Genomic DNA, 135,619 nt, shown 5'->3' on the forward strand with positions numbered 1-135,619 from the left:
CAGGCAAAAATCTCTGGTCCACGCTCAGGATTCCGAGTCAGTGCTTGGCGGAGACAGTGCGAAACCATCTCCCTATAAGTGCCAAGCTAACTGAAATGAGGATGAGCAAAGGGGTAGTCTGATATCAGTGCCTCTAATATTTATTGGAAGTTGATGTGTTTCTAGTCACCAAGTGATTATCTTTGGAGCTCTTATTTTTGCAGATACCTCAAGATTCAGGAGTTTCTCATCCAGAATGGAACCTTCTTTAGGAGACTGCATCATATGAATTGAACTTGCAGTGAGCAGTTATTTATAAACTGATGTGAGTTAACTTGTAAGTTACTGTATGGTTTAGGAAGAGACTGCACAATAGTGTGAATTAAAAACTATTACTGTTCCCCCCTCCCCGCCTTAGGACATCTTGAGATATCCCTTCCATCACGTAATGCTTGTGATACTGTATATGTAGGACCACTGACTCCATCTGTCTACACAAATGTAGTGGAGTTCCTCAGATAGAGGGTGCATTGAGTATTAATTACTGGCTAAATCATTCTTACCTTAGTGTGCGTGATGTGTTCTGTCAACTTGACTCAGCTGCAGCTGTCCATATGCAAGAGTTGGACAGGGCACACTGCTTCTTCATGGGCTAAGAGAGAAATTAGCACAAGATCATTAGCTGGAGCCTTGAAGGAGTAATGGGGGGCGGGGGGAAAAAAAGGATCACTTTGGAACAAGATCTTGCTGCTGTACTAAAGTAATAAAAAGGAGTGCCGAAGAGCTCAACTAGAAATTGAGAAGGGGATTTTCTCTAGTTAACAAATATTTGTGTAAAGAAAAGGAGTACTAGTGGCATCTTAGAGACTAACCAATTTATTTGAGCATAAGCTTTCGTGAGCTACAGCTCACTTCATCGGATGCATTCCGTGGAAAATACAGTGAGGAGATTTATATACACACAGAACATGAAAAAAGGGGTGTTATCATACACACTGTAAGGAGAGTGATCACTTAAGATGAGCTATTACCAGCAGGAGAGCGGGGGGCGGGGGGAGAAAACCTTTTGTAGTGATAATCAAGGTGGGCCATTTTCAGCAGTTAACAGGAACATCTGAGGAGCGGTGGGGGGAGGGGGGTAAATAAACATGGGGAAATAGTTTTACTTTGTGTAATGACACATCCACTCTCAGTCTCTATTACAACAAAAAGACTTCAAAAACAGACTCCAAGGAGAGACTGCTGAATTGGAATTAATTTGCAAACTGGATACAATTAACTTAGGCTTGAATAGAGCCTGGGAGTGGATGTGTCATTACACTCCTGCTGGTAATAGCTCATCTTAAGCAATCACTCTCCTTACAGTGTGTATGATAACACCCATTTTTTCATGTTCTGTGTGTATATAAATCTCCCCACTGTATTTTCCACGGAATGCATCCGATGAAGTGAGCTGTAGCTCACGAAAGCTTATGCTCAAATAAATTGGTTAGTCTCTAAGGTGCCACAAGTCCTCCTTTTCTTTTTGAGAATACAGACTAACACGGCTACTACTCTGGCTACAAATATTTATATTTGATTTAAAAACCCCAATGCCTTAATGCTGTGGAGGAAGGAATCCTGTAACAGTCAATCCTTCTGTAAAGCTTTATGTTAAAGGCCTACGATCAGATTCTCAACTTGTGTCAATTGTCAGAACTCAGTTGAAGTAATTGGAGCTGTGACAGTTTGCACCAGCTCAGGATCTGACCCCACAGAGATTAGTTTCACCCTGTGCAGCAGAATTACTGAAACACAGGTATCACTGATTTGCTACTTTGGACAGGGACTTCCATTTACCTCCATTGTTTTGCGCTCCTGATTTTACAGTTGTGCATTTCCCCCCTTCTCCCCCATCGGTATAAAAGCACAACCTCTGCGCACCCAGTGACATTTTACCAAATTCCACCCAGTTTTGCTAAAGCCATGTTACCAATTCCCTAGCATAACCTAGAGCACAGTCCAGATCGAGTTTTACTTTGAAAGTGAAAGAAGGCTATTTTGTTATGGCCTTTGCCTGTTACTAATAATCTTTTGGCTATCAAAATTGCTTTTTAAATAATTGGTTTTATGCTTCAAAAGGCTACACGTGGCTCTGAGGTTATAGTAACCATTTTTAAAACTTCAGATACTTTTCATGAATAATCTCCACAGAGACATACACACATCAGAAAGAGGAGTCAACTCCCATTAAAGACAGTCTGTCAGTTGGGTTGTAATTTAGTGAGTGAATTGACTGCTGATGTGAAAAAAATCACCTTTGTCACTGGGATAATTTTTTTTAATGAGACAGAAATGGGTTTGGCACCTTTCCAGCTTATTAAAGTCTTTGTGAACCACCATGCACCAGCACAAGGAGACGAGAGAAGAAAATTACATTAAGTGCATGATTGGCAAAACAAAATTGGGCTGGTTTTTATTTATTTATTTTTGTCTTACGAGCATGTGAATGAATCCTTCCATTATTTATGATAAAGAATAAAGGGGACTCTGTTCTCCCTGCTTCTGAAAAAAAATTGTCCATGGTTTTCAATTCTTCAGCTCCTTTCCAAACAGCAAAAGTGGATGCCTCTCAGTTATACATAGTGGGGACAGGTGTTCAGGGGTCCACAGGGAGTGGGTGAACCCCTGAACACCCGTCCCCACTATGTATAACTGAGAGGCGTCCACATTTGCTGTTTGAAAAGGAGCTGAAGAATTGAAAACCATGGACAATTTTCTTTATATCTATAAAAATAGATATGCTCAAGAGATATTCTCGGGGAACAGGGAAAGCGAGAGAGGCTAGAAATAATTGGTGTAGCTTTAGGACAAGGGTAACAGAGCAGTCATGCTCAGAAACTTGGTTACTGTGGAATCCAAGGAATCCTGTAGGGGTAAAACTGGACATGCTGCACCCTGAGAGAAGGACGTGCTCATTCATCCTCTCAAGGGCTAAGAAAATGTTTAGACCCAGGCATTCTGTGATTTAATTAACTATAGAATCAGTTACTCTGGACCCTCTTAACACTTCTTGCCATATCCATCAGGCTGAAATGGAATTGCTGGCACTTGTTCTTTAACTTCACAGCTTTGCAATGTAATGTACCTAATTTATGCAGCATGCACAAAACACCTTGTCTCAAGGTCAGAAGTGTGACTAATATGGAAGTGGTCACAGCCACTGCTTACTTGCCAATATCTTATAGAGCATTAAATGCTTAGTAGCATGCTTTCAGTGCTAGGTGACATACTCAACTTGGAAAAATGTGGATATAGCCTGCTATTCAGTTTCATTCCTAAATGTTATTTAGGAAGGGAGAGAGCCCCCAAAAAACTATCCTGAGGTGCAGAACTGGGAGCTGGAAGATTTGGGACCTATTCTTGCCTCTTCCACTGATGCACTGTGTGAACCTGGGAAAGTCATTTCACCTCTGTCTGTTTTCCCATCTATAAAATGGGGATAATATCTTGTAGAGGTGACAATATTTGTTAAGTGCTTTGAAATCGGTGGATAACTAGGATCCTTTTGCCATAACCAAGGAGACTTGAGAATAATTACTCCGTTTGCTTCAAGGGCTGTTTTAGTTGCTACACAGATGGTAAAGTGTTTTGTGCTCTGACCCTCGCAAGCCAAAGTAACACCAGTATTAGCTGATGAACAAGCCTCTTGAACATTTCTATTGAGGTTTCATTAGCAAGACAGGTCTTCAGGAGCCAATCACTTAGCAAAGCTGTTCATAGTGTAAGCAGCATAGAGCCCTGGAAAGCTTGGTGTGTGGACCAATGAATCTGGATCTAATCCAAATTAACAAAAATTGGAGCTTCATATTCATTCAAGAGAAGGCGGCCTGGTGGTTAAGAGCGATCTACAAAGCAAATGTTGTATCGGTTTTGCTCTTTGCCTTGTATAAAGGAAATGTTGCTCGCTCTTTTACATGAGCAATAAAGTCACTCTTTGCTGCCGGTGCTTGGCTAGACCTCCGGCACACCTGACCTCCTGTCAGAGCTGCAGCCTTCCCTCCTCTTAGCTGAGGAAAAGGGATAAACTTTGGGCCTTTCTGTTGTGACCTCAGTAGCTTGTTGTTGTAGGATTGTTGGTGAGCGCTGAACCGTACTCCCTGGCTAGTTTGTAAGAGGCTTGCGCCAATTTACTAGTTTACCATAGGGTTGCTCAGGAACCCTTGGTGTTGTGTGCTCACTTGATTATTCATGGCTTGCTCACAAGCCCTAGGTTATGTACAGTAATCTGAGTCCTAGGTTGTTGCTTTGGCATACTAACTGGATTACTGAAGTGTGATGACTGACTTAGCTGTGTGCACTATATTTATTATAGGGCTGCTCCATTGTGACTGGATGGCTGCTGCTACGGATTTATTTTTAGGGGGTGGAATAAAGACTGTAAACATTGATTGGGGGGAAGTGTTAAAAATATACCCAAAGGATAACATGGATGTATGAACAGATACAGGTCAAACCTGAGCCGTGTCACTTTGTCTTCAAACTTTTGTTCACGTTCTCTCCCGTGTGATGATTTCCATATTCAATATTTCTCTTTAACATTTAAATCTCACATCTCACTGCCCTTCCTCTGCCTTTGCTTTGTCCGTCAGCGCCTTGGTAATTGCTTACTGTAGGCCTGGCTTGTGACATTACACTGTGCGGCTCTGATAAATATAACGCCCTCCTCTTGTGAATGCAGCTATTGTGAGATAGGCCTAATGGAGGGCTGGCAGTGAAAAGTCCCCACAAGAAATGTCTGCTCAGCTAGGATCAAGGGAGGAGAATTCCCACGTATGTGCTGTTGCTGAACTACAATGGGGGAAAGCAGAGGGATAATACCGAAGAGAACACATGCCCTAGAAGCAACTCACTCTCACTTCTGTGCTGTTACCCTGCTGAGGACACCAATGATAAGTGTAATCCTGGGCCCCTTTGAGTCTTCCCTGTTTTTGTATTATAAAAGCAGTGGATTGGAAATGAATAAAGGCAACGTGTGCCTTGATCTGGGCCAGCCTGATCAAAGTAACCCACTGAGCAGGGGCAGCTTTATCATACCCGCAACAGGTTTCAGAGTAGCAGCCATGTTAGTCTGTATCCGCAAAAAGAAAAGGAGTACTTGTGGCACCTTAGAGACTAACAAATTTATTTGAGCATAAGTTTTTGTGGGCTGCAGCCCACTTCATCAGATGCGTAGAATGGAATGTATAGTAAGAACACACACACACAGGGAGAGAGAGAACATGAAAAGGTGGAAGTAGCCATACCAACTGTAAGAGGCTAATTAATTAAGATGAGCTACCCACAACAGTTCACCCTGATTAGCAGTTTGTGAGCCAAGGCTGGCTGGCTGGTGTGGGAATGGGTTACGTGGACTTCTTTGTGTAGGACCTGGGGCATTGCATGATTGTACTCTCTGCTTTGTGGAATTCCCCAGCCTCGTCATGCATGATGTACCTATGCTCTTTGACTGTGTTAAAGCTATGCTAAGGGATTCCAGCACACATCTGTCTTACTGTAAGAGAACTAATAAGAGTCTGTTTCAGGCTCTTGCCTCAGGGTACAATTTACTGGTTACACTGAAAGTGTAGGCAAAATACCAAAATAAAGTAGTTCCTCTGCCCAACATGGGCTACAGTCCCAGCTGCTTTTCCTTCACCTCTCTGTCCTTCTGAGTCTTTGCTCTAAGCCTTGGGAGTCCCTTTCTACTCCCTGCAGTTCCTAACTCCCCAGGCCTCCTGCCCTGGATTCGCCTTATAGCCAGGTTCTTTCCCCTGCACATATCCAGCTCAGCTTGAGCTTCTTGCTGGCCTTTATAAGGATCAAGTGCTCTGCAGGCCACCACCTGACTCTTAGCCCCTCAGCTAGGAGGCAGCTGATTAATCACAGGTCAGACTGGGTCCATCTCCCCTTAAAGGGGTCAGTCACCTTGTGACTGGAACCTTAGTATAAAACATGCCTAATTGAATAGAGCTCAGATCATAGTTTTCAAGCTGAATTAGCTCGCACTTTTCCATGTGAAATCTCCTTTTGCTGTTTTCTGCCCATGCCCCTTAACCTCTCCATCTCTTTGTAAAGCGCTGTCCTTGCATGAGTTCCTAAACCCACTCAGTTTAGCATCATCTTTTGATTTAATTTGTGCTTTTGCTAGTTTGCAACTGGATATTTTGATAGCACTGAGTGGTTGGAGCTTGGACAGCAACTGCCTAAAGAGGAGAGAGTGATTGATGGATACTCATTCCTTAAGTGGAATGTGGGACGTTACGGTAATTTGTAACCAAGCTAACAATTCTTTCATTCTAGCAGTGACAGCAAATTGGAGAAGTCAAAGGCTCTGAAAGATGGGAGAGCATCCACCAGTGACAAATGTCTGTTCAGTGCAGCCGACACCCAGTCCCGCACCGTCGAATGCCAAGTTGTTATGCCTTGTAAGGCAAATATTGATTGCCTTGGGTTTCACTCTGATTATCATACATGAATAATGGAGCCCCCACCTTTAGGAATCATTGTTCTAGCCCTGTGATGAGTGTGTTACAGGTGCCAGCTATCAACGGCAGTTAATTTTGTTGACGGCTTCAATTGCTGTTGCTGGAAGCTGGGTCCCTACCAGAAGAAAAATGCTCAAATGTCAATAATGAGCATAGGTGTGTGGAGTAACTTTCAACCTGAGGGCATCCAAAGTGCCTTACAACTTTCACTGATGGATTTTCAGGTTGTGCATTTGTGTTGCTAGGGTGAGAAGCAGATAGACGAGACTCCCTTTGCTCACCACTTAGCAGACGTTCCCCTGTCTAAGTCCAGCACATCCCTTCGATCCCTCTTCCACCCTGCCCTCCTTATCCCATTGATCACTTTTCTCTGCGGTGTCACTGCTCCTCCACTTTCCCCGGGTGCTCAGATTCTTCCGTTTTCCACACCGTTGAAATTCAAGGTGGCCAAGGCCTGGCGAAACTTTGTGGTTCTGGGCTTGTTCCTTCCTTGCACTGTAAACGACTGTCTTCAGTTCAGTTTGTTAGCCTTTCAGATGAGTGGGTTAGGGACACCAGGCCCCCAAACAGAACTGGCAGAGGCTGAATTCAGTCTTATAAGGGCTGACTCTCTTCTTTGCCTAAACTGCAAGAAAACCAGACACACGTGGACAAATTCTCAGTTTGCCGTTGGCCATGAATACAACTGCTGAGCCAGTCTCTCCCCTGGGTCCAACCCCTTTGCATTGCCTGGAGGGTGGCTCTACTTTCCCAGCTGAGAATCCTCTTGGTGTAGGGGTAGCAATCAGAGCTGGCGTCTAAGAATTGTTCCTCCCTAGGGGGCTTGATCATATGTTGGGGGAGGTAGAGGTAGGAGATGATTCAATGCTGTGAATTCTCAGCTCATGTATGGTCCCTGATTATTATGTTATAGTGGTGCCCAGGAATCAACCAAGAATGGGCCCCATTGTGATAGGCATCATACAGACACAGATAAGAAGCATGGACTGTTTACTCAGGGACCACAGTCAACTATCATAAGTTAGAGCAGCCTTGGGGTTGTGTACATTAGAGTTGGAACACCTGAAGCCTGAGAATCAGTGAACTGGAGCCAGCAGGAAGCCAGTTACATCTCCCCTCCCCATGCAGCTGGAGAGAATCTGGCCCATTGTGGAAAATGAATTTGCAGGTGCAATTGCAAACATGGCCTCCAGTGTCAGTCAAGTTTAAAATAACGCTATGCAGCCAATGGGGTGTACTATGGCAGGCCTGCTTGCTGGCTAACTGTTTTTATGCTGCTCATCCAGCCAGTGTATATGCATCTGACAAGGGCAGCATGTTTACATGGTAGGTTGTCATAAGTCATATGAGGTTTGCAGTTCTCCCCAGCAGAAAGAGGCTGTCCCAAAGTCTTTTACACCACTTAAATCCTAGAATGGGTCTACCCTGGAAATCTGCCTCAGAACACCCACCCTGCGGGTCATGGAAGGGTTCTCGGTGCCAGTCCCAAATAGGCAAGTGTATGGCTGGAGGGAGGGTTCAGGGTAAGACTATGGGTCTGCATTTACATGGAGCAAGAGGCCCGGAAACTCTACTCAGTATTCCGACCTATAGATACTAGTAACGTCCAGGAAAGGGTCTTGCTGCACCTCATCTGGTGAATTACATCCACCCACAATCCCTATGGACTCCCAGCACAAAGTCGTAAGTAATCATGTGTGCTTGTGAATTTCACCCACAATCACAATAGCATCCGGGTAATGGAGACGGGGGGGTGAGAGGGGCAGAGGTTATAGCTGAAGCCATGAAAGGGTTAACTGCATAATTCTAGGGCTGATGAACTGAAGGTGGCCCAGCTTTCATAATATTTAACCAAGTGCATGATGTTCAAGGAGCCTTAACTCTCTATGGTCCCAGGACCAATCCTGTCTTAAATGAGCTCAGTATAGCTGAGCACACAAGCATCTAATCTGGCCTTTGCACCTGGGAGCTGCAGCTCAGGTAGGTTCTGTTCTTTGCCTGATGCTAATATGCACTTGGTCACAGAATGTGCATATTCATTATTAATAAGCAAGCAATAGGTCATTTGAATTTAAATAGTATTGCAGGTGCATACCCTCTAGTTGCTCATTTACATAATCCAAATAATCTTTTAAGGTTAAAATCTGAACCATAACAACCTCCTGCATATCTACTTATGTAGACTTATTACAGGAAAGAAGAAAGTGTTTTATCATCATCTGAGCCATACTGAGCCACTGAAGTTTGTAAATAGCTGTACAGACTAATTTGCTTGAACACCTACCTGCTGTTTATAGCATTTAAACGAGGTACAAATTGTCTAGAAATGTAGTGATTCACGGTTAGATTCGAAGTCACAACTTGCCGGGGGGGGGAGGGAAACAACCCAAAGTATTAAAACCTTCCTCCAAACTTCTTTTCTAGATTCCCTTTCCCAGAGCGATAGCCAGAACCTGCCACTAGGTAGCTTACTACCAGCCTCACGACTGCCTTCTATGTATGCACTACAGCTATATTATTCATTTTAACGTGGCAAAGTCAAGCACTCAGAAGTTAGGAAATGGCAGAAGTAAGGGGGTCTGTGGAACCTTAAATCAGCCCCCTGGTATGCGTGCATTAAGATGATCCATGCTTTCCTCTCTCATGCTCTAGGAATAACTCACTGCCACAGCATCCCTTCCATGGTGACTCAGATGGCAGGAAATAAAATCCACACTCTTAATTTAATCATTCTTTAGTCCAACGTACAACTAAACCGTTAGTCCTGAGCTGGTTGGCTCTGAGAGGGGTGTTTGTTGAATGCCTTGTGCTAAACATATTTAACCTCCTATGTGGACTTTACTGGAAGAACTGGCAGGAAAGGACCATGGTGACAGTTGCCTCGTTTGTGGTGAACAGTATCACCTTGGAGACTTGTGAGTAACTAATGGAGGAAGTGGGGAGTTTCTGGAGCTGTTTGCAGAGACAGCCCTGGAAAGTCATTTTGTGACAAATTATCACATTCTAGGTTTAAAAAAAACAACTGTTTTACTTCTTCCTAACTTTAAATCTGCCATCCCCACTTCCCTTACCTCCGCTGGCAACGCTGAATCCCTGGCTGCCTCCCTGCTCTCACTGGAGATTTTGTACAGATGGGGCTTGGTGCTTGCATCCATACAGGCAGGGGGTCGGCACTAGAAGCAAAGCATGACTCTCCGACTCTATTTCTCCAATAAGGGAAGGATCTATACCTCCTGTTGAAACTTGGACTGGGAACTTCTGAATCTATTTAAGCTGTGGACAGATTCACTGGCTGGGGAGGGAAAACAAAGTCCCACTCACATGCCTTGTGTTCAGGGCTCACTTTGTCAACAAGTAAGGCCCCAAAGCAAGATCAAATAAACTCTAACTAGGGGTACCTAACCACCCAAAGGCTTTCCAAGCTTTCTGCACCTGGAAAAGTATGTAGTCTTACCTCCCCTTTCAGTAGCCCTTCTGGCTACTATGGAGAGACCCTGTGAAAACACCCCTGATCCTGGGGCTACGTTATAATGCTACAGCGGCCCAGCTGCAATGATTCAGCATAGCCACTAACTACAGTGAGTTCCCTACAGGTTCACTACTGGTTCCCTAGGGTTCACTACAGAAGGGTTCCCCTATTGCTGTAATTAATCCTGAGAGGTGGCAGCGAGGTGAACGGGAGAATTTTTCCGTTGAACTAGCACTGCCTACGGTGCGGGTTAGGTCGGCTTAACTATGTTCGTCGGGGTGTGGATTTTTCACACCCCGAGCAATGTAGCTGGGTTAACCTAACTTTTCAGTGTAGAACAGCTCTGAGTCTCTCCTGGCTGCTTCTCCTGCCTCAAAGTCGGGAAGTCTTGTACCTGGTTTCCTGTAGGGCCCATTCTTGTGCCCTACAGCTCCTAGTTTCTAGGGCCCATGGGTCATACCAGGCACACTGCAATGCGCGCATATGCTCCAAGGCCTAGTGCCCAGTTACAGACCCATCTGATACTTTTCATTTTACCTGCTGAATTGCAGCAGAAGGCAGGTCAGAGGTGGTGATCACGGGATGAAAGAAGCAGCAGAGAGATGGGGAGAAGCTTTGACTATAGTTATGTCACGGGCAGGAATAGCAAGAACTGTAAAGGCTACTGCACATTCTCCAGCCTGGAAGCAGGACTAGCAGCAACTAATCTGCTTGTCTCCTTCACAACAACGAGATTCCTCTCGTTCTATGGCCAGCAGTATCAGTTGCTTTCCCTTATTACCCTGTCCAGTATATGGCAGGTCCTTGCACGTGCATCCTAAGGTCAATAGCACTGATAGCTGGAGAACTGGGGAGGGCCTCACTACTGCGTCATTGATTCTGAGTCATCCTCAGCCTCACTGCTGACTCGTACACAGTGGTGGGGAGAACTGTTTCCTGACATGAGCATGGAGTGGCTAGAGCTGGGATTGTTGAGTGGGATCTTCACGAGGGGCTAAAGGGAGATAGATGCACAGCTCCCATTGAATGGCATTGGGCTCCTAACTCCCATAGGCACTTTTGAACACCCCCATTGTGAGCAGATGAACAGATATTTAATGAGGTATGAAGGGAGTCAAGTGGTGACTCAGCACCAGGGGTGGATACGTTAGACATTCACAGTGTGGGCAGAATAGATGGGTTAGAGATCACAGAGGACTCCCCTCATCCTTATGTGCCTTGGATACGACATCCGTGGGAAAACGGGCACAGGGGAATGGTCATGTTTCCTGCCAGTGAGGGAGTGGCCAGTGCATATGCGTGCTGCGTAGATCCTCCCCATGACCAAAACCCCCATGTAGGAGCCAGATGTGGGGCCAGAGCCAGGAGGTCAAACATGGCAAGGTCCACCATCTGCTACTTGCCCTCCTCACAACCAACAGCACTCTGAGACCCTCTGATGGAAGTTGCTACATTGCTCCTATTTGTACTGTAGTAGCATCTAGAAGCCCCCTTCAGGGATCAGATCCCATTGTGCTAGGCACTGTATGTATATAATAATAATAATTAATAAAACAATCCCAGTTCCAAAGAGCTTACAGTCTAAGCTTACAGGCTTAGAAATGCCAAGTATAATTAATTGTCTCTCTTCTTTTATCAGAGCTGCCAGTTATAAATCACCAGCATCCAGATGTGGATAGGAGCTCATCCTCCTGGAAACAGCAGCTGTAGTCAGAGTCCTTACCAAAGCAGCGGTGTTCTGTAAGTCTGCCTAGCTAATAAAATCCATCAGGGTGTGAGACACAGTCTGCCTTGCCTCCCAGACATGACAATACCTCAGCACCTCTGGGGATGTCTGGGTGATTTATAGCCTAAAAAGGCAGATCTTCGCTATACCAGTGGTAATCTGTCTATCCTCATGTGATAAAACAGCAAAATAAGAGTGTTACTACCCAGCCATCCACTAGGCCTCGGGGGTCCAATACATTCAGAAAGACAATTTTGGTTCTGTATTTGCTTTAGGTGTCTGTCTAGGGATTTAGACTGCACTCGTCTGACGTACCCTGGCTTAGTGTCACAGTAATGGTCATAAAACGCTGCTTGGGGAGACCCAGGGGGAGAACTGACTGGCCTGATCTTGTCCTACTTACTAGTTGATTAAGACAGTAAAACACTTGTTCCAGTGGTTAGCAGCTCATGAGTTCATTTCTGCCTATCCAATAGGAATCAAAGGCATATATTTGATGCACTGATGGTTTTGCGGTTCATAGAATCATAGAACATAGGGTTGGAAGGGACCTCAGGAGGTCATCTAGTCCAACTTCCTGCTCAAAGCAGGACCAATCCCCAACTAAATCAAGGGTGAAGGTGCTGGACTTGGGTTCAGCTCTAGGTGAAGTTCCCAGCTCTGCACAGACTTTTCCTGTGTTCTTGGATCAGTCACTTGAGCCCTGAGTGAGGAAAGCATGTGCTACCATCCCTCTGAAGATGTAGGTGCTGTTCTGAGTAGGAATCATTTCCTGAATCAGGGCCATAGCCTCTTTGGCCCAGATCCTCCAAGGTATTTAGGTGTCTAGCTCCCATTGATTTAAATAGGAGTTAGGTGCCTAAATACATGTGAGGCTCTGGGCCTTTGTGCCTCAGTTCCCAATCTGTAGAATAGAGATCATAATCCTTCTGTTCTGTGTCTTCTCCATTTAGCCTGTGAGCTCTTCAGGGAAGGGACTGTCTCTTCTGATGTGTACACAGCACCTGGCATGATGGGGCCCCAAACTCAGCTGGGCACTCCAGGTGCTAGCATTATACAGTTAATAATAACACACCACAATGCAGTTTTGATTATTTTAACCCAAAATTTGGAAGGCAACAGAGTACTACCCATAATGCGCTAAATTCACACTCGACCTAAGTAATGGAATTCCATTAGGAACAAATTCAGCGCAACAGGTTGATCTTTAAATGGGTTTATTTACAATCTAGGCACACTTGGAGGAGGAGGAAAAGGAAATGAAACTCGAGGAAAGATGATCTCGTGCAGGGCACTGGAAGATTTATGATCCCCCCTCACATTTAAAGGGCCAGATTCTGAACTCATTTATAACATGTGGCATTGAGATCGTAATGTCATGCTTTCCTGGTCACCTTGATAGGTCACTTAACCTCTCTCAGCCGTCATCTGTAAAAGAGAGATGAATTAATGCAAACCAAATGCATATGTTTCTATGTCACTACTGTACAAAGTTCATCTTTCTTTCCCATGCTTCACTGATCCCGAGCTACTGTAAAGCACCCTAGGCAGTTTTCTCTAAGCTGCAGCAGGGGAATAGACTGGTGCAGAGCAGCCCAGAATTGGGGAAATGCAGCGGGCACCTTTATGAGCTGGGAGCTGTTTGGCTGCAGCTTAAGGTCTGCACCGTTGGTCCAAATTCATGTCGTCAGTTACCAGCTGCAAAGCCATTGACTTCGGTGGGGTTTCACCTTGGTAAATGCGAGCAGGAGCAGGGCACAGCCCTATTTCTGTGCCATGCTTTTTCTGCTATGCTTGTGGTAAAGAACACTGGCGATAAAGCTGCTGATGGCAACCGCATTGATTGGCACTTGTAATGTTAGACATGGCGGTCCTGTAATAAATCTGGGCAGCTTAGCAAGAGTCTGCTGTGGAGCTGTACAGTTTTGTATCAAGCAAGCGGGATTTAATGTGGTTCCCCCACCACCACCACAGTCTTAGCTAACATCCTGGAGAGAAAATGTATTGATTCACTGCCATTACTCTAATTGGATTGATCCTCTCCAGATGCTGTTAGCGTGCTGATGAAAGAGGGCAAGTGGGACTGCGTTTCCACATTCTGGTCACATACAATAGAGAGCATGGTACAAGATGTGTTGATGTTAGTGTATGTATTTGTATTCTGCACAGGATCATCCTCCAGGGCCTTTTACAGAACTCGGAGGCTATTAAAAGGCAACATCAAACAGCATTTCTTCAATTTAGATTTCAAGCCAGAAACTGGTCTATGGGAGCTGCTCAGCCGGGAGTTGCTTATGCCTTACATAAAGTGTTCATTAGGGAAGCCATTGGTCTAACAGCATCTTTCAGATATTTCCTGTGGCTCCAAAGGGTGAAGAGGGTAGAAAAATAAGAGGAACGCTCTTGTTCGTGGTATTTGATTTGTTGTATTTCAGTGTACGGTAACTGAGAGACATCTCAGTCAAGTTCAAATCTTTCATTGGGTTTAAACAAGTCCAGTTTCAATATTTCTTTTTCTCTTTTGGAAGAGCAATGTGATTCTGTTTTAACAACATTTTGTCACCAGATCCCATGTTTGTATTTTAGTATTAAACTTACTGGATTTAATAAAACAAAAAACAGCCGATGAGATCGATGCATATCTACCTGTTGCTGGCTTTCAAATGACACCATTTGCATAAAAATAGATGGAGAAATGGCAGAGCCTTTCTCTGGAAATTCATGAACTAATTTACTCAGACATACACTGAAATGCTATTTTAGATATAAGGAATAAAAAAACATACAATTGACTTTGGATTATTCTTACAGCCCTTTCTGTTGGTAGCTCCTCTCTCTAGAGGCAGCAGAGGGATGTGTCTTGTAAGATTTTAAAGAGTCCACACCAAAGCATTGCATCTCTGCCTCCTTCAGGCTTTGGGCTGGGGTTTAAAATCAAAACCCAAATCTGGGTATGGTCCCTTCTCGGTAGAAAGGGAGAAACTGAAACCTTTGATCTGAATTCTCTCCCCAGTGGGATATTCAAATGGCAGACTTTGTAAGCGTTGGCCAATCTCTGATCTTCAAGGAAGTAAGAAGGGCAGCGGCTGCAAGGGGTGCAGAAATGCACCCCCCTCCCAGTTGTTGTTGCCCATTTTTCTACTAACACAAAAGTATCGCCAGCATTAAGAGCTGCAAGGCCCCAAGCTGCCAGAAGGGGAGAATCAGGCAATGAATCAACTGCCCCATCACTGGCCAGGAGGTGATACCGGGGAGGATCTGACAGCTAGTTGCCCACGGAACCTTCCACTCCTGTTGCCTCTAAATGAGTGGGGATCCTTCCCAGGTGGATATTTGCACTGCTTAAAGGCAGCCTGCCCCTCCTCCCCCTTATACATCCTCCAAATGACTGAAGCTTCTAAATCAATTGCAGGGCATAGACTGGCTTTTGCAGCATTTCATCTGCACAGAGATGGAAGCAAGGTGAAAACTGGAGCCCCGTCTTCATTCCTGCAGGCTTGAGCTGTACTGTGCTTTTATGTAGGGCCCTACCACAGGAGAGGGAACCTGCAAACAATACATGCTTTGTTTGTGTCTCTGAACCCTGGGCACAAACAGAGGCTGAGCCCAAACATTTAACTACCAAATGCATTAATTACTATCCCTGGGGAGGCAACACATGCCAGTAACCAGAGAAAACCATGTTGCTACTTGGAAAGGAACATGGATTGTTAAATGATTCTTAAAATGCAATTGCCACCACTAGAAGTTGCCGATTTCAATTTCCTAGAACTATTTGTCCTTGAAGCTCTGCTTGAAGAGTGTTAACCTAAGCTGAACAGCTGCCCAGGGGCACAAAAATTATGAACTGAAGTCAGCTTCAGCATGAATTAATATTATGGGCTAGATCCTCGCTAGCGCCATTGGCAAAATCACTAGCTCCATTGACTTCAGCCGTGCTATGCTGATGGACATCAGCCCAGGATCTGGGCCTGTATTTTCAGCAGTATCAGGTGCCAACTTTGGGACCAATCCTGCAAGGTGCAGAGTGCCCTCAGCTCCTTTAACTTCAGCACTTCACAGGATCAGGCCCCTTCAGAACGTGAAGTTAATGCTAAAGTCTGACATTCGGTCACTCCCGATGAAAATGAGCCATCTAGGAACAGCTGGTCGTGAGCTGTAGCAAATGCAAACCAATTTGTCCCAAAGAAAAGTTTGATTTTTCCCTGTACCACCCGTAAATCTGACAGGCTAACATCCGCTGATGAGATTTCGTAAACAAATACTGCTTGACAAGGGGGTAATAAAATAATAATGAGCAATATCATTGTAGTGAAATACTGGATGATAGATAGGAGGTGATGGATCTAGCTGAACTGCATTCAGTTTAGCAAACCTGCGTGGGTGGGAATTACTGGGGCTACATTCCTGAAGGGGGGTATTTTAAATTATAAGGAGGAAACCACTGGAACAGCATGTAGGGGCACAAGGATTTAACCTCAGCTTTCCCTTCCTTTTGGACAGATTCTCACAGGAAGGACCCTTGAAGTACCAAGGTCCAGACAGGATGTGTTAAGCTCAGACCGAGAGCCCCAAGTCTGAATTTCCCTGTGTGTAGCAGTTGAGTAAGAATGTTTAATAGTTTTTAATCATGAGAGGCTGTGTGGTTCAGTGCTTAGTGCAGGGGATTGTGAGTCAGGGTCCTGGCTCCTATTCCCATCTCTACCTTTCTGGATGGCCTTGGGCAAGTTTCTCTGTCTCTCTCGCACTCTCTTTGCTTCAGTATGCTCTGGTTTAAAGTGGATCTAAGAATCCTTGCTTAGTTTCCAGGAGCGCTGTGCTATTGTAGGAACATAAAGTGCCACACCAGACCAGATCAGTGGTCCAGCATTTCCTCTCCATGCAGAAGATGCAAAAACCTTTGCAAATAAGCAGTTACGGAACAATGTAGCTATAGAGTCTCTTTGTAATGTTTGCCAGTTAGTGGTTGGCTTATACCCTGAAGCATAAGGTTTGTATCCCTGCCAAACTTTTGTTTGATTGTGTTTTCTTATTAATCCTTCCTTGGATAGTCTCATTATCCACAAAGGCAGGGATTTTCAAATGAGTCTAAACACACACATCCTATTTAATTTCAGTGAGATTGAGTTCCTAATTCCTTTAAATGCCTCTGAGAAGTATATCCATAAATATGGATCCTTTTTGAATCTTTGGGATCAGGGGCATCATGGGGCAATAAGTTCAAAGGCTAATTGTGCATGGGGAGGGGAAAAGCATTTCTTTTTATAAGTTATAAATGTACTGCCTTTCATTTTCAAAAGCATTTTAAGATTTAGGGATGAAAAGAGGCTGCACAAATACCAAGATGCTAGAAATGCAAAATCATAATATATTGCGTAACGGTTCTGTAGAATGGAAGCCATGAATGCAATACAGTACAATTAACAGAAAGGGCATAGCCTAGTGTTCTGAGGATAGAAGAGAGAGAGGCGGGAATCCCTGTGTTCTAATTCCCTAGTTCTGATACCAGTTCCCTCTTTAGCTTTGGATACACCACTTTTCTGACTCATTTCCAACCACTGCAAAATGTGGACAATGCTTATTTCTACATAAAGGTGTCATGAGGATTGGTTATTTATTTTGTAAAGCATTTAGAAGGTAAGTACTAACCATTAATTATTATTATGGAAACCTTCCAAAATAACACATCTACCAATCACAGAAATAGGAAAACATCTGAAAGCTTTCACGATTCAAAACCACTGTGAACCTCATTAAAGAAAGAAGCTTCCTTTTAATGGAAAAGATGAGGGGTCAAGGAGTCCATTGAAATAGAAGAAAAGGTCACCCACAAGTGAAAGAGCTTAAAGAATGTTAGAAAGTAGGCGAGGCTAATACAGCTGGATAGAAATAAACTGATCCTTAACCACCCTTCAAGCCACCACCATATGCTGCCTTTTAATAGAGAAGAAACTCAGTGGTGATTAATGGTAACAGTAATGGACTTGGCACACTTTGGAGCTCATTTATATCCCATCTGGGGTAAACAGAATTTTTGGGGGGGAGGGATAGCTCAGTGGTTTGAGCATTGGCCTGCTAAATCCAGGGTTGTGAGTTCAATCCTTGAGGGGACCATTTAGGGATCTGGGGCAAAAATTGGGGATTGGTCCTGCTTTGAGCAGGGGGTTGGACTAGATGACCTCCTGAGGTCCCTTCCAACCCTGATATTCTATATTGCTGATAAAAATGCAACATAGCACAAAGGGTACTGCAGCCCAGAACTTGTGACTTAACATCTGCACCTCTTAGCTTCCAGAATGTGGACATCAGCGTAGAGTTGTGCAGGACAGCTGTTTCTGTACATTAGAAATATTGCCCTCTTGTGCTGTGCTCCTTGAGGGAGAAGTGGGCATCACCTTGTTTACCAGTAAGCTAAGTTTTACAGTAGTTTGACATTTACAGAAATCTGCAATTTTAACATCTTACGTTGCAAGATGGTGAATTTATATACCTGAAGGCTTCTTCAGTCCAAATGCTGGAAGCTGAAACTAGACAAATTCAGAGTGGAAATAAGGTGTAGTATTTTAACAGTGAAGGTGATTAAGCATTGGAACAATTTACCAAGGGTTGTGGTGGATTCTCCATCATGGCAATTTTAAAATCAAGACTGGATGCTTCTCTGAAAGAGTGGTAGCCATGTTAGTCTGTATCAGCAAAAAGAACGAGGAGGACTTGTGGCACCTTAGAGACTAACAAATTTATTTGAGCATAAGCTTTCATGGGCTAAAGCCCAGTTCATCAGTGAAGTAGGAGTGGGCTTTAGCCCACGAAAGCTTATGCTCAAATAAATGTTAGGCTCTAAGGTGACACAAGTACTCCTCGTTCTTTTCTCTAACAGATACGCTGTAGTTCAAACAGGAATTATTTTGGGGAAGTTCTGCGGCCTCTGTTGTGCAGAGGGTTGGACATTGGTCTCCTCTGGCTTTGGAATCTATGAAGCTATTTAGTCAGAGAATAGGTACAGCAGGGGCAGTAGGAGATTTCCGTGCACTCCCTGTCGCAGTGTGTCCTAGTCCCGATTCAGAGGAACCACCTCTGGAATGAGTGTTTGTCAGTCCTTGGCCTCTGAGCTGAAGCCACCAATAGAGGTGGTGGTTTTGTGGTGTGGGTGAGTTTGCTGGGAACTGGTCTGACCAATTCAGTTCATCAGGGGCCACCAAGCTGTCAGCAGATGGTAATGACTTTCAGCCACTACCAACCTGGGATTGATATGAAATGCAAGGAAAGGCTCCAAATCCTGTTAACAAGTCCCTGACTCCCCCGTCCTCCACTGGTTAGTGGCATGAATCACTCCCTCAGCCCTGTTGTTGAAGTGTTAGTTCATAAAGATACAGCGTTGCAAATTGGCAATGCTGGTGTCTCAGTTCCAATCTTCTCTAGGGGAGTAAACTTCGTCCCTCCTCAATATCTGCCTCCAGGGTCTTTTGAAGTATAGGGAGATGAGAATTGATTGCAGTTAACACAAACGGAGATTCTCCACTGAAGCCCCTAGACATAGCTAGACCCTGTGGTTCCCTCTAGCTGCCAGACTGACAATACACAGCATCTGCTGCCTAGGTTTCTGTATAGGGCCTCTCTACATCCTCGCCTGGACTAAGCTGCCACAGAAGAGCCAGTTGATAACCCTACACTGATACACCAGTTTCTAATGTAGAATGTCTCATTCCAAGAACTACAGGGATTCCTTGGAATCGTTGCAAACTAATAAATAAATAGCCCTCCTACTGACTCTAATGGGAGTTAAGCCCTCCTACAGACTCTAAATAGTTAAGAAGAGCTGCAGAGGACCCATAGAAATCAGTCTGAAAAGACCCTCTCAGGTCAGCTGCCGAACCCTGCTACCAGTGCATCAAATTACTTGTAGAAAAGGGCAGTTAGATTGCCTATAATGGCATGCAGCCCTTCAGTGACTGCCACTAACAAAAATCCACAACTGTTGAAAATGGGCCACTAGATGGGAAGGGCTCTAAGTTACTACAGAAAATTCTTTCCGAGGTATATGCTCAGGTCTAACTGATTGCCATATCTGGAGTCAGGAAGCAATTTTCCCCCAAGTCAGACTGGCAGAGACACTGAGGGTTTTTCACCTTCCTCTGCAGCCTGGGACATGATTTAAACTAGTGTAAATGGTGAATTCTCTGTAACTTGAAGTGTTTAAACCATGATTTGAGGACTTCAGCAACTTAGCTAGAGGTTAAAGGGGTCTGTTTCAGGAGTGGGTGAGGTTCTGGGGCCTGCTGTGTGCAGGTCAGAGTAGATGATCATGATGGTCCCTTCTGCCTTAAAGTCTGAGTCTATGAAAACACCACTTGCCTCTTTCCCCCTCTCGGTGAAAATTTGGTCAAGTACATTTAAAAAGGAAAAACATTTTTTTAAGATGACACATTTTGCTCAACTCAAAAATGCCTGCTGGGGGGGTGGGGAGGCTATTAAATTAACACCGCACACTCTGTTCATAATATTCTTCCTCTGATCAGTGTCTTGCTGCATGAACCTCCTTGAGTACAAACTGGAAAGTTGTATGACAGCATGTACAGGTCACATAACGGAGGGCCACATAGCCCTGCTGCACCCCGTCCCAGGGATGTCCCAGTGGGGCAGCATCACTGAGTGGAGGTAATTTGGTACAGCTGTGCTTACTTAGATTCTGACTCTTTAAAAGGGTTTGGGCCACAGAAAGTGCGGGCATGGGATGAAGATATGACAAAGCTGCTCTGTTCATAATTGGTCGGGAGACTACACACTGTTCAGTTGCATGGAGAGAGTGTGATCAGAGGCTGTGCTATTCTGGTTGTACACAAACCTTGCAAATAAACTGGAAAAGGCAGAAGGTGTGGTTTTATTTTGTTGCTTAACCTACATCTGCTGTGAACTTTCTCCCGGGCGACTCAGGTCCTGGCCCCACTATGGGAGAGAAATCAAGACAAAAAATCTCCTCCACATTTCTTTCCTGACTAGGTAATGTGTATTTCTCTCTCCTGCTCCAGATGTTTCTTTTGTGGTGAAAGAGGCCTGCCTCCTCGCTGACAGGCATGTAGACAGATGTTCCCTGGGCTGGGCAGTCATCAAATACTTACAGCCAGTTACAGAAGAGGGGAGTTTCCTTGGCTTCATCAGACAGATAAATTGTGGATGGCTGGGCTGCTGCCTAGCTCTGGTGAGCTGGGTTTCACCTCACAGGCCATAACAGCAGCTCTACAGTCTGGGGCAGGAGGAGGAGGGTGCTGGTTTCCTGCCCCCTCTTTGCCAAGCACAGCCCCATGAGGTGGCTGCTCCCAGACATTAGGTCATTGGGCAGCGCACCAGCAGCAGCGGGCTCCGCAGTGCCCCCCTCCCCAGAACAATCTTAGGCAAAAATAACAATCCAGAATTAGACCAGGGTGCGGTGGGAGCATTTCTCATGGAATGGGCGTGTGTGGGTGTGTGAGAATGTGCAGCCTGGGTGGGCATCACCCCCAGCAGCCTCTTTCCACCCCCCTCTCCCCTTCCTACCCCCCCCAAGGGCAGCCTCCCTCTCCCCTCGGTGACCTCCCTTTCCCTCCAGGGCGACCTCCCTTCTCCCTCACCTCCCCCCCCTCCCCACGGCAGCCCCACCATCCCCCCTCTCCCCACAGCAGCCTCCCTCCCCAGGGTGACCTCCCTCTCCCCTCCCTTTCCCCCCAGGGCGACCTCCCTTCTCCCTCACCTCCCCCCCCCTCCCCACGGCAGCCTCCCTCCCCAGGGTGACCTCCCTCTCCCCTCCCTTTCTCCCCAGGGCGACCTCCCTTCTCCCTCACCTTCCCCCTCTCTCCCCACGGCAGCTCCCCCCACCTTCCCTCCCTCTCCCCATGGCAGCCCCACCATCCCCCCTCTCCCCACGGCAACCTCCCTCCCCAGGGTGACCTCCCTCTCCCCTCCCTTTCCCCCCAGGGCGACCTCCCTTCTCCCTCACCTCCCCCCCCCCTCCCCACGGCAGCCTCCCTCCCCAGGGTGACCTCCCTCTCCCCTCCCTTTCCCCCCAGGGCGACCTCCCTTCTCCCTCACCTCCCCCCCTCCCCACGGCAGCCCCACCATCCCCCCTCTCCCCACGGCAGCCTCCCTCTCCCCTCCCTTTCCCCCCAGGGCGACCTCTCCCCCCTTTCGCCCCAGGGCAGCTTCCCTCTCCCCCAGCAGCGTCTTCCTCCCCACAGCCAGCCCGGCTCTCGCTGAAGGGATCCCCCCGTCTCCCTCCCCCCCCCCCCCCCGTGCCAGGCGGAGCTCGGAGGAGCGGCCCCCCCAGCGCAGCTGCACCACAAGCCCCACCCCTCGGAGCTGCAGCCCGAGGCCCACTCAAGCCCGGGAGCCATAGGCCACGCCCCCTCCCCCTGGGACCCCTGAAGTCCGCCCGGCGGGGCACCCGTTTGTCTCAGCCCCGCCCGCCGACCACGCCCCCTCCCATAGAGACTCACTGCTCCGGCCCCGCCCCCTGAGGCCCCGCCCCCTCTGGCGTCCCGGCCGCCGCTGGCTGAGGCCGTCGCGCGGGGCGGTCAGTCAGTCGCTCAGTCGCTCGCAGGGCGGCGGCGTCTCTTGGTCCGGGCGCGGGGGGAGAGGAGCGAGCCGGCGCTGCCGGCCGGCCGGGCGGAGGGAGCATGGCGCTGTCGGTGCCGGTGAACGGGCTGAAGGAAGGTGACAAGGAGCCGCTCATCGAACTCTTCGTCAAGGTACGGGCGGCTGGGGGGGCCCCCCCCTCCCCCTCCCCCTCCGGGACCCCCCCTCAGTTTCCTTCGGCCCCGGGGAGACCGGCCAGCCCCCCGGGACCCCCCCCGGGAGCTCCCCCCTAGGACCCCCCCAGCTTCCTCCAGCCCTAGGGAGACCGGCCAGCCCCCAGGGACCCCCCTTCAGCCGCCCCCCGGGATCCCCCCTCAGTCCCCTCCTGGGACCCCCCCCAGCTTCCTCCAGCCCCTGGGACCCCCCATCAGCCCCCCCGTGCCCCCGCTCAGCTTCCTCCAGCCCCAGGGAGACCAGCCGCCCCCCGGGAGCCCCCTCCTAGGACACTCCCAGCTTCCTCCAGCCCTAGGGAGACCGGCCAGCCACCAGGGACCCCCCTTCAGCCCTCCCAGCCGCCCCCCGGGATCCCCCCTCAGTCCCCTCCTGGGACCCCCCCCAGCTTCCTCCAGCCCCTGGGACCCCCCATCAGCCCCCCCGTGCCCCCGCTCAGCTTCCTCCAGCCCCAGGGAGACCAGCCGCCCCCCGGGAGCCCCCTCCTAGGACACTCCCAGCTTCCTCCAGCCCTAGGGAGACCGGCCAGCCCCCAGGGACCCCCCTTCAGCCCCCCCAGCCGCCCCCCGGGATCCCTCCTCAGTCCCCTCCTGGGACCCCCCCCAGCTTCCTCCAGCCCCTGGGAGCCCCCCCGAGACCCCCTCAGCTTCCTCCAGCCCCAGGGAGACCAGCCGCCCCCCGGGATCCCTCCTTAGTCCCCTCCTGGGACCCCCCCAGCCCACTCTGGCGCCCCCCCTTCCCTGAGCGCCAAGTCTGAATTCCCCCTCCCCCACCCCGGACTCGGTGATTCACCCCCAACCCCCCCCCGTCTGATAGCCCTCCCCTCCGGTACTCCCCCCCCCGCCTTGAGGGAGCCGCCGTGGCCAGCCCCGGTGAGTCCCGCTCCGCTCACCCATCCCTGGGCGGCTCCCTCTGGGCAGCGCTCGGCTCCGAGCGGGGAATTCCCCCGCGTCCCGCCTTTGGGCGAGGCCTCCCCCTCCCCGTGGGTTTTCCCGTTGCCGCCTTTCTCCTCTCCCCCCCAACATCCTCCTCCTTCGCCCAGGGTCTCCCTCGCCATGCCGGCCGGGCTGGGGCTGGATGCACACGGGCTCGCTGTATAAAGGGATCAGAGTTTAGAGGGGGAAAGGTTTTGTTTGTTTTTTTGGATGAAACTCCCCGGATCTCTGGAGTGGGAGAGAGAAAACGGCCCCAAGAGAGGAGAGAGCTTCACTCTTTAGAGGTCCCTTATTAATGCGCCCCCCCTTTGTTGCAAATGTAACTTTATTTTATGGTTTTCATGGAACCCCTCCCTCCCCCTGGAGTCAATAATCAAATTAGTTCTATCTCAGCCCCTTACTGAAGCGGCACAGAGAAGGGATGTCTTCAGCTGGGATTTGAAAAAAGAGATGGAGAGCCGACGCTAGGGCATCTGAAGGCATGCTCTGGTGAAATCATTGTGTTATGCAGACAGTGAATAATCTGTTACTCACCCGTTCTCGGTGTGAAAAGTGGCACGTGAATTTTTTGTTTTTACTTAATTTCCTCAAAGCCTTTTCTTAAATCTGCAAGATACTTTTGTCCTCAGTGGCTGCAGGTAATGCCCTCCTTCCTGCATGCAGGGCTGGAGACAACTGGAGACAGGGCACTCTCTGCAGTCTTCAATTTAAAAAAGAGGGTGTGTCCCAATTTGTGAAATTTTCCTGGGAAGTGGAAGCTACAAACATAAAGGTCTTGAAGCTGTGACCTACAGTAAATATGTACATATAGTTAGCAAATGATAATACAAACCACAGACATATTTGAAGATACTAAGAATATGTACATACTTTACAGAAAAATTGTCCAAACAGGGAAGAGCTAGCAGTTGTTGTTGTTATAATTTCTTCACAGCAGACAATGTGCTCAACATTGAAATGGCAAGGAATAGCTTCTATTTCTCCATATATCAGTGCCTCACAAGTGCACCACAGTTCACCTCCCTACACTTTGTTGGAATAAGTTGGAATATCCGGGAACATTAATAAGCTTTTGCTCCTGTGCAACAATTTAACTATTTTGACTGAAACATAATAGGCCTTTAAATACACAACTAATTTTTCTTCCAGACAAGGAGAGAAGTGTGTGGTGTTGCACTGTATTTGCATTTATCATAAAATAATGCAAATGCCATATGGTTCTCAAATGTTTTGTATTTGTATGATGTAAAATCTTGGTTCCTCTGGGGCTCTTTGGTGATGCAACAGCATCATCCTTTCTGCTTCAAAGGGGGGAAGACGATTCGGGGGGAAGTGGGGAATAAGTAGCAATTTTTTTTGTTTACCCATAGGTTAAATTCATCAAGGGAAAAATGCCTCGGGGGACTCGCTTTTTAAAAACCGTTTTTAACCCTTCAGATGAGGTTTCTGTCCACTGCCAAGAGAGGATAATGCAAGATTCTTAGTCTCTTTTTTGGAAACTGCTTATATCAGCCACAGGGATAGAGTTGAGGAGTTAAAGCTTCCACCAAGACCTTCTTGAGTTTGCGCTGAAGTTAAGTGGCCCACTTTAAAAAGAAAAAAAGAAAAGCTAAGATCTTTCTATTATTTAAAAGTTTGTATCAAGTCTGTACCAGAGGATATACCAGTAACCACCTAGAGAAGACACTGCAGCAGAGCATTCCTGTTTCGTTTGCCTTTTTTGTTCAAAATATTTTAAATCATAGAAGCACAGTTCACATGGTGACAATAAAACAGTAAAATATAGATAATTTCAATTTGAAATGTTAGTCACAACTGTCTGTAATGTTTATTTAATATTATAATAGCACCCAGAGGTCTCAATGAGGATATGAGCCCTATTGTGCCAGGTAAACCTATGAAATTATTGAAAATATCACCCTAAGTCACTGACTATGGTGGGCTTATGCTTCTAAGTCACTGAGGTGCTTTTGAAAATTCAACCCGATAGCGTCTGTCCTGAAGAACTTCAGTCAAAAACAAATGGAATATGAAGTGTTGGAAGAGGGATAAAGCCAAATATATACATATCTGTGTATGTATTTCTTGAGATTTATATTGTTGCATCCATCTGCTACTCTGGGTGACTTTGACAAATAACAATACAACAGAAATAGCAGCAAATTTCCATAAAAATCCCCAGTGAAACTTTATCTCTATCATGACCCAATAGATGGGCCTTTCCCTACCAAATGTGTGTCAACTATAAACAGTTGCCTTCAACAGGTCCCGACCACATCAGACCTGTCTTTGCATTTTTTCTGATAAATTGGCCCATTACATATTTATATAATTATCTATATCTACCCTACTCTCCATTATTAATTGTCTGGTTTCTTATAGACTTCAGGGCAGAGACGGGTCTTGAGGTGGGGTTTGAAGGAGAAGAGGGAAGTGACCTTGCGGATCTGGTTAAGGAGGGCACCCCATGCATAAGGGGTTATGAAAGAAGGCACAGAAATGTTTGCATGTAGGACATGTTGGTTGTTCTATAATCAGGTACCAAGAAGGATGCTGGACCCCTTAAGGGAACTTACTGTTCCTCTTCCATTATACTGTTTCATTCCATAGTGTTATATGTATATGGAATACATGTGTGCTGTTTTACAGAGTTTTTTGGCATGAATTTGGAATGACCGCATCAAGGGCTATACATGAGTATTGCCTACCACTAGGAATCTCTCCTTCTCAATTTTATGAAATTACCATCTCACAACTCCCAGCAGGGGGTATGATATCTGCCTTTAAAGTCAAGTCCTCAGACATGAAGAAGAGCTCTGTGTCGCTCCAGATCTTGTGTATGTCACCAACAGAAGTTGGTCAAATAAAAGAAATTACTTCATCCATCTTGTCACTTTAAAGTCAAGATCAGCTTTTTTTAAAACAAACAAAAAAGCTAGTAACTGGTCCAGGGCATTATCTTGCCCTTCCTGATGTTTTTTAGGTCAGGGAAATCTTAGAGGAAGATCCTGCATTTGTAGGGAGAGAAGGAAAAGTTTTTTCTGGCAACTTGATTAAAAGGCCATTTCCACTTCCTATGCTCTGTAACCTATCCCGCATTGTGCTTAAATCACTCTGGGAACAATAGTCTGTCACTCAGTTATTGTTGAGTGGGGAGCCAGCTGGTAGGAAATAGCAGGACTATTAAGGTGGTCATTTCCATACAAGCTAACATCAAATAAAATAGAACGTTTAAAATAAGACACCTATTAGTTTTTAGTTTAACCTCAATGGCAAGCCAATTTGGTGTTGTAGTCAGGCATATGTTCCATAACCAGGGAGCATGGTGTATATGTTCCAGTTAATCAGAAGATGTAGCCCCATGTGTGTGGAATAGGTTAAAAAACATTAGGACATTGTCTGCAGTCAGTTAATAAATGTAAAACCAAAAGATAGCATTGAATAGGGAACCTAGGTAATCAGTTTCCAAAGTGAATACTACAATCTTTTGCTCAACCTGTGCACAGTGAAGCTTTTAAAATTGAGGTAATGTAATGGAAAGACTCTGACCAAGCAAGAAGTCTGGCTCATGAAGTCTTTGCCAAATGACCTGCATACACAGGATTGCAGGAGCTGGACTGAAATAAAATACAGGTATGGATTAAAGTTTCAGAAATCTATGAAGCATTAGTCAGCCTGGCTATATTCCCAAAATTTAGGTCTTAAAACCATCTTACTGGGTTGTGATCAGTGACAGAACTGTCTAGAGGAAAATGTGTGCACATGGTTCGCTTTCAATCATGTACAACTGTAAAAAGCTGTTAGAACAATCAAAACAATTTGAGGGTTCCTCTCAAGGCAGTATTTATACTGGGGGCTGTAATTCATATTTGTATTTTCTGTGCTGAGGCATATTTGAAAAGTAAGCACTAGATGTAGAGATAGGAAAACAGTTTCTGTTGTACAAAGCTATTGATGTGATGTGCGAAGAGTAATGTATGGTGTTGCTTGTGGAATTTATGCTGGTGGTCTCTGGTAATGAATAATTTTAGTATTTGTATAATTTGTCTTTCATTAACCCCGCTGATGGGCTGCCTGCAGCCCATTTTAACTTATAAATGCAAATGTTTGCTAAGTCTTTCTTTACGAGCTGATTTGGAGGAACTAGTGATGTATCTCATTCCTCATGTGCTTTCAGGGTAGCTTCCTAGCTTGTTCACGTGTATTATTGATAAGAGAGGCCTGCTTCCATTGTCTAACAGGAATGTTTTTAAAAGACCCAAGTGGCATCTTACAGTAATGAAGACTGAAATGTAACGAGCATGGGGTATCACGCATAGCAACTCAGGCAATGTGATTTGATTAGAGCTCTTATAAAGCAGCCTGTGGTAATTGCAGTTCAGTTTGTCTTGTCTGGATTTTACTTTTTTTCTCTCTTTCTTTCTTTTTTTTTTTAAGTGTTGGGTTAATGTTTCTTTAGTCAAATAAAAGCACTCATCTGTGAAACCTGATGACAGAGTACACAAAACTGTAGGGTTTGTTTAAGATGGCATGCAAAAGAGCTGTGGATGAAGGTTGCCCAACAGCAGGGTGAAAACAGAGCACATCAGTATTCCCGGACAGTTTAGGAAAGGAGGGGAATGCCATATTACACTGAAACTACAGGGAGCATTTGAGAAGGTAAATTATAGGTAGCCAGATTGGGGCTAACATCCTTACTCCTGAAAAAAAGTGCTATGGGATCTTTAATAACTATGAGTGCCAAAGACTTTGCGTTTATCATATGTGTAAGAGCGCCTCTAGCAGCAAATGCCCCATGTTGAAGCATTGGTTCAGTGCTGAGTGAGAGGGAGGAATACACTGAATTGCCAATGTTCAGTGTTTTCTTTTGTCTTCTAGTCACATTTTGACAAGGCCCATCCCTAGTTCATTTAATATCTTACATCTCATGGGTGGTATGATAGCTGTATATTGATTGTAACAGGTCACCCTTCAAACTGCGTCATTGCCATACTTGTTTGCTTTGACAGCAAAACCATGCAATCAAAACAAGACCCAGTCAGTAAATAAGCAATGTCCTAAGAAGATGATCTTGTCGGGGTGGTTCGTCACAAGGTAATCTCATTAGACACAGTCATTTCTCTAGGTACAGTATTCTCAGCAAAGGATAATCTTGTAATAACCTCTGCACCTGAAAATTTTCTCACCCTACATCTGAAATACATTTGGTGTAAAGATAAACATTGTGTTATGGGTAACAAACATCTTGTTGTTCCTCTTCACCTGGTGATCCTTTTCTTTGTCTGCTTTTATTTGTGGGGCAGGTGGGGAGTGGTTTCCCAGTGTTTGAGAGCAAATATTGGCAAAGCATAAGTGATTCTTTATACACTGAGGATTAAATGTCTTGCATGTCCTCAAAGGCAATTGATTATAATGAATCATACATTAGAAACTGGCATTGGACTTCTTCCCCTTCTTTGGTCAGGCAAATCATATTTCTTTAAAAACTGTCGTTTGCTTTGGAGGAGGTATTAGTGCTCATAACCATAAACCCCATTGTTTTCTCATCTGCATCTGTTTTCTAATCTCTTTTTTTTTAACAACAAAAAAAGCAGAGCTGTGATACTTGGTACAATATTCAGCTTTTTTCAAAAAGTTTCAAGTTTCAACATTAAGTTCTGTCTAATGTTTAACCAGCAGAAAACAGGATTAAAAACTTGGAACAATTAACCATTAATAATGGTTACACATGTGAATTAGCTTCTCTTCGACTGGAGGTCACTTGCAACATTTTGCTGAATTTCTGTTGTACTTGTTTTAACCAATAATTCTATTTCTGGTAGGTATTCCCCTTTAATGCTATAATTAATGTTTAGGCAGTTCCATGTATGAACATCTTAGCTTTTTCAAGTTTAAAATCTGCATTTAGTTTCTCAAGGGAGCCTCTGTTTCACTTTGCAACTGGAAGATGTCTGACAGTACACTGATTTCCCCCCAGTGCTGAGAGCATTGGCTGTGTGTGGATTTGAACCCATTGTCTTCTGGCCCAAAATCAAGTGCTACAAATAGGACCATGCTGATATCTACAGTATATCTTGTGAGGAAAACAGACTTTTGCTTTGACATCCTCTGAAGACGCTGTAACAGTTTACACCATAAACACTTTATATGAACATGGCGACTGCCAAGAAAACCCTCTTCAGATGGGAAGCATCTCACCCTGTGTATTGGGAGCTTTATTAGTACTGTATAAGCAATAAAGGGGGGGGAAATGAAAAGCTTTTGTGTACACAAACCTTGTGACTATTTTGACACTCAGTAGAACAAAGAGTTTCAGCACATCCACCTAATAGAGATCAGTAAACAGAAAAGCACATCAAAGGCTATGGCAGACTGAATCCATTGATGTTTGAGATGCATTTTTTTAACGTCATTGTCCCTAATCATAAGTATATTAGGGAATGCACAGAATCATGGGAATATAGTACTTATGAATGCGACATCAGAGGTTGAATGTAAGTATTTGAGAAGGTGACGCTAGCTGACTGCTGGAAAGTAGCACACTTGTGAGGAATGTTTGTGTAAACTCATGAGTTACCCTTAGAAGTGAGTGGGAGAGTCCATAGTTTCAGATAATCTTTCATTGACAGTACCCTGAAGACAGTACTGTATTAGCATCCTAAGAAGTTAGGCTGCAAGGGTAATGATTACCTGAAGTGACTCAAGGTCGCTGTCGAGTACAGCAGAGGTTCTCAACCTTTTTCTTTCTGAGGCCCCCCCCCCACCCCCAACATGCTATAAACTCCACAGCCCACCTGTGCTGCAACAACTATTTTTCTGCATATAAAAGCCAGGACTAGCATTAGGGGATAGCAAGCAGGGCGATTGCCTGGGGCCCCATGCCACAGGGGGCCCAGTGAAACTAAGTTGCTCAGGCTTCAGCTTCAGCCCCGGTGGCAGGATTCTGGGCCCCAGGCTTCAGCAGTGGGGCTTTGGTTTTCTGCCCTGTAATGCCCATGTATGTAATGCCAGCCCTGCTTGGTGGACCCCCAGAAACTTGCGGTCCCCCCAGGGGCCCTGGACCGCTGGTTGAGAACCGGAGCAGTGCAGGATAGCGAGCATAAACTAACTTGTGGAGGAGGCAGTCGGACTACCTGATGGAAGAAACAGTTCTCCTTATAAGAATAGTTGGAATGAAAATGATTCCTTTTTTTCCTTTGCATACTTATCCCCAGGGTGGACAGAGAAGAAAATTCCCCATTCTCTACAGCTAGCTTTTCACATCTCCACTGCAGGCCTTTCTTGTGTTTTGTCCCCAGTGTCTCAGACCTTGTTCAGAGACTGGAAGTAGCTTATGTCAGACAGCTATATGAATCGAATACACTAGCCATGCATAGGCTGAGTTGGAATGAACTAGCAAAGAGAGTTCTACTACAACAAAAAGGGAGATGCAGAACCTAATTTCTTTACCTAGACCCATGAGCTGAGTGCTTCTCATTCTCCAGAGAAGGCGCGAGCTCTGAGTTGCATTTCATTATAACATCTGCGTTTGTTAGTGCAGCTGCTAGTTAAATAGTAAGTTCTGTGCTTCTGAGACAGAATGACTTTTGTACTTCATGAGGTTGCATATTTGTTTAAAAAGTTTAACCCTTTCAAAAGGGGCAATTGGGGACTTGAATTTGTGTTAACATTTCTTGTTTGGTTGGCTTGTGAGAATTTACTCATGGGTTCATAGACACATTTTTACAACCCGGACGACAATTATGACACCTAGCTTGACATGCAAAACACAAGCCATAGAATTTCACCTAATGATTCCTGCATCAAGCCCATAAATCCTGATTGAGCTAAACACATCTTTTAGAAGGATATTTAATCTTAAAATGAAGTCTGAGTGGAACTTGTATACCTGTCAGTAACTGGTATGTTTTTTTGGGTAGAGGTTCTCTATATCAACCAGTCCCCTGTAATTGAGGTTGGCTGCATTCAACTTTTTCTGGAGGTTGTTGGCCTTTTGTCCTGGATTATCCAAAGAGGGTCACTTGAGCAATGTAGGGGCGGTGTTCTGGGCCAAAACATGGCTTTCATGGTACTCTCACTCTGTTGGACTAGGGAGTGAAGGACTGAGCTTGGACCAAGGATATAGGTGAAACTAAACTGAGTTAGTAATTTTGCTTTGGATGCCCTACTGCAGCAAGATCTCTGTCGGGGGACAGTTTGCACAGAAAACTGAAGTAAATCTATATTTGTAACAAAACCCAACTTATTTGTAAAGCACTTTGATGATGGGAAAACATATAAAGTGATCTTTATTAATAGGTTTTATTTTCAAAGTTTTTCTTGGAGCTACTCAGAAACTGTGAATAAACTTAATTTGTAAAATTGCTCCCATTTGATCTATTCCACCCTTGAAACACTTAGTACTCAAAAAGGCAGTCCACTTATATTGTGCTGATCACAGTGGTATCGGAGTGCCTGAACATATTCTTGATCTTCAGGAAACTTCCTGATTAACTTTCATACTTCTGTGACTTCAGGCAGAAATTTAGTCTTTGGTTCTGTTAAACTCCTTTATCGGTCTCTTGCTAAAGAGGAGAGTAGCTATAAAACTTAGGTTGAATATCTTCCATTTCAAGTAAAAATTTGCTGTTGTGGCACAGTCTGATTTCAGTGTGTAGAATGCTGCATTTGCTTATATTAAAGTTTAAAACATTAAACCAAACTCCACATTAATTACAAGGCTCTTTGTGTTGCAGTGTTCTAAAGAGACCAAACTTAATCTTTGTATTGTTGGCTAGACAAAGGGCCAAGGGGCCTTCTTTATGCAAGGAAAGGAAATGGTTTTCAGTTCTGTAGTTTAAATGTCCATATTAGGTATAAACTAAATATAGGAGTGTAACCCAGGAGTGAAGTCACATCTGTATAATTTCATGAGAAGACCTAATGAGATCAGTCAGTGCTACTGGATCGGCTTCAGATTCCTTCCCCTCCCCCTTTTATATTTTTGGCTCTGTTAAAATATTACCAGATTGGCAAGGGCCTGTTGGTCTGCATGTTGAGCTTCCTTTATTTAAAGGAAATAGTTTCTACAAAGAATCAGTGTGGCTATAGAGAAGTTCAACAAATGCAAGTATTTTTAAAAAAAAAAAAACTTTCAGAGCTAGGCTATATTTCTCTCTAGCAGAACAGGCCATACAGATAATTGTTTTAATGATGGGTTTGAGGTGTATTCGCTTCCAGTAGATGAGAAATAGGTTTGCCATAATCTATTCTAAGGCGAGTAGAGTGCATGCAGATGCTGAAGATATGATTGCAGATTTCCATCTCGAAAAGATGGCTCCAAATGAATCTACTAGTGTGCCGGCTGTTTAAAAAAGAGCTTTGTCAACTAAGATGCTGCTGTTTTCCCCCTACAGATATGGAAAACTCCAGAGCATGTGCAGTGTCAGTGCTTCATTTTGATTGGCTTTAACAGCTTGAATTATTTTTTTCACATGCACATTCCTGATATGAAGCATAAGGCAACTGTGAGACTTTGGAATCCTATTGTTTAGTCATATTCTTCTGGCTTTATCAGAATATCAGACCCCCCTCAACTTTCTACTTTTGCCTAGTGTTATGACATTAAGTGTCACCTGAGCACTCCCCATTGCCTATAACTCTCCTGATCCATGAGGATTATAATTATGAAAACAGTTTAACATGACAACTTGAATGACTTGAACTTATATTTTGTTTGAACAAAAATTGCTCTTCCAAGAGTTTTTGCCTTCTGTGCTTTGTTTTTACCATTCCACTCCACTAATTTACCCAACTTTTTCCCCTTAATTTATAGATTAGTTTACAAAATACTCAGAAGGTTTTTTGCATTACTCTGCACACCTACCAAGTTATAAACCTTTAACTGTCAACTTTATTCATGTTTCTGAAGTCCAGTGGCTGGGGATATGATTCTTTCTACTACAGTTTTATGAGCCATTGCTGTATTTTGTGAGGAGGCCAGGCCAAAGCTAGGGAGTAGGTCTCTTGTGCTGTAGCCAGAGCACATGCTGTACCCTACCAAACTTAAGGGAGGGGGGGAAAAGCTCTCACAATAGCTGTTCCAAGCTCTTGTGCTAAGTATGCAAGTTTGAATTCCAAGCACTTTGTTGAACAAACTCACCAGAGTGCAGTTAACTTTGTACTTAGATTTCCACTAAAATATTGTAACATTTTATGTCAACCTATTACACAAAGTGGATTTTAGTCAGTTTTATCACATATTACTTTATTCTTTTGTAACAAAAGCCTGGCTCATTTTCTCAGAGAATTTGCACTCAACAAGTAGAGATTGCCGAGGAGAGACACCAGTAGAATATCTGATGTGCCAGTTTTTCATGCCATTACTTAATAGGTGTTGTGGCAAGGCAAGAAAACTTCATGCATGTGGAATATTCCACACAATCCAAGCTTTTATTCATGTGATTACATTCCTTTGTCCACTGAAGGACTGACCTGTATGTAATGTAGATTTTGACCTGACCACTTAGCTGATTCCCATAAGGATGAGTTCCTGATGAATAACAAAATAAGAACAACTTATATATTTTAATATCCTGCCATGAAAACCCCAGATTTTTTTAACAGAATTGCACTTTGAGAATTGGGTAATGGCAAACACAATTCTTCTGGAACCATAAAAAAAGTCTCACCTTTCCTTTCTTGCAGAGCTCTAAGGAACTAAAGACAGTAAGTAATCGCATCATCAGTTCTGGTTCATACTGGTTACTAGTAATATCTCTTTGTATTGTGGTGGTTTATTTGAAAGGTGTAATGTTGGGTTTAAGGTGGAGATTCCTATCCCTACATTGGTGATAGTTAAGTACAGAGAGGGAGGGGTAGTTCACTCCATTCTTTCCTTTGCTTTTGAGGTTACACAGAAGAATACCAACTGATGTGGCCAGGGATTACTTAAAAAGATCACCAACTAATTTCATATAGGACCACCAGTGTGTCATCAGGCAGCAATAATCTTTTGTCACTTCTTACCTAGGCCAGGTTTCAGCTAATAACTTGCAAGAGAAATGTTCCAGATCCTGTTGTCAATCTTTTGAGCCTTTCAGTCCCTCTCACTTCCCTTCCAGTTTCACTGAATCAATACAAAATTCTGCTACAGTCTGGTTAATGTACTTTTATTAGCCCTACTATAACTTCTGGTTATCAGATTTGTCCATTTTTTGTTTTCATTTTGATAGGTCTGCCTAAAAAGGCTCTGGATATTTGAGACTTGCCCAAAGTTACTTTTGATGATCTTTGCTATACAGATAAGAATTCTCACTTTTGAGATTGAAGAATACCTTATATCAATTTAGCTTAAGGCAATAAGGAATTAATTTATATGGAATTAACTTAAGTCACTCTTAAATTGACTTAAGTGCCCAAACAAGGGGGTTGCTCTGACTTAACTAAATTGATACAAGTTTTGTGTGTAGAGGAGGCTATAGTCTAGCTGCTGTAGATTCATTCATTCATTCCTTGGTGTGTTTCCTCTGAAGTTGCAGAAGGAGAAAGCTATAGAAGTGACTGTAAATATGCTAGTTCTCCTATTTGGAAACTCTTGAACTAAATGTTTGTTTCCCTTCACTCTTGTAAGGGTTTTTTGGGTAAAATTGGCTTGAGAATAATACATACCTGTAGTTACTAATTTTGTCCTTTCTTATATAAATTAGATTGCAATTTTGGAAATATTTCATTTTCTGAATACTAAACCAGTTTGTGTTCCTCAGTAACTGGTAATGTAGGATGCGTTTAGTGTATAATTATACTGCTCTGGTTCTTTTAATAGAAAATAGGACTTTTGAGGAAATGGCATAACGTAGTGGCACTGCCCTTCCTGCATTGGCAATAGTCTGTAATATGCTCTGGGTATGTCTGCCCAGGAAAAGGAATATGGTGGGCAGAGGTAAATTTGAAGAATTAGATATTTAAAGCTCTCACATAGTAAGTTATTTTACACAACTTCCAGAGTTTAATATTAGGCATTTCAGTAGGATATGTTTCCAAACATCTATACACCCAGACTTTTTTTTTAATGTTTATTGGTTCTTTTTCAAATAGCTCTGATGCGGCAAATGAAGACAAGAAACCCAGATTGCTTCATCGGACCTGCAGTGTGAATCTGAGAGCTCAATTTTTGCCCAAACTTGTTAGTTATAACTGTACTCTGTGCTTAGAACTTTGTGGATTGAGCTGAGAATACATATAAAGCTTTCTGTACTAAATACCGGAAACAGACCTGAGTGTGCTTAGACACAGTCTCACTAAATATTTATATAAGCCCAATTCTCCTGTGGTTTTTCTTGATTTCTGCTTAATATTTAGTTAATCAAACTGCTGTATTTTTATGCTTTTATAGAAGTTTTCAGATATTCCGCATCTTGAAACTGCGATTTGCCTTTGTTTGGTCTGATTTTGCTGAGAGTCTCCCATTGGTTAATTTGCCCTCAAGAGATAAACAACTTTGGTCCTAAGCAGTTGCTGAATGTGTCTTATCTATGGACAAAAGATATCAGAGGAATGAGTTTTGGATCTCATAAACATGACAGACGTGTACTGCAGGAAACTTCCCAAACTGGAACAAAGAAATGTAAACAGCATAAACTAGTTAGTGAATGTTTTGATTTTACCAAATCTTAGCTCTAATACCCTGCCACACAGAGGTTATGAAGAACGCTGGCTTAGAGGGAAATGTTCTGAAATGTGTTCTGTTCTATCCCCATATGATTGGTTCTTGTAGATGTACTACTTTCTTCTTCATGTTAAGATCCACGTAGCTCTTACAGGTTTCAGAGTAGCAGCTGTGTTAGTCTGTATCTGCAAAAAGAAAAGGAGCACTTGTGGCACCTTAGAGACTAACCAATTTATTTGAGCATAAGCTTTCGTGAGCTATAGCTCACTTACAGTGAATAATACTTCAGCCTGCTTGCAGCTTGGGAGTAGAACTGTCAGTCACAGTCACCAGCTGAGTGACGTGTTCTCTCCCCACCCTACCCCTTATCTGCCTCCACAGCAGTGGGCCAGTTCTTTTTTGAGGGAAAATTCCAAATTCGAGTTAAAATTTCTGACTTTTTGTGCTGTATGTGTCTAATTCCCAGCTGTCTCTCTGGACTAGGTTTGCTTTTTGGGCAGACTTTCCCCTCAGCTCTGCTTCCCCTTCAGAGCTGTTTCCATGGCAGGCTTCAAGGAAAGAGTCAGGCTGAGCAAAGCTAGAGGCAAAAGGAACTGTCTGTCTCCTGTTTCACCCCTTTATCGACTGCCTCATTGGGGAGCTTGGCTGGGTGTGGGGGGAAGATTGTAGTAATTGGGTCTCCTTGGCCCTGCTCCCTGAGGCAGGAAAGGAGGTAGGCAGGATGTTGCCAATGACTATTTCCCTAACTAGAGCACAGTACCTCCCTGAAAAATTAATTACAAAGGCCTTAAAAGTGGGGAGGGCTGTTCTGAAATGGAATGTGGGTGGGAAGTTAATATCACACTGTAGAAGCCACCATTACAAAGGTGCAGTGGTGGGATCCTCAAAAGGTTGTTGTTGCACAGATACTGAAATACAACGGGCTCACTCCAAAGTGATTCCTTTAGAGAGATTTGCTCATTAGCAATTGATTTAACTCCAAAGAATCACACTTCCATTTGTTAATGGTTTGCCTGCAGTTGGCTTCTCTAGCTCTGTGTTACACCCATACATATAAGGAACAGAACATCTGCAGTGGAGAGAGGTGAGTGGAAAACGGGCTAACAGTGCTTTTGGTAAAGTGGATCTAAAATAGACAGCTTCAATTTTAGAATTTGAATGACTCAACTGCTCCATTTCAGTGCATCTTGGAGACACACAACTTAGATGTTCTGAGTTCTTGTATTATAGCAGGACCTGCATCTACCACTGTTGTTAAGGGCTTGCCAGTGTTCTGATTACCAGTTCAGTAACTAATATAAGTTCACAGTAACTCTGCAGTAAAACATATTTGCTCTAGGCTGAAACTTGGCAAGAAGATCTTTATGGCATTCCGAGAAGTCTCTGCCTTGTGAAACGAAGTCTTGCTGGCTGTTAGCTCTGTGTGTGGACTAGGCCTCTTTGTTGTCCTGACCTTCAGTTTTTCTCTTGCATATTATGGCAAGGAATTCCTTCAGGCTCTCAGCAATATCAACTTCGTTGGTCACTAGCTTCCCACTTTTCAGAGTGGCAGCCGTGTTAGTCTGTACTGTATCAGCAAAAAGAAAAAGGAGTACTTGTGGCACCTTAGAGACTAACAAATTTATTTGGGCATAACCCCCATCTTTTCATGGTGTGTGTGTGTGTATCTCTATCTATCTGCCTACTGTATTTTCCACTCCATGCAAAGTGTAGAGTCCAAAGAAAATCCTGGAAATATGCAAGTTAATTGTGAGCAAGTGGGAGCATTGCATGTTGGATTCAGAATACATTTTGCTTTCCTGAACTGCCACTGTAATTGGACACTTGGGTTTTTTGGATGACACTGCATTAATATTTTAGACAGAGCACTTTCATCTTGAAGTGATCCTAAATGCCTTGCAAACTATTCACAGTGCATATAATGTCACTGAGATTCAGCCATTTCTCAGCAGAGAACAACAAATAACTGGCACACAGCATGCTGCACAACAGTAGGGACATGGGACATTTTGGTCAGTGCTATAGCAAACGCTTAATCTTGTATAGTTCTTGCATGGACACTAGTTTTTATGTTTTATCTGAAAGACTCACATGGTTAACTATATGGAACTCTATTTATACAGCTTGGTAAGATAAAGGTCCAAGTTGGATTTGAACCAGTAGTACTGGACAGTTTTAGGTATTTGTGTATGGACCTCTAAACCAATCTTTCATACCCTTTCATCTCTCTGTGGGATTTTTCAAAAAGCTGCATACATTTTTCCCCTCTGATCACTTCATGAATTACCTCACTAATCCGTCTAAAACTGCTTCTCCATCTATAATCCTATGTGGATCCAGTGTTTTATTTAACTTTTTTGTGGGTAAACTTACTGCTCATGAAGTTCAAGCTAACTCTGCTAGCATGCCCAGTACCTGGTGCATCATGCTGGTTTCCTCATAACTTCTCTAGTATATTTCTATCCTGACTGGCAACATCTCTGCTGTCCCAGTATTGCAGAGCCCAGGTTTTCTTCCTGCTCTGTTTAGTCATTTGTGTGACATCAGTCTCCAGAGGTGAAACTTATTGAGTCCTCAAATCCATTTAAATTTTTTATTCAAGGGGCAGGGAGTTCTCTCACTAATGTATCCAGCAGCCTCAGTATTTACCTTCTTTCACAATAGACTACTCAGATTTTTTTACTATTTTGCACCCCCAATCCCACCCCACTTCTTCCAAACCTCATTTTCTCTGCTCTCTGGCATATCAAATCTGGGAAAGTTTCCCTGGCTAGTTACTGATGAATTAGGAAATAATCCTGTGCAAGGTCTTCCAACATTCTGCCCTTTGCCTCAATTTTATTTACAGAGCCAGAGGCTGGGATATATTAAATATCCCACTGCATGCACTTTGACCTTATTATTTCTGCCTCATAGCGTGTCCCTGTTACTGATTTGCTATTTGAAACAATTCTACCTTGAGTCCAGAATTATACCCCAAATTTAATGATACTCTGGTTCCATAAGTTCCTCATTATGTTACATGGCCTTCAAACTCCTCCTACATATTTCCACACTGCTCTTTTATATTCCAGTTCCTGTCCTGCTGAGCTGAAGAACCACATGCTATCCAGTTCTATTAAAAAAAAAAAAAGGGGGGGGGGGAGGGGTAGGAATGGATATGAAGGGGAAAAATAAATCTAAGATATTTCACAGCTGAACATAAGCATAGCCATAGTGGATCAGGTCAGTGGTCCATCTAGCCCAGTATCCTGTCTCTCTCAGTGGGTTGTGCCAAGTGCCTCAGAGGGAATGAACAGAACAGGGCAATTTCAAGTGACCCATCCCGTCATCCAGTCCTAGCTTCTGAGCCAGCTGTCAGTGGAGTGGTAGATTTTTTTTTTTTTTTCCCCAGCCAGCTTACCCTCTCATTTGGACCAAACTCTTTGACAGGGGAGCAGTCAGTAATTTAAAAAATGAAGCTGTGGGCTGTGATAGTCCTGGTTCTCATTGCCCTCTTAACAATACCTGCTGATATATTTGCCCAATTGTTATAGTGTTTCTCCTGTTAGCTTTATTTTGGGGGGGGGGGGGGGCAGGGGAGCTAAAACTCTCCCTTCTACTTCCATTCTTTGGCTCTCTTGCTCCTCCTTTCTTCTATAAAATGATGCCAAAAAAAATTGCAGAGGTGGTTATAAAGACTTCAGCTATGATGTTTGAATACCCGTCCCTTTCTGCTAAGATTTTACATACTATAGATTATTTTAATGTACTCGTCAGTTACGTTATAAAGCGATTGAGCCTGTTTTGCCATTTTTTTCTAAACAGTGTTAAATTAGCACAGAAGCAACTTGAAGGAAATATAAAAATTTCTCTTCACAAACTGCGCATCATCTACCATAATGAATCTGCTGTAGCTTGAAAAGTTTCTAGCTTAGCATCCAGGCTGTTGTCAGTGTCATCTCTTAAACTGGGCATGACTACATTGTAGTTCAGGGGCAAGGTTACACTTCGGGTGTCAGCAGCGTACCTTTCTTGACAAGATAAGTTTTTCGGAGCTAGTGATCCCTTAATCTTTAATGAGTAAAATATTCACTTGCAGGTGAAAAATGTCATGTTATCTGCACAACATGAGAGTTAAAAGATAACCCTTGCCTCTAATCTCTCTCACTGTACAAATGAAATGCCAAGGTGTGGTGACTCAGATTAATGGATGAGTGGAAAGAGTGCTGCAAGTATGAAGTTCTCCTAAACCTTTGTTAAAATTATTTGTGCAAAGTTAGGTCTGATTTGAAAGAAACACATTTGTCCACTATCGATACAAACCCTACAATTGATGACACTGGCATGATTTAGTGATATCCATTAGAAGTAGCCCTACATCATGGTTTTTCATTTATTACTTGCGTGATGATTCTGAGAGAGTCTTTACTAAAATTAGTTTTATGTTTGCCAGTTAAGTGACAAAGCATTAAATAAAAGATCAGATCTGTGCTAAATGATTCCAAGCAGATTATTATTCCTCCATTGCCTCTATATAAATCCATGGTATGCTCACATCTTGAATACTGTGTGCAGATGTGGTCGCCCCATCACAAAAAAGATATACTGGAATTGGAAATGGTTCAGAAAAGGTCAACAAAAATGATTAGGGGATAGAACGGCATCCGTATGATGAGAGATTAATAAGACTGGGACTTTTCAGCTTGGAAAAAGAGACAACTAAGGGGGTATGTTAGAGATCTATAAGATCATGACATGTGGAGAAAGTAAATAAGGAAGTGTTATTTACTTCTCAACACAAGAACTAAGGGTCACCAAATGAAATTAATAGACCAAATGAAATTAATAAAATTAAAGTGGGTTTAAAACAAACAAAAGGAAGTATTTTTTTCACACAATGCACAGTCAACTTGTGGAACTCCTTGCCAGAGGATGTTGTGTAGGCCAAGACTATACCAGGGTTCAAAAAAGAACTACATAAATTCATGGAGGATAGGTCCATCAATGGCTATTAGCCAAGTTGGGCAGGGATGATGTCCCTACCCTCTCTTTGCCAGAAGCTGGGAATGGGCAATGGGATGGATCACTTGATTACCTGTTCTGATGCACCTGGCATTGGCCACTGTTGGAAGACAGGATACTGGGCTAGATGGACCTTTGGTCTGACCAAGCATGGCCATTCTTATGTAATTCAGCACAGAAATAAATCAACACTTAATATTTTCCTCCCTAATGTGAAGTGAATTGGTGGTACTTGGCTCACTGAAGCTGCCATAGAATGTTGCAGCGTGATCTCAGTTATGCATAATTTCATGGTGTCTTCGGCAAGCTAGTAAGTGTCATTGCATTTTATGGAGGTGGGGAGCAGTGGGCTTGATTTCAGATGTTAACTTAATGTGCTGAAATCCCTCTTTTCCTTACTTTTTCCCTCCCCACAAAATATAGTCTGGAGCAAAACTAGGGCATCTAGGCTTAACTCTATTAGTTAATTTTAGCATTGCAATTCCCTGTTTGAATAGGGAGGGAATATAGTCAAATGGTTAAAGCCACAGGGCTGAGAGCTGAATTCTGGTCTCTTCCTGGTTTTGCCACTGATCTGCTTTGTGACTAGAGTCATTTAACCTTGCCATGCCTCAATTTACCCATCTATAAAAAGATCTAGCTCACAGATTTGAGACTTCACTCTTGTTATTTGAAGTCCATAGGTGAGGTGCTACAGAATTCCAAAGTACTGTTACATTGTTTCCCAGGGTTATTGTTGTATTTCAGCACAACATCCTGTTGCAGTGAAGACAATCAGTACTTATTTAACAACTAAAATTATTTACCCAGGGATTCTCAACCTCTTTCTTTCTGAGACACTGTCACCCCCCACCCCCAACATGCTATAAAAACGCCGTGGCCCAGCAGTACCACAACTGTTTTTCTGCATATAAAAGCCAGGGTCAGCGTTAGGGGGTAGCACGCAGGACAATTGCCTGGGGCCCCACACCAGAGGGGGCCCTGCAATACTAAGTAGCTTAGGCTTCTGCTTCAGCCGTGGGTGGTAGGGCTTGGGGCTCTGGGCTGCAGTCCTGTGTGGTGGAGCTTTGGCTTTCTGCCCTGGGCCCTAGCGAGTCTAACACCAGTCATTCTTGGTGGACCCCCTGAAACATGCTCACAGCCTCCCGGGGGGCCCCGGACCCCTTGTTGAGAACCACTGATTTACACACCATGTTTTGCAGTGCACTACAGAACATTTGCTTTGAGCACAAGTATCAATGTGCAGTTATGATGTAATGGTTTGAGGACTTTGCCGACTGTTAGAACTCTCCTACCAATGTTGTTCAGAGTGAAGCTAGTTTGACTGCCAGAATTGTTTACATGCTTTGTTTTTAATTATGGAAAGAAAAACTAACTAAAATTCAGATCTGTCTCAAAGTTTTGTCTTCAAAATACCACTTGAGTAGCTCCTCTTTTTTCTCATTGTAACAAATTGCACATGCCGTACCCCCAAAATATGTCAAACATCAGGCCTATGTAAAAATGGCCCTCTCATGCAAACAGTCACATAGCAAAATTCCTTAGCTCAACGGGACTGAAGCCAAAAGTTCCTTGGCATTCTCACTACATTCTTTCATTTTCCAGAATGTGCTCAGAATTTTTACTCCAAAATGTCCCAAGATTTTTAGTGTGTAGACAAAAACATGCATTCAATTTATAGCCCCTCCGCTGCAGATTTTTAAAAAAAATGGATCTAGATTTTATTTAAATCACAGGACGTTGTTTAATGGACTGTAATATTTCTCATCTGATTCGAATCATACAGAAAACCGAGACAGGCTAAGTGAAAGCAGATGCTATTGGAGTTACTTATTTATTTGAAAACTGCACTTGAGGTGGGAGAGGAAAGTGACTAATAGAAGTTAATACTGTATTTCTAATCTATTTCACCTTTTTTGGGTGGGAGCAGCCTCATAAGTTATATATTGTGCACTGCGATATCGTAGTAGCCATTAAATGTAATACTACCTAGAATGTTGCATCTGCTTTCTAAGAGCATGCTTATGAGTAAATATTTGAAATAATGATTGGAATAGTTTCAAATGTCTAAGATTTGTTTTGGTGCAGTTCAGTGGTTTTTAACTAAGATCCTTTTAACTAAGTTTTGGACCTGCGAGCTAGATATAAAAGCAGTCCTGCTTTGGGCTCCAAACTGACTAATCTTAGTTCTGTCCCCATGGTGATCTTATTAAACAAAACTATTTGCTGCACTTGAGATTTGTCTATTCCGGTTGCAGCTCTTGTAATCTTTCACTATCAGTGCATGAAATTCTACAGTGGAATTAAAACTGAAGTGATGGAAGACATGGCCTTCCATCCAGCACCAAGCTTCTTTGAAACAGTTCCAGTTTCACAGCTGATAAATTTTTAGAGATTGTGAGATATGAAATGCTTTACATCTGCAAGTCATTAACATTAAAATTCTTTTCTGCACCCTGTGAGTACATCATTTTGGAGCTGAATGTTACTACTCCTTTCTATCAGGCTGACAGGCAGCAGAGGCTGCCAAGGCTAATGGTTTCTTGGCACCTTTTCTTGAGCCGTAATTTCTCGCGCAGATTGACATTTTCATAGCCAATCCTTTGATTTTTTTTTTTTTTATTTCAAAATCTCTTTGCTGTAAATGTTTTTTGCTGTTTTAAATTATCAGTTTTCAAACCTGGCCATTCTAGTTTGGTACACTTAGCAAACTCTGGCTTTTTCATCTCATTTCGAAGCACTTTACAAATCTTCTCAGCACACCTATGAGATAAACCTTACATTTTTGGCACAGAGGTGGAGTGACCTTGTCCAAAGTCACAAGTTGTATGGCACACAAATGAGCTTATGAGCCCTTACTCAGTCCCCTCTTGTAGTCATTAGACTAGCATATCATAGAATATCAGGGTTGGAAGGGACTTCAGGAGGTCATCTAGTCCAACCCCCTGCTCAAAGCAGGACCAATCCCCCAATTTTTGCCCCACATCCCTAAATGGTCCCCTCAAGGATTGAACTCACAACCCTGGGTTTAGTAGGCCAATGCTCAGATCCCTTCCTTATGTGAAGTGAGACTTAATTTTTTACGATGACCAAGTTAACTTGTGAAATAAAGTCCTGTACAGATGCTTGCCTGTTATGCATCAGAACTGTGTTTCTGCATCCTCAGAATGCCAGTTTGGAGTGATGGGATTTAACTAGCAATCCTGTATCTTGGACAGCCTTGAAGAAACTGCCAGTAGATGGTGGATTCAGTTACCTACACTGGGACTAGCATTCAGGCTAGGAATATGCTTCATCTGGTGGGAGGGATCTTCCATGCATTTAAGGCATGTAGGAAAGTCCAAGCGATTGCCTCATCTACTAGAGCCCAAGGTAAAGCTGTGTAATTGAAGGTTTTTCCCAGTCCACATATAGAGAAGGCCTTTGGCCAAACATGCTATGTGAAACAGGTTCTTTACTAGTTGAGGGAAGATTGAGACCCTCTGCAAAAAGTGAAGAGGAAGGACTATTACCAGCTTTTCAATGAATTGAGAATAGTTCTAGACCCTTGGAATCTTGAACATACTGGGCAAAATAAATCTTGAAAGGGAGACTGCTGTAAGTAAAAACTAGCCCAAATGCTGTGGTGCTCGGTAAAGTGTAACATGTTCGATCCTGGAACTCCTTTGCGTTATTGACATGGTAAGACTTGGGTAGACCAGGAATACTTTTTTGCACCAGTATAACTACAGCTATGTGTAAAGTCTACCATGGCATGCATCCACAGTAGAGGTTTGCCCCGTTGGAACTGCATTCATGAAGCTATATCTGTGCAAAAGCTCTCAGTAGCAATAATGCATAAGACATGAATTTAACTGCCAAGGTAATAGCATGTGTTAGAGATCCCTCTATCCATAAAGAAGCACTCTCATCTGAAACTGGCTACGTAGTGAGTGCTGATCCTGGTGGCACAATCCATTCTCACCAGTATGTTATGATATAGGAACATCTATATATAACTTTATTACTGAAGGTCATTTGATAGAGTGTTGGACAATTTTTACATGTACACAGTAGAATAGCTCTGTGGATTTGTCTAGTATTTTGGCATAGTTTGGTTATATGGGCCTTCTGCTTAGTTTATTCTTCTCCTACCAAAGGGGCGTGGGAAATCAAACAGTTAAACTAGTGCAATGGGACCTACAGGAACGAATACTTTTAAATGAAAATGTTAGTGGTGAGAAGCTAGTTTGTAGTATTCTCTGACCAAAGTATACTGTTCATTCCCTTAGGAGTTGCTCCTTGCTGATTACTGTCGTGGGACGGGGTGAGCTGTTTACAGAGACTTTTCATGTTTCAGTATCATAGCCGTTACATTCCCCCTGGCATACAGTAAAATTTAGTATCTCCAGTGTACTGAATACTTTACTTTGAGCTATACTAAGGAGGCACAATCTGCAATTCTTTAGCCTGGGTTTTGTCTTTCTCTTCCTTGAAATCTTACATGATGATGGTAGAAAGGTGACTAAAACAGTCTTCTGTCCCTTCTGTAGCAAATAATTCAAAAGAATGGGGCAGCCTGACAAAAGGGATATTTGTGGTAACAAGACTAGTGTTTGAGGAGAAATGCTGAGAAAAGGGGTTGTTGAAGTTTAGTATCATTACGAAGCTCTGATGATGGAGTCCTAGTACAAGCTTTGCAGTTAAGGCAATAGCTATGTCTCCATTATAAACCAGATTTGTGACTCCTTTCTGGCTTTGTGTGTGTTTAAAATAAAATCAGTTAACTCCACCTGAAATTTCTAGTGGCTGCCTTCCAGAAGCTCCTGTGGTACTTCTGATTTTAAAACTGTCTCATAAGTATTTTACTAGTTGCAGAATGTTTTGACTCTTTTGCAACATCCTGTCTGAAAAGTGACTTGGTCTGCAGATTCCAAACTCTGTTTGTTCAAGTGTCCTTATTTGGGGGCTTGTGCCTCTGAGGAGTTTTGGAATGTTTGAATGATTACTGGTACTTCTGCAGTTGTTTACTGACTTGTGAACTCTCTGAACTTCATGCAGTCTGCAGGCTGAGAGTGATGCGGGCATTGAGTTTTACAGGATCAGAACCACTGAGTCCAAGAACCACTCTGTTTCTGTAGAGCAGAAGTGCTGCAGCTTGTCGGGACCTGGTGGGTCTTTTGGGTACCAGTTCCTACAGCATATTTGCATCTTTAGTGTTCATAAGAGTTCCCAGAGTGAGGATGCTTTTCTAAGCTTATAAACCTCATTGAAGTGGATCTATATGAAGAAACTCTGCCCAGGACAATTACTGAATATTACAGTAGCAGAGCTTTTTGCAAAACTTCCATCTGCTTCTCAACTCAGGTGACTAATCTGATGAAATGGAGGAAAGTCCCTGGGGAGGAGTTTCTACTGTAGCCTGTTCCCAGATGGCAGATACACTATGATCAATACCGAGTGTTAAAAATCATGAGTTAGGCCCCTCAAAATCATGAGATTAGTTTATCGTGAGGTTTTAAAAAAACATTTTGTTTTCAGTTGCTTTCTAGTCTCTGAGCCTTTAGACATTTTCACATTTTCAAGCTTGTCTACAGAACCATGAGGGCTAGAAACTTACATTTCAAAATAAAAACTGAGATTCTTGTATAGTAATTAGTCCAGGAGCTGGGACTTCAAGCAAAACTCCAAATCTAGCTGGACTTGTGATAGTCATGAATTGGCAACAGTTCAATGATCTTTTATTTTTATTAGATGACTTCTATGGAGGTAGGTAGGATAAAACTTTTTCAAACTTAAAAACTGAATCCTTCTAATGGTCAACTTTAGGTGTACTTCTATTTCTTACCTTAAAAATAAAGGAATTTAATGACCATAAAGCCCTAAGATTGATGAAACCTTAAGATTGCTTCTAGACTTCTTTAACACTTAGGCCTTTTTTTTTTCTTGAACTACTGGTCAAGTGTTCTAAGTACCTGACTTTTCAATGTTTAATAGATTTACCATGATGTCACTTATAACTGCAGATAGTGAATCTTGCTTTTCATCAAAAGATCCACAATATAATTGAGATTCAAAGTCACTAGTTGCAATTGGCTGACTGCAGTACTTCTCACTCGATGAGGGGTAGCAGAAATGCGGTAGAACATTATTATAGCAATTTTCCCCAAAAGAAGGGAAATAAATGGAAAGATCCACAAAGAATGATCTGTTGGAATGTTGCCATCAAAAGGTGTGTTCATGTGAAGAAGTTTAGTTGCCACTTAATGTTAAAAAGCTCATGATTCATCTAATAAATAAAAATAGCTCATCTTTCAAGTACATCAAAAACTGTTTAAAAATATCCATAAACAGTCATTGAAGGAAATGAGAAGCAAATGGGTTACTCAGCTTTGCAAGTATGCAAAACCTCAGTATAATTCACATCTCTGCTAAAATGCCAGTCCTGCCTTTGTTGCAAAGAATCATCGTACAAAGGTCACAACAAATGTCTAATAAAAAGCAACTTGGCAACAAACAAAACAGATTCAGGCATCCAAGTTGATGCTCCCAAGGGAGGCATGCACTTCACACCTCTCCTTAATTATCCCTCACTGCTGATTTCCTTTGAGTCATTGGGAGCAAAACAAACCAGTGCCTGGGCAAGAGCTAATAGTTTAAGAGTTATTAGCTGTAGCTTTTCCCATGGTTGGCACCTTATTTAGAATGGAGATGTGTGTGGCCAGTGTGTCTGTCATGCTCCTTTTAATGCTCACCACGGTCTTACAGTGTAAATGTATTTATATTATTATTACCTGAATGTATTTATAAGTCACATCACCAGCACATGGGAGAATAGGGGTTTGCATGGTGCTGCCAGATGGGAGGGAGAGTAGAAAGTCTTCTATACTCTTGAGATTAAAATGCATATATTGCAATTCTCCTCCCTGCCCTGTTTGTTCCTCACTGTGACTTCTTGGGATGAGGGGATTCAATGTCAATGGCTCATACAGTTCTCCCCCCCTACCCCCCGCCCCCTTTGGGGAAGTCAGTTGCGGTTCCAGTTGTTCTGATGGTTTTGTGAGATAAACATCTGTCCTTTGGGAATGGGACACAGACTTCCCCCACCCCCAACTTGGTTTTATGCAGGTGGCTGAACAGCCGTCCGGTGATAACGTTCAGTCACTACCAGTCTGTGTTGGATTCAAACCAAAACCTTATATTTGAGACGGCCTTCCACATGGAAACGGACTCCTAAAGCAACTCCCTTATCTTCAATGTATATTTCTTCCATGGCTCCCGTGAGAAATTAACTCACCAAGGTTAGTTGTTTAGAGGGGAAGTTGGGAAGCCCAATATATCCTTTTGATGGTATGGCTTATCCCTCTATTCCCATCCTTCATATGTTGCTCAGCTTGGATGGTAAGCTCTTTGGAACAGGAATGTTGCCTTACCCGTGTGGACAGCGTCTAACACTCTGTGGGATATTCTTAAACGCAAGGAATACTTTGGCGCGTACATTCAACCCCCAGTGTAGCCCGCCTGGAAGTTCTACCACTAACCACTTCAGTGCAATAGGGTTGATAGAGCCCCCGCCACAGAGGGTTAAAGGATAAAAGGAAAGACACGGGGTGTCTAAGAGAGAGCTTTTTAATAAAGCTTTTAAATCTGTTTTTCATGCACTATACTAAGGATGGCAAACGCAACAATCCTGGAAATATTCATTTAAAGCATGCTGAGGAATCCCCTCCGTTGGGTATTGTATGGTAATATCTGAGGATATCCCTCCGGGTACTTGAGCAGGACTTTTGCACAGTCAAAGGACTGCTCCCAGAGAATCCTTCGCGGTCTTTGCTCTGAGCCAGTGTTTGTCAGGATGAGACTCTGGGAGCTGCTAATGGTGCGTAATACAGATGCTCCCCAACTTACGCAATCATTCCCTTCTAGAAAGCCTTGCGTAATGCAAATTTTGCGTAAGTCGGAAACATTAAGTAAAAATTTCCGCAACTCAAAAATCCTATTTCTGGCTTACGGAGCTTTTTCCATAAGTGTGAATTAGTGTAAGTCAGGTCTTGCGTAACCTGGGGAGCGTCTGTACCGGCATGGTGCAGACAGGATGAGTAAAACTTAGGCATAGACCTTACTACTGAGTCTCTGCTTTTATTTCAGGAGCTTCCAGTAATGGGAGGGGTGTGTGTGTGTGAGAGACACTGAATGAATGGATTGTGCAGCTACTGCTACCCTTTGATATTAATGACCTGTTTCTCTTTCACAGGCTGGCAGTGATGGTGAAAGCATAGGAAACTGTCCCTTTTCACAGAGACTTTTCATGATTTTGTGGCTCAAGGGAGTAGTGTTTAGTGTCACAACGGTTGACTTGAAGAGGTAAGAAACATTGTTTCTCTGCCAAATGTACAGTAGCTTCATTTCTCAATCTGATGTGTGTTGTGTAGGTCTAAGGCTTCCAAATTTTACTTAGTACATCTTATTTCAAACATGACTGACTTCTTGCACCAATTACTGTGCCATGGGTATATTCTCTAAAGCACTTATGGTCGAATACTAATTTGGCGGTGTCTGTCACTGCATGATGGTTGCAAGATCTTGCCTGATTTGAGTTCTCACATCTGTTTACATTATTGAAAGCCAGCTTTAATGTCCAATGATGGCTTCTGCAAAGCTAACGCATGGGAAGACATGTTAATGGATGCTGCCTTAACTGATAACTGAACAAGTAACATAGGACACTGACTTAAACAAGAACTATAGATAACTGGCTCATAATCCATACACAGTTTGAGAAGCTGATTCAGCCTCTTTCAGTTTTGAACAAATTCCTATATTTACTTACCTTTTTGAGATGTGGAGATTGGTCTCAAGGCCTCAGTTACTCTTATCTTTCCTGTTTTTTATTTTTAATGTGCTATGCTTGCTTGATCATTTATCTGGAAAACTTTTGCCATGCACAGAGGCTTAGATGATCAGTGCTTCATTAACAGAACAACCATATTCCTGTGTGAGACACTGAATTGTATCTATATGACTAAATTGTCACACATGACACAAAAAATGTAGCACTTGTCAAATTTTCAGCAAAGTTTCCTTTTTTTTTTTTTTTTTTTTTTTTTTTTTGCAGCTTCGAGTCGAGTTAATATCTTTAATGCCCTGAACCTCAAAGGCATTGTCCTTTTTAATATGAGTGGCTCAACACAATTCTGGTTAGAGTGAGACAAACGGGACAGTAACCTAGAATCAAATATTGTATCCGTGAGCTAGGAGAGAAATATACACTTGCTTCCCAAAGGCCATCTGTAGTGTATGCCATAAATAGGATACAAAATAAAGTATATTCTGTCACACAGATCACTTTATATATTCCTGGCTCTTATTAACAAGGGGTGAATGGAGTGTATCTTAGTGGGAATTATATGACCCAATGTGGTTATAGCTTCCTTAGCTTCCAGCATACCTGAAAATTTGTATTGCATGACAGTGAAAGTTGGAAAGCCTTTCTGTACCACACCACACAGAAAATCACTCAGTATAATTAAAAAATATTTTGTCACAAGGCACACACCCTTAATATTTCCTAGAACAGATGCGTTTTTTCCAATCCAGTTTCTTTAAAGAACACACTGATAAGTTGGTCTCTTACAATTAGCCATTGAAAGTGAATATTGTATTGCAGGATAATAAATATGCAGGACATTCAGTAATGACAGATTATGAAAATCTATAATTCAGAAAAGAACCCAGCATGGAATGGCCCTTGCATTTGGATTGTGTCTGGTTTTTAATGATGTACTCTTACTGCATAACTTAGTAGTTTACATATGGTCTTGTACAAATAAGAATTGCTTCATAATTCATTGCAAAGGAATTTTGCCAAATGAAGAATCGTTGGATGGATCCTAAAGATCATCTGACCTACAGGCAAACTACCCATGAGTTTTTTGGGTAATTGCAGATTGTGGGACGCAACTCTTAGAATCCTCCTTTTCAGATCTCTAAGATAAGCCCTGCTATCATCACATAATAAAAACAAAGATGGCATTTTCACAAACTTACATTGGTAGAAGGAACACTTTCCCAATAAGAGAATGAGTAGAAATCCAATGTAATATAGTCTGCTCTTATATAGCACTTTACAAATATCAGGTCTGTATCAACCTATGCCCATTTGTAAATGGAGAAACGGTAGTGCAGAAATGAAATGATTAGCTCAATGGACATGCAGAACCGTATGGTGACAGAGCCGGAAACAAAACCAGGTATCCTGATTTCCCAGGCCTTGACTCTGCCCACTGTGTTACCTAATGTTAAGTTCAGTAGAGTGTTGTTTTAGTGTGTGGTACGAAGTAAGTTTTTTAATAAAACTAATCTGGGTTGAAAACAAATGTTTATCAATTTAGCTAACTTTGAAGTGGCAGAAGAAAGGAAAGCCTATGGCATTCTAGACTTTACTCCCAATAGGAAAAATTAAGTTTGTAAGTAATATTAAAGAACATAATGTATTGTGTTTGCCTAAGAGTAAAACCAAAGAAGTATGTGGATATTGCAGTCAGAGCTTTTTTAAAAAGTCTAGCAAAAGGAGGCCAGCATGAGACATCCTGAACTCTATTTCTAATAACAAACTAGTTGATTTAGCTTTTGTTGATATTGCTAGCATTGGAACAGAAACCTTTTAGCACCACAGATTGAGGTTAACTCCATACTGGTAATCCAGTGTAGGTATTCACTGTTCCTTCATACAGCCATGAAACAGGACACATTTAAAAGAAAAGTCTTTGTCATGCCTGCATTTGTAGCAATGTTATAAAGTTCTTTGGGCTGGATAAGATTTCCTTGTAAACATTGGTGTTGCTTCCAACTCACATAAACTACATGTACTGAACCTTCCATTTAACTGTGTGGCTTGTAGACCCTCCAAAACAGGCTTCTACAGGGTTTTAGCTCTGGGCTCTCATTGCTGTTATTGATTGCGTACTTTAAAAACCCAGTGCAACTTCTGGAAAAAAAAAAATTAGAGGACCATGTTAATAGACCCATTATGTATTTATAAGCATCAGAAGTATCTGGGTCACTTCTTCTCATGTCAGACACGTAATTAGAAATGCAAAAGATTTCTGTTCAGATTGCATTGTTTCTGTATACCCTTCGCATCTGGGCATTAATGGAAAGAAATTTCAGGTTTAACTTAATTTAAACCTCTTGCAGTCATCCTCTCTCCATCCTAATAAGTCTTTCCTTTTAGTTCTCTAGGTTTTGATTTAGGGGAAAAAATGCAAAGTAGATTCAAAACTGAGAAATAGAACTAGAGAAAACCAGCTGGGATATTGTTTTGTACCTGACCTTATAGTGATGGATGTGTGCTCTGTGATAGAGGGACACATCTGCAGTCACTACAAGTAATTAAAATCTTGAATAGTGGTGGGATATCAAGTTAATCTTTGTTTAAAAAAAAAAGTTCAAAATAAGGCTAACATTTTGCTGTTAACTTGTTAATCAATGTGCCTGGATTACCAGTGCCTAGCAGTAGTGCTGCTTGGCACATAAGAGTAGTTGAACGTTTTGATTAAATTGGAGCCTTATTTACATGTAGGTTTTCTACCATTTACCAAGAGAAGAACGGGTGCTGGCATTTGTCCCCATATTCATAATAGTGCCATTAGGAATGGCTTCCAGGAATACAGTATTCAATGAGTATCATATGCTCTTTTATACTTCCCCCCCCCCCCAAGTTTAACATGCTGTACATATTCTTAAGCTTCACTTTCCAAACTTTGCTACTCCTGTTTTGTCCCGTTATGGACAGCCACAAACTTGTGAAAGTTAGGTGCTGAGAACTTTTCACTCATTAATTTATCTCACTAACTTAGAAATTGTGGGTATACTTGCAAACTATCCTCTTGCTTGACAGTACAATACAATTCGTATACAATAGCAGGCCTAGTTTGCATTAACTAACTTTTGACACTATAAGGTCAGTGTTTGGCCTTAAATGAAAGATCTAAGGGAGCTCTAATTCAATTCTGTAGTTGTCTTAGCAGGTCATGGTTTGGTACAAAAGTTCACAAATAAGTAACTTTGGGATACACCAGAAGAACTGAGTCTTATTTGATTTACTTTTTATGATGTGTATTTTCCTTTCCTAAATTGTGTTAAATATAGTAATGTGCAAACAAAAGAATATTTTGCAGTTCTCAGTTCAACTATTAGTTACTAGGGGCACGAGAAAATATGCACACAGACTGAATTAAATGAGACATACCAGCATTTCAGTAAGACCAAATGTTTCTTGCTTCTATGCAGTCAAAGACAGAGGCTCTATTCTTTCCCTTTTCAGTAACAACTTTTTATGTGCAGAAATTTAACTTGTTCTGATGACTGGAGCAGTGTAAAAACTGTTAAGCTTGTAATAAAATTCAAGGCAAGTGTGTGTTCAATTTAATTTAGAAATCCTGTTTGGAAGCATTAGTTTACAACTTTTGAGATTCTATTTTTAGACTATTCTTCAAATTTATAAAATTGACACCCAATCCATAACTAACCTCCACCCCTAAACATTCAAGGACTGCCCATACATAAAATCACATCTTCAATAGCCTGTGTAAGGTGGAGGAAAGTTTTCTATTTACCAATGTATTTATCCAGTGATTCTTGGAGATTTTGCTTCAGCATGTATCAGATAAACACCACTCAATCATGCTAACCCACTGCCCCGGCTTTTACTACGCTATTCAACTTTAAGGGCTTGTGTACACACAGAGTTGTTCCTGATCAACTCCGTGTGTGGACAGTTATTCTGAAGCAAGAGGTCTGGAATAAAAGAGGCTACACTTGGACATGATTAGGAGCAGCTTTTGTGCTTTAAATTTACACCCTACCATAGTCCATGTTAACCATTGAGTTCAGACAAGATTACTTTCCTAAAATATGGTAAATATCCAGACTAGATTTCAGTTGTTGTCACCAGATAATTAAATGGACAAATTGCTGTTAATAAGGGCCTGTCTACGCTGTGCCTTAGTCTGCACCAGCTGGGGTTTAAATTCTAATTGGCCCATGCTAGTGCGTGCTAACAGTTTGCTTATGTGCATTAATGTAGTCCTGTTCCAAAAACATGGGCCAGTTAGTGTGCAACACACTGGTGCTCGTTAGATGTTGCATCCTAGCTGGTGCAGAGTAAGGCACCATGTAGACAAGCCCTAACATAGATCTGAGCTGTAAACTTTGTATAGCCCACACCTGCAAATCAAAGTAGATATCTATATGGTGACTTTTTAGAAGCTCAGTGACAGAGACAAGAATTGTTTAAAGATTTCTGTTGCAGCCCCTAGGGCCTAGGCACAATATATACTAAAACTTTCATTCTAATTTTCATATAAGGGCTAATACTAGGCCACTTTGCTATCCAGTCAAGTCATTTATAACCAAATTCTGTTTTCTGTAATTTCTGGGATACAGCTTTTAAAGCACACCATTGGCCTCTTACCCTGAACTTCAAAGGAGTGAAGACAGGCCATGTGGCCTGAGAAGATTCTGATAAGCTCTTTTAAGGACATGCCACTGCATTCATAGGGTAACTCTACCTTGCAGCTGGGAAGGTGCTTCCCAGCTCAGGTAGGCAGACATGCTATCTCTCCTCAAGCGAGTGCAGTAAAAGCAGTGTAGCCAGGTATAGCATAGGCAGCAGCACCAGCTACTTGCCGGAATACAAACTTGCCTAGAACACCAGATACGTACTTGTTCAGCTGGCTTGAGCCACTGCCCAGCTACGCTGCTCTCTTAAGCATGCTAGTTCGAGCAGAGCTGGTGCATGTCTGTCTGCCCAAGCAGGGAAACATGCTGTCAGCTGCAGTGTAGATGTACCCATAGATAATCAAATAGCATTTGAGATTGTGGCTTTGAGGTTATGGCTTGTAGTTCTAAGATAAGTATGATCTAATGGTTAGCATAGCAAACTGTGGGTCATAACTCCTGCATTCTGTTCCTGGCTGTGTACTTACTGGACCTTAAACTCTGTGCCTGTTACCTCATTTTCAAAATGGAGGGAGGCAAACATCACAGCATTTGAGGTTTTGTTTGTAAATTGCTTTGAGATCCTTGGGTGAAATGTGCTGTTGACCCAATATTCTATACTGCACAGGTGTCTATACAGTATTCCACATGCTTTGTTTTCATATGTCCATTTTATTTAAGGACACAGTGCAGCTAATAAATTACTTTAATGTCATTTGAAATCATGTAGAAACCTTCCCTTTTGATATTTCATTAGTGTGAAGTCTTGTCTGTTTCTCAAATTAAACCTTCTCCTTGATAGCATTATTGCAAGTGGTTTTGGCTGCATTTATTTATCTAGTCAATGTGCAAAATTGGAAGGGAGCCAGGATGGCTTCCTGCAGTTGTTGCGGGTGTACAGAGCTGTATTTTAATACAAAGTTAAGGTATGAATTGACTCGCAGAGCCCTCTGGCATAAAACAGTGGGTGGAAAGGACAAATGAAGTGAGCTGTAGCTCACGAAAGCTCATGCTCAAATAAATTGGTTAGTCTCTAAGGTGCCACAAGTACTCCTTCACTCTGCAATGAGTGAGAACTACTTCGGAAAATTAAAATTGCCACATTTGCCTCAATATCTGACTTCTACCATCTTCACTAAAATGCCACCAGAGTAAAAGTGGGTGTTTAATCTTAACACTGAGGTGTCTGAGTACTGACAGTACAGAGTGAAGTCTCTGGTTTAGTTTTGCATGTAATTTCAGCTGCATGTAATTCATAGGTATGCTTATAGCATAAGTACAAATGATCCTGTGTACATCTGCCAAAGCCTTAGAGCCTTTTTATGGCTATTGCTACTTCCTTTGTTAAAGGGTTTGTGTTGTAGCCAGGGAATGAAATCTAGCATATCTTGTTTAAATTCTGTAGGAATTTACACTGTCTGATTGCTGCAGTACTAACTGGCATATCTATAGTTACTTGATTAACTAAATTTAAAGATGTTATCCACACACCCCTGTGCTTTTCCACACGAGTTGGAAACAATCTTCCTTAAACTTACTGCTGTTAGCATAGTTTCGCTGATTAGTGTGGACAAGGGTTTTGGTTTGAGAATCATGTTATCAATTACACCCTAAAATAATCTAGAGCATGAAAATAACCTCAAATTCCTATTTATGCTTGCCAGAGAAAACTGTTCTTGACCATAAAGAATCACTGGCTTCAGTCCAGGATTTAACTTCCGCTATAAGACTGATGAAAAGTTGACACATAGTATTGTAATTCCTGTTTGAGTTAAGACTGTCACACTAACATGGAAGTATTGCATTCCATGGGGGTTTCTTATAGGAGAGAATTTAAAGGGAACTATTTTTAGATGAGACTGGATTCAGAGCCTGCATCCTTTATTCCTATCCCGTGCCTGAACTTCTCAACTTCTGCACTCGAACATTAAATGTCCCTCTGCTTCCCTATGTCTGATGCTACAAATGAAATTGCAGATGTGCAAACACACTTTGTGTTGAAAGGAATAAATTACGCGAGTCAGAATGAATGTGAGTGGACGGATGCACGTGTAGCTGGCACACAGCTTTTTAGATGTGTGCCTGCAGTGTCGCATGCTGTCACCTCTACACCACTACCAACTAAGGGAAAAGGAGCAGCTGTCAAGTGCCCATAAAATAAACTAGCTAGGCTTGATAAATACAGCGTGAGAGACATTGTGGGTAGACATCCCGGAAAGCAAGAGGTGTCACCAAATCTCTTTATAAAAAGACTTGATGCCTCCTTGCTCATCTCTGTAGAATCTAAGTACCTATGACTGTGCCAGTCAGTGATATCCTCCTCTTCCCACCACAAGTCCATGGTTCTTGCCAGGAAAATCTTACTTTCCTCAATATTTACTTAGAGAAAAAAAATAGCCTCCTATTCTTAGATTGTTACTAGGGCACACTTTTCTCCTTACTGCTTGTTGTTGTTTTTTTGTTGGCAAAGAATGGCATGCGTGGTGTTTTAATTTATTTCTGGTTTAATTTATATCCATTAGGAAAAATTTGGATGTGGAGAGGTAGAGGTATTAGGGATGCAGACAGGTTCTATGCAGGTTGCTCTATGTACCAACATACATTGGGGGTAAAACAGACCTGACAGTGAGGAAAGAAGTTACAATCCTGAACATCTCAAAATAACTATATACAGTAGAACCTCTGAGTTAAACACCAGAGTTACCAACTGACCAGTAAACCACACACCTCATTTGGAACCGGAAGTATGCAATCAGGCAGCAGCAGAGACCCCAAACAAAACAAAACAAAACTACAAATACAGGACAGTACTGTATTAAACATAAACTGCTAAAAATATAAAGGGAAAGTTTTTAAAAATTTTTTTGATAAGGGTAAGGAAACTCTTTCTGTGCTTGTTTCAGTTAAATTAGAATGGTTAAAAGCAGCATTTTTCTTCCGCGTAGTAAAGTTTCAAAGCTGTATTAAACCAATGTTCTGTTGTAAACTTTTGAAAACACAACCAAAACATTTTGTTTAGAGTTACGAACATTTCAGAATTACAAACAACCTCCATTCCTGAGGTTCTACTGTATTCTACTATTCCTATAAAGGAGATCTGAAAACAGCTAATTAAGAATTAAAGCAAACTTTGAAGTACCACAAATACATTGAGATTAAAAACTTTACTAGTGTAGTTGTCATGAAATTGCAAGGCATTGAACTCCCTTTCATATGCTGTTGCTTACTGAAAACACAGTTTCACCACTGATGCTCGTGTTAACTCTTGGAGGGGCAGAGCTGGCATGCAGAGATTGGCCTCAGGCAGTACCTCTATAATCAGAGGTAGCATTGATAGCTGGGATCATGGTTGTACTGTGCTCACTTGTTCCTTTTAAAATTGTTTTGTATCATATTTGCATTGCACCATAGGAAACCAGCAGACCTACAGAACTTGGCTCCAGGGACTCATCCACCCTTTATTACCTACAATAGTGAGGTGAAAACAGATGTGAACAAGATTGAAGAGTTCCTTGAAGATGTCTTGTGTCCACCCAAGTAAGTATTGTGTGGAAAATGTATTTGGAAACAGGTTATTTGGTAACAGTAGCATGGGTGTCTGGCCTCAGGTTTGTTGGTGTTGCTTTGTTTAAATTCCTGTTTATGGAGAAGCTTCCTGCAATAAATAGTGCAAGTATTATTGCTAACCAAGTTTAAGATGCTTTCCATATCAACAAACTAAAATCTGAATCTTCATAATGTGGATTGAGGCCTTAAATATTTCATCCAGAAGCCACATATTTTATAAATACCCATTTGTTTAGGAAGAAATCAACGTGGAAATAGACTAGAGGTTATCTGTAATCAGCGGTTACCATTTTGTACATGCATGTTGGAGCCTGAATATTTTTCTTTTTTGGTGGTTTAGGGTGGGGCTGTGAGCTAGAAGGGAGGCAGGATACGTAGGCCTTGCTAATAAGATTGTATTCGTGTAACTGAAAATGGGGCCCCACTTCGCAGAACTATATATCTGTGCATTAACATTAAATCATTAGGGAAACCTATTTTCTGGTGATCTCCTTATGGTCTTTTGCAAGATTTTGTATTTGCAGACATTCTTCTAGAAGTAAAAGACATGGCATTCAGCCGTTTACTTGAAATGAACTTTTCATTTTAACCTAAGGATGGTAAATGTCAGTGACTTGCATGTTTTCCATTAGAAAGCTTTTCCTCATTCCTTCCTAGCTTATTGAATAAGAAAAAGGATAATCATTGTGTATACCTTGCAGAATCAATCATATCTATGTGCAAGTTGGCAGTAGCTTTCTGTGGCTTGGGCCCATCTTGCCACGCATGATGATAGGCTCCCCGCTTCTAAATGTGTACGTGAGGCTAAGGTTGAGCCTTAAGCCTGTCAAAATTGTGATGGAAAAATGTGAATACATGTTTTATTCATTAGATTATGTAGTGCGAGAGCAGGAACCTGTATCAAGTACCCCTTACACGCCAACTGGCAGGCTGTGGTGTTGATCAGACATGGGTCGTCTCTGGCTAGCTGAGCTCTCTCTCCTCTGAGCCTTCAGGAAGAGGAAGGATTTCTGGAACATCACACTTTTCTTTTTCTCTTGTTTGGAATCTTGCGGTCAATGACCACGTATCTTCTGGGACAGATGGTTTTTAAGTCACATGTTTTTAAAAATGTCTCTTTTCCCTTGGGCTGGCAGGACTAATGGAGCAAAGCAGACTGTATGGCTGTGTATAGTTATTGTACTGTATATCAAACCCAATTTTCCATTCCCTGAGCACTGGATTGCAGTGATAAGGGGGGCAGCTTTCCACTGTAATCCCCCTCTATTATGTTAAAAGCGCCATGTGCTTGATTGTATATGCTTGCTCCAGAAAGCAGAAGTGTGTAATTATAGTCTTTACCCCAGGGTGGTTTAAGAGAATCTGGAGCAGGACTTGTCCAGTTCTCTACAAGTAGAAAATTCATTGGGACAGATAATGTACTTGACTGTCCATAAAACAAGTCTTCTCTCTTTTCCAAACACACACTTTGCTTTAAGAGTGTTTTGAATTAAATTAACATCTGCGAGCATTTTCATATCTTTTTGGGGCAACAGGCACTATGTAGATGTAAGAGTAAATGAACTGAGATATTTTTATCCCACATAGGAAAGGGTCAGAAAGTTAAGGTTACAAAAAGTCTGTTTCTTCGAGCTGAGAACTATGAACATCAAACATACCAGTCCATCTTAAGCTGTTCTTGGAATAGAAAAGAGCCATTGTGTTTATTCAGTCATCTGAAAAAAGGAAGGTCAAAAGGGACTGATCAATTACCAGTGAGATTGTTTTACTGTACACTAATAAAACCATCTCTTGTTGATCAGAAAGCAACTTTATTTTTTAATGACAGGTTTCAGAGTAACAGCCGTGTTAGTCTGTATTCGCAAAAAGAAAAGGAGTACTTGTGGCACCTTAGAGACTAACCAATTTATTTGAGCATGAGCTTTCGTGAGCTACAGCTCATGCTCAAATAAATTGGTTAGTCTCTAAGGTGCCACAAGTACTCCTTTTATTTTTTAATCTAATTTTTTTCTGATTGGATTTTATGTTGTAAACCACTCTTGAGTTTTGACTACCTTTTTGTGCAACATACTGTAAGTGCTGTCCTTACCTAATGTGTGAACCCTATGTATAATCTGCAGGGGTTTGCACCAATTTTAGAGGAGTCTAGGGACAGTGAGTGGTCTCCAGTTAAAGGTGGGCTTGAGTAAAAGCCTGGATCTCAACCGTCAACTCTGAAAGTGTTCAAAGTCTAGGATAAACTTCTGGGAATGGCCTCTGTGTATAATGGGTTAAATCAAAAACTCTGATCCAAACTCTGAGGTAGTTGACATCATTGAGCTCGCCCTTAGGCTCTCATTGCAATGAGAGCTGTGACTTCAGCACATGTAGACGTTATTTAAGATTGCTTTGAACTAGCTAGCTTAAACAACAATAGCAACAACACCATGGCAGCCTGAGCTCTGCAACCCCACCAAGGACGTGGGTATGTACTGAAGTGGCTTACTTGTGCTGCTATCCATGCTGCCGTGACTTCATCGCTATTGGTTTTTGAACTAGTTAGATCAAAACTAGTTTGTGTATGTCTGCATTCGCTGCATCCACACCTCTTACTGCAATGTCGACATACCCTTGGGCTTTGTCTACACTAGCACTTTTGTCAGCAAAACTTGTTGGTCAGGGGTGTGAAAAAACAGCCTCCCTCCCCCAACCGACATAAGTTTCACCGACAAAAGTGGCTACACAAGAGAGGCTACACAAGAGACCTTTCAGCAGCACAGCTGCAGTGGTACAGCTGTCCTGCTGTAAGGTCCATAGTGTAAACATAGCCTAAGTCTCAATGGCTAGTCCACGAGAGGGAGGGATCTGGGAATTAAAAATTGCTATTAAAATCCCTTATTTTGATATTCAGTGAGTAGTCGGGGAATCCTCTGGGGGAAAGGAACAACTGAGGAGTGGGTAGTGGTGCATTTGGACACCACTACTCATTTTTGGCCCTGTGGGAGGGTTCCAAAAGTCACTTCAAACCTAGTTCTCATTTAAACTAGTTGATTAACATTAGACAGTGAAAAGAAAAGGAGTACTTGTGGCACCTTAGAGACTAACCAATTTATCTCTAAGTCTCTAAGGTGCCACAAGTACTCCTTTTCTTTTTGCGAATACAGACTAACACGGCTGCTACTCTGAAACCTGTCATTAGACAGTGACAAATTCTCTTCAAAACACTTCCCACACATCAGTATTACTGTTTACTTTGCACAGAGATATTTGATAGGCATATTTTTTAATTGCTTAACATGGTTTTTATAAACCATTTTCAAATTAGTTTTGATGCTCCTGATCAAATTACATTACAACAGAACTTAGTAAAGTTATTTTTTTTAATACAAGACTGTAGTCATTTGCTCTGTCTCGTGGCTATTGGTTTTGGGAGATGAAAGTTGAAAAAACTGCATATATGCAATTTTTAAAACCAACTGAATCTCAGTTGAGTAACCAGTATCATTTGGGAAGAGAAACATGGAAAACAAACATTTTTAGTGCGATAAATTTATGTCTAGTCTCAAAAAAGGCAGCAGACAAGTAATACATAATATGAACACATTTGGTTCTTATTTTAGGGAAAAAATAAAGGGGGGCACTAATACCGAAAATCTTTAAATATAACTTCAGCAGAAATCTAGAAAGCTAGTCAACATGTACATGCTTCAAGTCTCACACTGACTGAATATTCCAATTTTCATGTTTAGGAAAAGTATCGGTGCAGTCTTGACTTAAATAAGTATAAGTTTGCCTGTCATTAACTAGGCAAGAATGAGCACTATTCTTTGTTCAATGTAACTGACATAGCAATATTCAGGGCCAGCCTAAGGGGTGGGCAATCAGGGTGGCTGCCACATTGTTCCAACACTCAACCCTTTTCCCCCTGCTCAGGGCTCTCTAAACATCCTTGGGCAGGCCCTGACAATATTGCTTGTATCGATCAAGAGATTCCAGTTACACAGTGACAGGGAACCTTTTAAAAATATCCCTACTTCACAGAACAGAGCAATAGGACAGAGATCTCAGTATTCAGGAGAGCAGTGTGTTTCCCTTTGCACAGGGTTGTACATTAACATTTTTGTTTGTAAAGCTTAGCTGGGCATTTTATAGTCTCCTGATCTTTACAAATATGTAAATAACATAAAATGTTAAAGGTCTGCTGGTGAACATGTAACTAAAACCCACAGCCAGCTCAGAAATGCTAGCTTTGTGACCCTCGGTGTAACTGGATACCCATTTTACGTGCTGTATGTAGGTTTTTTTCATATTCTCCAGTGGAATTGGCAGGTCCTCTGGTAATCCTTATCGCAGAAATAAGCACTAAAGTTCTTCAGAATTCCAGGTCCTGACTCATGTTATAGATAGTTTAGTCACATTGAGATAAGTCTAAAGAACATTTTAAAGGGGAAGGCACTTGGGTTAAACATAATTTGTTTTTTTAAAATTCCTTGCATGTTGTTGATACCAATTTAAGTTAATAAAATTGAGTTTACCTTTCACTGTTTATGCTGTTCAGTATTTGCAGATCACTGAGTTTTACAGTGAAAGTAGAACAGCCAGTTTCACATTTGGCAGTCAGTTTTATTTTCTGATTCTGATGGCACTGTTTCATTGCAACATTGCAACTGTTTAAATCAACACAGTTTATTGATATTTGTTTTAAAAAAACACTACCAACATTTCCATTTGGATCTTGTAAACCTAAATTTTGGGCCTGAAAATGACTAAATTGTGGGTTTTTTTTTAAAAGGTGCACATAATCTAGAACAATGGCTTTCAATCTTTTTTTTCATTTGTGGACCCCTATGAAATTTCAAATGGAGGTAAAGACTTCTTTGGAAGTCTGAGACATAGTCTGCATACTGACGGGTCTGCTGATCACCAGTCGAAAACCACTGATAGTGTGTTAATAACCTAAGTAGAGTGTATACATTTCTTTGCCTGTTTAATGCTAATAAATACATGGCTGACTGGTCATATTGTTTCTGCTGAATATTACAGAAGAACTGCTGTTGGAATATTTTCCCACAAACAATTGCATCTTTCTGCTTAGGTACTTAAAGCTTTCACCAAAGCACCCAGAATCAAACACCGCTGGAATGGACATCTTTGCCAAATTTTCTGCATTTATCAAGAATTCCAGACCAGAGGCCAATGAAGGTAGGAGACCTCAGTCCTGTAATCTCTGGTGCCTGGGTATTTCATTGGGTTGTGGGGACGGCAATTGAAGCTGTCTTTTTTTAAGTGCTTATAGTTTTGTACTATTTTCTCCTCTCTGTTTACATCTTTGTTCGTCCTTTCTCCAAGGTAGAACAGGGTATGGTAGAGGTTTTGTGTCCAGGCAGCACTGCTGATGTTCACAAATAATTTTCCTGAACTAGACATCCCTTAAATCTGATTTTTGTTTTATGAAAGTCCAGGGCTACCCAGATCACCTCTTTGATGGGTGTGTTTAAACTACGTAAAGACACTATTTCAGGGCAAACGAAGGTATTGTGGACAGTTCTGAGGGCCCCACATGCAATGTGGGACAGCACTACTTTCACTTAACCTCACTTCCTTTTTTCTCCTGGGAGAAGCCAATGTCTGTTACTAATTCTGATCTAATTTGATGGTCCTATTAATTGAGGGATTTATTTGCAATTCATTTGTTTACTATTGGTACCATTAGTGGACCTGCCCCTTAATTGCTGGTGCATTTTAGAGGTGTAAAACACACAAACAAAGCTATTTTAGTTTGTAATGGCTGACTGTAAATCTGAAATCCTATTAATCAAAATCTCCTTGTTTGAGCAGGTGGCTTTTAGTTTTTTGGGTTAATGATCTCAGAACCAATGACTCAGTGTCTACCTTGAGAGAACCAGACCAGTTAATATTCATTTTGGGAATTTAACCATGACATGCAACTTCTTTGAAATGTGCAGTAGTGCTCAGCTTGCCCCTATGCAGCCTCCCTGTGACATGCTGTAAACTGACTCCGTAGATAGTGCATTTCAATATCTGACTTTTTAGTCAGATGTACACTAAACTTAAGGATGTCTTGATCAGCTGGTCACGCTTTTAAACTGACAGTGTTCCTTTATAGTTAATCACATTTACTTTGAAATATTCTGTGTATTTAGAGATGTATTCTACCCTGGAAGCTTACTTTGGGTTCCCCACTGGCAACTATTGGCCTAATATTCAGAGATGCTAAGTATCCCCAATTCCTGTTGATTTCATTTGAGGCTGTTGGTGCTCAGCCCTTCTGAAAATCAAACCCCAGATGGGTAGAGGCAGACTTTGGCTCTTAAACTGTGCACAAAAATTCATTAGAAACCGACCTGGACAGCATTAGTAATTCTTAGTAATTTATTGAAAAGCAGACATGTGAAATGCATTGATTTGCTGTCCATGATAAAGTGCTGTCCATGATAAAGTTAAGGACTTGTGTGTAAAAGCTGAGTTTTAATTAACCTTTAACTCTGAGAATGAGTGTACTTTCCCATAAACTAGTGCTGAAAATGTTCAATGCCTTCCTGCAGTCGCCTGAAGGCCTCACTCCGTCCCATCTCTGGAACCCACCTTTGCTCCCTTCCCCCACTGCTATAAGTTTCCAGTTTGAGAGCCGTGCCACTGGAAACTGGATAGCATTTTAAGAGTTAAAATGATCATAGACTCATTAACGTTCCCTGCAGCTTTTCTCATGAAATTAAAGTATCAGTTTAATATTAAACATCTGTAAATTCACATTTCTCTTCCTTTCTGTCTTGTATCTTGCTGCTGCTTGTTTCAACCTTTGGTTTCTCTGAGCAGCTCTTCCCTAGAGCTAACTCTGGTCTAGATCCTTTGTCTAGCAAATACAAGCTGCTGTCATCCCAGTTGGTATCCTGCTGTTCAAAGGTCAGTTGCATCCTTTACATCATCCAGGTAGCTTCTGCCAGCTGGAGGCTTGTAAATCTAACTTGCACACTCTGCCACTGTGGCAGAGTTTTCATGGGTTATATTTTTAGGTGAAGACAGCAAACATACCAGAAGCCACAAAAAGTAAATAAAATGAAAATGCCAGTTACAAAAGAGCAAGAAATTAGGCTGGTTAGGTAAACAGTCTCACTCACACTTGCTACCAGTCCATACGCTAGCACATTAATGAGCAGATGTCTGATAGCCCCTTTCAGTTATTGATACTCTAGTGCACTTACTGTGCTGTATCTGGACTATTAGTGTGATCTGTAATCAATTGCATACACTTGTTTTTGAAATATTTTTTACTCTTATAAAATAGACGTTAATTTTTAGGGTACGTTTTCAAACTTGTTGGATAATGGCATAATACTAGCTCATGACTTCTGTTACGACACACACGCTGGCTCCTGTTTATTGGGGTTGACATCCAAAGAGGGGGGGGTGTGGTGGTTTTTTTTTTTTTTTTTTTTTACAAGAGACACCAAATCTTGGTTAAAATGAAACTGCTAAGGAACTGACTTGATAACAAGGATGGTTACTCATTCCAGAAGACTCTGACCAGATTTGAAAGTGTGTATTATAGAGTAATTTATTTACTATTAGACTAGAAGCTATCTGGTCCACTGACTGCTTTTACTTTGAGTGTTTACTGCTGCTGCTCAAGCATAATTTTAAGTAAAACTATGTCTAATACTTGCATTGTTGCTGCCAGGAATAACTGTCTACCCTCACTAACCTCATAATGACATAACCAAGCCGGACTAAAGGCACAATGGGTTGTTCAGTTTGCAACATGTAGACCTTAGATTAAATTACTTATTGGTAAATAAGAACTCCCAGTTGCCAAGCAACCTTCTGCCCTAGGGACCTATTATAGCAGCTGTGTTCAAGAAAACAATATTCAGAACAATTCTGTTCAGTAGTGTCTCCCTGGTGGATTTTGTTGTTGAAGGTCTATGGACTCTTAGCTGTTACTTTAAAATATCATTTAATTCAAGATACAGGATTCAACAAAATGATTTCAGCATTTCTTAAGAGAATCCTAGTTAGGCAATGCTGTGTTCAAGCAGCATTCAATTGAAATACACCCATGATTTCTTAAAACTCTAGTAAAATTTGGGTTTTGGGTTTTATTACTTTAAACTGTCCTTATAGCATATGTAACCAGAGCATCCCTGTGTTAACGTGAGCGTTATGTACAGTTGACACTGACCAGTCTGTGTGCTGTTTGCACTGCACTCTGTGAAACTAAGGCATAAATGTCTAGAAGTAAATAAGGTTTCTAAAATCTGTTCCAACAGCCTAAGGAGCTACTTTGAACAAGCAAGGAGATGGTTTTAAATTATTTTTACTTTGAAACCGTGAAGGGGCAGGTCACAGGGCTAGCTGCGCTTCCGTCTCCTTGGACGCTCTCTGTGCACCCCCTCGGGTGTCAGTACAAATGCTTTTACCTATCCTGGGTAGAATTCCACAATTATCCCACTCCTAGACAGGGCTCTGGGCTCCCGCACCCTGTGTATTGAGAGTGCTTACTCAGCAGGTGGGACTGAATTCTGGCATCTACGGTTTTTCCTGATCAAACAGCCTTCTGAAAACCAAAGTGGTGTTTGTTTTTAACAGCAGGAACAAAGCATTTAGAGAAAAGAGGAGTTTAAACGTCTTAAACGTGTCTCTATATTATTGTCTCCTGATGGTAAGCTAGGTAGCCCTACGTTCTTCAGACATCCCAGCATGTGTCTGCATGTCAATCTGATTGTCCCATCTCCCCCCTTCTCCTGAGAGGGAGACTTTTTCAAACTCTCATCCTTTTAATCATCTGGTTCCCAGGCTTTTCCTGTATTAGCATTGTCTCTTCACCCTCAAGGGCTTGTGGAGAAGTAGCTTATCTTGAGCCATTGTTTCCTTCCTACTTGTTTTCCTACAACTCTCCATTAAACTAAACCAATATATTCATATAGTAAACATTCAAATAACTAGGTCAACATATAGTAGTAATAAACTAGAACAGAGCAATTCCATTTCTTCTATAAAAAGCTTATCATTATAAATACTGTCTGTGGGGGAGAGGAGGCTGGTTGTAAACTTGCACAGACTTGAAACTTGCCTATAAAATGTATAGAAGTTTTAGCCGGGTAAAAGGGGGAGATCTTGTTAAATATCTTTTTATACTGATCACCTGAACATGCAGTACCAAATTTCACATACAACTTAGTGTTCTTTAAAGATTTTCAGCTGCTTTGGACTAATGGTGGAAGTGAGCTGCAAACTTCCTGAATGCTGGGAAAGTTCAGATATGATGTTCAGATCGCAGGTTTTGATTTACACGCACTACTTTGGCTTACATCATTTTTAAAAAGGCGTAAAGCTTTAACCTTGCCATGTGAAAAGTAAATAGTAATATTTGGGAACTGCTACTGCTTTCTGATAACGCCCCAGATTTTGAGATTGACAAGCCATGAGCCATGCAGGATTGGACCCTTGAATCATCAAAGGAGTCTTCTTTTATTCCTAAATGGTTGTTGCATGAGAATGTAAGTAAAACACACAATCCTACTATTTTTCTGCAGTGTTTACATTTAGAAAAGAGATAAAATTCCTCCAATATAACCAGTGTTGTAGAACTAGGTTTGCATTGGTTTTATGGGCTATACTGCCCTCTGCTGTTGTCTTTGATTAATTTGCTTTTTCAAGAGTTCAGACTTACCTGCATGCAGAGTTGCAACAAATTTAACATGTGCTTTCAAAACTGAGAGTACCCTGGCTTAACCAGGAGATCTTCAGCGACCTGAAACTCAAAAAAGGAGTCATACAAAAAGTGGAAACAAGGTCAAATTATGAAGGATGACTACAAAAAAACCACAGGGGTGTGGGGACAAAATTAGAAAGACCAAGGCAAAAAAGAGATTAAACTAGCTAGGGTCAGAAAGGGTAACAAGAAAACATTTTACAAATACATTAAAAGCAAGAGGAAGACCAATCACATGATGGGCCCATTTCTCAATGAAGAGGGAAAGACAATAACAGAAAATGCAGCAACATGTGAAATGTTAAATGCCTTTTTGGTGTCAGTTTTCACCAAAAAAACAAACAAACCGTAAGTGATTGGGCAATTAATATAGTGAACATCAGTGTAAATGGGGTATGATCTGAGGCTAAAATGGGAAAAGAATAAGTTAAGAACTATTAGACAAGGTAGATATCTTCGGGTTGGCGGGACCTTATGAAATGCACCCTAGAATACTTAAGGAACTGGCTGAAGAGATGTCTGAGCCATTTGCAGTTATCTTTGAGAACTTGTGAAGTCTAGGAAAAGGGCAAATATAGCGCCTGTCTATAAAAAGAGGAATAAAGATAACCCAGGGAATTATAGACCAGTCAACTTAACTTCAGTATCTGGAAAGATAATGGAGCAAATAATCAAGCAGTCAGTTTGTAAGCACCTAGAAGATAATAGGGTGATAAATAAGTCAACATGGATTTGTCAGGAACAAATTATGTCAAACCAACTTAATATCCTTCTTTGACAAGGTAACAAGCCTTGTGGCTAGGGGGAAAGTAGTAGAAGTGATATATCTTGACTTTAGTAAGGCTTTTGATACCGTTTCATATGACTGTCTCATAAACAAACTAGGGAAATATAGCCTAGATGCACCTGCTATAAGGTGAGTGTACAACTGGTTGGAGAAGCATAGTTAGAGAGTAGTTATCCATGGTTCACAGTCAAGCTGGAAGGGCATATTGAGTGGGTCCTGCAGGCATCTGTCCTGGGTCTGGTTCTGTTCAATATCTTCATAAATGGTTTGGATAATGGCATAGAGAGTACATGTGTAAAGTTTGCAGACAATACCAAGCTTGGCGGGGTTGCAAGTACTTCAGAGGACAGGATTAGAATTCAGAATGATCTTGACAAACTGAAGAAATGGTCTGAGGTAAATAGGATGAAATTCAATAAGGACAAATACAAAGTACTACACTTAGGAAGGAACAATCAGTTGCACAAACACAATGGGAAATGACTGTCTGGGACCGAGTATTGCAGGAAAGAATCTAGGGGTGAGAGTGGATCACAAACCAAATGTCACCAATGTAATACTGTTGCAAAGAAAGCCAACATCATTCTGGGCTGTATAAGTAGGAGTGTTGTAAGCAAGACCTGAGAAATAATTCTACTCTTCTTAGTGCTGATAGGACCTCAACTGGAATATTGTCCAATTCTGCAAACAAATTGGAGGAAGTCAAGAGGAGAGCACCAAAAAATGATTAAAGGTCTAGAAAACATGACCTATGAAGAAAGTGAAAAAATTGGATTTCTTTAGTCTGGAGAAGAGAAGACTGGGTGATGGTGGGGGACATGAAAATCTTCAAATACATAAAAGGTGGTTATAAAGAGGAGGCTGATAAATGTTCTCCTTAACTTCTGTGAGGACAGGACAAGAAGTAATGGCCTTAAATTGCAGCCGGGGAGATTTAGGTTGGACATTAGGAAAAACTTCCTAATGCTAAGTAAGCATAGTTAAGCACAGAAACAAGTAACTTGAAGAAGTTGTGGAATCTCCCTCAGTGGAGGTTTTAAAGAACAGATTAGTCAAATATCTGCCACTGATGGTCTAGGTTATACTTAGTCCTGCCTGAGTTCAGGGTACTGGACTAGATGACCTATTGAGGTTCCTTCCAGTCCTATGTGTGTATGATTCTGATTTAGTTAAATCAGAGTAAATCTTGTGTGACTTATTTTGGTTAGGTATCAGAGTAGCAGCCGTGTTAGTCTGTATTCGCAAAAAGAAAAGGAGTACTTGTGGCACCTTAGAGACTAATCAGTTTATTTGAGCATAAGCTTTCATGCATCCGATGAAGTGAGCTGTAGCTCACGAAAGCTTATGCTCAAATAAATTGGTTAGTCTCTAAGGTGCCACAAGTACTCCTTTTCTTTTTTTGGTTAGGAAGAGATTTAAGATAAAATGACATAAGCCATTCTTAAATGAAAAAGAAGTGTCCACTCAGGGTTTTGCAGTGATTTAACTAAACTGGTGCAAGCTTGTATTTAGGCCAGACCTTAAATAGCAATAAACCCTTACAGGTTATATTTTAATGATTTTAAGTTATGTCAAACTGACAAAAACAAGGAAGAGCGAAGAGTTTGTCTACATGAAACTGGCACTGAAATAACTAAATCAGCTGTTAATTTATACCTTTAGTCACTTGAGTGTACGTCTGTGTGGATGCACTTGTTCTGGAATAGAGAGCCCTATCCTGACATACCTATCCAGGACATACATATCCTGAAGGTGTGAATTACAGCTGATTTAGTTATTTTGTGTCAGTTTCCATGTAGACAAGACCTAAGATTGAACTTCCGCTTAAACTTCAGTTTGTCCTGTTTTGGTCGGTAGCACAGATTTCAATTCGGTGTCTAATGCTACCAGCTACCACTAACGCTGATTTAAGACGGACTTTGCCATGATAGCTGTGGCAAAGGAGACTGAATGTCTATTTCAGTGGTTTGGCACTGCCGTGGGTATCACAGCAGTGCACATTCATGTAAGCAGCCTGAGTGGTGTGTAGGGCTACATAAGTGCCAAGTAACTATTATAAAGTGCATCTGCTGTACTGCAGTAGGTACAAGGAGATGAGTAAAAAGGTGAAATCTGGAGATTGGAATTTTGTAGATACACACTTCTTTCCACTTAATATACAAGTCCTGAATTCATACTTTTCTTAAAACATGAATTGTAAAATACAGATTGGGTCTATAAACTAATCCCTGCTTCGTGCATTACTGAGGTGCTTTAAGCTTAGCCAATTCTCTTACGTTACATCAGGAAGAGGATGCAAGAACCAGACGTGCTTCCTATATAGATATCAATAGCGAATAGATTGATAACTCTTTGAAAACTGCTTTATGGCTTGCTTTCTTTCCTTCCTTCCTCTTTATTGTTCTCACATAAAACTGTATTCCTTTCCTGCAGCTTTGGAACGTAGCCTCTTGAAAACTCTGCAGAAACTGGATGAGTACCTGAACACTCCTCTCCCTGATGAGATAGATGAGAACAGCATGGAGGATATCACAGTTTCTACCCGCAAGTTTCTGGATGGCAATGAGATGACATTAGCAGACTGCAACCTGCTACCTAAACTACACATTGTCAAGGTAAATGATTTTATTGGGAGGGACTACAGTCATTTCAGTTACATTTCTTATAGTGTATATAATAGAAAAAATGTACAAGATCCTGGATCCCATCCCATTGCAAGGAACTTGGTAAATAAGACTGAATACATAAGTCTTCGTTAAGTGTAATCACAATATTAACACACTGCATAATAATTTAATGAAAGATTCTTGAAATGTGTGTGAAGCTTCTGTGCCTACCTTAGTTACTGTGACACCTAATAGATAACTAAGATAAAAAGATTTGTGGCCCAAGTCAAGCCAGGTTTTAATGTGCTGTAGAAACAAGGAAGTCATGAGACTTTAAGAAGAAAGAAGAACCATATGACTACAGTTTTTCCATGTTTCATTAAGCACATGTTTTTTCTGTCTGTACAGAAAATGGCCTTAGTAATACAAGTAAATTGCACAATGCCAAATATAGGACCAGAGGACAAGTTAGACACACCTGAAAGAGATGGGAGAGCATAACTCTGCAAAAATGAAGATTTTTCTTTATTACCAAAAAGAAAAGGAGTACTTGTGGCACCTTAGAGATGAGCTATTACCAGCAGGAGGGGGGGACGGGGACCTTTTGTAGTGATGATCTCGTTGGAATCTGTGTTTGAAGTTTTTTTGTTGAAGAATAGCCACTTTTAGGTCAGAAATTAAGTGACCAGAGAGATTGAAGTGTTCTGCGACTGGTTTATGAATATTAAAATTCTTGACATCTGATTTGTGTCCATTTATTCTCTTCTTTATTACCATGGTCTGACTTCTGTTCCCCTTCCCTTGCACTGTTCTAGGCAGTCTCACGCTGCAGATGGAGCCCCAGGTTAAATTTATATGCCTGGCTGTAGCAATAGTTAATCTGTAGTACTAGTTTGCTCGTTGTCCTCGGAAAAACTGGGCCATCTTGATTATCACTACAGAAGGTTTTTTTCTCCTGCTGATAATAGCTCATCTTAATTAATTAGCCTCTTACAGTTTGTATGGCAACTTCCACCATCTCTGTGTGTGTGTGTGAGAGAGAGAGAGAGAGAGTAATATATCCTTACTATACGTTCCATTCTATGCATCTGATGAAGTGGGCTGTAGTCCACAAAAGCTTATGCTCTAATAAATTTGTTAGTCTCTAAGGTGCCACAAGTCCTCCTGAAGCATATAGTGTACCACCAGGTCTACATACATACCAGAAGGGCAAGATGTACTGATTTTGACCTTTAATGGAAGTTACATTGTAGGGTTTATACTCTGTGAGGATAGTATGACAAAGAATGGAAGAATTGATGTAACTTAAAGGACATGAAGTAGTCATTGTATATATTTTTTTTGTTTTAGGTGGTTGCCAAAAAATATCGCAATTTTGATATTCCCAAGGAAATGACAGGGATTTGGAGATACCTGACCAATGCCTATAGCAGGGATGAATTCACCAATACTTGTCCCGGAGACAAAGAGATTGAAATAGCTTACAGCGATGTAGCCAAGAGACTCACTAATTAATCAGCACTTGCAAAAGAGATGACTTCTCACATATTCCATAACAGAATGCTTCTCCTAACAGACTGCTCTTTTGCATATAAAATAACAATTTATTTTGCATGAATTTGCAGTTATTCAATGTTACGTTGGATAGAGCAGGTACAGTAATTACCTAAAGTTCGCAAAACAGGAGTAATGAGGCTTGTTTTTCTTTACCTTCTATAGCAGCAAATACGAAGATTATCATTAATACAATTTGTGTTTAATGTTGCATTGGGGTACTCTAGACACCCCAGGATAAAGGGTTATTTTTCTCCACTCCTTTTCTTTTATCTATTAACTATAGCTAAACTTGCAAACATTTGGTCCATTTCTGTGTAGACACTCTCTTGAAATTCACTAATTGGTCCACAATATTCTCTTGGTATATGGTACAAGAAATATTTATGTATTTTGGAATTTACTACTACTTAAAGGTCTGCATGTAGGATAAAATAGTTATCTACAACATATTGATCTGTACCTGCTTGTCTATCCCAGCCGTATACCAAAGGATCTTATTTCCAAAAAAGCCTTTTGCAGAATACTTGGCAATTTTTTTTAACAAGAAAACAAAATACTGTTGGATTACAAACAAAAGGCCCCAGAAATATGGCCACCACAGACCCAGATATGAATGCCCCAAACTGCAGGAGTTGGGATCTTGGTCTGAATTTTGTTTAGGGGCCTGTCAGAGAAAATGTTTAGGTATGGGCCTTCTGGAGCCTGATGAGCACTAGTTTAAAAAACAAACGGTGCTGTCTGAACGGAGTTTTGGGTCTCACCAGATACAGTTAGCAGAAGGTCATTTTGATGGCACATCATGAAGAAACCAAAAGAGCTAGACATCCACCATTGGTTCATTTTAAGAACTGCAAGTGGCTGCTTTTTTGGTAGTAAAGAGCCTTTGTTCTATGTAGGTCGTCTTAGTAACATTTATTTAGGAAAACTGCTGTCGTAAACAATGTACATGTAAAGTTTAGGGTTCTAGTTGAAAATAGCTACTGTATATGATAGCTAGGAGTGCAATGATTAGCAATGCAAGACTGAACACACAGCAACTAGAGTAGAAATCTTGAGAATTTCTTTAAAGATATTTTTTCTGAAGCATGTTTAAGTGACCTTTAAAAGCGAATATTTGCCTTAACATACAGTATGCATTTTTCTAAAAGAAAAGCCCTCTTGTTTTCTCTTTAAAAATAATGCTCTGTGAAGTGCCAGCCTTCCTACGTATTAATTTATCCCCTGACTGTCACTTGTCTACATACCTGGACGACAGTTTTGCATAACCGTAATCATTGCACTACTATCCGTTTAGGTTTGCTGCAGCAACACTGAGGAATAGCACTGCAATTTTTTAAAAAGCAATTTTCAAATATTTCTACACCAGGGAATAGTTTTCTTGTTTAAAACAAAAAGGCAACGTTTTGATGCATGAAATAAATTACTAGGTTATTTTAGAGGCCATCAAACCCCCTACTCCAAAGAGCATTAACATATTTTTTGTAATGATACTTTTTTATATTTAACTGATTTTAGAAGTCTGGAAAGTGCTATTCCTTGTAGGTTGTTTTTCCAATATTAAACCTACTGCAATAACATGAAAATGCTCACAGAAACACACTTTTATACACTAACATTTTGGTAAGCACTAGTTTTATGAAAAACAGCATGACTTTCTAAGCATCCTGCTTTTGCTATTTCATATATCCATAAAGTTAGCTTGAAATAAGTGATAGAATACTCCATATTTGTATACGTGGCTTATGGTGCCTTTGTCTTGCCTTCTTAGGTCTAGAATTCCATTACTGTAACAACTCTCAATTGTTACCTGTCTTTTCAAAGACAGCGATCGATATGCTTAAAATCAAGCCCTATTATGATTTATTGCAGGGGCGTTCAGGAACTGAAAGGAAAATCTACAGAGCAGCCTGGTTAGAAAATGATTTGTAGCCTTCTTATATTCACTGTATCCTAAAGGCCCATTCACACCACGAATAAAGTTTGTCTAGCAGTAAAAATCTTCTTTAGGGGTTTAATACTTGCCAATGCTACGTCCAGAGAGGGGAATTATTTCATTTTTTGTCAGATTAAAACCTAGTTTGGTTTTGTTGTTAATACATGGAGGGTAACAATGGGAGTTTATTGGTTTGGTGCTTTTTTGCCTTTGTATAGCTTAAGATGCTCAACTAAAAATGGAATATAGGAATCGGTTTAGTCAATTGAAATTAATCTATTAAATTTAGATCAGGATGGCCCTTTGGAGTTGTTTAATTAGTGATCAGGCCCAATTTTTTTGTAAACCGATTAGGCACTCAGTATGCACACAGCTTGTGTGTGCTGGGTAACTGGATTTACATGATCATAATTAACCATTTGTATATACAGTGACTCAGTTGTGGTAATTGGCCACAAAAAAAGCATGCCTGTACACGTTTACCTTGTTAAAATATCAGGCCTGTAATCTAGTATAAACCATAGATGCTTTGTAATTTCCCTTGAAAAATCTAATTATCATCCTCGAAACACGGATGTTGAATATAATGTGCTACAACGAAGTAATTTTAATGGCTGACATGGTTAAAAGCTTGGGAACCAAGTTAAAGCTTCTGCTGTCTCTGGCACCCATTGATGCATTGCTTGTCTTAACACAATGAGCTATTGAGTGTCAGAGATTGGACGGCAATGAAAAACGAGCTTTTTCCCATATAGTCACAGTTCAAATGAGCCTCTGGTTGGTTAGTAACTGAAAGGGGATATGCCATGTGGTGGCCGCTTGCTGACCTCTGTGAAATGAGTGGCTGTCTTTCTGATTTCCCATTGCATTGCATCACTATAGCTGTCCCATTTGTTGGCACCCTCCGTATAGAGCTTAGTGGAGACTGAACATCTTTTACCTCTACAGGTAGTCACTCCAGGTCAGAACCGCAGGGCGTTGGCAGGGTGGTGTGTGGCGGGATTAGCCATCTGTGCTATCTGTATTTTTCAGTCTGACCCCAATCACCAGCACTTACAGTAACCCTTATTAATGGGAAACTCCCTGTCCTCATTCCCTCCCACTTTGACTGGAGAACAAGGTATACACATGAATTTGGTTTTTAAACAAAGTTTTCCTTTCTGGAAAAGACTTCCTGCATGTGCAAAACTGTTTGAGCGGGATGCATGTGAACCCTTGAAATGATTTCATGCACTGCAAACATTTCCTATGTGTCTGTTTTTCTCTGGCATTCGAAGTCCCACATGGACTACTGCAGCTGTGTAGTTGCATAATTATATTTTTCCCATAAAATTGGTAATTTTCTGGAACGGGTCTGTTTAAACTGATTGAAAAGAATTCTGTGCAGTTCTGAGATAAGATAAAGATGCAATCAACTTTCTATGCTAAAGAAGCAAATTAGCTTTTCATATCAAAGGAATAGACATGTTGAAAAAAACAATGTGTTGAGCCAAACCCACGGATATCTATCTCCATGTAGGACACAGTGGCTAAGAACAGCAAAATGTACACTCTGCCATTCAGATAATGATTTGAACGTGTTAAATGAGCATCTTCAGAACAAAACTTTATCTATCCAAAGTAAGCCCACTTAGCTTGTGACACTAATTCTTGCTTTTTGTATGTGGGTGGGACGAAGTGGGGAGAGATGCAAACTCCGAGAACTGGACATCTGGAATTGGGGCATGGTATGCAGAAATACTTGACAAGTCCATACAATTTATTGTAGTATGCTTATGGATCATCTTTTACAGATATACCAGTATATTGCGGGCAGCTAAAAATAAAATTATATTTTCACTACCAAACAGATCTGGATGGTTTTGTGTGCGCACATATTCCCACAATTCAAGAGGGTGCGTTGTGATGCACTACTGTAGACACAATTTTTGTCTGACCGTTAAAGCCAGTGATAGGGCATACCATTCCCAGTTTTGCCATTGGTCTTGTGACCTCTAGGGCAAGTTGTATTTAACCTCGGTCTATCTTTCTGTAACTAGGTATAATATTTACCCACTCTGCCGGAGTGTTGACTAGAACAAGTTTTAAAATGCCAGTTTTTTCCACAAATAACTTTTAAAAGTGATCATTTGTCAATATTTCCTATGGAAAATATTTTTTGATAGAAAACTTTTTTAAAATGTGGGGGTTTGTTTTTTTTAAAAGACTTTGGTTTTCAAAAATTGAAGAACAAAACATTTTACCAAAAAAGAAACTTTCACTGTGTAGTTTTCTTTTTTAAAAAAGTCAAATTTTAAAAAAAAAGTCAAACATGAAAATGGTTTGGTTTTTCAACCAAATAAACCATTTTTCATCATGTTCCAACAAAATATTTCAACCTCAACTGTGGAGGCTTAACTGATACTTTGTTACAGAAGAGAGTTAGGGTCCCAAGCTGGGATACTTTGGTTCTGAGTTTCAACCACACACCTCTCAGGACTTCTGCTTGGCAATGTTTCAGCCTGAAAACTTCCCTCTTTGCTCTGTAACCTGTCAATACCTAGTCAATAAGTCTGGTCGTAAGTCGTCAATTTCCATAGGAAGGTTCTAAGAAAATCCAGGGCATTGCTAAGCCAGCCATTCATCATCTAGCTCACCATGGGGGTGTGAAGTATATCTCGCATCTGATTTACAAGGAGATTTGTGTTCTGGAGAACGTGCTCCAGGATGCAGTCACCTACACTCAACATGCCAAATGAAAGACCGTTCTAGCCTTGTATGATGTAGTTTGCATTCTCTAATACCAAGGTTGCCCTCTGAAAGAATTTGGAGGCTAAATCCATGCTAAGACTACATGATCTACACTCATCTACTTCACCTTGGCTAGGTCAACTGATGGCATTAAAATGTGGTAATCCAAACAAGAGAGTTTACTACCTGTGGTGTTTTGAGTCGTCCAGCAAAGGATGCAGTCCCCCCCAACAGAATGTGTAACTAACTCCAGATCCTTTGGGGTTTGTGGGAGATCAGAGAGCCTGTTTTTGCCATAACAAGATCCACAGTAATCTTGTACATTACCAGATTCCAGCACTTCCTTGAAACCTAAGTGGGACATATGCTGCCTTGCAAATCTGGAGAGCAGAATGAAGGGAAACAAGCAATCTGTGGGGTAGAACAGAAGACTTCTGCCCATGCACCACACAATACTTAAAAGATAGGTGATGAGCTTGTTTGCTTAGTGCTATTTGCTGCACTCAGTCTGTTTAACTGTTCTTTATTTAACAATCTCCTCTGTTTCTCTTTTACGATGCTTTAAAAATGGGTGCCTAGATTGTTACTGTGTAAAATCCTGGCTGAGTGTCCCAGCCCGAAGAAGCTGGCTGGTTGGCCTCAGATGCTGTGGAGACCACTCCGCAAACAGTGCCATGAAGATGGTCAGCGTGGGCAGGGAAAGCTTAAAACCTTGAAGGGAGCTAGGGGTAGTTACAAAGACACATCATGAATGTGTCACGTATGACCCCTGACCACAGCATTCACCCTATGTTGGTTTCAGTGAGGGTCCTGATCCCAACTTCCTTGAACTTCGGACAAGTTTGGGTCCGAACTTTGCAGCTGAGGCTAGTCTCTAAGGATGCGGCCCTGCTCCCAGTGAAGTCAATTGGAGTTTTGCCAATGACTTGATTGCAAGTGTCGCTGCATTTGCTAGTGGGAAGGGCCAGGACCGAAGTATGCTTGAATTGTCGTCCTCTCCTTTCTCTTTTCTACTTCAGCCAGTTCTGACCAAGCCTAATGACCCATGCTGAGCCGGCCACTAGCCTTTGGTATTTGGCCAAGGAGAGATTTGGTACTGTTGGAATACTGGTTCACCTTGAAGCTACACACAATGGCTGGGCTTGCATTGGTGCTCGCCTCTTGTGTGGAAATATTCTTTTGGGGGCTAATCAATTTATTTATGTGAAGTTTTTGCTGAACAGTGTTAGTTTATTTCTATGAACTGTTAAAATGGTTTCATTTTTACCTAGGGCTACTACATTTTTATATATATATATATATATATATATATATATATATATATATATATATATATTTTTTAAAAAATCCAGAGTTGTCTTGGTTCATTCCTTTGGCAATTAGTACATTTAATAGGGCTCCAGGTTTTTATTGCAGAGAGGTTAAAATATACTAATAGCTGAAAGCTGCTATAATAATTGGGCGATGGAAATTCCAGAAACAATTTCCTAATTACTTCCTCCTTCACTGAACTCCCTTATAAGCAGCAGTAAAATACAGTAGCGAGCCGGGCCAGGACACCCTGCCAATGCCTGCTAGCTGCACCCTGGTGGAGGACTAAGGAACCCACTTTTTGAGCTAGTTTGCCTCATTTGCTCAGAGGGTGGCTAAGAATTGGTCAGGAAGAGAGTTTTGCGTTCACTTTTTGAGATCTATTTCAATATTCAGGCCAGTCATAAAATTGATGGACGTATGTAGGTAGGTCCAAAGGCTCTAGGACAGTAATGCGCAATCAGTGCTGCAAGAGGCTATCTTCTCCAGCTCCTGAAAGGCGTCATGTATCCTCCTGAGCACTGAGGCTGCCCTTAAAGGTATGTAAAAATCCATGCCTAGCAAAGGGGATGGTTTAGATATCTGAAGTGTCAGGCTTGAAATGCTCTCTGGAACCAGAGGATGGGAGCTCGGCCTGGCTAACACAGCCCCGCTTTCCAAGTGAAATAAAACTAGTTCCCTGCAGGTTAGATGGTGGGGAAAACTTTCAACTGAGATCTTGAAGTGCAGAGTAGTCCAGACTGCCCTAGGAATGCCAGAGGGCCTGGGGCCACTTTTCAGAAGAGCATAGGGCTTTAGTTTGGTAACCTGACCAGAAACTCCCTCCTCATACTTCCCGCTTTGTTTTGTAATTTGCTATGCCCTGACTATTCACTTGCATTTCGGTAGGTGTGTATATGTGTCTATATAGAAAGAGCATTGAAGTGATTTGGGATGCTTTAGGGTGAATGTGCAGGGTAGAATTACCTATGCTGTCAATCTGGTATGGTAGCCAAGTTTACCAAAAACAAACACTGACTTTTGAGGGCCCAGTTTAAGGTACCTTAAAGGGGCCTGATTTTTGGAGGTAATGTGTTTGCCACTTTCTGAAATTAAGAGGCCTCACATCCTAGCCTGTCCCCACAATGTACAAACAAATAATGTGGGATATGCAGCTAAATGGAACTTTCTCGCTGTAGCTTTACAGCAGTTGGTCTGGCTACGTTTTTGACGAGCTCTGTCGACTGATGTTGGATGCATTCCTGGATCAGATTAAAGAGCTCATGATTCTTTGAATCCGGAGAAGAGCTTCTGTGTTCTTCCCACTGGACAGAGAGATGAAAAAAGTTTTAAAGACAAAGATCAAACATGAGAACTTCAAAAACAACTGAATGAATAAAGTGGATTCCGGGGGACATTTCAACTCTTTTGATCGCTAAGAGAGAGGACTTGGTAGGACCAGGGAGAAGGATTTTTGTCAGTGTTTTTAAAATGAGGATTCCACATACGGAAGCTCTGGTTAAAGTAATATTGTTCAGTAAGTGAGCTTGAAGGTTAAACTGGTTGACATGTCCCTTTCCTTCCAGGCAACCAGAGTGCTCAAGAGGGTTGATCCATCTAGGGCAGAGTGGAAAGAAAGACTAATGGTGGTGTGTCCCTGACTGTGAATCCATGGGGCAAAGTTGAATTGTGAATGAATGGGAAACTTTGTCACGTGGAGTTTATTCGACTGTGGTGACATTATCAAGGGAGCTGTGAGAAGCTTCTTCAAGACTCTGCCAAACACACCAAGAGTGTTCTGTAGGGAATAACAAATGCTTCAGTAGAGCAATGGGTTACGTGAGACAGGATCCCTTCTGCGTCGGATGTCAAGGGAGCAGGCTTGGTCCTTTGTTTGAGCATCTCAGAACCTTAACCTTTGAACTGCTCCAGGAGATGGGTAAGGCAATGTTAGCCCAATTTTACAGAGGGGAAAGTGAGCCATGGGGATTGACTGACTTGCTCAGGGTCAGACAACAGTGGCCATGATGGAAACTGAGTCCAGGGGTAGAGACAGCTCTAGTTCAAAGCTCCACCAAGAGTCAAGAGATGAGACTAACTAGGAGCTGGATCTCAACCATCACTAATTTTGCCCTTAATGTATGAGCCGAGGAGTCTTGACTCCTCCTCCTCCTCTACGGAAACTGTGTGATCACGCTCCAGCCTGCATAGCTGTGTCGCTTTATCTCCACACCTTCAATGTACCTCTCCCATGGAGCAAGTCCAGTTTGTCTCCTTGCCTGCCTCACTCTCTGCACGGCCCTTGTAGTCCCTGCTGCATGATGCTTTGTGCATTATGTGGAGTGGAACACAGCTGCAGTTGACTTATGGATTTGATCCCCGGAAGTCCAATCCATTGCCTTTGCAATGTGGCTCGGCTGCGTCCAGGCCCTGTTGCTCCCCTAGGCGTTAGAACCCCGCAACATGTTCCTCCTTCAGAGCCTCCACTGAATTTTGCCTGTTGTCCTGCATGTAAGGAGCTCACAGTGGATTTTCCATCTTTCAGCTGCTCTGTGATGCCGCCAGGCAAAAGCACCTGAACAGTATCGAGCTGGAAGCTATAGGATCCAGTGGACTTGAGCAGAGGGTTTGGAACCAGGAGCTCTAACCACAGGGCTGCTGTTAACCGCTGTGCTCTGCGGCCTTTGGCAAATTGTCAGCATCTCTGTGCCCCCGTTCCCTGGCTGTAAAATGGGGATAGTTGTCTACATCCCAGGGATGCCAGTAGGAAGTAGCTTAATAGAGAGAGGGCTAATCCAAAGGGCCAGGGCCAACCTCCCCCTGCACCCACCCTTCTGCAAGTTGGATCTGAATGTAAAAGCTGGTCAATAACAATCCAGTCTTAACCCTTGTGCTTTGGAGCATGAAATCCACAACTGAATTTTGCAGCTCACGCTCCTCTTTCGTTAGGTGCCTCAAAAACACAAAGAGCAGGCTCCATGCTACGTGGCACAGCCTGGGCCTGAACAAGCAGCGCGAACCAGCTCCCCGGTGACCCTTTCCAAGGTCCTAGGGGCACAGTACAGGAAAACGCTGCGAGCCACTGTGACTCCTGGTTTTATTGGGGGGGAATGGATATAGACAAGCATGTCGGCTCCTCCTTTGTTTTAATTTCCAGGCACAATGTTTCTTATAGTGATTGAGGTTTTTCTTCGAGTCCTCTGTGTTTATTAAGGCAGTGCTTGGCTTTTTCTCTGCTGTCCCGCTGCAGCCGTGCTGTTAAGGATCACACGCATAACAGCATAACCAAGTGATCTGTGATTCTTTATTTTTTTTTGGGTGCCTTGTGTGAGACTTCTCCACTGCTGAGCTCCCTCCCTCTGCAGTCAGGCCCTTTAAGGAGTGGCAAGTGGGGAGGACCCAGAATCAAGAGTCACTTCTGAAAACCTTGACCCCAGCATGTGAACAAATTTACCCAGGCTGGCTGCACTCCTGTGTTGGTGTCCTATCCCGTTACGCACTCATGGGTAGCTGTTAATGATGGTGCCATGCTGATTGATGGAGTTAATGTTGCCAACCCCGAGCATTCAAAAATCATGAATCACAGCCTTGAAAAAACCTGACATTTTTTTAAAAAATAACAAGGGCTCTTTATATTCATTTTCTAGTGTTTGGAGCCATTAAGGGCTCATGTTTTCCAGCTTTACTCTGTCGCCACTAGGGCGAGAAACTTTAAAAAAAAAAAAAGTGGAGATTTTTCATGTATTCACATGACTCCAGGAGGCAGAGCTTTAAGGAGAACAGCAAATATTGTGAGATTTGTGATGAAATCTCAAGAGCTGGCAACACTGAAAACACAAAGTAGCTGACGTTGTAATGGGAATGGAGTGGAGTTTGCTGAAGCTCTCTGGTTTTGTATGTTCCGATCCAAAGGGCCTAGTCATATGACACCCACTGTAATTCTGTTAGGGTAGGTCTTTACTGCAGAGCTCACTCCCAGCAGCCAGACTGCCTTTGCCTGGCTGTGAGTAGCCGTGCTGGAAAGCCATCCCTGACTGTGTCCTCATGAGAGCTGCACTTGCCCCTTGAGTCACTAGGACTTCTTAGGGCACACCCTATGCTGCTTTGGGCTGCAGAGAACTGAGCCACTCGGATTCTTTTCCAGTGAATTGTAGGAGAACTTCTGTCCTGGGCAGCCAGAGGGAATTGTGGGAAGGCACTGGTAGACTGTCAGCACTGGTGTGGCTTAGCCTCTGTCCTTGCAAAGTATATGGGTAACCAGCTCATGTGTAAGGTGGCCAGTCTGGCCCGGCTTGCCTAGCTTGAAAGTGCCACCAAACTTGAGCGAGAGGGTTTTGTGTGTGGACAGCCTGGGGGTTAGCACTAGCATCTGGGGCAGAGCCTGAAGTAACTCTGCCGTGAAGACAGAGAGTGAATGGGGGCGTAATGCCGCTCAGACTCCTCCACCCAGAGCTCTCATCCTGTGGTAAAGCCATTATTTAATCTTAACTGAAGAAGAGGAACGGGGCGGGGGTAAGCGCCCTCCCTCTTAGTGCAGCTGCGGGAGATGGATAGGGTGCGGTTGGTAACACATGCTGCCCCTGTGCGACTGAGAAGCAGGTGTTTGGTTGGCTGGGTCTCTAAATGGTTAAGCTTGTTTCTCTGCTGGGAGAGGCGCCTGCTGGCACTTCACGCTGTTGCGGGGGGGCAGTTCGGAGCATCAGAATGTCGCCGACATATTAGAGTTCTTTGAAGTCTTAACCTGACATGCAACTCGCCTGGTGCAGCTTTCATCCCTCTCCAGTGCTTCCCCAGCCAAGGCTGTTAATGGGAAACTCAGAGCCATAAATTTTTACTGTTAACATCTCCTGTGGTAAGGATTTCATAATGAGCTGAAGTCGCAGTGGAAGATGAGTGAAAGGCCTTTAAGCCAGCCCAAGTCCTGACCGGTTAGAGCCCACCAGGGCTGGGAAGAGCTGAACTTTAGAGCTACGCTGGGGGTCCCTCTCTGTATCGCTCTGTGCATCACTCGGGGCCTCGCCTTGCTCTGTGGACTTCAACGGAGCAGTGTGGTTCATTCTCCTCTGCTGTGAACTGGGGTGATGCACACCCCATGGCTAAAGACTGAGACAGGAGCGGGGAGCTCTCATGGCACCTGCTAAGGACCAGACGGGGAGTTACAGGGGAGCGCTGTTAACCCAAACCAGGGAGAGGCAGGGGAAGCTTTTAGCAGAGGAGGGAGAGCTGGGCCCCTCTTATTTTAAATTCCTATACATGTCTTCTACTGTTCAGCCTCTCCACAGGTTAATGGAGCAGGATACAAGGCCACCTGTTGGGTATCCATTTTGCATATGAGGAAACTGAGGCACGGCGGTGCTGTGACTTGCTCAAGGTCACGCAGTCAGCCTCAGTGCTGGGAATAGGACCCAGGAGTCCTGACTCTTAAGGTGCCTTGGGTCACACTGCCAGACTAGAACAAGTAACAAAAAGGAAGGCCTACTCATCCCTTCATTTCAAGGTGGAGAGCAGAGGAAACCAGGTGGGGTGGGGAAAAAACCCACCCCAAGCCAATGCTGGAAGATGGAGCAGCAGGGATAACGCCTGGGAATATTTCCTCTAGTGGAGGGACACATTGTCAGTCAAGTAGGAATTGAGGTTATGCTTCCATTTTTATTACATCATTGCTGTGAGCCTAATCCCTACCCAGCCTAGAACACACAGGTCTCCACAGCATCCGGGTCATCCCAATAATTTTGTATTGCACAAGGGGAGTCTATGCTGGATTGGCTGCCAGGGAATTTCCTGAATGACGCTCTTCATGGGAGCCCGATTTTCTCGCATCTTCTGCTCAGTAGAAGTCTCGCAACTTCATGCCAAGCCACAGGCTGGGAGGAGACCGCGTGCCCCAAGAATGAGGATCAGGGTGGGAAACTGTTCTGCTTAGAAATGCCAAGGTAGCACTCCCGATTGGTAATAGTCTCTGACCTCTTCAATGAGGGTCCCAAGTGTTCCTCCAAGAGCTTTTCCATGTGGTTTATCCAGAACATCTTGTCCAGTTCTGGGAGAACACTTCATCTTAGTCTCTGGGACCCAAAAACTCAGTTCAACTCCAGATCATCATGCAAGCTAACTTTTTAGGATGGAACAAATCTAGGCCCACCCTGGCCAGGCCCAGACTCGGGTGAAACCACAATTCCAAGTCCTAGCATACCCTATGCAGGTTTCATACGTTTTCCCTAGCTACTAACATCTATCCTTCTTGAACGTAATTGGTTTGGACGTCCTACAGCTCATGTAGCGACCCATCGCTTTGCAGATGGTGTAAGGACCAACTACTTTCGTCCTCATCCAATCTACATTTCGAGCTTCTCAATTCAGCGCGTTTCCATTTATCTCAACCAGCCCGACAACACCGGCTCCAGCACACAGCTTATCGCACCCTTGTTTACAGTGTAACCTGGCCCTCAAATCAAGCTATCTGTGACTTTATTCATGGCCGGAATGATCTATGCCTACCCCAAGCTGGTGGTTATTTATGCAATAGCATTTATAGATTGAGCCTGGATTGTGCTAGGCGCTGTCCATACATCTCTCTAGGTACTTGTGACCTCATGACTGCAGTATCAGAGTAGCTCACAATCAGTGAGGGATTTCACCCTCACAGAAGTCCAACGGGGTATGGAATCTTATTCCTGTTTTGTACATAGAGAACTGTGACTTGGGGAGTATTAGTGACCTTGCCCAAGGTCACATAGGAAGTCCGTTACCTAGCCTGGAACTGAACTCCAGTTTCTTGAGTCCCTGTCCAGTGCCCCTTTGATTTGACCATCCTTCCTACTTTCCCTGCTTCGCAGAGCTTGCAATCTAAACAGACAGGACAGCGATGGAGCTGAAACAGAGACACAGAGAGGGGATGTGCCCGGCTCATGCTGTCACGTCCAGTCAGAGCCGGGAACAGAACCCAGGTCTCATAACGGCCCAGTCCAGAGTCCTCCTTCCCTGGCATCCCACAGCCTTGCAAGTGGTATTTGCTGCTTCCCTCCACTCCCGCTTGTCCTTTTAGGCAGCAAAAACAATCCCTGTGAAGCAGACTTGTTGAATAATCCTCCTTGGCGCAACTCAGTCATTCCTCAGCCGCTACTGCCCGTGTGCCCACAGCTATTTATATTTGTACTAGCTCTCCTCAAGCTCCCACAAGTGTGTATACACAAGGAGGGGAATCACGTCCCTAGCTCGTAGTGTCGATGTAACCTTAGAGCGTCCATGAGGGTTGCATGGGCTTACCAAGCACACTTCGTACCTACGGTACAGGTATAAATAGTTTATTACAATAATAAAACCTAGCTCTTCTCCTCCTCCCAGATCTCAAAGCACTTTACAAAGGAGGTCAGTACCAAGTAAAAGACTGAGGTGCTTTATTAGATGGTTAATCAATTGTTAGAGAGACCAACAAGTCAGTAAGTTGCTCCTAGCCCTCTACAACGCTTTTGACAGATGTTGTCCTGATCATCTATTACACACATTCCTCATAGAACACCAGGGTTGGAAGGGACCTCAGGAGGTCATCTAGTCCAACCCCCTGCTCAAAGCAGGACCAACCCCCAATTTTTGCCCCAGATCCCAAATGGCCCCCTCAAGGATTGAACTCACAACAGGGGTTTAGCAGGCCAATACTCAAACCCCTGAGCTATCCCTCATGCCTGTGACGTGCTTGGAGCATTTATTAAACAGGCTCCTTTAAGGATAAATATTTGAATCGGACTTGGCCAAAACCCAGAGGATCTGGCATTGGAGGTCCTTTCCTGCCTGAGGTACTTCTCTGGCTTTCCATAGCGTCTGAGCACACGCAAGCGCTTATCTGTAACGTAGTTCATCCGCACTTACCCCCGTGAGGCAGGAAAGTCCCGCTATACCCACAGGAAGTCTGCAGAGGAGCAGGGTTACCTTAACCACTGAGCTTCCCCGTACGCTGGGCTGGTGGCTTCATGGAACTCCATGGGCCTGAGTCTGCTGCTACCCCCATCAGTGACAAAAAGCTTCATTTGATTTCAATGGGAACAGGCTCTGCCCCTCTGTGAATCAAATTTCCATGCATTTATCTTACAAACTTCTTTTCGTATCACTTTTGACGGGCTGGGTGACTGGGAGATGTCCAGAACATGTTGGCCTCTAGAGGTCACCCTAAGCTAGTAGAATATCTCCAAAGGCTGTAGCTGGGACGGGGAAGCTTCCTTACAGAGCCGTGTGGGGTGATGCTGCTCCACAGATGGAATCGGAAACATTTTTTATAGTCCCATGTCATTCCATTACTGCGAGAGATGCTCTTACTCTAGGGATTTGACGGCTTCCCCCCTCGCCCACCCCAAATGCCGAAAGCTGCTTTTTTTTATTCGTCTGGAGAGAAGAATATTAATAAGGTGTCACAAAAATGTTTCACTTCCGGTGTTAATATACCTCCTGCTGCCCCCGTTAAAAAGTGTCTGGGGGTGGGGGCGGGGTTGGAAGGAAAGGCCATTGCTGTGTATCTGATCCATTAAATTCAGGGCCAGATCAGCCAGTGCCACTGGACCCTAAAATGTCTTTCACTTTCCCCATGTTCCTGATGCACTTGCAGTGGGGAGTCAGCAGCAGCATGGGGCTCAAAGGGCTTGCAAGGGGGCTCTGCATTTTATATGGGAGCATTACAAAGGCCTGCATCCTGGGGCTAGTGCTTTCCTGCTGATTGTGCCCAGCTCTGTGCCCCGTGTTCTTAGCTGCTTTCTAAACACACGTTCCTCTCCACAGAACCTGCTATACCGGAGCTGCGGAGCATGTGCAGAAAGACTTAAGTATTGGGGAGGGGAGAAATGCTTCTGGTGACAGGTTGACCCCCCTGTGGGCAGGAAGGATGGGCTAGGAGAATGGGCCCTGGCCTGGTACTTTGGAGTTCCATACCCAGCTCAGCCACAGACTACTTGTATGACCTGGGGCAAGTCTCAAGCTCCTGAGCCCCATTTGTGAAGAAGGGATGGTACTTCCCTGCCTTACAGGGATGTTTGTGAGGATTACATCCATTAGTGAGGATGAGATGCTTGGATACCATGGTGATGAGGACCAAATAAGCCCTGAAAGTTACAATATTTCTTTTCAGGCTGGATGTTTGTCTCCAGAACAGTCTAGATACATACTTCACAAACCTTCCACTGTAAACTCTTTAGGGAAGAAACCATTTTTTGTGTGGTAGGTGTGTGTGAACAGCACCTACCACAATGGAGTATCTGCGTCCCTTCCAGCAATGCGATGGCAACAATACTCAGAGCCATAGAGCTCAAAGAGCTTAACAAGGGAGGGCTGTATAAAAACCTGAATAGAATACTGTTTTCAATGCGTCCTCTGCTGGTCATAAAACATCACTGTCAGAGGGGGAAACTCGCCCAAGGTCACCCATAATACACACCAGTCTTGCCCACTGAGTTCACGGTGTTCCTTATAATAAGGGATGAACTCCTGATTAGCTTTGGTCTAGGGCCACCCCCTTAGCACAAACTCTCTCCCTTTTCTGAGTACTGGATCTTTACCAGTCCATGATTTTACCTGTGATGCTGTCACGGGAGGTGTATCAAGATAGTCCATTGGTAACACACTCTCTTCGCTTTTGACTTTTTCACGTCTCCGGTAAAGACGAATGGCTTCACACATCTGTATTTCCCAACTGCTTACCAGGTTTGTACACAATGCTGTATTCGTAGCCTCTAATCACTGCTCATCTCTGGATTCTGGGGGATGCCTTTTGTGGCACAGCCTTCATCTCACTAAACGATGCGATCAGAGGTTTGTGATTGGAGCAAATTGTAAACCTACGCCCAGATAGTTTGTGAGACTCCTGCACCCCAAAGACAGCAGCTAATCCTTCTTGATCTAACTGTGAATAATTATATTCAGCAGAAGACAGAGTCTGGGATGCAAATCCAGTTGGTTTCTCTGACCCAGCCTCCTTCCAGTGAACCAAAACAGCTACAATTCTATAAGAAGTTGCATCTGAAGTCAAGATCAGCTCTTTGTCAGCTTGTTAATGGACCCGGACTTCTGAGGGCTTTGGCAATAGTTTAGAATCTGGAAACACTTGTTCCTGAGCTGATTTCCAATATCATTTATTTCCTTTTAAGTTACATACACAGAGGCATTAGAAGTGTTGATCAGCTTGGCAAAAACTTACTGTAGTAATTCAGCAAGTCTAAGGGCTTGGCTACACGTGCGAGTTAGAGCGCATTAAAGCAGCCCCGGGCGCCCTAGCTCGCTCCCTGTACACGCTGGCAAGGCACGTAGAGCGCTCCTGGTGCTCCACCTCGGCAGGAGGATTAACACTTGTTGCGTCTTGGCTGAAACGCCCCGGCGTCAATGTGAACAAGGTATTGCATTACTGCGCTCTGATCAGCCTCCAGAAGTGTCTCATAATCCCCTTATGTGGCCACTCTCTTCTCATTGTTTTGGAATCGCTGCAGAAATGCGGATATGCCCTTTGAAAGCTCTGTTTCTGACAGCCGGCTGCTTATCTGCTTCGAGACAAAGCAACCATTAGTGTGGAAGGCTGTGTGTGTGTGTGAGGGAGAGAGAGAGGTGGGGGGGGGGAAAGAAAAGGGGTCTGCTGCTGTCTGAACTTACAAGACAGCATGCTGACATGCTCTCAGCCCCCCCAGAACCCACTCTCTCCCCCCCACATATACACCACACACTCCCTGTCACACTCCACCTCCTGCCCCCATTTGAAAAAAACGTTGCAGTCACTTGCATGCTGGGACAGCTGCCCACAATGCACCACTCCCAGTGCCGCTGCAAGTGCCGCAAATGTGGCCACACCAGTGTGCTTGTAGCTGTCAGGGTGGACAGATCGCAGCGCTTTCCCGACTGCGCTCTCCGAAGGCTGTCTTAACTCAAAGCGCTCTACATCTGCAAGTGTAGCCATGCCCTAAATAAGCCTTCAGCTCTGTACATGTGTTCTTTTCCAGGCACAAACCTGCTTCCTTTAGCCTGTTTAGTCCTTCTGCTAAATTTTGTCACTGTGGTACATCTGTGGTACTGGTGACTAGTATCATCCATGTGTGTAATGCCCTGAATCAATCCTTCCATGGTTCTTTGGAAAATAGCAGCAGCTGGGGACACACCAAAAGGTAACTGATGACACTGAAGCAGTCCTGTGTGAGTATTCACAGTGATATACTGTTTGAAACCTTCTTCCAGGATGATCTGTTGGCAGACGTGAACAAATGCCCTCCTGCTAAAACTGCAAATTCTTCAGTTTTTGGAAGTGGGTATTCTAAATTGGGAGACCCTATTTACAGTCAACTTATAGTCGCCACATATGCTTACAGAGCCAGCTGGCATCAACACTGACGCTGTCCGGTGTAGCTGATTCCGACAACTTTACAGGTTCAGTAATACCAGTTGCCTGTAGTCTTTTTAACTCACTTTCAACTTTCTGTTTCATGGCAAATGGTAGAGAACTGGCTTTGAAATAACAAGGCATGACATTTGGGTTTCTGTAGATTTTTAGCAGGAGCATCTTTTAAAGTGCCCAGTTCATATTTAAATACTTCCTTAGATGTATTTAACAGTTTCCAGAACTAGATCATCTTCTGATTTCAAGTGATGCACTTTTCCTTTCCAATCCAGTGAAAGGTCAGCCACCCACCCTCTACCGAGCAAGTTAGGGCCTGCAACCACTAGCAATGGTCGATACCTCAGTGAGGTCTGGTGGCAAGCCTTCACACTGGTGTCTCCCTGGATTTTTACTGCTTCTCTGGTGGCTGTTTTTAATTTTATCCTGCATTTCTGCAATGGAGGTGGTTCATTATCTATCCATAAGGTCTCATACTCTTCTTGGCTCATAATAATCATGCTACATCCTGTGACAAGCTGAAATCTTACTCCCCTCCTCCCCCCATTTACATTCAATCCAACATTAATGAGACCTCCTTTGGGAATATTTGTTTCTAGTCTACTATAGGTAGCATAAGCTGCTTGACTTTCCTCCTCCAGGTCACGAAAGGTACCATGGCTGCTTTTTATTGTAGTTTTGTGAGTCTGCTTTTTTAGTTTTGTTCTGACATATTCTTTGAATGTGCCAAGTCCATTTGCAAAGGTGACATTGTTCATTTTGAAACCTGCAGACCACTTGGGTGAATTTGCCTCCACAAGGATAGCACTCTCTGCTAGCTGATTGGATCTGCTTCCTGGGTTGCCTTGCAATTTTGTGCACAGTACTTTGTGTCTCCTGTGTGCTATTTCCATCTCCCTAGGCTCCTGTGGCTTGTGTTTGTGAAGTTTGTATATTTTTATTTGCAGATTCCATAGTCTGGGCCAATTTCAGAGCTGTTTCAAATATTAACTGTGGTTCAGACAGTACAATCTCCTTTGCATTTTGTCATCATTAATGCCACAAAGTAATCTGTCTCTTGGCATTTGTCAGAGTCACACCATAATTACAATCTTGAGAGAGTTTCCTCAGTTGTGCCACAAATTCTCCTACTGTCTTCCTGGATTTCCCCGACCGAGAGTTAAACTTAAATCAATCTCCTGTTTTACTGGGTTGAAATGGTTTTTTAAACAGATTTACTAGCTTGTCAAAAGTTTTATCTCCAGCCTTTTGAGGGGTTAACAGGTTTCTCATTAAATGGTAAGTCTTGGCCCCTACCTTCATCTGTAATTTCGTTTATTTAACCTCACCTAATCATGAAAAATATAAGGTATTTCAGTCTTCTTCCCAAGTTTGGTGTTGCAGATTAAATCATGAAATAGTCCCAAATGATGCAGCCGCTTCCCTGGTGTTTGTAAGGGCACGTAGGGCCCTACTTACAGATGACTTCCCAGACCTATTTCTTTCTTTCCCTTGCTCATTCTTGTGAGTTCAGCTCCACCTCTTCACCGCAGGCTGTTGCAGAAACCAGACGTACTCCGACTTCTTTGAGTATGAACAGGCAATGCGTGTATATCTCGACAATAGCTCCACAGAGCCACGCTGTCCACACCTGCCAACCACGCACAACACTAGAGAGGTCAAACGCTTCCCTCAGCAGGCTGATTTTATTACACACCGTGTGACAGTGGCCAGAACACCTCAGCCACTCACAAGAGCCAAAGAAAGAGTGAGGGTTGGATTTAAGAGATCCTGGGGTTGGTGTCTTACCCGCAAAAGACAATTCTCTTTGTTGTAACCCCCGGACTCAGTGTTTGCCAATAGGGAAGAATTGCCCATGGGGTTGACCAAGAAGTTCCCAGGTTTTTGTGTGGGGGCTCAAGCCAATATTAGCTAAGTCTTTAAGGAAAGTGAAGCCGCGAAGCACTTTGTGAGGGAACAGACTTGGCTGTTGGCTTTTGCCAACTGACATGTTGATCCTTTGCTTCCTGCTGCCTGTTCTCCTACCAGAAGAATAGCCCCCTCCTTTCCTGCAGTTCCTGCCACCTGCCCCGTTCACTAGCTGACTCCTGCATTCTTTGTTCCGTATCCTATAAAGATTGATTGCTCCGGTTGGAATTGTGTGTGACTGGGCAAGGCGAGACATTCCTGTATTTATTGACATGGCTGCTTTTGACTTGGGAGGCCAGCAGTTCTCAGCGCGTATGCTGCCTTCGCTCGCGAATGTGTGGGCAACTTAACCTTGTTAGTAGACAGCTCCGTGTGGCAATTCGATCCCTCCACACTGTGGATATGCTTTTGGAGGAGAACCCCCTGGCCACTTATGGTTATCAAAAACCCCATGGCCTTGTCGTAAAGACTCTAGGCGTTTGCCAGATTCCAATCGGGTAACAGCGTTCTGCCAGGGGTTTTAATAGTCTACATGATTCTCCTTCACTTCCTGTCCTTGAACGGCTGTCCATTGTGAACCAGCTGCCGTGCTCCAGTAGAGGTGGCTGCATTTCAGTGATGGGCCAAGCAATTACTGCATAACTGATCTGCAGGTGTCTTCGCTTGTCTAGTTCAAAGCGTGCGTGCATGTGAATGGATTAAAAATGTCAGAAGAGACCTGCTGTGGGGAAATCGCTTTTCTGAGTGTTGTTCCTTTGTGCTGCTCTAGCCCCGGGCCATGCTGCTCTGCTCTCCTGCTCTGTTCCAGTGACAACAAGAGTCCAATAGTGTACCGGGGAGTGAGTCTTGGGGAGCTTTGCCCACTGAAGCAGGAGAAGACAGAACCTCTAGAGTCATTTATTTTTATTTTTCAGGAGTTGGATAAGTGAAATAAGAAAGTAAGAGGACTTTATATACAAGGTGTGTTGATATTATTCATATGTGTGTGTGTTGAGTATACACACGGAAAGAGAGCGTCACCCCCAGGGTGAAATCCTGGCCGCACTGAAGTCAATGGCAAAGCTAACATTGATTTTGGTGGAGCAGAATTTCATCCATTTGGCGTGTATTTTACTTTTTTTTACACACACACACACACACAGAGTGACTATAAAGTACATAATACTATATATTGTTGAATTATATACACGTGTGTGTGTGTGTATATGCTACATACTGATAAATTCATAGATACATATATGTATTGTCTATATACCTCTATATAGTATGTTTCACCCATTGACCTACTTTACATGTGCGTCTGTATGTACACAAATACACATGTATATACACATATGTAGGTGTGTACTGGAGGCAGTAGACCCAAGAGTTCTGTGGAAGATGGCAGGTGTAACATGGAATGATTTAAAGTCAAATGAAGATGTCGGGTGAGCAGGATGTAAGTCAGGGTATGGGATTGGCTACAATCAAAAAGATGACGATGGTGGGAATGCAGCAGAAGACAACAGGTAACCATCAAGTGATCCATCCCCTGTCACTCATTCCCAGCTTCTGACCACCGACTTGACGGCAGGATACCTTGTGCAGGGACGTGACCATGCTGGGATTAATGGAGTAACAAGCCTTGCACAGGAATGAATGGCCACGCTGTACTGCCCGCCATGTCTGCAAAGATGCTTTGGGATAAGAAGTGTGTGTGTATACACAAACACATATGCAATGTGGCCTAAAATAGAACAGATTCAAATATATATAGACACACACACACACTCATTGTGTGTATGTATATAAAATACATAAACATTCATATAGAGAATGTTTTTATTGTAATCTATTTTTGGCCACACCAGATTGTAATACTGGCCCAGTGAGATGACTTCTAGCTATGAAAGGTGCTGTACAAATAAAGCTGCACTTAGGATTGTATTTTCAGAGTATTTTCTTACCATAGATTTTTTTTTTTAAAGCTCCTTTTGTTCATTTTGGACCAAGTTTGTCATATTTCTTAGAGTCTCCAGTGACTCCTTTTTACTACAGACTTTCTGGAGTCCTCCTTGTTAGACTGAGAATTGCATGATTCATTGTGTGCTGGAGATTTAATACTGCACATAAAATGCTCCTGTTTCAAATTTGTTTTCTTTCCCCGCCCCCAACCCGCTTTCTTTCTTGGCCTCTCACTTACATCCTGGAATTTTTTCACAAGATATAAAATAAATTTATTCACAAATATATCCAGTAGGATATGACCTGCCTGGGTTTTTCAGCCGCTGTTTTAAGGCTCACAAGGTTTGACTCTCTTTAACTTTCTCTGTGTGGCAGTTTGATGTGGGCGCACGTTTGAGAAGTGGAGTGAGAAGCGATTCAATATTATCAAAACAAAACGTTTCTTCATCGTCCTGATTTTTCCAATGGAATTCTAGTCGGGGGTGGTGGGAGGGAGGGAGTTCTCTGGCCTGTGTCATGCAGCAGGTCACACTAGATCACAAGGATCCCTACTGGCCCTTGGAATCTCTGGATCTTTTTGGAATTTCTGTTTCAAGAGAAATGTTGACCTTTCGTTCCACTTTGGAATGAAAACGAATTTCAGAATGTCGGCATTCCCTGTGGGATGGTCATTCCCTTTTTGGACACGTTCTCCTACTAATCTTGACCCTAGTACAGCCAGTGACCTAGGGCCATTTCCCAGAGCTCTGTCCCCACAACGGCAGCCAGATTTTGGAAGGAGTTTAGCTCCTATTTAGGCACTTGAAGGGCCAGATTTCCAAAAGCTCTCAGCACTCAAAGCTGCCATTGGCCACCTTCTCAGGAGAGCTCTGGCCCAGATCCATACAGAGACTTAAGCGCCTAAATCCCAGAGGTTCCTGGCTGTGGATGGCAAGCAGAGGTAGGCACCTCTCTGGAGTCTGGATTTAGGCACCAAACTCTGTAAGGAGGCGGGGATTAGGGCACAACCTTCTCACTGGCATTTACATTAGCTAGCTTAGGCAGCTGCCTGCCTAGCGTGCTGGTTTTTGTGGATCCCGTACCTAGACGCCGATCTCTCTCTATGCCTTGCATAAGTGCCCAGGCTTCCGAACTGCGGCTTTGTGGATTCTGTTGTGGTTCCAGTGATTTTTTTTCTAGGTGCCCAAAAGTTAGGTGGTGTGACGCTCCGTGGCACGAAGCCTGTGACCCTTTGTGGATCTGGGCCTCTGCTCCCAACGTGCACACCCAGCTCCGTTTGCTCTGAGCACGTGGCGACCTTCTCGGGTGCTTAAATGGGAGCTGAGCAGCTTTGGAAGTTTGCCCCTAGAGTCACCCCATCCCCTGGAGCCAGCCAGCTCGACTCATGGTTTTGGGTCATTGTGGATATATTACCCTTTCTTTGCCTGGCATTACTTCTTACCAGGCCATGTGGGTAAACTTATAACATTCTTGGCCTGTGTGAGTCTAATGTCCTTACACGACATGCTGGTCATGTTTTCCAAGGCCACAGGCAGGTGCCATTCCCATGGAAGCCAGTGGAGGGAGCTGAATTTGCCTACACCAAGGCTGCATCTGGCCTCTTCTCTTCAGCCTGGTCGACGTCACGATCCGCATGCACGAATCTTCCAGTTAATGCGGCTATGCTGTGATTCCTGCTTCTCTGGCCAAGCATACAGCTTCTCCGTGCCTGGAATTCCTGGCAGGCATCACCTCCCTGCTGGGCTTCGGGAACTACATGACACTTTGATGGGTTTCACTTGACTTATTTGTACAGCGATAGGGACGGATTGGATCCCCTGATCCAATCCCTCCTGCGCTTTGTATCTTCCTCCCTCTGGGGAGATTCACAATTTGGTTTTAACTTTGAAGGCTCAAAAGTTTCAGACCTCTCCCCTGTCCCTAAGGAAATTCAGATGGTTTCTGTGCTCCACTGATGCTGCTGGCTCAGGTGACCACAAATCTAAATGGCTCTGGTTTTGTTCTGTTGTGGAATTCCTGTCTGCACATTCGCCCCCAATTTTCCTCACAGTCCTTATTTCAGTCAGCGATTGCTTCAGTTCATGTGTCTTCTTTTGTGCTTCCTGACAGACATCCCCAATGACACAGGCAACCAATCAGAGATGAAATCTGGTTGCATAGCTATGAGGAAGGATCTCCGTACTCCTCCACCGGCAAAGCCACTTAGAAGAAAGTTCCTACGACCCAAGAACCCCTTAGTGCCAACTGGCACGGGGGTTACAAAGTGTCCTGATTCTGGTACCTCTGTTCTGTTCACCAAAGAACGTCATATGAGCTCTTAAATGAAAGCTGGGGTCATACTGGTCATTAATGTCATTGTGCAATGTATGTACAGATCTGATGTGAGGAGTTATGTATATACACTGACAACGTGTTCTTAGTCAGTATCAAGGTATGAATCACCAGCAGAGGTGAAACAGGTTTTCTGTCAGACGAAACCTTATTCACTTGTTTCTCTGCCAGGATGTAAATTAAGCATTATAGGAGAACACAGCCGGATACCCATTTACATACCAAGTCAAGGAAGAGAAGTGAAGTCAGCAGGGAAGCAGGACACAGGAAAAATAAGCCATATCCTGTCTCCGAGTACAGGCAAAGATGACACCCCCCTCATCCTGCACCTAGGAACTAAATGGGTAGTGCATTTACATTCATGAAAATGGGTTTTCAACCAACGTTGGTTGAAAAGTTGCAGAAGACGGTGGGTGAGAAACTTCTTTAGACAGGAGGTCAATCAGTTAAGTTTAGTCTCTAGAAAGTGTTATGATTTTGTTTTATAAGCGACCTTTTGTTTCCAGCATCCTTACTTGCTCTCACTTGAATCTTGCATCTTTGATGATAAACTTATGCTTGGCTTTACTATAAATATACCTCAGTGCTGTGATGTTAAGCAAAGTGGCGGTCCAGAGTTAACCTCACAAGCTGGCGTGTACTGTTTCTTTGGGGTCAATGGACCTGGTATTTCTGAGAATGTTAGTTGGATAAGGGGCTGGATACAACAGGGGAACACTTCAAAGGGACTCAGGGACTGGGGTGTACTTACTTTACCTTGTAGGTTAACAGTAAGGACTGCGATAGCTCAGAGGGGAATGCTTGAGTGGCTAACAGGCTGGTGGTGTCAGGGGGCACAGGCAAAACTCCCTCACACTGGAGGTGGGGGGGGTCACAAGGTGAGTGGCAGCCCTGGGTACCCAAGAACCATCACAGTTCCAAATCTGGAATTCTTTTGACAGTGGCAATGAGGTAAAAACCATACACAGACTTCTAGGAAAGCTTGGTGGGTCAAAATGACATAGCATCTCCCAGGCACACGTTAGTGGTTTTGAGGGCTACATTGGACTTACAGAATTAGCAGCCTTTGTAAGAACATAACAACATGTTCTAATGAATGCAATATGTCCCTAGGAAATTAACTCCTTCACTCTACTAGTATCCTGTGATCAGAAGAGGATCAGTAATGAGGAAGGAAATGTTTTAAGCAGAGATGGGCTTGAGATACAAAATCGACATCCACATTTCAAACACACCAACCTTTGGATCTAGGAGTGTTCGTCTGCATCTTTTTGAGTTGTGAAATATGGACCTGGTTCTGTGACTGGATTCCAGACTTTGGGATGGGGTGGGCGTCGGACCAGCTGCTTAGGGCCAGATAGCAAACCCATAGGTAAGTAGTTACTTACCTGAATGGACTCACTGATTTAAATGGGATTACTCATGTGAGTAAGTGCTTGCCAGTATGAGTAAGGGGTTCATAATCTGGCCCTTAGTTTGTGGGGAGTTTGGATATTCTGTTCTAAAGTAGATAGTTCTCCATTCATGTGAATCCAGGATGCTGTAATAGGGGTGCATAAGGGACATGAGAAGGGGTATGTGTCTCTGTTAAAACTTGGCCCTCCCAATAGTAATCCCGGTATAGCTAACGGCTTGAGGAATGAACATTCAGTGATACCTCTGCTGAGGGTAGAGAAGCAGGGCTGAATTCAAGACCACCTCCAGTATCCCCAATTTCTTTCTGCCTGATGCAAATAAAGAGATCAGCAGATACTATATTGCGCGCATCAGTGCCAAACTGAAATGAAGAATCATGGAGTCTGCCAAGGATGTACTAATAAAGAAAGGTTTCAGAGTAGCAGCCGTGTTGGTTAGTCGCTAAGGTGCCACAAGTACTCCTTTTCTTTTTGCTAACAAAGAAAGGATCCCAATGGTATTTTGAGAAGGAAAATTAAAAAAAAAACCCTATTGAATGCCAAAGAAGAAGTGGAAAGTTCAGATAATCTCTCTGAATTCAAGCACAAATGAAGGGACAGGTGAACAGAGCATTTTCCCCAAAGTGCTTGTAAGAGACACTTACTCTGGGTGCTTTCATTTTGCATAGCTCCAAAATTTGGATCCAGAGGCCCTGGTACGTATAAGGCATGAGTGGGTAGGTGAGTAGGTTAACAACCCCTTTGAGGCTATGAAATAACAGATACATGGGATTTGTTTATTTCTAGGGCCGAATCCTGGGGTCCTCAGGGTTTGCACTGACTCAGATGCAAGCAGATTGACGACAGTATTTTAGGTATAAACCCTTCCTGTACTGCTCCAACCAACTCCATCAAGCATTGAGCTCCAAAGGTTGATGAGGTCCAGATCTCGTAGACTTTGATTGTAAAGGCCACAGTCTGACTTGCCCGGCACCACATCACATGTATGTGAGCAGCAATCGGAAACACTATGCTGGTTTAAGAACGGAGATTAGCTGACTCGGTTTCACAAACCCACCAGACAAGCTGCCTAAATTTCAATCTGAGTTTGCCCCTGCGAGGGATTCTCTTTCTCGGGCCTGGCCGTTGCAGTCTCTAATCAACACTGTTATTGAAAGCAGATGCCAGGCAGTCGTGTCTGTAGCTACTAATGAGCACAAAGCAAAATCATATGGATTTTTCTGCCTAGTATTTCTCAGATTACCGGCCACGCACCCTGTGTTGGGGAAATGGCTGAGATGCAAGTTCACCTTTCAGCATCTGGTCAAAGTCACTGGAAAAATTCATTAAGGCCACCCAAAAAAGTATTCTCTGGAAATGCAAGGCCCAAACTGTAAGATGCTGCGTGTTATGATGCTGGCTCTGGTTATGGATATGTATATTAATAGATAAGGTGCCAATAGATGGCCCTGAATCAGGAGTATGTAGCATAGTTTCCCCGGTTTTGTAGGACCAACACTAGTTGCTGTTGTGTGCATTGTAACCAGCTTCCTTGGTGCAGCTCTTTGGATCCGCTCTCGAAACTGAGCACTCGCAGTGCCTACGGAAGTGAGAGGGATTGGAAGGCATTCTCCCCCTGGCAGGTGCAGTCCAGACGTGCTGAGAAGGCAGTGATGCCACCTTCCTCTGGCTCCGGTTTGTGGAGCAAACTTTTTCGGGTGGCTGGAATGACTGGGCCTGCAAAAATGCATCTGCAGCACCTGCATGCTTGTGCCAGGCCGGTAACTGGACACATTCAACCTGAGGTGAAAAAACCCGAACAAACCCCACACGTTCCATGCACAAACGGGATCAGTGCACATGCGAACGGCACTTGGGTGAACGTTTAGCCAATCTGCGTGCATGTAAATGACCGCTTTGGGAGCGAAAATGTGTAGACTTACACATGCAATGGGGGTCTGTGTGCATGCGTGGGGTGTGTGTTTTGCAGGTGCAATCTTTGGATGCATTGCCAATCTGCCTCAGTAAATCTAATTCATGGTAAATATTATTTATGTGCAAAGTTTCTGTTGGTTTGGATCTTGTTGATTAGCGGTGGGGGAGAGTGGGCTAATTACATAGTGCATTTTGTTTTACTTGAGACCCGTCATAAATATAAAGGGAAGGGTAAACCCCTTTGAAATCCCTCCTGGCCAGGGGAAAGCTCCTCTCACCTGTAAAGGGTTAAGAAGCTAAAGGTAACCTCGCTGGCACCTGACCAAAATGACCAATGAGGAGACAAGATACTTTCAAAAGCTGGGAGGAGGGAGAGAAACAAAGGGTCTCAGTCTGTCTATATGCTGTTTCTACTGGGGATAGACCAGGAATGGAGTCTTAGAACTTTTTGTAAGTAATCTAGTTAGGTACGTGTTAGATTATGATTTCTTTAAATGGCTGAAAAAAGAATTGTGCTGAATAGAATAACTATTTCTGTCTGTGCAATTTTTTTGTAACTTAAGGTTTTGCCTAGAGGGGTTCTCTATGTTTTGAATCTAATTACCCTGTAAGGTATCTACCATCCTGATTTTACAGAGGTGATTTCTTTGCTTCTATTTACTTCTATTTCTATTAAAAGTCTTCTTGTAAGAAAACTGAATGCTTTTTCATTGTTCTCAGATCCAAGGGTTTGGGTCTGTGGTCACCTATACAAATTGGTGAGGCTTTTTATCCAACATTTCCCAGGAAAGGGGGGTGCAAGTGTTGGGAGGATTGTTCATTGTTCTTAAGATCCAAGGGTCTGGGTCTGTAGTCACCTAGGCAAATTGGTGAGGTTTTTTACCAAACCTTGTCCAGGAAGTGGGGTGCAAGGTTTTGGGAAGTATTTTGGGGGGAAAGACGTTTCTAAACAGCTCTTCCCCAGTAACCAGTATTTGTTTGGTGGTGGTAGCGGCCAATCCAAGGACAAAGGGTGGAACACTTTGTACCTTGGGGAAGTTTTGACCTAAGCTGGTAAAGATAAGCTTAGGAGGTTTTTCATGCAAGTCCCCACATCTGTACCCTAGAGTTCAGAGTGGGGAAGGAACCTTGACAAGACTGCTGTGCAAATGCAACAGCATAACAATACTTTACCCTCCTATAGAACCTCAAGGTCTCAGACTCTTCTACAAACAAGTGAATTAAGCCTCATAAGCTCCCTGTAAGAAAGGGAAGTGTTGTTATCCCCACTTTACAGAGGGGGAAATTGTTACTTTATTCATAAAGCTAGTCAGTGGAAGACCTGGGAATAGAACCTGGGTCTCTTAACTCCCAGTGACTGGCTCTGACTATTATCTCTGGCTCTGCAGGTGCTACAAATAGTGATGAGTGGACTTGCAAATTATTATTTGTATTGCCCTAGTGCCTAAGTGACTCAATCAGGGACCAGCACCCCCTAGTGCTAGGGGCTGGAACATGTAACAAAAAGTTCCTGCCCCAAAGAGCTTACATGGGCAGATGGCTACAGACACCGGGTTGGGGGGGAGTGCATGGGAACAATGAGACCATCTGGTTAGCATGGTCCGCATTTTTGTAGGTCTCACTGCAAAGGGCTTGGTGTGGATATGGAACCAGAAGTTCTGCTACTTCTCTGTGTTATCCTAACTTCTCCGGTGTGGAAAACTGGGCTTGAAGTCTTAAGGATCTGGCTGTCTTGTGACTCGTAAGATGCCATGAACTGTTCAGAAGTAAAACAGCCATGAAGGCAGAGTCTGAAATTCCCGAGTTCTAATCCTACCTCTACACTGCAATAAAAGACCCACACCAATGACTTCTGGAGCCCAGGTCAACTGACTGAGGCTTACGGGGCTTGTGCTATGGGGCTAAAAATAGCCGTGTAGATATTTGGGCTCAGCTGGTGAAACCCAGGGAGGGTCTCAGAGGAACGTCAACCCAGCTATTTTTAGCCCTGCAGTGCAAGCCCAAGCCAATTGACCCAGACTCTGAGACTCCCTGCCATGGTTTTTTATATTACAGTGGAGACTACCCACTGACTCCCTCTGTGGCCTCAAGCAAATCACGTGGCCTCAGTTTCCCCACCCCTAAAATAGGGATAATAAGATGAGCTTCACAGGCCTGTTGTGAGGATGAGTCCACGCAGTGCTTTGATTATGCAAAGTCCTGTGTAAGTGCTAAGTCTCATTACGTACCATCGAAAGCTGCTGGTGTTCTGGTCACAAATGGAAAAAAGCTGGGTCTCTGGATAGCTGTGAGACCCTTTACTCTTTCCAGCTAGTTTCCTCGTGGCCAGGTCTGTGTGATTCACTGAAGTCGGTAGTGCTCAGACTGGCGAATAAACACCGACGAGGAACAGGCCGGCACTGGCCACACGCCTCACTCGTGAGCTAATAGGACTCCTCCAGCTCTGACATCCACTGTGCTCTGCCATTTGCTGGCAATGGTATTTTAATGGCTCTACTGTGGCTTGCATGGGAGAGTCATCTGAACATGTGTTTATTTCCTATGGCCGCTCCTGTAAACAAACAGGTTTTTTTTTTTCCTTCCTCTGTGAAATGCTTAAGTGAATAAACCGGGTCTCCCACAGACTGCCGTGCAGTGTGAACTAGGCAGACCGGTCAGGCTTTAGACCCTTGTCTGTGCAGCTGGCCGTCTCGGGGAATACACAAGCCCCATCGAGTCTGGCCAGCCATTGAGTCAGGCTGGCTGGTAGAAGTTCTGCTCCTACCAGGATCTGGGGATCAGGAAGTGATGAAGCCTGAGCTGGAGAGGCCGTTATATGAAAAACCCAGCTTGTTCCAAAGAGAAATGCCAGGGGAACAGAAGTAAAATCAGGAATCCCTTAATAAGCTCTCCACCCCAGGGTGATCTGGGCCCAAAGAGACGGCAGCCTTGAAAACGGCTCCTTCGCACTTCTGCGTTCCGACATTGCTGTAGCCGTGTTCTCGCTTGCCTTTTTCCAGCTGTAGCCAACATGCAGAAATTCAGGAGTTGGGTGGGTAATTTACGAAGGATAAAGGCAACAGGCCAAATTCTGACCTCAGATGCACGCCTACGGCCCTTCTTGGCTTCATGGGACCCTCCCATTTCACATCCAAAGGCAAAATCCAGCCCCGTAGCTTCACCCTTGTTTAGGGAATGTGGTGGGTTTGTCAAGATTAGGATTTCTCAAGTCAGGAGACTGTGGCAAATATAATGAAAACTTAGTGACTCAGTGCCTCATTGTACTTCAAGTGGTGGTTGTTTTTTCAAATAGCGTCTTTCAAAGCTCAGGCCCCGCTGGTGCTAGGAGCTGTACATATACACGATAAGAGACAGCTTCTGCCCCAAACAGATTACAATCTAAATGAGAAATTAGGAGAGCGGGAGGGTATTCTCAGCCTAGTTACAGAGGAGAAATAGAGGCTCAAAGAGGTGAAATGACATACCATGAATAAGTGGCAGAGCTTGGAATAGAACTCAGATCTCCTGAGTCCCAGCTCAGTGCCTTAACAAAAAGGCCACCCTGGGGCAGAACTTGTCACTGCTCGTGTTCTTTCCTTTCTGCATTGTCTGTCATTCTGTAACTCTCACATGGTCTTTCACCCATTTGCACAATTAGTCATCGTTCCTCGGAGCGCTCTCCTTTGATTTAGACTTTCCTCCTGGCGCCAAGATCCTGTCAGCTCTCCCAAGCTAAGCAGTAGTGAGCCAGGACTGTATTTGGAGGGGAGATGTCCCAGGAGCGCTTACAATGCTGCCGCTGGTTCGGGACACATCAGTACTGAAAGAATGAGCCAATGTGTGGCTCGGGATCGGGTGCTGCTTGCTTCTGGATGGGTTGGAGAAGCAAGATCTCTGCCCTGCAAAATGAAAGATCATGTCATCTTCTGTTGGCATCAGGGGGCTGGGCAGGGCAGGGGTTGTGAGTTGTCCTTCTGTCATGCCAGCTGGGTGGACTTTCCACTGCTGGGGTCCCCTGTGCTTGAGGTTCCCATGAGAAAGGATGGTGCCCTGGTTCAGGTGATAGCCTGGAGATCTGGACTCAATTCTCTACGACCTTGAGCAAATCACTTTAGTCTCTCTGTGCCTTAGTTCCCATCTATAAAATGGGGATAATACCTACCACACAGGTGCTGTGAGAATAAACACTGTGCGGTGCTCAGAGACCATGATAACGGGGATCACATAAGCACCTTAGATAGTGACAGCCAGCAGAACCCTGGGCTGAAGATGCTGCTATGTGCTCGTTTTGATCTTCACAGGTGGAGTTCTGTTTGATCAGAGGAATCACTCGGAGGAGCTCCATATTTCATTTCGTGTGATCTGAGGAGGACTCGGAGATCTGCCTGTGGTTCAGTACAAGCCTCTGGGTTTTTTATTTTTTGCTGTTCGTTTTTTTTTTTGTTTTTTTTTTTTTAGCAGATGTACAGCTAGTAAATCCACCTCTAACTGTTGCCTTCAGGGTCTCCTGTAATGTGCTGTGAGAGGTAGTGGAACGCTTGTTAAATTTTTACGAACCATTTAACACGCTGTGTTAGAACCAAGGGCCTACATTTTCAAAGGTGGCGAGTGATTTTTGAGGGTCTGACATTTGGAGAACCCAGCCTCAGACATCTTATTGGATCTTGATGTTCAGAGGGCAAGTCAGGCTCCTTTAAAAGTGTCTTAAGCCAAGTGCCCAAAAAATTGAGACACTCAAACCCACTGGCCAGTTTTGACCCTGGAGGCCAAGGCCTTTTGAGAGCTAGAGGTATGCTGCATGGTGTCCCCTACTTAAGGATTGATGGGGTCTGGGTCAACACCCGAGCTCACTGTCATGTGGGCTTGAGCAGATGGCATCAGGAGCTCAGCGGCGGGGTCTGAACTTGCATTGACCGTGTGTGGTGAAACAAAACCAGTCATCTCCAGGGATACATTTTGGGGCCTGCTTGTTTTCTTTGCCTCACACCTTGTCGTCATTGATATCCACGCAAAATGCCACCAAGGCAGGAGTGCTTAAACTGAGGAGGCGCCCCTGATAGCAACTGCCGTGATACCATGGTGAGAGAATTAGGGCATCTCTTGGGGGAATTAGGCCTCAAGCCAGTTTAGAGCTTTGAGTCTGTGGGAAAGGAACACAACACAAAGTGGGTAATAATTTATGGGCATAATTAAAAGGATAATTATAATGAATTTAGCAGAGGTGAGGGAAAGGCATACAGTTCCAGAGTTGTTTACACACAGGCAGGGGACAGCTTTACCTAGTCCGGTGTAGTTAAAGCAGTACAAACCACCACCCTCCCAGTTATTCCAATATAACTCTTTTCACACTAGTGGTGGTTTTGATATAACCATATCAGTAAAATTAATCCCCCCCCCCACCGGGCTGACACAGTTTTGCCGGTTCAAAATCTGCCTGTAAACATAGCCTAAGAGTTGGAATCCACGCGACCATTGTGTGTCTTTGTCCCCCTCTAATGGCGGGTTCATGTAAGTGTCTGCTACAGCTGCTCTCTTGGGGGCATAATCCTTTAACTGAAGCATGATTTTAGTGCAAGACGTCCTAGGTTCAATCCACACCGATGACCCTTGGGGAGGGGCGGTCACAGAACATTCGGACTGGAGAACGTTCACGCAGTGCTGACCTGGGAGGTGCTGCAAAGGGACCCAGCCGGGTGGTTTTTAGATCCAGGTATTAATTTTTCTATTTCCTTCCTTTTTTCTCTTTCCCTCTTGTGCTTTCTTGGCTTTAGTCTTGTCTAGACTCTGCTGAATTTTGAACCCTTCTTTCCTCCTCGTTCAGTGAAACTCACGTTTATTCCTGGGGTAGGATGAACCCGAGTGAAACCCTGGTACCTTTCCCCTGCTGGGTGTGCCGGCATGAGCTCCTGCTTGCTATAAACACAGCTCGGCGAGCATTCTGATCGCCTTCAACATCTCCGATAAAGCTCGATTCAATAGCAATTCTGTTTTGGCTTCCTCGCCACCAAAGCCATGAAAACTGGCTCCCCAGCCAGCTGGCTGACTCAGCAAGATCTCATCCGGCCTTCTGCAAAAACTCATGGGAGGGGAGGAGGAGGAGGAGAAGAGCTCAGTAAAAGAAAAAAAATTTTCCTTCAGGAGCCCGTTAATCCTGCGAAGATTATTAGTTCCCCTTCTGAGCCAGCATACACCAGACCATCCATTCACCAAGGAGTTGTTCCTCTGTTAAGCGATCCTCGTGGCCTAGGTGTGGGGTTTTTAATTTATTTTTGAAACCAACACAACCTCATTAAGCTTTGCCCCCACCCCGAAACACATGTGACCTGAACTCCTGTCCGCTGCTCGATTTGCGCCCCTTTTTCTGGGAGGCCTGTATGCTCTGGATCTCTTGGAAGATTATTTTGGCCTGTTCAGGACATGTATATCTTTCATCAACTCCCCCAGCTAACAAATGTGGCTGTCCAGGCCCTGTCAGTGTTTCTGTCAATATTTTTAAGTAAGGCACAGATTGCGTTCTGTTCTTGGAGGAAAAAAGCTGTCTGCTTCCCAAATAGCTCCGCTTGGAAGCTTTCTAACTAATAGGCTTGGAGTCTCCAAAGCACATTTCTCAACGATATATTTTGGGCACCTTCAGCATCTTTATACCCTGGTAAATAGGAAGCAAGAGAATGGAATTTCCTCCTTTTGCTTGGTTAAAACCCAGTGTTTAGTTTCAGTTAAAGGGGAAGCGTCAGCGTGAGTGGGTCCCAGAATTGAAAGTTTGTGAAATCTCAGACCAAAGGAATCGTGCTGATTTTTCTTTTTAAGCAGCTGTTTCTTTCCCCTGTGGAGTCTGCAATCCAAACACTGACGCAATGAGAACCTGAAAGCAAAACAGACTCTAAACAAAAGGGAAATGGACTCTTCTACTGCTCGTTGCCCAGGTGGAAGGGAATGCAAAATGTGAACAAACGGCATACGTCGATGGTAAGCTCCTTGGGGCCAAGACCACTTTCTGGTCTGTTTGTATAGCACCTAGCACAATGGGGGTCTTGCTCCAAAAGTGGAGCCCCTATGTGCTATTGCAATACATGTAAATATTAATTTGGGACAGTGATTGAGCTGTTCACAAATTCTTTTGGTTTTAATACCCTGAGCAGCCTTTGCAAAATGGTCATGAAAAATTAACAGCTCAGCCCTTGTTTCTGTAACCCTTACTCACTGGAGGAGTATTTCCTCATGCAAGAAATCCAATTGAAGTCAATGGGAATACTCAGACGAGTAAGGGTTGAAGGATTGGGTTCCGGCGCACAATCTCCAGGCTATGATGGTGAAAAGTATAGATCTTGATTGTCCTCCATTTACATACTGGTGTAAGTAACCCCACTGAGTTCTGTCGATTCACTCCTGATTCAGACTGGTGTGAGGGAGAGGAGAATTAGACAGGTCCATGGTATTTTACTGATCTGTTTTTTTAAAAAAAAGAAAAATTACTCAGCCCACATGAATGACCAAGAAGAATTTTGCAAGCTGAATTGAAGGGTTATTAGTAACTTTAGGTAAGGAAATGTATGGGCCTGAATCTCTACGGCCTTTGTACCACGTATAGCCATCTACACCCATCCAAACTGACCGTGAAAATGTTGTTTGCGGTGGTGTTGTAGTCGTATTGGTCTCACAATATGAGACAAGGTAATAGCTTGTATTAGACCAACTTCTGTTGGTGAGAGAGGCAAGCGTTCGAGCACCAGAGAGCTCTGAGTAGCTCAAAAGTGCATCTCTTTCACCAACAGAAGTTGGGCCAATACAAGCTACTACCTCACCCACCTTGCCCTTCTCAGTTAAAATGATGATGACTTGTATTATGGAAGGGATGCAGGATGGATACACAGCCAAAGATGGTCCCTGCCCTGAAGAGTTCTAGACAGATGATGGTGGGTGGGAGAAAGGGAGGTTTTTTTATGCCCATTTTACAGATGGAAACAGGCCCAGAGCGTGAGCTGACTTGCCCAAGGTCATGCAGGCAGTCGGTGACAGAGCAGGGCACTGAACCTAGTGCCCAAGGCCTAGTGTAGCCAACTTTCTAATTTGCTTAACACTGAACATCTTGCGCCGCTCCCTGCCCCACCCCTTCCCCCAAGGCTCCGCCTCTTCCCCTGAGGCTCCACTCCCGCTCACTTCTCTCCCCCCTCCCTCTGTCGCTCGCTGACCACCCCCCGTCACTTAGTCCCCCATCTCCTGGGACTCACCTGCTCCCTGCACAGCAGGGGTTGGTCCCCACAGAGAGGAGCCAGGGCTGAGGCACAGTGGGGGTTGGTCTCCGGAGCGAGGGGGTGGGGAAGGTTTGGTCCCTGGAGCGAGAGGCCAGGGCAATTGGGGCACAAGCTGGGGGGACAGAGAGGATCCCCCAGCCTTGAGTGGTGGCACCTTTCTCTTGGAGCCGGGTCTGGAAGCCAGCCACTGCTCTCTGTCAGGTCCTCCATGTGGCTTCCGCTGCTGCTCTTCCCACCTCCCCGCCAGTGGCAACAACCGGTTACTGCGGCCAACTGGACTTGGCAGGTTCCCTTTTCGACGACACCTGGTAACCCTAAAGGCCTCCTTCCCCTATCAAGTCAGCATGGCAACATTTTATACTCCCTTTGAATAGCTGCAAACAATGGTTCGTGGCAGCTGGGTCTTTGCTCCCTCCTGCCAGTGGATGCCAGGAATGGCTCTGGTGGATCACAGGAGTGAAACCGTGTAGGTGAGAGGAGAACCAGCCCCACGGCTGGGCAGTCCACAGCCTCCCCTTTAAGTTGAGGGCTTGGCTGATTTTTAGTTGGTCTGTTGTTTGTTTTACTTTCCAGACAAGCATCAGGGGCTGAGTGGGAATAGTTCGCTGACGTGTGGTAAATGTCTGCAGCAGCCAGGAACGCTGGCGTTCGTATTCTGCTCCAGTGGAAACTGAACTGGACTCTTCGCTCCCAACCTTGCCTCATGCTTGCAGGAGCGTTAGCCCGGGGCAGCGCGCTGATCCACCGCAATTCTTCACCTGGGGATTTGGCCCAGTTTCCTTCCAGATGCATATTTTTCATCTCCGAAGCTGAACCTATTAATACTTTTGTTGGCGAGTGCGCAAAAAGAAACAACCCCAAAACCCAACCCTCTCTTGTAAAAACAGCTGATTCAGATTCTTAATATCTTGATGTGGCAGAAAGAAATTAGCTTGTGCATGTGGGCTGAGAAACTCTGCCTATGCAGGAGAAGGGCCAGGGGTAGGTTTTTTTAACCATCGAAGTCTCCGTGCTTGCTTTATTTGAATGGCTTTGTGCTGGTGAAACCTGCCAGATTAACAGCACAGGAAGCTGGGCTCTTCTCCTTGCCCAAAGAACAGGTCTTGCCCTGCCAACGTGCATCAGCGTGGAGGGACCACCTCTCAGGGTGAGATGGTAGTTTGGTCTCCATGGCCCATTTGGTGCTTTGATCCTGCCAAGAAAGGAGGCCAACCAATGCCAACTGCCAGGGTGGTTTTGGAAGAGTCCCGTTATATTTTAAGCAGTGGAAGAAGAGGAAATAAGGAGGAAATAATAGGATTGGAGCCAAGCTGCGATCTCCCACGACGATGAGGACTTTAGAGTGGATGAAGGCTATTCCTTGTTAGTTCAGCCTTTCCCCTCGGTCTTGTGAGTCTGAGTGCGTGTCAGGAAGTTCCCTGCGAATGGGGGACGGTGGAGGGATAAGAGGGGAAGTAAGGGGGGGGTACTGAGACTTGAGGGGTGGGGGATGCTGGCTTCATGCTTGGAAGAAGGATCTCAGGGGTTCCTACCTGTTTTTGGACCTGTTCCAGCCCTTCTGGGTCCCATTCTCGGTTCAGCCCACCTCCAGGCATGGGCAATTTACGTGGAGGCAGAGCCCCCCCGACCCCAGTATTTCCATTCCTGCCCTCCGGTTCCTCCGCCCCGATCCAGCAGCCAATGTCATGCAGGACAAAGGACATTGTTCAACACCCATGTGACTCTCGACAGCCACGTTCAGAAGTGGTAACGTTCCCTAGAACAGACCAGGCTACAGTGAAATCCAACTGAAACCACTGTGCATTTGTACCGAGGCTTTGCGAATGACAGGATGAGTCTTGCCCTGGATCTGCACTACATCTTTGGCTCCTTGGCTGTTCTCTGAAACATGGCCCAGGTTAAAGGGAAATGAACCTGGACAAACCTTTGGCCAAAGGGGCTCTTCACGTGAATTATACTCTGTTCTGGTGGTAAATGTTAGATATGGGCAGAAAGCCCATGAACTAATAAGTTCATGGAGGATAGGTCCATCAATGGCTATTAGCCAGGATGGGCAGGGATGGTGTCCCTAGCCTCTGCTTACCAGAAGCTGGGAATGGGCGACAGGGGATGGGTCACTGGATGATAACCTGTTCTGTTCATTCCCTCTGGGGCACCTGGCACTGGCCACTGTCAGAAGACAGGATACTGGGCAAGATGGACCTTTGGTCTGGCCCAGTATGGCCATTCTTATGTTGTAAACCAAGCACACACCTATTGTTCGTCACTAGCATGGATGGATATGGAAGAGGTGCCCATTTTCTCTCCATCTCTACATTCACTGCTCACCAAGAAAGTTTTCCAGCTTGGGAAGAGTGGTTTACACATCAAAGTCAGAGCTATGGCAGGTGTTGGGAGAAAGTCGTCCCTATGTCATGGCTGTTCGGTGGCCAGCGTGATCTGAGTCTGGACCTTGACTACTTGCCAGTAGGTGTAGCTATGTGCACATCATACAGACCACCACCCCAGCTGGCACTCATTGGCCCCGTTTGCTGTCAGCTCAGCAGAGACGATGAGGACTGTATGGGTCAGACGGAGATGAACTCCCCTCTCGGCCTGGAGGGGATCTCTCCCAGGCAAGGCAATGTTTGAGGGAGTGGGGTTGCTACTGGCAGCCCTGTGTTATCTGTGCTCGCTGGAGAAGACTCTGCTCTGCCAGGGTTGCCAGGTGGGAATTTTTCCAAGCCATAAATTAGCTTGAAATCCCAAGGTTTTAAAACCTTAATTAAGCCTCACAATAGCTAGATAGAATTATATCCATTTTACAGAAGGGTGAACTAAGGCACAGAAAGGTGAATGCCTAGACCCACAAAGGTATTTAGGAACGTAACGCCCATTGAGGTGTTTTGAGGATCCCTTGAGGATCTCTGCTTCAAGTCACTTGGGAAGCGCTTATGAATAGAAAACCCCGAGACAGACAGGCTGGCCAAAGGTCACCCAGTGAATCAGTGGCACAGTCAGTAATAAACGTGATTCCCAATTCCCAGTCCCCAGGCTTTAAGTACCAGACCACAGTTTCTCTCTCATTATAGGCCGCTGAAGTCAGTGGGGGTCTTTCCATGGACTTCAGTGGGCTTTGGCTCAGATCTGGTAGTGGCAATCCTGTGTGTGTATCTGGTCCAGGAAACCAATCAGACAGTGTCTCAACATCATCTAATCAGAGACAGAACTGGAGGGAGCAAGGGAGAGACAAAACAGGTCCCCTTTAAAATCTGATCTGCCCTACTGCAAATGGTAAAAGAGAGGGAAGTTTGAGTAGGAAAGGGTTAAAGTTTATTCAGTCCACCTGTATATTTTCACAACCCTCCAGATAGCAATCGAGAAGGCAAGAAAGTGTACATGTAAAGGGGGTAAATTGACCCAAACTGTGCCACAAGTCAAGCTTTTAAAGCAAAGTTTATTTGTAAAATTGCAGCACATCGGAGAATCTCCCATTAATGGGTAAGTCTCTTTAAAGTCCTCTTTTTTTTCCACCGTTTAAAAGGACTGAGCTTTAAAAGGAAGAGGGAAAAGAAGTAATTAAGAGGGTTTTTTCCAGCTTACTAAGTATTTTTCCCTTGTAGGCAAATGCTACAGCTTAGCATTGCGCTCTGCACTGGTTTATAGGGGAATCTTTATTGACTTTCTTTTCCAGCTTCAGGTTGTTTCGAAGCCCATCCGAAAGCCTTTGACATGGGTGGGCAGTTTAAAAGTGACTTGCAAAGAGAAAGGGTGGACTGGTAATTACAACAGCCGGTCAGGAGCCGGGAATAGAACCCAGGCCTTCTGAATGCCTTGCTCTGCCATTAGCAATCAGCCAGGATTAGATCTCCAGCCCAGATCCCACTGATTGCCTCGCCATGCCACCCATGTACTGTGGGCAAGTCTGCATCTGTTGAACCATCTGTAAAACGGGGGTAATGCTTCGCTACGTTAGTGGGAGACACAGGCTTTAATGTACCAGTGTTTTTCTGGCGCTTTGAGATCCTCAGAAGAAAAACTCCATATGATCTCTGTGCAAACCATTTGTAACTTAAGCAGGATGCCCGAGGCTGGGATTGTCAAAGGCCTGTGAGGCGGATAGGAGCCCAAATCCCACGGGGTTGGGAGATGGACACTTAACTCCATGCGGGTTTGTTCGTAATGTAGGGCCTGTAATGCCTCCAAGGGCCAGGTGCCCCAGAATGGGCCTAACATCTGTCTGTGGCTATGTAGACGCTACAGCTTAGGTCGAGATAACGTATGTCACTCAAGGGTGTGAATAAGCCACCCTCTCCCTGAACAATGTAAGTTACACCCACCTAAGCGCTGGTGTGGACAGTGCTAAGTCGACGGGAGAGAGTAGCTACTGCTGTTCGCAGGGGCTGGAGAACTCAAGGAGAGTGCTGCTGGAAGCTCTGTTATGGTAGCTGTAGCCTAACTAAGGTATTTCTGCCATCTTGGTATGGAGCCCTGCTGGATTGCGGAGTTTCCACTGACTCACTGAGGCAGATCTTTAAATCAAAAATACCCTACAAGTTTTTCAAAGATGCTGTGTATTATTTCATACCTAGGCATGGAAGCATTAGATTTTGATTGGTAAATGTCGGTTGAGATCACCATAAACACACAAACCCACAAAAAAATTTCCATTGATGATAGAAATTTACAGATAAGCAAAGTAAGAAAAATGCTGTTTGAGAACTTCTTCATGTATGATTTAAGGATATTTGCTTTGTATATTTGGCCAGGGTGGGGGTGGGGGGTTGACAGTTTGTGTTTTAGCGATTAGAAAGCTTTAACTCTTTGAATTTCAGTATCTACTGTCCTTAAAAAATTGTCTGACCCTGCGCCATAACTTCCCACAGTTGTGAAAACTTAAATAGACCCAAATAGAAAAAAATGCGTAAAACACCCAAATGTGAACATTTAAATACAAAGTTTTTTTTTAAATAAACGTCAATATGATCCATCAACATGGAAAAAAATCAAATTCTGCCACACATATACACCCCAAGGATACGGGGTGTTTGGGTTATCCTGGTATTATGATAGTGCTGGGATAAAAGAGAATGTGTAGGTGGAACTGGCTTAATACCTTTCGATATATATTCTTCAACTATCTAGCCGCATTGAAAGTTGAATTTGTTTTGCCCTTTTATTTTAGAAGAGGAAGAATGGGTGTGCCGCTAGGGTATGGATAAGAACTCAGGAAATGTGGTTTCAGTTCTTCAGTGTGCTACAGGCTTCTTGTGTGACCGTGAGCAATTTATTTAAACTTTCTCTGCCTCAGTTCTCCCATGTGTGGGGGATAGTTATAACAATACCTCATGGGGGGTGGCTGGGGCTGTGAGGGTAAAACCATAAAAAACATGTAGGATGCTCAGATACTGCTGTGATAGGTGACCAGACAGGAAGTGTGAAAAATCAGGACAGGGATGGTGGGTAATATATATAAGACACAACCCCAACTATCGGGACTGTCCCTATAAAATCAGGACATCTGGTCGCCCTATGCTGTGATGAGGCTGTAGAAGGAACTACATAGATGTCCACTTTCAGCAGGTGGCTTGGTGGGCAGGAGCATTCATGCAACTGTACGCACGTTCTGCATGGTGTGTACCAATGGCGGGTCAGGTTCTCCTTGGGTGGCAGTTTGCCCTAGGCCCTTCATTTGAGAAGGCCCCAAAACCAAGTGGCTGTGTGACCTGTGCCACTCAGGTTTGGCCTGTTGGCCCTCTCAGCCCCGTGGCCCTTCCATTGTGAAGGGGGTTCAATTGTGCGCGTCATGTGAAAAGTATCTGGCGGGGGTCCCCTGCATGAGACCAGAACATTTTAAGCGACCGTTAGCCAATATTTGCAGAAAGTGAATTTTAAACTCATCGGCAGAGACGTTGGTGCCTGTTTCTGCAAACTACATTCATCCAGTCACAGAACAGAAATAACATCATGTGACCTCTGTTGGTGAAATTTGCCCCAGGGCAGAGGGCCACCAGACGACTATTAACTGCTTGTGCCCCATTCATGCCCTGGCACTGAAGTGGCAAATTCGCTCTCTATTTCGCTCTGTGGCTACGTCCTCTCTGACAAACCCAACGTGACTTTACCACTTGCGGAAACAGAGCCGCAACCAACCACTAGTTTTTCTGCTGGGTAACGTAGGTGAGGTCAACGATGGGTGGGACGGTTTAATACTGGCCTCGTTATCTTGCAGTAAACACCACAAGCTCCATGTCTCTGCTAAGGATTTTACACTGAGATAAGTATCCTGCCTTTGTTATCTCGCTGTTAATAAAATTAAAAAAAAAAATTAAAAAAAAACCCAACAAAACCCCCCTCTTTGTTTCAGTGCAAGTAAAGCCTGTCTGACCTTGGGCAAGTCTCTTCGTGTCCCAGTGCTTCAGTGTTACCATCTGGGATGAGAACATGCTCACCCACCTCCTGGGAGAGTTGTTGATCTTAATTAATTTTAATGGCTCCAAAGCGCCTTGGGGTCCTCATACGCAAAGCGCCGGAGGAGGAAACTATTTAAAAGTACAGTATTTAAGTGCTTGCTTAATTACATATTTGGGTGCTATGGTGAGCCCATTTCTGCAGATACAGAAAACTGTTTTCTTAGTACAAAAGTAATATTGAATACGAGTTAATTATAAGAAAAAATATAATTGATAATGTTTTTATTTCTCATGCTAGGCAGTGGGTAATTATTGTATAGGCACCTGTTGCTCATAGATACCTAGCATAGGAAAGGGTAAATAATAAGTCAAAATCTTGCATCAAATTAGACACAGTGGAGTAGATTCTTTCCTGCTGTGACTTCACAGAGGCTGATGGGTGAATTGGATCCACCTTGCTAGAAATATTTATCCCCAAATAGTCAGGATCTTCTGAAGTCCTTATTCGGTTTTTACTCAATGTTTAACCCTACTAGTACTTAGCCCCTCTCGTTGCTTATTTGTATCGCCGCAGCACATATAGCCCCAAACAGGGATTGTGCTGGGCACTGTATGGGCACAAAAGACGGTGGCTGCTCCAAAGATCTTAAACAGTCCAAGCCTAGAGAGCGCTTTGCAAATCGGGTATCATAATCCCTATTGAAAATAGAGGCGCACAGAGGTTAAGTGAACCTGCCCAAGAGCAGGCCTGGATTAAAGAATTTGGGGCCCCTGTGCACTGTGGAAATTGGGGGACTGGGAGCTGCTCTTGGTGCCTTCTGTCTTGGACTCCCTGCTTTCTCCTGTCTGGTCCCCTTCAAGTCATCTGCACTTAGACCCGTCTACAAGTTCTGAATTTAAATTGAGTCTCTCAGCCCTTAAACTGCAGGGCTGGCCATCTCCCGGCCAGGTTCTCAGAGCAGCCTGGCATGTGGGTAGTGCCCCTCTGCTCACCCAGACCTTTCTGTCTCCTTTTCCTTCCCTTTTCTCCCCCCTTTTCTTTATTGGTGGCAGCTGTGAGTGCATGCCTCCAGGATCCGCGTAGGGGTTTGGTCAGTCCCTGTCTGTGAGCAGGGAAGACTCTCCTCTCCCTTCTGCCTGTGCTCGGTATAGGGTTTGTAAAGACTGTTCCAGGGATCATCAGCTTCCGTAAACTCAACAGCAAAGAGCCCCCACCCCATACACACGCCCTGCCCCACACAGACCCCTGAATGCCCCTCTGGCCCTACTCCACGCACAGACCCCTGAATGCCCCTCTCGCCCTGCTCCACGCACAGACCTCTGAATGCACTCCTCCCATCCCATCCCATCCATACCCCACCCTACACACAGATTCCCAAATGCCCCTCCCACCCCACATATACCCCAACAACCCTCCACCAGCCCCCACTTATCCTGACAGCCCCCCACATCCCAGCACCCCGACACTCACCACAGCCCTCAGCAATTCAGCGCCACCAGCCACAGACTCAACATTCCCCCTTTGCCCTACCACTCACCCCCGCCCTCCCCCGTTCCTCCCCCAGGCTCACAACTCACACCCCCCCCAACATCATCACTTGTCCGCAACCCCTCACCCCACCAAGGGCTCCTTCCCAGCCCCTCACCCACCACCCCTGGGACCATCCTGGCCACTTACCAGTGCCCCCCCCGCTGCCCCAATCCCAGCTGCTCAGCTCTGCTTGCTCTGCATGCCCGAGGCCCCATGCCGCTCGGGGGTGGTGCGGCTGAATGGCGGTCAAGATGGAGGACGGTTGGGTCAGATTGGAGCGAGTAGCCATGGAAAAGGTCAGGAGATGGAGGCCCGTGCAAGTCCCCAAGGGTGCATGCTGGTGAATCCCAGCCTGCCCCACTTGTCACTGCTGGCCAATGGCTGAGGACCAACAGAACCCAACTGTCCTGACTCCCAGGCTGGTGCCTTGTCCATCGGATCAGGCTGTCTTCCAGGGCAGTCAACGCCACAGTGCCTGAGGAAGGACTAAATGAAAACAGAGTTGACCATAATGATTTTGCCTCAGGGGGTCTGGTGGGCATTTTTCTGCTGGTTTCCATGGGGTTTGGATCAGATGGTAGGTGCTTCACCAAATGCACAGTCAGGTATTTGCATGAAAATACCTCTGGAAGGGTTGGAGCAGGAACAGGAATGAATGCCACTTGTTTGGGTTCGTTCAAATATTTAGGCACCGGCTAAACCCCCTGAAATGCACATTAGATAACTCTGTGCCATTTGACCTCTGTTTGATTTGGCTGAGGAGAGAAAAGTGTGGTTAGCTGTCAGGCCGGTGGGTTAGGACAGGTACTGTTCTCTGCATGCAGACTAGCCCGGTACCCGCTAGCAAAGGAATGTGTGCTGGAAATGCTAGCTCAAGCCCCCATCCGTGGCATGGAGTCACGGGGTTGCAGGCACCCGTTGTGATGTTTTATGCAGCGTGATGCAACCCAGACACGGTGCGGCCTTTTGTTATGATTGGGCTGCCCTCCACCCCGGCCCCATTATGTGACACTAATGTGGCACAAAGAACACCCGTTTGGTGATAGGGAAGGGGGAATGTGGCTTTTCTTGCCCTCTACGTACTGTCCAAAGTCACATGAAATCCATGGATCTCACATGCAGTCGTGCTCCAGGATGTCTCAGAGGGGGGGTGGTACAGGCTGTGAAAGCAAGCAATTCCCTTTTGTTTGTGGTGAGGCTGGTACTGAGCGGAGAGATTCCAACAGCATGTAGAGTGCAGGGGGAGGTACTTTCCCCTGGGCCTTCTTGGTGATGGATTCTTCACCCAAGGGTGGCATAGTTCTGCAGTTACCATTCTGGCTGGGGAAATATTGCTCTGGGGTCCACCTACCAGATAGCTCCCAATGCCCCTGTTCACACCATTGTAAACAGGGGCTGAATGAATGGTTCCCTGACAGCTAGCTGGGAGGGGGAGAGACTTTGGGTGTGTATGTAAATACAGTTTGCTCCTGCTCTGCTTACATATTCAGCAGACAGAGCGGGGTCAAAGTGATCAACTTTGGCTAATGTTGGGTTACGAATCACCTTAGTACTGAATGTAGGGGTAGTGAAATACGGTTACCAATGTTGTAATTATTGTAGATATACAGGAAAGCAGGACTGTGCATAACCTGTCCCAAATAAGGGGGTCGCTCTCAGTTGAAAGAACCTCATTTAGCCAGGGGCTTGAATGCCAGAGCCTTGTGAAATTAAGAGGGGTGGGGCTAGATGTCCCAGTTAGGAGGCTGCAAATGCTCATTAAGGGTCCTTCCTAGACTGGTTTAATCTGTTCCTCCCCACGGTTCAAAGAATAGAGATAAATATGCTTCATTAGGCACCACTTTGTTATTTTAATTGCTCAATCAGAGCTGCAACCACTTGTGGTAGGACTGTGTTTCTGCCCTGCCTGCTAAGAGCTAAAAATCACTGAGAACTGAAATCACTTGAGATGGGGCTGTGTTACTGCCCTGCCTGCAAAGAGCTGAAAATTACTAAGAGACTGATGTGCAGAGGTCACAGCAGAGAGGCAGGTGGTAGCAGAAGGTGACTGATTGATAGTTGGCCGGTGAGCAAGTGGCTGGTGAGGTGGAGTGGTGCAGCATGCAGCCAAGCTGGGCGACTGGCAGAGAGGTGTGACAAGCAGCCAGCAGGACGGCGGGCGGAGAGGGCCAGAGCACAGCCCCACAGAGAGGGGGCAAGCAAGTGCTCGAGCAGCGGAGCGAGTAAGGAGCCTCTTTACTCTCCCCTCTACCCAGGGTGGGCAATGAACTCTGCAGATGCACCTCTGAACTCTGGGTCTGCACTGACCAAGGACAGCAACTGTGAGTGGGGTGCAGAGAAGGGTCAGGCACATGAAAGGGACTTTTGGGTGGCTGGACTTAAGAACCTGAGGGGAAAAGGCCACTGCCCAGCTTACTTGGGGGTGGGTCTTTTGCTCATGGTTTATGTTTATGAACCCTGTTTGCGGTGTTTTCTCAAATTAACCCCCAGTTACTTCCCTCCTTTTATTGAAATGTTTCTTTTCTACACTCAGACTCTGTGCTTGCGAGTGGGGACGTATCGCCTCTCGAGGCGCCCAGGGGTGGTGTGTAAATTTCCCAGGTTGCTGGGTGGGGGCTTGAGCCGGTTCTGTGTTTTATCGATGGAGAGGAGCCCCTAGATATTGTACCCCTGCCCTGGTTGCTGCTGGCTGCACCTGGCAGAAGGGTTACACAATAAGCTATTGGTTGGAACACGGTGAGTTAGCGGTGGATAATAGCCAGGGCTTCATGGACTCCATGGCACAATGGGACCAAATTCTGTAGCACCTGCTTTTAAATCCTGCAGCAATGCCTACATTCTGATGCAAGTTTGATTCATTCTGTCTCCATGGAAAAAAACTTTGTTCCAATTGTCCTGCTCCTCCCCTACCCCCAACTACGGCTTATAACTGACACTAATCACGGGCATGCTCTTAGATTATGTCTACACTGCCCATCTGTAGCACTTCAGTGTACCCACTCACTACAGCAGCAGGAGGGGTTTTCTCATCACTGGTTAATCCACTTCCCTGAGAGGCAGTAGCTAGGTCAATGGAAGAATTCTTCTGTCAACCTAACCACGTCTACACCAGGGATTAGGTTGCCTTAAATATGTTGCTCAGGGGCGTGGATTTGTCACACCCCTAAACTGGATCGACTTAACCTTTTAGTATAGATGTGGTCTCAGTCAGTTGTTTTCATTATGTTCTCCAGATGGCTCTGATCCATGGGCCTTGGTTGTCATCTGCTCAGACTTGGCTCAGAACCTCCTTCACCCATGTGTACAAGGGGAAGGAGGAAACCGTAGCCAGCTGCAGTTACTTCTCCTCCTTGGTTTCCTAGGCTCTGGCTGTACAGCTGAGTGAAATTGTTCAACCAAAACTGTTTTTCAGCGAAAAATGCAAATTGGGCGACACTGAAGCATGATGCAAATTTGTCAGTTTTGTCAAATTGCTTCAAATTGGGGAGAAAAGAGAGAACCTTTCAAATGTCAAATGACTTTTTGTTTAAAAATTTCCTTTAATTTTGTTTCTAATTTAAAAAAAATTAAAATGGCTCAAAATCTAAATGAAACATTTTGTTTGATCCAATATGGTTTTTTTGTTTGACTTTTCGATTTGCTGAATTTTTTTTTTAAAAAGTTGCTTTTGGTTCAATCCAAACTGAATTTTCTCCCCCGATTCTTCCGCATTGCCAGCAAACTGAAAATCCACAGTTCGCCCACCCAGCTCTCCTTGGGTGCAGATCAGCCTACACTTCAAGCTGCATACTGGATACCACCCCTGGCTTCCCAAGCCCCTGCCTTGCTCTGTAGGAGAATGCAGGGAACAGGAGTGGTAATTCAATGAATTCCCTTCATGTGGAACGCTGGACAGCAAAATACAGCTGTAGGTAGGTCCCAGCAAGCCAGGGAAACGACAACAAGATATCAAGCACCTGACTGCAGCGCATGGTCCATTGCATGGCAAAAATGCTGAATTCCATGACATCCTAGAAAAATGCAACATTCTGCAGCCACAGATTCATGGAGTCCATTGGCCCCCATTTGTGATGAAGGGGGCAAATGGGGAACTTTTGTCAGGACAACGAAGGGATTCTGCGAGCTATGTATCTCTATCAAGCTGCAGACTCCATATGGAGCGTGGGGTCTAGTTGTCTTCTCTGTGGTCTCTTTGCCTCCATGTTGGACTGAAATTTCAAGGGATAGTGGTGCAGCGCTGACAAGGGAGGGCCCTCTACTGAAATACAACCACCCTAGACAATGCACTAGTTCCCAACCGGGAGAACTGGCTTGTCAGGAGAAAAAGCACCTCGCAACGAGGTCACCTGTTCGGACTGAGCAGGAGGTCACCTGACAGAGGCTCTGGGAGGTTATAAAAGGCCCACAGCTGATCTTTTCAGCCATGTTGACCAGCATGAGATGAGAGCAGCTGCTGCAGGATGGCTGAGGAGAACCCTGCCTACCTCAACTCGAATGATCCCCCAAAGACACCCAAGGGAAGGGTGAGCTAGAGTGAGGGGAACCACGTGGAGGGTTTATTGTTTTCATATGGGTCTGTGCATTTCTCGTGTGATTAAGTGAAGAGCAATAATGTGCAAAGGGTCCCTCTGTTTTATGCTACTTCTACCACGTGCCCGCTGAGAGAGCTGACCTGTAACCCAGACGGCCCACACCTTTAGTGGGGCTCTGGGAATGTGTGTTTAAGCTCCAGGGAGAGTCTGAGGGGCCAGCACTGAGCCCAGGAGCTAGGCAGGTGGGTCACCTGGTTGCAGCTCTCAGCAGGGGGTCCGCATCCCCAGAGTGCACCTAGGGGTCCAAAGACTGGGACAGCACCTCAGCTCTGTTCGAACTCAGGAGGTTTAAATCACATGGGGGACTCAGTGTCTGGATTCCTGCCCAGTAGTCTGGTGAGCCACTAGCAGTGGGAGCCTGACCAGATCTGGGACCGCAAGTCACACCCCTTAGACCTACAGTTTCAGGCTATGGGCAAATTCTGGCAGACATTACTGCGTCAGTTCACATTTTAAAGGTTATCTTCACAACCATATGGGCTAGAAACATACTTTAGGGGCAATAAATGAAACCTGAGATTTAAAACCATAATTCTGCGGCCAGGAGTAGATTCTGCTCCATAGGAACTGAGCATTATTATTTAGCCAGTATGGCTAAGGTGCTGTTTTATAGCAACACCATAATAAAACAATCTCTTCAGACCAAGGCAAAGACCATTTGTGTGCCGTAGACCGTGATCTATATTAAACTTCCTTCGTAACTAGAACCTGGAAGTGGACTAAAGGGAGGTCAGCACACTGGAAATGACAAGTTATCTCTGAAGCTGGGTGCATTGCTGAACTTGGCACCTTTTGATGCACTCAGTGAAACATTCACCTTTTAAAAAAATTCTACCCACATTTTCCACATTTTTTCCCCTCAGAGCCCCAATTTGGATCATCTACCGTATTTCCAAAGCCACAAGAAAATATCATATTTTAAATAAAACCTCAGGGTAAATAAAGGCAACGGTGCCGTGTTTATATTTAACACACTCTGCTTCTATTGACTTTACTACATGGGCTTTTTTTTCCCTTAAACCCAGTGTAGTTTTCTGCAGATATAAGATAGAAAGGTGGAGAACATTTTTTAAATGTTCTGAAAACATTCCATCATCCATTGGAATCAAAGACCCATTGAAAACTACAGAACCCCTTACAGGCAAGGTTTTAATGAAAACCAAATTTTTCATTCCCTGTGTTTTTCTTTGCAAGGATTTCCAAGGGAATACAACTGAACTGGGGGGCTGATTTAAGGAACTTGCCTAAAGTTTCCCCTTCCCCAAGTTTCCCATTTACTTTAAAAAATATATATTTTTAGGATAATGTGCCCCTCATATTTTTATACTTGTCAGAGTTCTTCCCCCCACCCCCAAATCAAAGTGGAGTTGTTTTTCACTGGAAAATAAATTAAATCTATTAAATGGGTGGGGAAGGGGGAGAGATTGCAATATCCGCAGTTATTCCCAGTGTTGGTTGGTTGGTTCTTTTTCTTGGATGCCGTATAGCCCTTTGTAGCTGTATGCCCATTCACAAAGAGGTATTGTCTCCTGCCTTGGGCTGATGAGTCTGGAAGAAAGGCTTCTCCTAGGACTTGGGCCAGAATACAGGAATTGATAACTCATCACTTTACAACAACTGCTATCACTTACATCCAGCAGAAAGATCTTTGATCTTAGACTCCTGGAGGCCCCTAAGGATTGACTGTTTGAGCTGGGCTAGAGTGGGAGTTGGTCACCTGGAGTCTTTCCTACTGGGGCTCTTGTGACTGGTGAGAGAAGCCGGTTATGGCACTGGATTGGAACTCAGAAGCCCCCCAGCCCTGCCTTAGACTTCCCATCCCATGTGACCTTGAGCAGGTTACTTAGGCCCAGAGCCTCGAAGGTGTTTAGGTGCCTAATTCCCATTGATTCTGGTAGTTAGGTGCCTAAATATCTTGTGAGGATCTGGGTCTTAACCTCCCCATGCCTCAGTTCTCCATCTGTAAAATGGACATAATGAGACTTCCCTCTTTGGGAAGTGTGGAATGATGCCTTACATGATTACTTGTCTCTCTTGAATTGCACTGTAAGATCTTTGGGTCAGGGACTGTCTCTTGCGATGTGTATGTACAGCGCCTGGCACAAAGGGGCCCAAATCTCAGCTGGAGCCTCCGTGCACTGCTGTCCTATTATTACTCTACCAGTAAATATTATTTATTCTGCTAAAGAGATGGACTCGAGCAGCTACAGCATTTGCATCCTGGCTTTGAAGCCCAGCAAAGTTTGGGGCCGTTCAGGCTCCAGGGCTTGTTTGGGGCCTATCAGTGACCAGCACCATCAGCTAGTGACGTTTCTGAGGCACACTGGGATCCATTTCGATGAAAGGTAAGAGCACAGAGCAAGCCTAGATACCAAGGGGACAGACACAGGCTAAAGAGGACATAATACTAGCAGGTGGCAGGACCAAGTGTGTAGGTCCTAGCCTGATCTTTCCATGCCATCTTCCCAAGGTCAGGGGGAGAGTTGGGGGAATTTTTGGTTTTTACTTTTTCAAGGAAACATGCATTTTTCCGAGCCTGAAACTATTATTCTAATGTGGGTTGAATTCAACTAATGGATTCCACTGGAAAAATAAATTTCAAAAGAGTTTGTTTCGATTTCAAATTCGGCCAATTTAACCCCATCCCTCCTCACACACAAACACAAAAAGGGTGAAAATCACCCAACACGGCTGAATCTAAATGGAAAACTCAAAAAAACGAATTTTATTTGGAGTTGACTCAAAGTGCTTTGGTGGATTTGAAATGATTTTTGCTGGTTTGTTTTGAGTTTTTTGATTGGATGAAAAAAATTGATTTTTTTTTTCCCGGTTCAAGCCTCCAAACCACCAAATCTGTTGTTTTCTCAGCTCTACTCCTATGTCCCCATGAAGGCAGAGTCCTGGCCTTTAGATCTGTCTCTCCCATTGTGGGACAGCATTTTTTGCTTGGCACAGGCAATTAAACAGGACATGATACGTAATCAAGTGAGGAGGCTCACCCAGCTCCTTCTGGAAGGGAAACTTTAGGCGTGGAGCCAGGGCACATTCAACAACAACAGAAGGTGACATCTTGAAAACTAAAGAAAGGAAATAATTTTTCACATTGGGGGGGATGAAACTGTGGAACTCACTGACACAGGAAGTTGTTGAGGCCCAGAATTTAGCAATATTCAAAAAGGGACTGGCTATTGATATGGATAACCCTAGATAGTCTTGTTCTCATCATTAATTATAATGAAAATTCCAGAAAGGATACCAAACATCATGTGTCAGGCCTTAAACTGATATCTACTAGGGATCAGGATGAGACTTAATATGTGGGGCACCTTACCTCACGTCTACTTACTGTGGTACACTTGCACCTTCCTCTGAAGCACCTGGTACTGGCCACTGTCAGAGACAGGATAACTGGGCTAGATTGGCCCTCTGGTCTGATTCCCTATGGCAGTTCGTGTTAAGCCCCATGTATGACCAGGCTCTGGCAGTCTAAGGACGAGGGTCTGAACCCTTCACCCCCCCCAGTGATTCCAGCAGCATGCTATTTTGTGCCGCACCCTCGCTGGGTTCTGTTCTGGGTTTCACACATCCACAGCACCTTTTATCCAAGGAGCTTAAAGCACTTTTTACAAATGCTGCTGAATTAAATCTCACCTAGGCTAGGATGAAGTAGTTTTGCAATCCCTGTTTTACAAATGGGGAAACTGAGGCACAGACTGATTGAAGCAACTTGCTCAAGGCCACACAGGGAGTTAATGGCGGCGCCAGAAACAGAACCCAGGAATGATGGCTCTGCTGCCACGTGCTAACCACTAGACCACACAGCTGTAGACCAAAGCAGGCAGTGAACATTAAAAATACAGAACAGTGAGGAAGGAAAAGACCAAGGACCCCTTAGGCATTAATCTCAGGCACATTTAGTCCTCTTGTTAACATTGCCCACTGGAACAATTAATTCTTTCAGTCTGGCTTAAACACCCGACTTTACTTTACAGACCATTTCATTTATGACCAAGAAATGAAATTACTGTGTCGGTTTCACTGCCTGCATCCAACCCTGGGTGTTCCAAATTCATAAGAAACCCAACGGCTGCAAAGATCAACAACAATACCTGCCAAGCTGGTGAAGTGCGAGCGGCAGGCTGCAGCCCCTGCAATGCGGCTTGCTGGATTTTGCACAGCACCGCTTCCTGAGGGAGTTGAGGATTAAGCCACCGACGCTTTGCACTGCGGGTGCAAGTGGCATGGGTGACTCTGCTTTGCGCGGTTTCTTCCGTCAAAATGATCGCTATTTTAAAAAGACTTTTAGGGACCACGAGGCCTTGCAGTTTGCCCATGTCTTGGCCCAGGCTCTGTCCTCAGTTACACTGGTGTAAAGCAGGGGGAATGATGTTGGCTTTCCTGCAGCTAGACACCTATTGCTAGACCCCAGTGTAACTGAGGTCAGAATCTAGCCCTTTGTCTCTGGTCCTTTGTTTTGGGTGTAATGATAATTAGGGAGCATTGTGTGGTGGAAGGTTTCGAAGTGCTTTGCAGACACCTGTAAGGCAGGCCTCACAACACAGGCGTGGGCTGCTGCGCTAGAGTGATCCTCGCTTTACGGCTGGGGAAACAAGCACAGAGGCATTCATCGACTTGCCAAAGCTCGTGCAGCAAGTCAGTGGCAGAACTGGAAATGGACGCTGGGGGCCTTGTCTCCCCAGCTCTGTTCTTACTAGAGGGGAAGCGTAGCCTTGTGGTGCACGCACTGATGTGGCACACGGGCCATCTGGCTCCAGGTCCGGGCTTGGCTAATACTCTGTGCCCAATGCCCTGCCTAGCCAAGGGGAATCAGAGAGCTTTGTCTGTCTTGTCTAGTTACATTGTCAGCTCTTTGGGGATGGCGTGCGTTCATGGTGTTTGTGCAGGGCCTGGTGCAGTGGGACCTTGATTTCTGTTAGGGCCTCTAGTGAGCACCCTGTGATATAAACAGTTACTGCTGCTTAACGCTACCTCATCAAGGTAAGCTTTTGTGAGAGGCTAGAAGCTGACAGGGGCTACGGGCTTAGCTGGTACATGGGTAGGGTGATTACTTGACTAGGTAGAAGAGGGCGTGCGTCCTAACTCAGGGGGCAGAGACTGGAGAGAAAGGAGAGTTAGATTGTGCTTGGATAGTAAAGGGAGGGCTGTGACTTGACCAGCAGGGGTGGTGCCCAGCTTACCCAGGGGGAGTGCCAAGGTGTGCAGTCATATGGTCATACAGCTCTGAACTGGTTGGCCGCATCCCCTTCCTGAGCTGCTCCAGCAGCCGGGCCGTTAATTCTTTCCAGAGAACTTTGGACACTATCTCTCGGTCTGTCTCAGATAGATTCATAATATTTTTCAAACAAGCTACAGTGACCCCCACCCAAGAGACCAACAGATTTTCAGAAGGGTCTTTTCAAAGGGGAACAACATTTAACTGGAGCCTATCAAAGTGCTTACTGAAGGCAGGCGGCTTCCTGCCATGGGCTGAGCAGGAGAGGTCCGGCTTTGCTTTCCTTGTGTGTCCTTCACTTTGAGTTTGTTTAAAGGAGTCACTAAAATGCTCAGGTTCAAGTGAGGATATGAGTCTGTTACAGCCCCAAGTAACTTTAGCTCAACTGGTAGTACATGCTTTTAGCCCTGAAGGTCCCTGAGTCAATCCCTGGGGTGTTGGCCAAGTGGGTGGTTGTGGTTACATTTGTGTGTAGGTCCGTGTCCACCTGGTGCAAGGACGTGTGAGTATCAAACCTGCACCCATGTCTGCGTGTGCCCATGTGCAGCTAGGCAGGGACAAGAACTCCTGTGTGGGTGTGGTGTTTTCTCTCCCTGGCTTGCCTCTGTTTTCCTAATTAAAACCATCTATCTCTCCCATCGTCTCACGTGAGTCAAAGGTACAGTTAATGAGAATAATTGTTTTCCATCTTCCCCTGACCTGCCCCTTTGATGTTTCACTTGCTTTCATTCTCCATCATTTGATACAGACAAGTATATACTCTAGCACACTGGGCCACGGTGCCAAAGATGTGTCACTTCCCTCAATTTTATGTCGGTAGATCAAGCCAAGAACAAAGATTCATGGATCAGCAGGACAGTTTAATTTATGCTGTCTTTTGTGTTTTCTGATCTGGCAACCCAGCCAAATCTCCGTAGGTTTCTCTGGCATGAGAACACCTTAGCTGGATTTGCCCTGCTACTGTCAGGGAATTCACAGTTACACAGTCGACTTTGTTTTCAAAATTATTAAATGACAGCCTGGTTCAGAAAGGCCCAAAATGTCGCAGGGGGGAATTTGGAGATGTGGTTTCTAGTCCTCGGGCAGCTGCTTTGTAAATAGCTGCCACACATGTGAGACTTATTCCTGTGCTCTGTCACAACAGCCAGCTTCAGTGTGAGAGTTTGGGCTGCTATCAAAGGATGCATTTCCCAATGATTTGACTGACTGCATTACGGCATGAGACTCGTGTTTTGGTGAGAGGCTACGTAGCACGTTCCTCAAGGTATCACAAAGCGAGGCAGGCCTTAGGAGGGGTCAAGGTGGGACTCAGGTGATCTGGGTTCAAGTCAGGTTTTGCCACTGAATCATGTGTGACCTTGTCCTAGGCACTCTTGAAAACTTTATGCTCAAGTGACTTAGGGAACCTAAGGCCCACTTTCAAAAGTGACTTACGGTCTTTTCTCTGTGCCTCCATTCCCCATCTGTAAAATGGGGATAATGCTGCTTTTCTCCTACTCAGCGCCTGTCCTCGTCGATACCCATCCAGTAGGTCTCACAAGAGCCTTTAAAGCTGTTTCACTAAGAGAATGATTGTTGGTCAGGAATCTGGACACCGGCGTTGTCTTCTAGTCACTGGGAAAAGTTCACTGAGCTTGAAAGCGTCCATTGGGATGGCTAATGGAGGGGTTGGGGGGACATAGGTTATAGAGCTCTCCTGAAAGGGGCTCCTTCTCACGGGGCCCTGGGATGTTAGCACTGGGTGTATGTCCCACGGAGGTCTATAAACCTTGTCCAGGCTCTTCAAGGCTTCTGCTTTTGCAGGGTGGTCGCTGTCTTAATAGCACATCGTAATTTTTTCATGCTCGTTACAATGGTTTTGGTTAAACATGCCATAGGAGTCTATTCAGCTAGGGCTTGAGCCTGAGCCATGCTGAGCTTTTGCAGCTGCTCAACAAATCCCAGACTCAGGCCACTCGCTGGGGCTGGACAGACAAGTCCAGTGTGAACTGAATTTCTATGCGAGAACCCTGCCTGACGGGATGGTTTCTCTTCGAGGGGAGAGGTATCCACGCTCAGGTTTTCCAGGCTGTGTGATTTATACCTAGGGTGAAAGTGGCAAGTGTGAAAAATGGGGACGGGGATGGGGGTAATAGGAGCCTATATAAGACAAAGCCCCAAATATTGGGCCTGTCCTTATAAAATTGGGACATCTGGTCACCGTATTTATATCATCCAATTCCATACCCCAAGGGTTCCCTTTGAGTTTTGGGGTTCACCCCTGCCCCAAAACATTGCTGAAACACAACTGCATTTCACTTCATTTCCACCAGAAACCGGCTACCACCACAGGTTTATGTGACACCGGGCCCCAGGACACATTTCAAAAGTTTGCCAGCTTCTTGAAATGCAGCCACCTCTAAGGCAGAACCCACCAGCTAACAGCGCTCAACAACTATACCCAACTGTTTGGGACAGGAAGTGAAGAATTACAGTCGCCATGTGAAACAGTAGAAGGACAGCAGAATGTAATTACGAGCTCCAGGTCACCCATACAATGGCCATGGGACCACTTGGCTCATGCAGGGGCTACCAATGAAGTGAGCTGGAGCTCACGAAAGCTCATGCTCAAATAAATTGGTTCGTCTCTAAGGTGCCACAAGTCCTCCTTTTCTTTTAGCAGGGGCTACCGTAATACTAGTAATAAATACTCCCCTAAGAAGGGTTCTTTTATCTTTATTAGCTACAAGCTGCCAGGTTCTTGCTTTCATGTCTCCAGCAGCAGATGCCACGTCCAGCAGCAGAGTCCGCCCCTCACTCCAGTGCGGTGCTGACTCGGATACAACTGCGCTGCCTCGCAAGTTGGCAACCGGGCTCCTTACAGTAGCTGTTCTTTCTCCCCGCCGACTCAGCCTGACCCTGAGGAGCGGGTGAGCGCTGATGAGAACGCAGCCCTAGCTGTCTAGTTCAAAGTGTCTGGCATTCCTTTCGGAGCGGCAAATGCCAGGCTGCGTCTGGCACAGGCTGCCTCTTGTTTGGAAAGCCTGTGAGAACCTAAACCTCTCTCTATCCCTATCTGTGAATCAGATCGAAAAACCAATCTCCCCCCAAGGCGTGAGGTCCAGCTGAGTAAGTGGATGGGAATGCCGTGGAAGAGAACGCGTTCCCAGATGCTTAATGAATTTTCCATGTTTGCCACCAGTTAGCTCCTAAATAGGCAGTATTCAAAACAGTCTTTTGCAACAGGACACCCCCGCGGCGGAATTAGCAGCCTCTAATGCACGTGCAAATCGGGTTGACTAGCAGCCTAACCCCCCCACAGACAGTGAAAGTGTTGGGGACTGTCTCTCTCACTGTGGCTCCCGGGGAACCTGAAGCAGGGTCTAGTTGGGTGTATCTTGGGCTGTGTCTACACTGCAGTAAAAGACCCGCAGCAGGGCCGCAGCTGGTCCGGGTCAGCTGTCTCCTGCTCACAGGGCTTGGGCTGTGGGGCTATAAAACTGCAGTGCAGACATTCGGGCTTGGGGTGGAGCCCGGGCTCCGAGACACTGCGAGGGTGGAGGATTTCAGGGCCCAGACTCTAGTCTACACTGTTGGTTTTAGCCCCGCAAGCCCAATCAGCAGGGCTCTGAGACTCGGTGCCATGGGTTTTTTATTGCAGTGTAGACGTACCGTCTGTTACACTTGCTCAGGGTGGGCAGGGCTGTGAGTCACCTTGTTATCCTCCAGCTAGAGGCAGATTTGCTTGTGCAGTTTGGTAGCCCCCTGGGCTCTGCCAGCCCTTACTTTGACTCGCAGGTTAACAGCAGGTGCCCCTGAGTCCCTCTGAAATTGTCCCCCTGTAGAATCTGGATCTTGTCACTGGGCACGCTCAGAAATTACTACCTGATTACCACCTGTGCGCAAGGGAACAGCATCCATCCAGCTTGACTGGTACAACTCAGGATCAGGTTCTTTAGAACATCCGAGTTGTGAGATATATTTATAGTGAAAACAATCCCAAGTTTATTATCAAAGGCTAAGAATTAAGAGACAGTGAATACAGGTACTGGAAACAGAAATGGTTACATATAAAACAAAAACATAAAACGCAAATCTGGGGCTACATTTATCAATAGTTACCTCTCCTATATAATAAAGTAGATTTTCCTCCTCTCCCACCCTGAAGGAGTCAGTCTTTTGCCGAGATAGCTGGTTTTCAGTCCATCAGGAACCAAGCTTTCATAAACACACCCTGCTCTTCAAAGGCTTTCCTCAGTGAATGGAGAATGCAGATTTTAAAACAATATTTTCAGTATTTAAAACAATATTTCCACCTACACACAGATGGCCTTAAATATTATGTGTCCAGTTGGACATAAGCTTTTATCAGTCACCGCACATGACAACAGTTAGGGCTAAATACCATGAAAGCAGTGTGTTGGGTGTAGCGAGTTTGTCAGGCCTGTTGGGAGCTGCTTACACAGGGGGACCAAGAGAGAGAAAGGAGCGAGCTGGAAAGGAAGGAAGGAATGGAGAGAGCGAGTGACAGAGCTAGTGCTCATGCTGCTTTGTGTAGGAAATGTTATTTCCCTAGCAAGCAGGAATTTTCCTCACCCTCAAAAGCATGAAAATCCATCCCAGGCCCGTGAGGTTCAGCCCTGAGGGTACGTTGACACTGCAGTTCTATACACTTTGCGCACTGGTTTCATTCTGCTATGGCAGGTAAAATCAAATAAAACAAGGAGCAGCTACATACTGACCCCCCCTCCCCAAAACATGGAGACACACATTGACCCCACAAAGCAGTGACCCTAAAATGCCATTGCACGGCCTCCACCAAGCACTGAGCTTTGCGCTGACCTCCCACAAGGCCCCGAGACATGCGTTCACCCCACAAGTCAAAATTCGGTGGCTTAAGCTACATGCAACAAGCTGGCAGAAGGCCTGCTGCTGCCTGAAGGAAATTGTCCTTCCGCATTAAGCTAGCAGCCTCTACTGCTGGAACCCCAGAAAACAGGAGAGCAGCAAGCACTTCCTTCCGTTAGGGGGAGCACTCAGTCTGTGCACCAGCAGATCAGTGAGTAGGAGCTTGAGCTAGAGAGGTCCTGAGTACAATAGCCCTTAGCGAAGAGATGCCGGAAATAAAGGGACTCAGAGCAGAATAGAGAGACCAGATAGCAAGTCTTAAAAAACAGGACAGAGGGTGGGGGGTAATAGGTGCCTATATAAGAAAAAGTCCCCCAAATCGGGACTGTCCCTATAAATTCGGGACATCTGGTCACCCTCGAGCAGAAAGAAACAGTCTGTATAGTAAAATGAGGACTTCTGATTGCTCACAGTGATAAAATACGGGCAGGATCTGATGAGAAACAGTCCAATGAAAAAGAGTCCCATTCAATTACATTATGTAACGGCAGACAGCTAAAAAGTGACAAGTTTTTGAAGTGCGTATATACCAATGCTAGAAGTCTAAGTAATAAGATAGGTGAACTCGAGTGCCTCGTATTAAATGAGGATATTGATATAATAGGCATCACAGAAACTTGATGGAATGAGGATAATCAATGGGACGCAGTAATATCAGGATACAAAATAAAGGGAGGACAGACCAGGTCGTACTGGTGGGGGAGTGGCACTATATGTGAAAGAAAGTATAGAATCAAATGAAGTAAAAAATCTTAAATGAGTCAAACTGTACCATAGAAACTTGATGGACAGTAATTCCATGCTCGAATAATAAGAATATAGCAGTAGGGCTATATTACCAACCACCTGACCAGGATGGTGAGAGTGACTGTGAAATGCTCAGGGAGATTAGAAAGGCTATACAAATAAAATACTCAAAAATAATGGGGGATTTCAACTATGCCCACATTGACTGGGTGCATGCCACCTGAGGACGGGATGCAGAGATAAAGTTTCTTGACACCTTAAATGACTGCATCTTGGAGCAGCTAGCTAGTCCTGGAACGCACAAGAGGAGAGGCAATTCTTGATTTAGTCCTAAGTGGAGCACAGGATCTGGTCCAAGAGGTGACTACAGCTGGACCGCTTGGTAATAGTGACCATAATATAATTAAATTTAACATCCCTGTGGTGGGGAAAACACCACAGCAGCCCAACTCAGTAGCATTTAGTTTCAGAAAGGGGGACTACACAGAAATGAGGAGGTTAGTTAAAAAGAAATTAAAAGGTACAGTGCCCAAATGAAATCCCTGCAAGTTGCATGGAAACTTTTTGAAGACACCATAATAAAGGCTCAACTTAAATGTATACCCCAAATTAAAAATCATAGTAAGAGAACCAAAAAAAGTGCCACTGTGGCTAAACAACAAAGTAAAAGAAGCAGTGAGAGGCAAAAAGGCATCCTTTAAAAAGTGGAAGTTAAATCCTAGTGAGGAAAATAGAAAGGAGCATAAACGCTGGCAAATGAAGTATAAAGGTTTAATTAGGAAGACCAAAAAAGAATGTGAAGGAAAGCTAGCCAAAAACTCAAAAAGTAATAGCACATTTTTTGAAAGTAAAGCAGAAGCAGGAAGCCCGCTAAGCAACCAGTGGGGCCATTGGATGATTGAGATGCTAAAGGAGCACTCAAGGATGATAAGGCCATTATGGAGAAACTAAACGAATTCTTTGCATCAGTTTTCATGACTGAGGATATGAGGGAGAATCCCAAACCTGAGCCATTCTTTTTAGGTGACAAGTCCGAGGAACTGTCCCAGTTGAGGTGATTTTGGAAAAAAACTGATAAACTAAACAGGACCAGATGGTATTCACTCAAGAATTCTGAAGGAACTCAGATGTGAAATTGCAGAACTATTAACTGTGGTTTGTAACCTATCATTTAAATCAACTTCTGGACCAGGTGACTGGAGGATAGATAATGTGACACCAATTTTTAAAAAGGGCTCCAGAGGTGAGCCTGGCAATTACAGGCTGGTAAGCCTGACTTTAGTACCGGGCAAACTGTTTGAAACTATAGTAAAGAACAAAATTGTCAGGCACATAGATGAACATAATTTGTTGGGGAAGAGAAGAGTCAACATGGTTTTTGTAAAGAGAAATCAAGTCTCACCAATCTACTAGAATTCTTTGAAGGGGGTCAACAAGCATGTGGACAGTGGGGATCCAGTGGATATAGTGTACTTAGGTTTTCAGAAAGCCTTTGACAAGGTCCCTCACGAAAGGCTCTTAAGCAAAGTAAGCTGTCATGGGATAAGCAGGAAGGTCCTCTCATGGATTGGTAACTGGTTAAAAGATAGGAAACAAAGGGTAGGAATAAATGATCAATTTTCAGAATGGAGAGAGGTAAATAGTGATAGCCCCCAGGTGTCTGTACTGGGACCAGTCCTATTCAACATATTCATAAATGATCTGGAAAAGGGGGTAAACAGTTGAAAAATAGATCCTGTCAAACTAACTTCATGTTGATAAATTGGAGAGGATTCAGAGAAGAGCCATGCGAATGATTAAAGGATTAGAAAACCTGCCTCATAGTGAGTGATAGACTCAAATAGTTGAATCTATTTAGGTTAACAAAGAGAAGGTTAAGGGTGACTAGATTACAGTGTATAGTGGGTTAAACAAATATTTAATAATGGGCTGTTCAGGCTAGCAGAGAAAGGTATAACAGGAGCCAGTGGCTGGAAGGTGACGCTAGACAAAGTCAGACTGGAAATAAGACGTAAACTTTTAACAATGGACCATTGGACTAATTTACCCAGGGTTGTGGGAGATTCTTCATCACTGACCATTTTAAAATCAAGATTGGCTGTTTTTCTAGAAGACGGGCTCTAGGAATAATTTGGGGAATGTTCTATGGCCTGTGTTCTACAGAAACTCGGCCTAGATGATCACAACGGTCCCTTCTGACCTTGGAATCTATGAAATGCTGCCCCTGTGAGACGTGCATGTCTGAGGGTCAGTGGGGCAGTCTTCCAGCTGACTCAACAATGCCCCATTACAGCAACATGATGCTAGGGGGTGCTGCCTGGCGAAAGGTGTGGTCTATTGGCTGACATGTAAAATTGCTGGCCTGGGACTTTAACTGTTTGATGGCACTTTTCACAATAACCTAGTAGCTCCTGGGAAAATTTAATTTCAAGTGAGTTACGTGCTGCCTTGTGCCGCCTTTTCCCCATCTCTTGCTCATGCTTGCACCTGGGCAGAGTTCCTCAGGGCAGTGTGCACTGGGCCTCCTTCTTGGATCATTTTCCAGGGTTCTCTGCTGTCTCCCCACTGGATCCCTTATTTGCAACCCCCGTCCCCCTTTATCATCCCCCTGTAATCTCTGAAATTCTGGGGTCTGTGGTCCCTGCCACAGCTGAGGGGCTGGCCTTCTGTTGTTCTGGTAGGCTCCACCCACCATCCCAGGACTTAATAGGCTGCTCTAGTTTCAATTGGGTAGAGTGTTCTTCCTCCAGTCCAACCCTCTGCTGTTGTGTGATGCTTTTACCCTCCGGGATGGGGAAAGTGATAGGGTAGCTTTATACAGTTAGCATACAGAGTTTGTACGAAAGCACTTTGAGATGGCGGGTGGGGTATCGTTAAAGCCCGGGGCTGGGAACTCAGGAAACCTGCATTCAGTTCCTTCATCTGCTGCAGACTATTGAATGGGAATAATTATACTTCCTTTTCTCCCACGCCTCGTCTATTCAGAGTGCAAATTCTTCCACGCAAGGTCTGTCTCTTAGGGCTTGTCTCCTCGTCTGTCCCAGCGATTTATCTAAATCGATAGAAAAAATAATGTAGCCTTTTTTGCACACTAGCACCTAGAGGGATAACTAGACCCACACTAGGGGATTGCATTGACCAAAGTACACCTTCTTTCCCCCTACTGGTTTAGCTAAATTGGTACAAACCTGTGTAGCCCCATCCGAGCTCTGTATCTGAATACTGCCGATCGCAATAGGGTCCTGATCTCCGGTGGGGGCCTCCATAAATAATAATAAGCAGTGACAGGATCTAATAAGATCAAACTGGACTGATTTCAAGGAAGTCCTGTGGCCTGTGTTAAGCAGGAGGTCAGAGTAGATGATGACAGTGATCCCTTTAATTAATCTATTAATGTGTCTGGCTGACATGTGCTGTATACATCTCCAGTCTACTCTGTTATCTACTTGATTAGTTACCTCCCTCATTTCCGCATACTGATTGAGACAGTTTGGCACAGAGGCTTCCAAAAATGATCACCTGATACAGGTTTAACCAGCATGCCTTAGAATTGCTGTTTCACATTAGGACCCTGACAAACCCTGCATGACTGCAAGGATCACCCCCAGCACCTGCATGAAGCCCATTCAAGGGGGGGGGCAGGGGGCAGGTTAGAGACAACATCAGCTTTGCAAAAGCCTTGCAGACTGCTTGGGAGCTGTCTCTCTCGCTTGGCCATTGGTTGGTGATTCTGTGCCAGCATGACGAAGGGCCCCTCGCTCTTTTTGTCGCTATGGCTTTCAACGGGGCTGCGTGTCGCTCGGATCAGTTTGGAATGGAAAGTTCCTGTAAAGAAGAGTTTCATCTCTGGGTGCTTCCTCTTCCAGTAGCTGTGGGGAAAATAGGCAGTTCCGCCTCTGGCTTCACTTGAAACGCGTTTCCGTTGGCCGAGGCTGTGAAGCTGAGTTCTCACCCATATCAGCTTTTCTTGTGGTTGCGTCGGGGTTTTTTCCCCCCCGCCCATGCAACCACGGGCTAAAGTCATGCAACCGGGTGCAAAGGCACATCTGAAGAATCACTCAGCATCAGAACTCTCTCACATGCTGCGTGCCTAATTCTGTGCAAGCGGCTTAGCGCTCCAGGCAGGGACTGGCTTTCTGAGCTGCATTTGTGCAGCACGCAGCTGGCATCTCGGCATGGGGGGGACGCAAAATAATAAATAAAAAGCGTGGCAGGCCTCCCAAGCCCAGGAAGCTAGGCCGACGTTTTTACTGCAATCTGTGGCGTTGCTTTTCAGCTGTAATTGTGACACAGTGTTTGTGGACGCTGAGGGACTTTGTTCTTGTTTAATAGGCTTGGGAGTAGTGGGTCCAGCAGTCTGCTAGGCACCGGCATCCCTGACATCTATTCGTTTTTTTCTGCAACTGACATGCTACCGTGTGTAGCCTTGGCCAGTTCAT

General features: G+C 44.1%; 1 protein-coding gene across 2 annotated transcripts; it reads left to right on the forward strand.

The window, feature by feature from the left end:
- The first annotated feature begins 22,219 nt into the window (after positions 1–22,219).
- CLIC4 (chloride intracellular channel 4) lies at positions 22,220–76,529 on the forward strand. 2 transcript variants are annotated; one of them, XM_073317405.1, is made up of 6 exons: positions 22,220–22,398; positions 49,275–49,384; positions 57,932–58,057; positions 63,162–63,268; positions 71,020–71,201; positions 72,543–76,529. In XM_073317405.1, exons 1-6 carry the CDS (start codon positions 22,327–22,329, stop codon positions 72,705–72,707), a joined length of 762 nt encoding a protein of 253 aa, XP_073173506.1. In that variant the 5' UTR covers positions 22,220–22,326; the 3' UTR covers positions 72,708–76,529. The 2 variants fall into 2 exon arrangements, with proteins under 2 accessions (XP_073173506.1, XP_073173507.1); XM_073317406.1 differs by lacking the exon at positions 22,220–22,398 and adding an exon at positions 26,915–27,024.
- The last annotated feature ends 59,090 nt before the right edge of the window (positions 76,530–135,619 follow it).

Source organism: Lepidochelys kempii, chromosome 19, assembly GCF_965140265.1.
Source record: "Lepidochelys kempii isolate rLepKem1 chromosome 19, rLepKem1.hap2, whole genome shotgun sequence".
Lineage (NCBI taxonomy): Eukaryota > Metazoa > Chordata > Testudines > Cheloniidae > Lepidochelys > Lepidochelys kempii.

Bases quoted from the DNA above. Each gene is read 5' to 3' on its own strand.
- CLIC4 (XM_073317405.1), top strand. From the start codon at position 22,327: ATGGCGCTGTCGGTGCCGGTGAACGGGCTGAAGGAAGGTGACAAGGAG. The intron at 22,399-49,274 runs GTACGGGCGGCT...TCTCTTTCACAG, and splicing joins TCATCGAACTCTTCGTCAAG to GCTGGCAGTGATGGTGAAAG. The intron at 58,058-63,161 runs GTAAGTATTGTG...CTTTCTGCTTAG, and splicing joins GATGTCTTGTGTCCACCCAA to GTACTTAAAGCTTTCACCAA.